Below are 144,179 nucleotides of genomic sequence, written 5' to 3'. Positions count from 1 at the left end.
AATGTTGTTTTAGAGCAAAGCAGCTGGGACTTTTGGTCGATGGTGCTGCCTGTAATTGGATATTTGTCAAGCAGAAGCCTCTCTCTCAATTTGAGTTTACCTGATGTTTCCTTATGAGTACAGTTAGGTTGTGTATTTTGGGCAGGAATAATACAGAAGTGACATTGTGTCATTCTCAGTGATCATATCTGGAGGCCTGTAATGTTGGTTGTTCTATTGCTTGTAATGTTAACTTTGATCTCTTAGCTAATGTGATGATCATCAAATTTCTCCACTGTAAAATTACTATACTCTCCTTTGTAATTAATAGAGAGATATTTTGGACTGTGTACTATTCTGTTCCTCCTCAAACTTTCACCTAATATATTCAGCATCCCTTATGATCCTTGCTTGGACTAGTTATTGCCATGATGATTGCCAGAAGTTGATTTCCAATTCCATCGTTCCTTCTACATTTATGAATTAGAATTCTACCATGAATTTATACTTTTCTTATCTTCCTTAACATCTTTCTTCATATTACATTATAAACATTATTTATTTTGATGTTCAAATTTGAGAAATTTGAACATTGTGTAAATTTACCATAATCCATTTTTTTATAGATGATCACTGAGTAGTTTCCAGTGTTGGCTCTTAAAAGTAATACTGGTATAAGCATACTGGAAAACATCTTTGGCTGAATGTATGGATATATTAATTTTAGGAATGTGTGTATGGGTTGAACCAAAGGGCTCTGGGGTATGAATATCTTTAGTTTTAGTAGATACTTCCAAAAAATGTTCCAAAGTGGTTGTACTATTTTATACTACCCGGAGCAGTATGATAGTTGGCATTTTGCCAAGTTTCCCTTGTCTTTTAATTTCAGCTTTTGTGGTCAGAATGTAGTGATACCTCATACTAATTTAATTTGCACTTTCATTACAACTAATGGTATTTAGTAATTTTACATATTATCTTGATTGTATCCTCATATCCTACCAAACCAGGTACCAGGTACCATGGAGGCTCTCAGCACCAAGCTTGTCTTTGCAAGATTAAGAAAGGGCATAAAATTTATAAATTTTGCCTAAAGAGAACAAAAAGTGTGGCGTGGGTGCATCCATATAACAGTTTTGAGAAGGCCTCAGAACCCCTAGCCAGCTGATTAGTAAAGGTATTTCTCTCCCAAAGTCGGTCTGCAAAGACTGGAGTAGGTGACTTCTTCAGATGTGAAGACAGCAATGCAAGACTTCAAGGAACATGAAAAATCAAGGAAACATGATACCACCATAGGAACACATAATTTTCCAGTAACCAACCTCAAAGAAATGGAGATCTAAGTATTGTCTGACAAAGAATTCAAAATAGTTGTTTTAAGGAAGTTCAGCAAGCTACAGGAGAACACTGATAGACAACCCAAGAAAATCAGGAAAAGAATACATGAACAACACAAGAAGTTCAACAAAGAAATAGAAATTCTAATAAAGAAACAAATTCTGGAGCTGAAAAATACAATGAATGAAAAGAAAAATTCAATAGAGAGCATGAGTAGCAGACTTCATCAAGGAGAATAAAGAATCTGTGAATGCAAAGAAATGTTTAGAAATTATTCACAGGAGAAAGAAGAATGAAAAAGAGTGAAGAAAGTTTATGTGAATTATGGGACACAATCTAGGAAACAATATGCACTTTATGGGAGTCCCAGGAAGGTAAGAGAGAGAGCAAGGAGAGGAAATCCTAGTTTAAAAAAATAATGGCTGAAAATTTCCCAAATCTGGGGAGAGATATCCACACCGAGGTATATAAAGCTCATAGGTCCTGAAACTTTATCAGTCCAAAGAGGACATCATTGATACACACATTATAACAAAGTAAAAAGTAAAAGACTAAAAGAGAATTTTGAAAGGGAAAAAAACTCATCATATAAAAGGGAACTACCCCTTAAGACATCAGCAGATTTCTCAGCAGAAACCTTTTCACCCCCATTTTTTTAAAAAGTGTGTAATGATAATGCCACATATCATTTTTTCCCAAAGATTGGCACCTGAGCTAACAACTGTTGCCAATCTTTCTTTCTTTTTCTTCTTCTTCTCCACAAAGCCCACCTAATACGTAGTTGTATATTCTAGTTGTGAGTGCCTCTGGTTGTGCTATATGGGATGCTGCCTCAGCATGGCCTGGCAAGCAGTGCCATGTCCACACCCAGGATCCGAACCAGCAAAACCCTGGGCTGCCGAATTGGAGCATGCGAACTTAACCACTCTGTCATGGGGCCAGCCCCTCAGCAGAAACCTTGTAAGCCAGGAGAGAGTGGGATGATATATTCAAAGTGCTGAAAAAAGAACACCTGCTAACCAAGAATTCTTCTGAATGAAGTTCCTTTCATTCAGAAACGAAGAGGAGATAAAAACTTTCCCAGACAAACAAAAGCTGAGGGAGTTCATTACCACTGGACCTGCCTTACAGAAAAATGCTAAAGGGAGTTCTCTTCAAGCTGAAATAAAAAGTGCTAATTAGTAAAAATGAAAATATGGAAGTATAAAACTAACTGGCAAAGAAGGTAAGTATATAGTCAAGTTCAGAATACTCTAATACAGTAATGGTGATGTATCAATCCCTTAACTCAAGTATTAAGATTAAAATGCTAAAGTATTAAAAATAACTATAGGTACAATAATTTGTTAACAGATACAAAATATAAAAAGATGTAAACTGTGAAATAAAAAACATTAAAAATAAATGAATTAAAAAGGTAGAGTTTTACATGTGAACAAAGTTATAATGGTTGTAACTATACGATGTTTTATATAAACCTCATGGTAGCCACAAAGCAAAAACCTAGAGTAGATACACAAAAAATAGAAAGGAATCAAAGCATACCACTATGTAAAACCATCAATTCACAAAGGTAGACAGCAAGAGAGGAAGAATAAAGGAACTACAAAACAGCCAGAAAATAATTAACAAGATGGCATTAGTAAGTCATTACCTATCAATATTACTTTAAATGTAAATGGATTGAATTCTCCAACCAAAAGACAGAGAGTGGGGGAATAGATAAAAAAGACCCAACTATATGTTTTCTACAAGAGACTCACTTAGGCTTTAAGGACCCATATAAACTGAAAATGAAGAGATGGAAAAAAATAATCCATGCAAATAGAAACAAAAAGAGAGCAGAGGCAGATATACTTACACTAGACAAAATATACTTTAAATCAAAAACTGTAACAAGAGACAGAGAAGGTCATTATATAGTGATAAAGGAGTCAATTCATCAAAAAAAATAACAATTGTAAATATATGTGCACCCAACATTGAAGCACCTAAATATGTAAAGCAAATATTAACAGATCTGACGAGAGACATAGAGAGCTAAGCAATATTAATAGGGGACTTCAATAATGCACTTTCAACAATGGATAGATCATCCAGATAGAAAATCAACAAGGAAACATTGAACTTGAACTATACTTTAGACCAAATGGACCTAAAAGACACAAACAGAACACTCCAACCAACAGCAGTAGAATATACCTTCTTCTCAAGCATGCACAGAACATTCTTAAGGATAGATCATATGCTCTGTCACAAAACAAATCTAAAATAATTTTAAGAAGATTGAAATCACATCAAGTATTTTTTCTGATCACAATGGGATGAAACTAGAAATTGATAATAAGATGACAACTAAATAATTCATAAACGTGTGGAAATTAAACAACACATTCCAGAACCAATGGGTCAAAGAAGAAATCAAAAAATAACTTGAGACAAATGAAAATGGAAACACAACAAACCAAAACTTATGAGGTGCAGTATAGCAGTTCTAAGAGGGATGTTTATAATGATAAATGACTCCATTAAGAAAAAAGAAAGATCTAAAATAACCTAGCTTTACCCCTCAAGGAATTAGAAAAAGGAGAAATAAATCCAAGTTAGCAGAAAGAAGGAAATAACAAAGATCAGAGACGAAATAAATGAAATAGAGACTTTAAAAACCAACAGAAAAGATCAACAAAACTAAGAGCTGGCTTTTCTGAAAACATAAACTTGACAAAACTAACTTGACTAAAAAGGAGAATTCTCAAAATCAGAAATGAAAGAGGAGACATTACAACTGATACTACAGAAATACAAAGGATCATAAGAGTCTACTATGAACAACTATATGCCAAAAATTTGGATAACCTAGAAGAAATGGATCAATTCTTAGAAACATACAACATATAATGACTGAATCAGGAAGAAATAGAAAATATAAACTGGTCAATAGCGAGTAAGGAGATTGAATCAGTAAGCAAAAATCTCCAACAGGGGCTGGCCTGGTGGCGCAGTGGTTAAGTGCGCAGTTTGCTCTTTGGTGGCTTGGGGTTCCCCGGTTCAGATCCAGGTGCAGACATGGCATTGCTTGGCAAGCTGTGCTGTGGCAGGCGTCCCACATATAAAGTAGAGGAAGATGGGCATGGATGTTAGCTCGGGGCCAGTCTTCCTCAGCAAAAAGAGGAGTGGCAGCAGATGTTAGCTCAGGGCTAATCTTCCTCAAAAAACAAAAAAAAATCTCCAACAAAGAGACACCCAGAACGAGATCATTTTACTGATGAATTCTACCAAACATTTAAAGAATTCATACAAACTCTTCAAAAAAGATGAAGAAGAGAGAACGTAGAGAACGTTTCCAAATTCATTTTACAAGGCCAGAAGTATCCTCATACCAAAGCCGGTAGGGATACTACAAGAAAATAAAAATATAGGTCAATATCTCTGATGAATATAGTTGCAAAAATAATCAACAAAATTCCAGCAAACAGAATTCAACAGCACATTCAAAGGATCGTATACCATGATCAGGTTGAATTTATTCCTGGGATGCAAGATGGTTCAACATATGAAAATCAATAAATGTGATACACCACATTAACACAATGAAGGATAAAAATCATAGGATCATCTTAATAGACAAGAAGAAAGCATTTGACAAAATCCAATACCCTTTTATGATGAAAATTCACAACAAACTAGTTGTAGAAGGGATGTACCTCAAGATCATAAAGGCCATATATGGCAATACCACAGCTAACATCATACTTAGTGGTTAAAAGCTGTATGTTTTTTCTTTATGATCAGGAATAAAACAAGGATTCCCACTCTTACCACTTCAATTCAACATAGTACTGGAAGTCCTAACCTGAGCAATGAGGCAAGAAAAAGAAATACAATCCAAATCAGAACAGAAGTAAACTTGTCCTCTGTTTACAGATTACATGATCTTATATATAGAAAAACCTAATGATTCCACCAAAAACTGTTAGAACAGTTAATAGACGAATTCAGTAAAGTTAGGATACAAAATCAACATACAAAACTCAGTTGCATTTCCATACACTAATGACAAACTATCAGAAAGAGAAATTAAGAAAACAATCCCATGCAGAGTAGCATCAAAAACAATAAAATATTTAGTAATAAATTTAAACAAGGAGGTGAAAGGCCTATACACTGAAAGCTATAAGACATTGATGTAAGAAATTTAAAAAGACAAAGAAATGGAAAGATATCCCATGTTCATGTATCAGAAGAACTAGCATTGCTAAAATGTCCATACTACCCAAAGCCATCCATAAATTCAATGCAATTCCTATCAAAATTTCAATGGCATTTTCACAGAAATAGAAAAAATAATGCTAAAATTTGTATGGAACCAAAAAAGACCCCAAATAGCCAAAGCAATCTTGAGAAATAAGAAGAAAGCTGGAGACATCACACTTCTTGATTTCAAACTATTTTACAAAGCTATAGTAATCAAAACAGCATGGTACTGGCATAAAAACAGACACATAGACCAACAGAATAGAACAGAGAGCCCAGATATAATCCCACACATATATGGTCAACTACTCTTTAACAAGGGCACCAAGGTCACATAATGGGGAAAGGATAGTCTCTTCAACAAACGGTGGGAGGAAAACTGAATATCTACATGAAATTGGACTCTTATTTTATGCTATACACAAAAATCAACTCAAAATGGGTTAAAGACTTAAATCTAAAGCCTGAAACTGTAAAATTCCTAGAAGAAAACAGAAGAAAAGCTCCTTGATGTTGTTCTTGGCAATGATTTCATGGATATAACACCAAAAGCACAGGCAACAAAAACAAAAATAAGCAAGTGGGATTATATCAAACTAAAAAGCTTCTGTACAGCAAAGGAAGCAATCAACAGAGTGAAAAGACAGCCTATGGAGTGGAAGAAAACATCCGCAAACCATATATCTGATAAAGGTTTAATCTCCACAATATATAAGGAACTCCTACAACTAAATAGTTAAAAAAAAAAAGTAAAAACAATTTACAGATGGGCTAAGTACTTCAATAGTCACTTCTCCAAAGAAGAAAAATGGCCAAAAGATATATTTAAAAATGTTCAGTGTCACTAATTACCAGGGAAATGCTAATTAAAACCACAATGAAATATCACCTCACACTTGTCAGGATAGCAATTATCAAAAAAAGAAGACAAGAGTGTTGGGGGAGGATATGGAGAAATTGGAACCTTTGCACATTGTTGGTGAGAATACAAAATGGTGCAGCCACTATGGAAAACAGCATGGAGCTTCCTCAAAAAATTGAAAGTAAAACTACCATATGATCATAGCAATCCCACTTCTGGGTATATATCCAAAGGAATTTAAAGGAGGGTCTTAAGGAGATATTTGCATACCCATGTTCATGGCAGCACTATCTGCAATAGCCAAGAGGTAGAAGGAACCCAAATGTCCATTGACAGAGAATGGATAAACAGAATGTGGCATATACATACCATTATTCCACCTTAAAAAAGAAGGAAATCCTGCTACATGCTACAACATAAGTGAGCCTTGAGGACATTATGCTAAGTGAAATAAGCCAGTCACAAAAAGCAAATACTATATGAGTCCACTTATATGAGGTGTCTACAGTAGTCAAATTCATAGAAACACAAAGTAGAAAGGTGGTTGCTGGGGCTGGGGAGAGGGGAAAATGGGAAGTTAATAATCTACAGGCATAAAGTTTCAGTTAGGAAAGATGAATAAGCTCTGGAGATCTGCTGTACAACATTGTAGCTATAGTCAACTACGTATTGTATACTTAAAATTTTGTTAAGAGGGTAGATCTCAAGTTACACGTTCTTATAATAACAAAATAAAATTTTTTTAAATTAGTAACATGGAACTTAACTTTATCATTGTATTTGCTGAGTAATTTTAATGTAATTTATAGATCTATAGGAATGTATGAAATCACATATGAAAATCAGCAATGTGTATAAATACAAAGTAATAATAATGTAATAAACTTGTAAAAGTCATTCAAAATTATTTTCTCAAGCAAAATTAAAACAACTTAAAATTTTTTTCAAAGAAAGCAGAAAGAGAAAACAGAGGACCAAAAATTAGAGGAGATAAACAAAATAGAGGAGAAAAACAAAATGATGAAACAAAAGAAGTAAATTTAACCATATCAATAATTACATTAAATGTAAATGGTTAAAATACACCAAAAAAGATACATAGTTAGAGTGGATGAAAAAAAATCCTAACTATTGGTTGTCCACAAGAAATCTACTTTAAATATTAAGATCAAGATAAGTTAACATTTAAAAAAAAATGATATGCCATGTAAACACTAATCATAAAATAGGAATGACTATATAAAGGTCAATATCAGACAGTATAGACTTCAAAAGAAGGAATAGTACCAGGAACATTATAAAATGATAAAGAGGTCATTTCATCAAGAATTTAATAATCTTAAAAATTCATAGATTTAAAAACAGAGCTTCCAAAGTACTCAAAGCAAAAATTGAAAGAATTGAAAAGAAGAATAGACAAATCCACAATTATATCTGGTAACTTAAACACTCCTCTGTCAGCAATGGCTAGAGCAAGTAGACCAAAAATTAATAAGGTTATAGAAGACCTGAATAACATTATCAATAAAGTTGACCTAATTGATCTAACTGACATTTACAGGCTACTCTACACAACAATAGCAGAATACACATTCTTTTCAAGTGTACATGGAATATTTGCTAAAAGAGACCATATTTCTGAGCCATATGACAAAACTTAACAAATTGAAAAGAACTGACTCATACAAAATATGTGCTCTGAAGTTAAAAATAGAAATCAGGAACAGATATCTAGATAACCCCCAAATATATGGTAATTTAAAAATTCAATTATAAATAATCCATGGGTCAAAGAGGAAGCCACAAGGAAAACTAGCAAATACTTTGAATTGAATCGAAATGAAAGCACAACATAAAATTTGTGTCATACAGCTAACGCAGTACTTAGAGAGAAATAAATACAATTAAATGATTATATTACAAAAGGTCTCAAATCGATGATCTAAGCTTCCACCTTAAAGTAGAAGAACAAAGTAAAAGGCAAGCAGAAGAACGTAATAAAGATAAGAAAAAATTAATAAAATTTAAAACAGAAAAGTCGAGAAAATCAATAAAACCAAGAACTGGTTCTTTGAAAAGATCAATAAATTGATAAACCTCAGGGCACAATAACCAGTAAAAAAAAAAAAAAAAGAGAGAGAGAGAAAGAGAGAAGCAAAACAAAATCACCAATATCAGGAATGAAAGAAGGAATATCATGACAGACCCCAGAGACATTAAAGGATAAGGGAATATATGAGGAGCTCCCCCCAATTATCAAGCCTCACTACTGTCATTAATAGGCCAGGCCACCACTAGAGAGACCCTTAATCAATTAGAACTAATAGCAATAAATGAATTTGTCTTGGATGCCACTGTGGACCAAACTGAATCCCAGAGTAGCCCAAATAAAACTCAAAATTATTGTGGTGGTTACAAAAATAAAAATTGGTTCCCTAAAACAATGCTCCCCCATCAAGATCCCATTCAAAAGTTTTTTGTTTTGTTTTTTTTGGTACTGGAGATTCACAGCTTTAGACTCCCCAGTCATTTGAACTATGGAAAAGTCCACCTCAAAGACGCAAGCCTTACTTCTGATAGGCCATTCAATTGCTACTCGGTCCTAACACCATCCTAATATCTCTCTACCTCCCCCAGCTGCCATGCCACCCATTGATCTACCCAAGGCCCTCCTTCCGTGGCCTCAATGAACCCTGTATCTGTGAGAAACCCCTTTAGCAACGCCCATCAATGGCAAGTCCTAGCAGTCTTTGATGCTCGCTCACCTCCTGGAAATACATCCTGATATACTTCATTGGTGGTATTTTGATCCCCATAAAATACTTAATAAAATTTTAAGTATTTTACTAATATGGAATACCATATTAATGGTATTCCAGGTCACATTGGTGCCCGGTAACCCTTCAAATTATAAAAAGGGAAAACTCTTCACTTTTAGGAATGTCGCTGTACACCAACTGCTGGAATTCAAACACCTCTCTCTTATCATAGGCCGTAATAAACTTGTTGTGGCCCCAATGAAATTGCCCAACTCCATCTTAGATTAGATGCTCTAACTAATGGACATTTATATTAGTTTAAGCCCTGTGATATTGTGATATAATAAGAAATATGTTTGGTCTTCAACCCTAGTTCCTGGCGCAGAGCTCCTGAATCCTTTGGAATTTCCTGAGCAATAGGAGCCTCTTTTGTTCTAATGAGGCAACTCTTGATGGGTCCCCAGATAGCTTCACGATGGGGCTGGTCACCAGAAAGACCAAGGCATGATGAGAGGGTTGCAACTTTCAGTCCCACACCCCCTGACCTCCAGGGAGGGGAGACGGGCTGGAGATTGAGTTCGATCACTAATGGCCAACGATTTAATCAATCAGGCCTACACAAGAAAACCTCTGTAAAAACCCTAAATGACAGGGTTTGGAGAACTTCCTAGTTGGGAACCACATCTAAGTTCTAGGAGGGTGACATGCCCGGAGAGGGCATGGAAGCTCTGAGTCCGCCACCCATACCTTGCTTTATGCATCTCTTCTATTTGGCTGTTCCTGAATTGTATCCTTTATAACATCCTGTAAGTATTAAGTAAATGGTCTTCCTGAGTTCTGTGAGTTGTTCTTGCAAACTAGCAAACCCACGGAGGGGATAGCGGGAACCTCCCATTTGTAGCTGGTCTATCAGAAGCACAGGAGGCCTAGGACTTGTGATGGAAGGCTGAGGTGGGGGCAGTCTTGTGGGACAGAGCCCTTAACTTGTGGAGTCTGATGCCAACTCTGGGTAGTTAGCGTCAGAACTGAATTGAACCACTGGATATCCAGGTGGTGTCAGAGAGTTGGAGAAAGTGGTGAGGAAAACTCCCACGCATTTGGTGTCAGAAATGTTGGGAGTAAAAAAAACAGAAGCTCAAATCCAATGCCCTTATCACTGGCCATCCTAAATGGACCTCAGCGAATCTGCCACTCCCTATTAAACTTGTAGACACCCCACAATGTCCCATTAAAGAAGATCTGAAGGAATTAAGACCCATTTTTAATGATTGGTGGCAAAAGGAGTCCTCATTCCCATCATTTCTCCCTTCAACAGCACTATTTGGCCCATCCTTAAGCCTAAGAAAAATGAATGGCACTTCAGGCAGACTACCACAACCTCAATGCAGCACTACCTCCAATTAAGACCCTACACCAAATATCATTGAAATTGCGTCACAGTCATTGATCTAGCTAATATGTTTTGTTCTGTCCCATTTCGCCAGCATCACAGCCACAATTTGCATTTACCTTTGAAGAACCTCAATATACATTTACTCATTTACCTATGGGCTATCTCAGCAGCTCACCATGGTTCACAATTTATGCAGCCAGGACTTGCGAGGGTTTGCACTGTCCCCAGGCACTCATGGATGATACTGGTCTAAAGGAAGGCATTCCTGAAGTCATTGCACCAGGCATTTTAAATGTTTGCCAGACTTTGATCATGGCTGTGCCATCATCACTGAAAAGATCCAGAGTTTTACCACCTCTGTCAAATTTCGCGGCATAATTTGGCCCATGGAAAGCGGCTCTATGTCAGCTCCTGTCAAGCAATAAGTATTGACTGTTTCTGCTTCCACCTCTTAAACAAGCTCAATATCTACTTGTCCCATGTGGCTTTTGGCAGCAACAATTCTCCCTTTACAATAGTTGTGTGTTTTTTTAAACCTATTTATAAAAGTCACTAAAAATCATTTTGATTTGAATAGGGGCCACCCCAACAACAGACCCACCCAAAAAGCCATCCAACAAGTGATGCCACTCCTCCATCTGGTGACTCCTTTATGGCGGAAGTCCTAGCACGTAAGTCTCAGGCCTCTTGGACTCTCTAGACCATACAGGACAGCCAACAACTCTGTTTGTGTTTCTGATACAAAGAACTCCCCTCAGCAGCTGAGAGTTATGGTCCTCTTAAGAGATAACTCCTAGTGTTATCTCCTACATAAGAACCCTTAAGTTCTTAAGCTCTGGGCCCTACTTAAGAATGAAACCATCACAGGCCCTGAGCCCATGCCCCTTCAACAGAAGCTGCCTAGAAGTTCTAGGGTCATAGAAGTAACATTCCACAAGCTTCAACCAGCCACTGAAGCCTCCTTGCTAAATAAAAATAGTACCTAGCGGCTACAGCTTGAACTGAACCTGCAGGCATATCTAAACTACAAGCAAATGTGGCTTCTCCTGCCCTCTGTCCTTTGCCCAAGTCCATGGGTCCAGAAGAACTCACCCCCTCGCAGCCCCATTGGCCATTTGTGGGGCCCCTTGTGGGATAGGCTGAGTCCAGTATAAAGGGAGTCCACTTATTTCACAGACAGCAACACCACATCATTCATGATGGAGCCCGGTGGAGAGCTACCATTTTCCATCTCATGGCTGGGACATCCCTGATAAATGATGAATTCAAGGCTTGGCTCAACTCACAGAGCTGACTGTAGTCACTGCGGCACTGAAGGACACTCTCCACAAAATTATGTCAATTTTTCTTATTTTTACAGACTGCTAGGCTGTTTGGTCCAGTTGATGGGCTCAAAACAGATGTCACACATAGGCCCATCCCCTATGGGTCCTTCCACATTGGGAATATACTGCCTCTCAAACCTCATGTATTACAATTCTCTCATCTTGACTCCTACCAAGACCCTGGCTGAGGCTCTATTAAATGCCATAGCTGTCCACCTTGTTCCCATTTTTCAAATAAACTTAAGTATTACCCTCATCATGGGCCCCAGGCCTCCATACTGTGGGCCAAAATGTATGATAACATGCCACTGGCCCTAACACCAACCCTACCCTCTCAATGTGGCAACTGATGTCATGGCCAATGAAGGTCTGTACCAAGAGGTAAATGACCCTTCTCTGTCAAATTAATTTTACTGGGTCATTGTGCCAATGTGCTGACACAAATAATTTTGCCTTCACAATGACTGATATTTATACCTGTCTACTCTTGGCTTATCCACAGAAAGGACAGAAGACAAAATGTGGACTTGCATGGGCAGAGCTCTTAAGGCTACTTATATCCAACATATCATGCATATGTGGCCACCCAAAATATAGCCAAATGTGCCCCAGGGCATCCATCAGTCTTCAGTCACTCTCAAAATAATCCTCCAATGTAGAACTTTGCCTTGAGGTCTTGGAGTTAGCTCATGACTCAAATTAGGAGTCTCCATCCTCCACTATACAAAGGCCCTTACAGGTATCGTCCACGGGCTACCATAGATGACAGAACAATCATCAGCTCAGGAATAAGGATCTCAGCCCAGGAGAACAAAGGACCCCCCCAAAAGATGACTTCAGCAGAGCCAACAGTTCCAACCTTGATCCTGACACCCTAAGATGTCCTCTCACCACACTTTCATGCCAGAGCCCATCGAATAAAGATTCTGACACCCCCTCTGCTCCAAGCCCAACACCTGGTTCTTCCACTCAACTCATATCCCCTCCTACATCCCTTATGACTTCTCCAACTGCCCTTTCTTCTCACTCATCTTCTGGCTTATCCCCAAAGTTCCAATCTATGCAGCTTTGTTTACACTTTGCTCCCAACCTAGCCAATATCAACATGACTGTAGACTGCTTAACTGAAGCTCCAACCCTCCCTGCTTATGTAAGTCTCTGCAACCTCCATATTCCCTGCTCCTACACAATGTAAACACACTCTGCAAGAAGCTAGAGCTTGTTTGCAGACCCTTACTTACCTAAACTTAACCAAGCCCTGGTGAATGACAGCACACAGGAACCTACCGTTGCCTGTTACCCATTCCACTGCATCAAGGAACACCCAGCAGGTTTAGATTTCTGCTTGACCCTTTCCATTCCCTCCTCTTGTGTTGTCCTTTTGGTGCAAGCTAATACCCTGCAAATTAGCCAACTTATACCCTAACCACCACTTAATTTCACCCAAAGGTGAAATTATACCTGAACAAAGGTCTAAAACCCCAACTCCTTCCATGACTAACAGTTGGGACCTGGACATAATTGCCTCTTTAGCTGCCTCCACACCAATTTTCACCATGACCCCCACAACCACATCAGCTCCAATCCCCTTGTCCAACAATCTCTGCTTCACTCTCCACCATTCCCTCATCACTACACCACTTCCTCCTTTCCTCAACTTGCCAGATAAGAACTATAAAACAGTAACAGAAACGTCACCCAAAAGATAAACCAATGCTGGGCCTGAGTGAGACCAGGAACCCCAGCCTGGGAACCACTTATCCAATTAATCCCCCCATCCTTGGAGTCTTTGCTATCCATATTAACTACTTACCATCCTCTCTGGTCACCTTCCAGCTCCTTAACTTCCCCTGGCACTTCCTCAACCTCACCAGGTTCTTCCTCATTAACTTTACCTTCACAATTTCCATGCCCTTCCTGGCTTCTACCTACAATTGACATTATATAGAACTATTGAAACTAAATGGCCCCAACATATATGCACTGATGTATGCCTTTCCCATAAAAGGGTACACACAGGCTATCTTTTTATTTATTATAAATTGGGCCTCATCACAATCTTTGGTATAACAGGTACAATTCTAAGTCTTTTCAATTCTACAACACAGACTTGGCACTTAGAAGCCAGCCAAACAATGTCACAACTCCTGGAAGACCACATATACCAAACACCCCAAGATTTAGAAGCCCTTAATGAGAGAAAACTCTGTAGATGCTATGGTAGCTGATAACATATGCATTAGACTACCTACTGGCATCCCAAGGTGGACCTTAAAGGGAACCTCTGGCTGTATGTAGGTCACTAATAGAGGAAAGGTCTCCAGAATAGTTCAACAGATAAAACAACAAACCAAAGTAGTCAATGATTTTACTAATTACTAAAATACTCCAAGAGATTTCCTGAACCCCCATTGATGTCTTCTGGCTCCTTCTGCCCAGATTAACGTTATCTGGCCCCACATTATATTTCAGGGAGCTAGCACAATAATTGCTGACCTAATTATTTTGGGTCAACTTTGCAAGTGTGGCCTCTCTCAAATACATGTTTATTTACAGGAAAACCTGGGAGGTGGCCAAACTAGCCCAAATGTCATGGGTGAATTGTGAAGACCACAGGAAAGAAACGTGGACACTTGACTTAGTGCCAGCAGCCTGAGCCTCATCTCCTGCTCCTGTCTACCACCGTCTTCACAATCCTGATGGGTCTACACACCACCTCTTTTAAACTTTGTGCAGGCAAGACTTCCCCTCTAGAAAGTGCCTGAACACTATTCTGTCTCTCTGTTCTGGACCTTCTCCTAGAAAGTCTCCCCCCCACCTCTGATGATACCAAAGGACTACTGTCTTGACTTTTTGTCATCGAAACCTAATGTTAGGGGTGGCTTCCTTGTGTCACACTGGAGTTGCTGTACCATGCACATCAATTGGCAGGGAGAAATAAAACTTTTTCTAGATGACATGACTGTCTACACAGAAAACTCCAAGAAATCTACAGAACAACGTGAACTAATAGGCAAGTTTGGCAATGTTGTAGGATACAAGGTCAATGTAAAACAATATGTTGTATATACTACCAATGAACAATTGGAAATTGAAATTTGAAAAATAGTACGATTTAAGTTAGCACCAAAAAGCACAGATTACTTAGGTATAAGTCTAATAAAATATGTGCAGGACCTATATGCTGAAAATTACAAATAACTGATGAAAGAAATAAAAGGAGTCCTAATAAGCAGATATACCATTGTCAATGGTTGAGAATAGTCAACAATGGTAAGCTGTCAATTCTCCCCAAACTTGTCCACATATATTCAATGCAATCCCAACAAAAGTCTGAGCAAGTGTTTATTTTTAAAAACCACAAAGTTGATTTGAAAAATTATGGAAAAGCAAACAAATTAGAATAGCCAAAATAATTTTGAAAAAGAAGAATGGAGTCAGAAGACTCATACTATCTGATTTCAAGACTTATTATATAAAGCTGCATACCGGAAAGATGATAAAACACACAGACCAATGGAAACAAACAGAGGCCATAAAAAGACCCACACAGATATTTGCAAAGAGCTTTTCACAAAGGGGCAACAGAAATTCAACGTTGAACAGAGTTAATTGGATATTCATATGCAAAAAAATGGACCTTAACCTCACACTTTATAAAGATTAACTCACATGGATCATAGACCTAAATATAAAACCGGAAACCATAAAATTTTTACATTAAAAAAGAGGAGGAAAATCTTTGTGACCTTGGTTTAGGCAGAGTTCTTACATCTGAAACCAAAAACACAATCCATGGAAGACCCAAAGTGAACTTCATCAAAAATCAAAAAAGCCCCATCTGTGAAAAACACCGTTAATGGAATAAAAACACAAACCACACACAGGGATAAAATATTTGCAAAACACATGACTGACAAAGGACATGTATCCAGAACACATAAAGAACTCTAAAAACTCAAGAACAAGGAAACACTTTACCCAAAAACAATAGGTACATGGATAGCAAACATTTATAAAGACGCTCAACACAGTCATTATAGAAATGTAAATTAAAGCCAAAATGAGACACCACTATAAACCTATTGAAATGCTAAAAACAAAACAAAACCCTGATAAGCATTGATGGTGGGAATGCAAAATGGCATATCCATTTTAGAGAAGTTTTTGTTTTTCATGAAGCATAGTCTTACCATACAAGCCAGCAATCCCAGTCCTAAATATTTACTAAGAAAACATGTTGACATACAAACCTGTATGTGAATGTTCATAGCTGCTTTCTTCATAATTGCTAAAAACTGGAAACCCAAATATCCCTCAAATCATAAATGGATACATGAAGTTTGGTACATCCATCCAACAGAATGCCACTCAGCAATAAAAGGAATGACTGCTGATACATACATCAAGATGGATGAAGTCTCAAAAGCATTAAGTGCAAGAAGTCAGACTCCAAAGATTACATACTCTATGATTCCATATACATGACATTCTGGAAAAGGTAAACTATACAGAGAGGAAACAGGTCGGTGGTGGCCAAGGCAGGGGGAAGGAGGTGCGATGGGTTGGCTACAAAAGGGTAGAGGACTTTCAGGGCAAGGGTGCTGGAACCATTAAGTTTCTTGATTGTGGTGGTGGTAATAACGACAGCATTTGCCAAAACACAGAATGGTACCAAAAAGTAGATTTTACTGTATATAAATTATTCCCAAATAACTTTTTTTTTGAGGAAGATTAGCCCTGAGCTAACATCTGCTGCCAATCCTCCTCTTGTTGCTGAGGAAGACTGGCCCTGAGCTAACATTCATGCTCATCTTCCTCTACTTTATACATGGGATGCCTACCACAGCATGGCTTGCCAAGCGGTGCCATGTCCACGCCTGGGATCCGAACTGGCAAACCCCTGGTCACCGAAGCAGAATGTGCAAACTTAATCACTGCACCACCGGGCCAGCCCCTATTCCCTAAGCATTTAAAAAGAAAGGTTAGCTTGTTGGCTTTTCACAGATGCCTTTTATCTCACTGAAGAATTTTTATCATGAATGGATGTTGAATCCTGTCCTGTGTTTGCTTTGCATCTATTGAGATGATGATATATTTGATCAAAAGAATCCAGACACAAGAGTATACACTGAACCCGTATGAAACTCCAGAAGAGACCTAACTATTTGTGGTGTAGAAATCATGGTACTTATTGCCACTAGAGGTGGACTGACTAGAAACAGGCACAAGGAAACATTCTGCTTTAATAGAAATATTGTACACATTGATCTTGGTGATGACTACACAGGTGTGTGCATTTGTCAAAATTCATGAAGCTGTAAACTTGAGATTTATGCATGTTACTGCATGCAAATTATACCTCAATTTTTAGCATAGAAAAGTCCTGGTCACAACTTGCTGAATTATTTCTGGACCCAGTAATGGGCTACAAATTTGAGTTTGATAATCACTAGTTCACAGAAACTGCATGGTTGGGAAAATGAGCCCATGTGGTCTAACAGAAATGCCTTCCAAGGCTGGTAGAATTCCTCTTCTAAGTACAATTTTATACAATTTTCAGAGATGAACTGAATAAAAATTCCTATGATGACTGTTCTCCCTTGTATTCATTTGACAATTACTGAAGACCTACACTGTGTTAGGCACTGAAAAGGCAGAGTAGATTTGACAGTCAAGAAAGTCCCCATGCTCTTGGAGCTGAGACGCTGGTGGAATCAATTTGGGCATTCCCATCTTAGTACTTTTGGTTAACTCCAGATCAGATGCATCCTTCTTCTGCGTAACATCTGCTACATGTCAAGGCTCTCAATGAACTCCTCAGCTCCACTCTCATGAGGCTTCTCTGCTGTGTGGTCAACCAACCACCATGACATGTCAAGCTCTGGGTGACTCTTATGGAACAGATATTTTGTCTGCTATGATAGCTCTGATAATTGGACTATTTCAGCACCCATTGAGGTATGAAAACACACAGTTTTATAGAGCTTCTTTCCTGTATGAATTCTCTGATGAGGCTAAGTCCTTGTCACCCTCATCATCAACATGGACTCTCTGATGAATTATAAGACTTGAGCTCCAACTGAAGCCCTTCCCACACTCCTCACATTTGTAGGGTTTTTCTCCAGTGTGGACTCTCTGATGGGCTTGCAGGTATGAGCTCCAACTGAAGACCTTCCCACACTCTTCACATTTATATGGCTTCTCTCCAGTGTGGACCCTCTGGTGGGCTTGAAGGTATGATCTCTGCCTGAAGCGCTTACCACACACATCACATCGGTATGGCTTCTCTCCTGTGTGGACTCCACGATGCGCCAGAAAATTTGAGGCCCGACAGAAGCCCTTCCCACATTCCTCACACTGGTACGGCTTCTCTCCAGTATGGCACCTCTGATGGGCCTGAAGCTGTGAACCCACGCTGAAGCCTTTCCCACACTCTGCACACTGATATGGTTTCTCTCCAGTGTGGACTCTCTGATGCACCTGAAGACTTGAGAACTGGCTGAAGGCCTTCCCACACTTCTCACATTTATAGGGTTTCTCTCCTGTGTGGATCCTACAATGAACGTTAAGATCTGAACTCCGACTGAAGCCCTTCCCACAGGTACCGCATTTATATGGTTTTTCTCCAGTGTGGCCTCTTTGATGGGCCAGGAGATTGGAGGCCTGACTGAAGCCCTTCCCACACTCCTCACATTTATAGGGTTTCTCTCCCGTGTGGACTCGAAAATGGATGTTAAAATCTGAGCTACGACTGAAGCCCTTCCCACATGCATCACACTGATATGGTTTCTCACCAGTGTGGCCTCTCTGATGGTCCAGAAGATTTGAGGCTCGACAGAAGCCCTTCCCACACTCCTCACATTTGTACGGTTTCTCTCCAGTGTGGCTTATCTGATGGGCTTGAAGGTGGGAACCCACACTGAAGCCTTTCCCACACTCCTCACATTTATAAGGTTTCTCTCCTGTGTGGATTCTACAGTGAATGTTAAGATGTGAGCTGTAACTGAAACCCTTGCCGCATGCATCGCACTTGTAGGGTTTCTCTCCGGTGTGGATCCGCTGATGAGCCTGAAGTCGTGAACGCCAACTGAAGCCCTTCCCACACTCTTCACACTGATAAGGTTTCTTTCCTGTGTGGACTCTCTGATGGACTTGAAGATACGAGCGCTGACTGAAGCCCAGCCCACACTCCCCACATTTATAGGGTTTCTCTAATGAGTGGACTATCACAGGAGCCTGACAATGAGAGTTTTTCCGGACATTCCTCCCACACTCCTCAAATTCGTGTGGATCCTCTCCAGTGGGGACTCTCTGATGACGACGAAGAAATGACTTCTGACTGAAACCCTTCCATGACGTATCACATGTGGACGATCTCTCTCTACTGTGGACTCTCTGATGGGCTTGAAGACTCAAAAACCGACGGAAGGCGTTTTCACATTTGTCACATTTATAGGGTTTTTCTCCTGCATGGGCTGTCGGGTTAATTTGAAGAGGAGAGCCCCGAATGAAACCTTTCTCGCACTCCTCTTGTTTGTAGGGTTTTTCTCCAGTTTGGACTCTGCAGTGAACTTGAAGATGTGAACTCCGATTGAAGCCTTTACCAAATTTCTCATATTTAGAGGGTGCACCATGTTGTTTTTCCAAGTGAGACCCAGTTCCTTGAATATTTACTATGGAGTCTCGACATCTGGTTAACTCTTTCATAACCTGGTGCCAGATCTGTGAGTGGAAAAGCTCTTCATGGGGCAGGCTCCTCGATCCAACTTCTTGAAGGGTCTCCATGTCATTCAGATTCTTGTCTCCTAAAAGAATAAGAGAATTTGGAGATAGGGCACGTGAATGCTTTGTTCAGAAATGTCAAGGTTATAAACTTAGGTGCAGAGGCTTTATTTAACCAGGAAGAGGTTCCATTATTCTTTATCATCATGTATCATGTTCTCTGGTTGACTTGCCTCCAGAAACCAAGAAGCAGACCACCGGGCTCTCATTTACTACACATTACCAAGATCCATTCAGAACCACACTAAACTTCATAAGTGAGCTGCCAGTTAGAAATTTGGTGGCTGCAGAGCAAGAAAAATACTTCCTAGGGAACCTTTACAAAGACGAAGCTGTACTTTACCAAAAGCCCTTCTTCTTTGGCTGCAGCAGGCGTCTCACAAATAGTTCTACATCCTTCTGCCCGCTGCACGCACATCTCACCAAAATGCTCAAAACGTCTAGTAAAACCCTTACAGAGAGATTATCAGAAGACATCCCCAGGCAATGCTGCAAATCTTCACTTTGAATTATTTCACTGGAGGTTTACTCCAATGTCAGGACCCCTTGTGGCATTAGACTGGTTGGAAAGACACATGTTTGGGAGAAAACACCTTATCACCTAAATTCCTAAAGCTCACAGTGTGAGCAGAGTGGTCCTTCACACCCTGCTGGAAAATATCCTTCAGGAGGACAACTGGGGGAAGAGGTTTAGGGTAAGAACACACATTACTCTAAAACCCCACAGCAAGTAAAGTTCCTATAACCTCCAGGGGAAACAAGTAAAAAATCAGAAGCTCACCTTTTATAACAGAGCGAGAACTTGTGAGGAGGAAACGAATAGGGCATAGAATTGATTCTCAAAGTCAACGCTGGACAGGAAGAATTATGTTCTCCTTGGAATTCTGTCCCACCAATTAGCCACAGAACTTGTGACTTAGTTCTTTTCAGGGCTCTCTTCAACTAACACCTTATCAGTGAGGCCTTTTATCACCCAATATCACACAGCAAATTCTCCCTATCCACTCTACAGCTCTGGCCATCTCCACTCACCTTACCCTGTGTTGTTTTCACCTAGCACATACTACCGTCTGACATACTGTATATGTCCTTCATCTTTTTTATGTCTCTTCCCACATGAAAGCAGTATCTACAAGGACAGGCATTTTATATTGTTCACTGCTTTATCACCACTCCCAGAATGCCTGCCACATCAGTGTTCAATAAATATATGTTGACTGGGGGCCGGCCCTGTGGCCGAGTGGTTAAGTTTGCAGGCTCTGCTTCGGTAGTCTGGGGTTCACTGGTTCAGATCCTGGGTGCAGACCTACACACTATCAAGCCACGCTGTGGTGGCATCCCACCTGGAGGAACTAGAATGACTTGCAACAAGGATATACAACTATGTCCTGGGGTTTCAGGGAGAGAAAAAAAAAAAAGAGGAAGATTGGCAACAGATGTTGGCTCAGTGCCAATCTTCCTCAACACCGTCCCCCACCCCCCCAAAAAAACCAAATAAACATATGTTGAATGGATATATGAATCCTAGTTTCACTTCTTTGTGAGAGTTTGAGCCATGTCACACAAGTAAGAGAGCTTTTGCAAGTAAGTTACCCCTAATAGGAAAGGGAGTGGAAACAGCAACTTTGCTAGGAAGTTGAAAGGCTACACCAGACACAGGGCTAAACTAAGCAGATGCTGCTGATGCGAAAATCACGCTGATCATAAAATGATGGCAAAAATCATTTGGGGGGGGGGGGGAAGATAAGGCCTAAAAGTGGCCATAGGGTCTAGGCATCAACTGCTTCTTCAATTTTTGTACTTCCTTTCTGTGTGTGTCAACTTTTGCTTTTTCAAGTAGGACTCAATATTTAAAACCTCAGGAATAACGCTGTCTGGGAGAACAGACTCAAATTGCTGGATTTTCCTATGTGGACCACACCACTGTCTTTCAAGCCGAAGACAGGGATTCAGTGAGTTTGAAATACATTTAGTAGCTTGTGACAGGCATTAACAGGAACAAAAATTTTACAGGTGCTTTTAAGCAGTAAAGGTATATGCGTACAACATGACTATTAGAATCTTCATTCTAAAAAGTAGCTCTTTACCAAAACACTATGATTCACTATTAAAGGCTGCAGGAAAGCCATGGGGAAAATGATAATCAATTTGGTTGCAAGTGCAAAGCTAAGCTGTCATTAGATGAGGTTTAATGGACAAATATCTACATACATTCACAAGCATCTGATAAATTAAAATTGGACACTTGTTGGGGGGAAAACACTGTTCTAGACTATGCCTCCATCAAACTCTTTTTTTTCAAGGTATACTTTTGTGGTGAGGAAGACTGGCCCTGAGCTAACATCTCTTGCCAATCTTCCTCTTTCTTTTTTTCTCCCCAAAGCCCCAGTCCATACGTGTATATCCTAGTTGTAGGTCATTCTAGTTCCTCTATGTGGGAGACCACCACAGCACGGCTTGATAAGCGGGGTATAGGTCTGTACCCAGGATCCGAACCTGCGAACCCTGGGCCACTGAAGAAGAACATGCGAACTTAACCACTCAGCCATGGGGCCAGCCCTAACATCACACATTTTTGATTACCACCCTTTAAGTATGTCCACGACTGATGGAAAAAAGTCCACAGAACCATTATTAACTCATTCATTCATTCATTCAACAAATGTTTATAGCACACCTGCCCTCTGCCAAGTCTTTTCTATACACTGAGGATACAGCAATAAAGAGAACAGAATTTCTCCTCTGTAGAGATTATATTCCAAGGGGAATACAGTGAGATAAACAAAAATATACGTTAATCTGGTAAGTGGGGGTCACTGCTTAGACACCAAGTAAGACAAGGAAGGGAAAGAAAGTGGAGGAAGAAGGCGGCATTAGGAACAGAGTGGTCATGGGAGGCCCTCTTACGGTGCTACGTTTGAGAAGAGGCCTACATTAAGTAAGGGAGGGCCAAGAGGATGACAGAGCAAAGAGCACTGACAGAAAGAACCGGCAGACGGTGACGAGCGGGAGCACGCTTGGCATAGCAAAGAGGCAAAATTGGGTGGAACAGACTGACGGGGGGGAGAGTGGAAGGTCGCGTTCACAGACGGATGGGGGACAAAGGAGCAGAAGCCATGTGGACATTAGAAGCTACTTTAAGTACTTGCATTTTACTCTGAATGAGAAAAGAAGCGACTAGAGGTTTTGAGCAGAGGAGCGACAAGACCTGACAAACACTCCAAAGAACCATTTCGAGTGGAGAAGGGACTGGAAAAGAGCAAAGGCGAAGGCGGGGAGGAGCCAGGGGCTGCTGCGGCATCCGCAGACGAGGCCCCGACGTGGACCAGAGTCACCACTGTGGAGGGGACAGGAGGCTGGACAGACTCGGAGTCACACGGCTCTCACCTGAGGAGCTCCGGCTCTGGGCTGCTGTCTTTACCAGCCAAAGCTTTTCTTCTCTCTCTAACCGGGGTATTCCATCTGGTGTGACGGACTGATGCCCTGTGAAAAGCCGGGGACCAACATCTAAAATGAATACATTAGAGGCAAAATGACTAACGACTGTAGCTCTCTGCATCATCCTCAGGACATCAAAATGGGTGTTTTCCAAACTGTTAATTATGAGCCATCAGAGGAAACACATTGTATGCAAAAATCCAGGATATGCAGGCATAAGCATAAATTACTGGGAAAAAAACGTTTATTTTCATCCCATCCTCTCCACCACTTCTCACACTATCCTTTGGCAACAGGCCATAGTCTTGCTGCAATGTGCCATTACTGCCAAGGCCTCTGAAATTTTCTACCCTATTTTATTTTTTTATTTATTTCTTTTTTAAAGATTGGCACCTGAGCTGACACTAGTTGTTAATCTCTCTTTTCTTCTCCCCAAAGCCCCCAGTACATAGTCATATATTCTAGTTGTAGGTCCTTCGGGTTCTGCTACGTGGGACGCCGCCTCAGCATGGCCTGATGAGCAGTGTCACGTCCACGCCCAGGATCCGAACCTGCAAAATCCTGGGCCACCAAAGTGGAGCAGGTGAACTCAGCCACTCGGCCATGGGGCTGGCCCCTCTACACTATCTTATTTCATTAAAAAATGCTGGCACGGAGCTGGCCTGGTGGCACACTGGTTAAGTTCATGCACTCCACTTTGGTTGCCTGGGGTTTGCAGGTTCGGATCTCGGGCGTGGACCTAGCACCGCTCATTAAGCCATTCTTTGGCGGTGTCCCACATAAAATAGAGGAAGATTGGCACAGATGCTAGCTCAGTGACAATCTTCCTCAAGCTAAAGGGGAACATCTGCAACAAATGTTAGCTCAGGGCCAATCTTCCTTGCCAAAAAAAAAAAAGTGCTGGCACAATTGCCTAAATGTAGGTCATGACCCACTAATTGGAGACAACAACAATTTGAGAAAGGCCAAAAACATATAGCAGCCATGCAGTCAATCAACAGCTCATTTACAAAACACACTTCAGGTTGGGAGGCAAAGACCAGAAAAATGCCATCTGTGTTCCATGCTGATTAGAAAACTGGAAACCAGGTCAAGAGCTCCAAAGCCCCGCGCACCCAAGGACACACACACCCCGCAGGGGGCCGACGTCCAGTCACACGGCACCTGTCCTCACCCACTGAGAGCAGGTTCCTGAAGTTCTCCAGCATCACGTCCCGGTACAGCTGCCTCTGGGCGGCGTCCAGCAGCTCCAGCTCCTCCTCCGTGAAGACCACAGCCACGTCCTCGAAGGTCACCGGCTCCTGCAACACCAAGCACACATAACCTCAATCTTCCAACAAAGGTCCCCTGGAAGAAGGGAAGCACTGAGAAACGGGGACAGGAGGTGTACCAAGTGGCTCCAGATTCTAAGAGACTGGAGCCAATTTTACTACAACACAGTTAAACATCCCAAATAATGTATATTATGTTTTAGATTTCTTTCATAATAAATGCTGAAAAAAACGACTTTTTTACATAGATATTAGCTCCCTAACTGTTTTCTTAGGATAAGTCGTAAGATGTGAAGATTACAATGTCAAAGAATGCGCAACTGCAAAATTATTAGGTACAGTGGCAGATCTTCTTCTCAAGTTTTTCACCAGTTTAGCCCTCCCCCAGGAGAATATAAGCATTCTCGACTCTCCATACCACACACAACACTGAATATAACCAATGTTTTTAAATCTCAGGTCATCTGATCAGTAAAAAAACAACTTATTTTGATCATTTCTACTTATTTGATAATAAGCTCATCATATTTGCAAATATTTACTGGCCATCTTTATTTTTTCTTCAGTACCTTCTCCGTTAATGTTCTTTGCTCATACTCTAACCAGGGTTTTATATAAGGACTGGAAAATTTCTATTAGAGATTTTTAGCTTTTGTTTTTTAGCATATACATGATAAATATTTTCACCCATATTTTGCTTTTGCTCTCGTATAGCTTCATGTACAGCATGGTTTCTCATCCTTGGCACTACTGACACTTTGGGCGAGATCCTTATCTGCTGCGGGGGCTGTCCTGTGCACTGCAGGATGCTGAGCAGCAGCCCTGGCTTCCACACGCTAGATATCAGTAGCATCCCTCAAGGTGTGACACCAAAGAAGTTTCCAGACATTACCTGGGGCCAAAATCGCCCATGACTAAGGATCAGTGGTGTAGAGTATTGTCTCAACTTCCCATATGAAGACTGTGTTCATCACTGGAGCCCTGCACCTCCCAGGGCCCTAAATGAGCAACCGAGTCCACAGAGAGGAAGGGGCCACTGAAGACTCACCAGGCAGAGGTGGTATCATCTGTGGTGTCTACTACCGAGCAGGACAACTAGGCACCACAGACGATGGACGAGGTCCCCGACAGGAGAACTCTGTTCCCTTCCCTCGCTCTCTTTATCTAAGCCAACATCCTAGGAGTCTTTTTGGATCAGCTGAATCTTTCATTTCCTGCATGAACTTAGACAGTTTTCTGAAATTCTAGAATCTCTTACTCTGTAATTAAAACACAGAGAAGACTAAAGACTGCCTCATAAGGTTGGTCTGAGACTAAAAGCAGTAAGAAAAGAAAAGTATCTGGCAAGTCCTCTTGTACTGCTGGACTTTTTAAATTAAGTACATGATTACTCTGATAAAATAAATTAACACACGAGTGACAAATATAAATCAGTAAATAAAACACAGACATGATACGACGCACATACGGGTAAGAAACAGTCTAGCTTTCTAATGTGAAAATATCTAATAATATTTCACCCATGTGAAGCAGCCGCTAGACCCGGGCACCATGCCATATCTGAATATTCTATATATAAAACACCCAGGGGGCCGCAGAGCAAATGGACTTTGTCAATTTCAAGTTCCGAAAACGTTAACAACAAAGAATGGCGAACTCTTCCAATTCCCTTTTGAAGAAAATGGTTACATTAGGAAAACTGTTATTACAATGTTCTTTCAGACAGTAAAAATTCTGCACTACCTAAATATCCAGGAATGGGGAAAAGTTTGAGACACATACACAAGCGTGATGTTGCCATTAAAAATATAGGGGATATACATTCGCAGCAACGTGGATGGACCTCGAGGGTATTATGTTAAGCGAAATAAGCCAGTCAGAGAAAGACGAACTCTATATGACTCCACTCATAGGTGGAAGTTAACATATTGACAAGGAGATCTGATCGGTGGTTACCAGGGAAAAGGGGGGGTGGGGGGAGGGCACAGAGGGGGAAGAGGTGTACCCACAACATGACTAACAATAATGTACAACTGAAATCTCACAAGGTTGTAATCTATCATAACATTAATAAAAAAATAAATAAAAAAATATAGGGGATATATTAATTAGAAAAGACACAATTTGAGAATTTTAACTAAACAACGATTACAAACATACAGTTATGAATGCATATGAGGAAAAGAACGTAGGAAAATGAAAAGTTGTTTTGCAAGGAAAATAGTGGTAAAGTGGGAGTTGTTTTTTTCACCGCTATTGACTTTTTCTAATTTGTGGAATTATAAAAGGTGATAAAATAACAAAAATGAAACTACACTAAAATGAAAAGTAGAGATCATCTGGCGCCTAAGAGGTTTCTGAATGCCTACTGTTCTCTTTAATCCGAGAAACAGGACGTCTAATCATTGAAAATGAGAGGACAATTTAAAATGCAGAAAGGCAAGCCCCACTCACCTTGAACTTGGTCATTTTGTCCTCCTCCTTCTGGGGAAGGGCTGAGCCTAGGGAAGGCACAACAGGGGACGAAGAAAAGAGCCGTCAGAGTCTGGCCAAGGGTGTCGCTAACCTATATGGCTGCTTTACGTGAAACAGCATCCGTGCCCCTTCCTCGGGGTGGCCTGACGAGCACGGCAGGGGCTGGATTCCAGAGAGCACTGGCCCCTCCAGCTGACAGGCCCCGCGCAACCACACACAGTGGCCTGAAACAAGTTCACGTAGCGCTTGGTATGATTCTGATTCTAGGGAGGGCAGAAATTGAGAGCAAAGGAGCCGGCTTGAGAGAGTAATCTCTGGGGCCAAATGCCTAGGCCCATGGCACTGCTACTCACTGGCTGTGAAATCCTGGACAAATGATTAATATCTCTGTGCCTCGATTCTCTCATGTGTAAAATGGAGGGATTAACAATGCCCATCTCACAGGCCTGTTGTGAGGATTAAAGGAATATGCAGAAAGACCAAAGAACACTTACAGAGTGTGTTACATCTCAGCAGCAGTAGAAAAGCAGGTAATATTCAGCACCATAAAACACGTCCTCATAAATGGTTTCTATCAATGGAAACTTCAGACGCTGTTGCTCTGTCATATGAAAATCACCCTTAACCTCTGAAATATCTCTTATTCTCTCTTGGTTTGTCATTCTTAATTTGATGCCTTTACATTTAAGATTACAAGGATAACTGGTTTTTTTCTGTGTAAAATATACATAACAGAATTTACCATTTTAACCCTTTTTAGGTGTATAGTTCATTCAGTGCATTCATATTGTTGTGCAGCCATCACCACTACCCCTCTCCAGAACTTTTTCACCATCCCAAACTGAAACCCTGTCTCCATTAAACACCTCTCCAGTGCCCCTCCCCTCAGCTCCTCATAACTATTATTCCTTCCCTCTCTATGAATTTGACTATATGGATGACTGTTTCTTAAAAGATATAAAATCTTTCCAAATTTACTTGTTCACAGTAGGGCCTCAAAAAGACTCTATCATGGAGACGAAGAGAAATTAATAAAAACCTGTGACTCTGCAAGATTTATTTAACCATAAGCTAGGTAATCGGTATGTCATTTAAATTAACAAGTATAGTCATCACAGTAATGATAAAAACAACAAAAATGGCAATGTTTAACATTAAATAAGCACTTAGAACATTCTAGGGACCTTGTGAAGCACTTGGTATTCATTAACTCCTACGTACCTTTAAAGACGCTACTGTTGCACCAGTCGTGTGACCCTGGTCCGGTCTACACCTCTGTGCCTATCCTCAGCTATAACAAGGAGACAAAAACAGAATGCTAGTCAGAGGATGATTGTGGGGAAGGAATGCGCTAATTTATGCGATGCCCTTGGCACGTACCTGGCATTTTAGGAACTTCTCAATAACTCATGATGATGACGATGCTGTTCCCATTTAACAGATGAGCAAGCTGAGGCTTGGTGAGCTCAAGAGGCAGGAACCTGAAGGCAGCCCTCAAGTCAGAGCCAGTATTCTAGATCTTGTCTCTCTACTGCTTCTAAAGACAAAAACAAGCAGATGGGAGTCAGGTCTCATGGACAGAGAAATGGGAGCTTAGGAGCTGAGATTAAAGACACAGAGAAACCGGGAGAAGACGCCGAAGGATCTGCTTGAGGGAGAAGAGAACAGAATTATGAGGGTGCACGCTCTGAAATCAGACCACCGGTATTCAAATGCTGGCGTCTCCAACTTGGTGGTACTTTGTGCCTCAATGTCCAATCTATAAATTGGGGATAATAAGAACAACAACAATAATAGTAACCTCATAAAAGCTCACTGGAAGGTGAGTCACTCTAAAAACATCCAGAACAGTGCCGGGCCGCTTAAGCATTCAATACAAGTTCCGCATCCGGCCGCCATACCTGAGATAGTCAAGGAGCCCCTTCCTTGGGGTGGCCTGATAAGCAGAGCACAGGCTGGATTCCAGAAACCACTGACCCCTCCAGCCAAGAGCCTCTGCGCAGTGAAGGACCTGCCCCCACCACACAGTGGCCTACTACAAGTTCCCCTGTGGCTCTCAGGGTATGATTCTGATCGTGGGGAGGGTGAAATCGAGAGTAAAACACCCAAGTTAAGAGATTATAATGAGCTGGTTAATTATTGTTTCACTGATTTACTAGTTAATTATTATTAGTCATCTGATTTCAGACAGAAGAACCCTAGGATGGAAAAGGGCAATGCAGAAGGTCCCAATCTTAGAAGAAATGCCCCTGGAATTTGTCATTCGCTTTGTTCTGACTCTGTATTTGCCCAGCGACGTCCGCTCAGTAAGAGAGCTTTGCAGGGAGATCTTTCCATCACCTCCGGGGAACCGGACGATTAGTAAGTTGGCTGTCTTGTGATTAATACCCCTACACCTTTATATGCCAAGCACCTAAAGCAGTGCCTGTAAGCCAGTAACTACTCTGCAGACTCCCGGCAGTCAGTGTCAGCAGCCGGAGGAACGAGGCCACCCTCCGGCAGAAGCACGCGGGCAGCCGAGATGTGTGGGTCTAAGGTCTCTCTGGGTTGTAAAATTCTGAGGCGGACCCCAGTTGGGAGGATTTGGGAGGAGAGCAAGGGTTTTATTTCCAAGTTTTCCCTCTAGGTCTTTCACAATATTTGCTGTCCTTGGGCAAAATGAAGGTCATCTTTGGAAGGAAAAGAGCCTCTGGATTTTTCAAAGTACTCTCTTAGGAAGATGCTCTCTGCTCTTCAAAGTCTGTGCCTACATGGACTCCTGTCGCCAAAGCCACAGAATGTGTCCATCGAAATGTTGAGAGTGATGACTATTTCACTGCTGGCACAGTTAGTACCAGACAGGCTCATTTATTAATTCTTCATTAAATACATGAGTTTCTTCACTCAATGAACACTTAGGGGAATCTTACTAAAAGAGATACAATTGCCCCATCTCTGGTTGCTCACAGCCTAGTGATTAGGAAATTGACAATCAGGCCACACATTACTAAGTAGCAGAGAGGCGATGGGCTTTTCTGGAAGCACAAGGTACGGGCTCCGAGGCCCACGCTTGGTTGGAGCAGCTCCTACATCAACACAGCTTGATCCCAGCCCTGGAGGGCGGCCGAGTTCTACCAGCCAAAGAGAGGCAATCACTGGAAAGCCGCAGGAGAGCGAGAGTTCTCACCTGAGTGAAGACAAACGAGCGGCAGAAAAAGAGGGGCAGGACGGCAGGATTCAAACCACGATGATGGGCAAGGCCCAGTTCTACCTGTAAGTCAGCGGGAGGGCAGCCAAGGACTGCAGGAAGGGAGAGGAAGGAGGGAAAGAGATTACTCTCCCAGCAGACGGGAGACTTGAGGGGGAAGAGGCTGGGGCCAGAGAGCCTGTTAGGAGGGCCACACCAAGCATCATTTCCCTCTTTATTCAAATGTCACCTCCTCAGACAGCTCCTCCCCGGCCACCCTATAGAAAATTCCACTCTCCTAACCACATTCCAACACTTCCTATGCCCCATCCGTGCTTAATTCTTTCCTCTTTAGCACACATCCCTCTGCAACATCCCGCTAGGTATTTTGCTTATTTATACGCATCACACCTGGCCCACAGGGAGTCCTGTTTCCTGCCGTGTTCCCGACCCCTGGGATGCTGTGGCAAGCCCTTGGGAGGAACTCAACCAAGATCTGCAGAATGGCCGCTGTAATGAAGGCTGACGGACACACCACGTGGATCAGGGCCTCGTATTCACCACCTTGATCATTCAGTCGACAGAGAAGTATTGACAGCCTACTCTGTGCCGCAAAGGATCCTCAACGTGAAAGAGACAACAGCGAGCAAAGCAGGCAAAGACCTGGATCTCACGGAGCTGATGCTACGACGAGTACAAGGGCAATACCAAGCCAGTAACGTAATGAGGGATGCTTCTGAGAACAAGAAGGCAGGGTAAAGGAGGAGAAGAGACGGAAGGAAGGCTGTTACAGACTAAGTTTTTGTCCCGGAAGGATTCTCTTAGATTTGAGCAAGACCTGCACCAGGGGAGAGGGAGCCATGCACATCTCTGATACCTGAATGATGTGTAACTTAGCCAGCGAGGAACAGAAAATATTTTTTGTTAAAAAGCCACGACTCCATTCTCTCTCCAAGTGCCTCTCAAATTTTAATGTTCCATGAATCGACTGGGGACTCTGTGAAGATGCAGGTGCCTATATTTCACCCCCCAAAAATTCTAAATCAGAAGACCAAGGATGCAGACGGAGAATCTACATTTCTAACAACATTCCAGGCAATGTTGATGCTGTTGGTCACCTGGTCCCTGGGTCACCATTTGAGGAGCATCAGTCAAAAACAGCCCTCTGGATGTTTTCAGACGGACTAAGGACTCCAGGTTTTCACCTCTAACTTTTCCACTTACTCCAACAGGCTAACCTCTGCCTAAGGGCAAAAAAAATTAAAGAAAGTAAACATGAATTGCAAGCTTCTCTTTCTCTCTGATCCTAACAAATGGGATGAGAACCAAGGTTTGTTAAGATCAGAGGGAGTACCAAGATCAACTCTCAGTACCTAATTTTACCCACAAGGCAGCCTGAGCCATAAAATACTCCCAATAATAATTATAGCAGCTGATATTGATGGCAGCTCACTTACTAGCTACCAAGGCATGAAAGCTTTGCATGTACCATCTCAAGTCATCTTCCTAACAACTCCAGAGATGGAGACGATGACTATCCCCATTTTACAGGTAAGAAAATTGAGGCACAGAGAAGTTAAGTAACCTGGTTCACAATTAACCAGAGGCCAACAGAAGAGGCAAGATTTTGACCCAGAGCCTTACCTACAAGGACAGTGGTTCTCAACTCTGGCAGCACAGGGAAACTTAAAAAGAATGCTCTTCCTCGATCCACAACTAATTAATCAGAATCTGTGGATGTGGGTTGCTGACATCTGTGTTTTTACACTCCTCCCACCGCCATGATTTCACTGTCCAGTCGGCACACTGCACTAGGCAATGAACCCAGGCCATCTGACCCCTGGGCCCATAACTTGACCAGCATGCAGTGGTTCTCAAACTGTGTGCATCTGTCTGGGAAGGCCTGAAATTCCACATGCTGCCTTGACATCTTCCAGCCTCACCAGGCCTCAAAGGCCTAGACATGAGTTCATGAGATCCTCTGCTCTCTCCAGATACAGCCCTGCCCCTGGGGGAAGGACTCCCCACCGAGCTAGTTCCCTATGTATTAACCACGTTTTCAGATTCCGTATCGGCTATTGGACACGTTATTCCTAATTTCTCCATAGGTCTGTTGAATCACGGGGCCAGACGATTGAGCAAAGTTAATTACAACTTCCCTGCAAGCCTGCTTTCGAAGGCACATGAGAGTCATAATATAACTCCCCCTCTACTGACCCCGACCTGCCTGTTCTCAGGAGTCAATACGGGATGCCTCCATCCAGCTACTTCCTGCCACTGTGGTCATAAAGACATAGTCCCCATTCCTCTCTCTCTGCTTCCTGACCCCTGCATGTGACAGGCTTCGTGTGACCGGCTTCATGTGACCCTGCACGGCATGCTGTGCCTCTTATTTCTGGGTAACCGTTAAGTATTAAAAGTCTTCTTTCTCAAAGGCATTAGCCTCTCTATGTTGTCACTAGGTCACCTTTATAAATTAAGATCCGCCACAACTCACCCTATCAGCTGGTCCAGCCGCACCCAACTCGGTCCTTAACCCAAGAGGGTCCAGCTCCCTCCAGCCTGCGAAATTATTCATGCAAACCAATCACGTCCTCCTGCGGGAACCAAGGGTCACCCTACCCTCTTGTCACTCCGAAGCCCGCCTACCATGGCCCCTGCTGGTTCCTCTATTCCTGAATGCATCCCCAGATGGCCCTCCACGGTGTACAGTGTCCTCCTCCCACAGGCTGTGAGTATGTGTGAGACTAAGAGATCACTGCCACTCTTGTCTGTCCAGTGTTGGGTGTCATGTGTTCAGCCATCTCATACTATTTAGGACAGGGGCTCCTCCTTCCTAAATAGGGTGAATAAGATGTGATCAGAACAGAAACAGAATCGCCCAGAGAGCTGATAAAGAACACAGAAGCCCAGGGTCTGGCCCGGTGGCAAAGTGGTTAAGTTCATGTGCTCTGCTTCAGCGCCAGGGGTTCTTGGAATCGGATCCCAGGTGTGGACTTACATACCATTCATCAAGCCACACTGTGGCGGTGTCCCACATACAAAACAGAGGAAAAGTGGCATAGATGTTAGCTCAGGGACAGTTTTCCTCAAGCAAAAAGAGGAAGACTGGCAACAGATGTTAGCTCACAGCCAATCTTCCTCATCAAACAAACAAACAAAAAAACAAACCCCAAACAAACAAACAAAAAAACACACACAGAAGCCCAGACTCACCGATATAATAAAATGCCTGGGTCTTTTTTTTTTTTCACCAAGTTCCCTAGGCAATTCTGATATGACCAAAGTTTGAGAACCACTACGTTATTCCATTCTGCCTCTCAAGGAGTTAACTGAACTACCCAAGGACACCCGGGAAGCCAGGGGCAGGGCTGGTCAGGCCTCTTGATACCAACTCCATGCGTCTCTCCATCCTGAGAGGCTGTTGGAGGTCTAAGAGGGAAGAACGACTTGTAAACGCCCGGAGGCAAATTCTTAGAGTAAAAAGGGAGGCTTCTGTTTAGACCAGGGCTGCCCCACAGGAGGACATATGGGCAATTTACATGTTTCTAGTAGCCACATTAAACAATGTAAAAAGAAGCAAGTGAGTTTAATTATAACAACATTTCATTTAACCCAATGTATCCAAATTATTATCACTCCTACTTCAATCAATGTAAATATTACTGCGATATTTTACATTCTTTTTTTCATACTAAGTCTTTGAAATCTGTTGTGTCGCTCACACTTACAGCACATCTCAATTAGCACTGGCCACATTTCAAGCGTTTAGGAGTCACACGTGGCTAATGGCTACCATATTGGATAGTGCATAGAGACCATCTAATTATCCCCCAGGGACTCTCTAGGTTCAAAAGACAGCAAATTAGTGTTAGCTGTAAGTTTAAACAATGGTTATTACAGAAACTATTCTTTTCTTTTCTTTTTTTTTTTTTTTTGAGGAAGATTAGCCCTGAGCTAACATCCACCACCAATCCTCTTCTTTTCGCCGAGGAAGACTGCCCTGCGCTAACATCTGTGCCCATCTTCCTCTACTTTATACGTGGGACGCCTGCCACAGCATGGCTTGCTAAGCGGTGCCATGTCCACATGGGTGATCTGAACCGGCGAACCCCAGACCAACGAAGCAGCACATGCAAATTTAACCACCGCGCCACAGGGCTGGCCCCAGAAACTATTCATTTTGGTTCAAGTGTATATTAGAAGTGAAGTATCAAAAGCTGAAGGGGGCGGGGAACACCTTAAAATATCCTTTTGTTCTTTCAACAACTTGGTGCATTTCCCATGTTGCATACTCACCTGTAACAGATAAAGGACAACTCTGGTCTGCATCACAGAGAAGACTGACTATGTGTCAGGCACAGTTTCAAGCACTTGACGTATCATACCTCTTTTAATCTTCACAAAAACTTCAGGAGGTAGGTATTGACATTATTATCCCTACTTGACAGGCAAAAAAATTGAGGCACAGAGAAGTCAAGTAACTTGCCCAAGGTTATCCAGCCAGAGTGCTAGAGCTACGTTTCAAATCTAACTGCTGAGGTTTGATCCCGGCTCTGCCCCTGGCTGACGGTGCCACCAGGTCGTTTATTCAATTGTCTGCGCCTGTTTCTTCACTTTAAAAATGAGAATAATAGCATTGTTATGAAAAAATAAATGAGTTAGCAGACAGAAAGCATCGGAAATTCTGAGTCATGAGAGGTGCCCAACAAATGTCAGCTATTCTCACATCCCCATTATGATCCCCAACCAAGAAACAAAAAATTGAGCACTAACGCTGAATTGTTTCTAAGGGGATTTGTTTTAGATCATGACAATATGAGGCATAATGATACCTCAACTTTGGAATACTCTGAAAAAGCTGCTGGATTCTACAGCCCACCGAAAGCAAGCGAGATAAAAGACAAGGAAGACGGACACGGACAGTATTTCTATTTTGTTCTCTACTCCCAGGCTGTCACACCCTTTTGAACAGCTACACGAATCACACTTACTCACTGAGTAACTTCCCTCGGCCGACCTCGTGCTGGGCGCTCCGAGGAGAAGACGACAAGGTCCATGAAGCAGCGGGCCCCAAAGCCTAAGAGGAGAGAGAGAAGAACCCAGAGTTTCATGCCAGTGGCAAGGGTGACTCCAAAGGAGCCAAAAAAAGTCAGCATCCTCCTTCTCTAACAGCAGCTCTTTCTAACCTTCTCACGCAAGCTACATTCTCCTGGTCGCCAAGAGTGAAACCAGAGTTGCTGTTAATCTCTCTGTTAATAACCGCCCCCCCCAAACCCATATGTTCAGGTCCTAACTCCCCAGTACCTCAGAATGTGACTGTATAGGGAGATGGGGCCTTTAAAGAGGTGATTAAGTTAAAACGAGGCTGTTAGTGTGGACCCTACATCGATCGAACTGGTGTGCCGGTAAGAGGAAATGTGGACACAGAGAGGGACGGCAGGGGCACGTACACACACAGCAGAAAGACCAGGTGAGACCACAGGAAGGAAGCCGTCTAGAAACCAAGGAGGGAGACTTCGAAGAAACCAAACCTGCCAACACCTTGATCTCGGACTTCTGGCTCCAGAACTGTGAGAAAACATATTCCCATTGTTGAAGACCCTCAGTCTGTGGTTTTTGTTACAATGGCCCTAGGGAACTAACACAATCTCGCCTCTCCTGGTCCTCATGGATAAACTACGGATGACAGCTAATTTTTAAGTCTGCTGGGTCAACATCAGAGTTTGCTTTAAAAAACTCTGGGGGAAGAATGTGTCTGCGGTGAGAGAAAAAAAGCAACACGATTAGCAAAGATTGTAGTGGAGTGATTGTTACGTAGGAGTTCATGACACTATACTTTGGATGTGTTTGGAAATTTCCAAAGTAAAGAGTTAGGAAGTAACTACGAATAGTCTGATAACAATTTCATAAAACATAGATAAAGATTTAGCAATTGCTAAACAAAAAGGCATTAAAATGTTAATAATTATCTATATCCTATCCTAGTATTATGGTTAATTCATGTTTTTCTTTTATGTATTTCTATATTTTCTGAACTCTCTACAATGAACTTGCATTTCTTCTATAATCAGAATATGAACTATAAATATTGTTTGAAATAAAATTAAGTGAGAATGTTTTCAAAAAAAAATTTTTTTTAGGAGGATTAGCCCTGAGCTAACACCTGCCACCGATCCTCTTTTTGCTGAGGAAGACTGGTCCCAAGCTAACATCCGTGCCCATCTTCCTCTATTTTATGTGGGACGCCTGCCACAGCACGGCTTGCCAAGCACTGTGTAGGTCCGCACCCAGGATCCAAACCAGCGAACCCCAGGCCACCAAAGCGGAGCGTGCGAACTTAACTGCTGCACCACTGGGCGGCCCCTCAAAATTTTATAAAGAAGTCCAAACTCACGAACCCTGCTTTCAAAATCCTCTGCCACAATATTCCAGCCTACCTCCATAACTTGATCCCAAATGATCCTCCGCAGCCAGCTTCCTATGGCTGAATATTGTTTTCCTATTTTGTCTCCTAACTCCAATTTGGGGATGTTTAAACTGTGACACCAAAGACCTAAGGAACACAAGCCCTAGACTCGAGTCCGCCTGCTCTTCCTAGCACGGTGACTGCAGGATAAGTACCTTACGCTCCCTGGCTCCCTGTCTCCATGTTGTCGCCTGTAAAATAGAGGTGATAACAGTATTCACTTCACAGGGCCTTGTAAAGGTGAACGCGCTAATTTTTATAAAGCCCTTAAACTGATACTCAGCACTCAAGGTTTAACTATTATGACTATTACTCCTGCCCTGTACAGGTTCTACGTATCTTCCCAATTACTGAACAATAACTGGACACCTTTGTAGCAGAAACATTTGCTAGTGTTTCTTCCACCACTCGGAGCCGACACGGAAGACGAATGCGGAGTCCTGGGCGGCGGGGCTCCCCCCTCCTCTCTGCAGCCCTCTTTCCGAAGACAGGGCAGGGGGAGGAGAAGAGGCTGCAGAGACCACGATCGTGTCCGTGGTCCTGGAAAAACCACAGAGGCTATCTGTGAGTGACGCACTCTCTTTCAAGAGAGGTCAGAGGTAGCCCAGCACAGCCTCCTTTCCCGCAGGGATGGGAAGGAAGAGCCAGTGGCACTGCGAGGAGCTTCCAGAGAAACGGAAGCTTTTCTGATTACTATAATAGTATCAATATTAACAGCTAACATCTTTGCCACACGCCTGAGCTGTTCTAAACATTTCACTTGTCCTATACCATTATTTCCCCAACCAATGTATAAGGTAGGTAGTCCTAACAGACCCTTTTACAGAAAGGGAAACTGAGGCACAGCACGCTTAAGCTCTCACTCAACGTTATACCGCTAGGAAGTGACAGAGCGAGTGGAAAGTGTCGGGGAAGGCGGGCCGGGCAGCGGAGAAGCCGGGAGACCCTCCGACGCTGACCGATCCCAGTCCGCCTCCAACCCCGGGACTCGCGAACCGCCCCTAACGCGGAGGCTCCAGAGAGGGGAAGGCAAGCGGCTGCCCCCGCCCCTCAACCCCGCCCGCTGCCGCTGGCCGCCGCTTTCCTTCCCCGAGACCGAGCGCCGGGCCCGACCGATGCCACGACCAGGGCAGAAAAGTTAAAAAAGGCGGCGGGGTGCCCGGGCTCACTCACCTCCCCGGGAGAAACGAAGGCCGCGACCTCAACCTCCTGCAGCGGAAGCGCCTCCGACTTCGCGGGGCTCCGGGACTACACTTCCCAGCATGCCCGAGAGGAACAAGCCCCGCGGCCCCGCCCCCTTGGGCGGAAGTGCCTGTCCCATCCCGCGGCCTGAATAGAATTTCCCAGAATCCACCAGAGAAGCGGGCTTTGTATTCTTCCCGAAATGCGTCGAAACGTACGGAGCGCACGGTTATCGTCTCCTGTTTCCTTAGCTGAACATCTAACGCGTTCGCGCTTTCCCGGAGCGGAAGTGCCCCAATCACGAGAAGCGTCTGGACTACACGTTCCAGAATTCTCTGTAGGGTTGAGTTTCCCGACAGCCTGCAATTTTCATTTTGAAATGAAAGAAACCATGGGTTGCTTGTAAAAGTGGGCTTGCGTTTTCTTTGTTTCATTGTTCCCTTTTACACGTGACGGAAGTTGGAAATAGGGAAAAAAATTGGAAAATAATTGTAAAGGAGTGGCGTATGTGAGCCAGAAGTAGAGATCATAAAAAGACGGGCTGCACCAGGCAAGCCTTCTTTATTACTTGGCCCTGGATTCACGTGTGTCCAAGAACCATGAAACAAAAGCAGCAAAATTCTCCGCTTTGCCTTCACCCTAGTTTTCCTGCATTGACAAGGAATTGGAGAAAATAGTGTAGTATGGACAGGATCCACCCCGTATACTATCTTGAAAACTTTTCTTCTTTGAGTTCAAATCAAGGAACGACATCACTTACTCTTGCTCTTATCAGGAATCTGTGAAAGTGTCTTAAAATTCAGCAAAGCAGTTAAAACTAAGAAATCCTTGATTATTCAGTAAGGAGAAGAGAGTGAAGTGAGGGCTCAAGTCATAAAGCTAACAAAAAAATACAGAAAGCGAAGCTATCCACTTTTATCCTAGACAGAAACGAAATGTGTTTCTAATTTCATTATGAAATTTTTTTTAAACAGGAGCAGAAGTAGACTACAAAGGAGGAGCTATAAATATTTGAACAATTGCCGGGAGCCGTGGCTACATCATTTGATTGGCTGTTTGACAGGCTGTCCAACCGATTAACGCCGAGGGGTGCAGGGTCGCCCCTTGGTGAAGAATAACCAGCCGGCCCCTCACATAGTTCTGAAACCTGTGCTGCTTCTAATTGCCTTTCATTCCTTTTCCTTTCTTAACTGCCAGTTTTCACTCCTTTGGGTGGCTGCTTGGGAGGCACTACCTCCCGGGAGAATTAAATATAGTAAAAGAATGTGACCACCTGCAGGTAACTTTCAAGATAATTTTCTGAGAGCTAATTTCGTTTGATGCAGTTAATTAATGGAGGAGCACACAGTCCCTTTTGAGACAAGCAGAAAGGAATCCTGCCCAGATAAGATGTCGAATTAGGTTCGTAGCCTCCATCTGGTTAATATTTCCTTCTTCCTCCAGTTCTTTGTCTAAATATATATATGCATCGTCCTTCCAAGTTTGCTGGTTAATTGGATGATCAAGAAGTACCTATATATTATTCTTGACTTGCTTTCTGTTAAAATGTTATAGAAGTTTTCTCCAAAAAGCAATAAATAATAAATAATTGCTGAGGTTATTTTTCTAAGAGAAGCTAGTCGTTAACTTCTGTACTTCAAAAAGATAATACGTGCAAAAACTGTTACGCATCTGTTCTGTGCCTCTTTATCTCACGAGAACACCTGTAAGAACTGTCTTTTCACTCTCTTTGAAAAATATATAAGCGATCCTGAAAACTCAGTAAAGCGGACTTGATTGCACTAACTCAAGTCTCACATCCCCTCCTTTCACTTCGCTGACTCCATCTCTCTCTCAGGAACCTGGACTCTGCTGGGGCTGGACCCCGGCAAACAATGTCCAATTGAGGCCATCTCAAATCCAGGATAAGTAGTCTCTCTGTGTAGGGAAACAAAGAGAGATGACCACAAATATTTTTCTTAAGTCAGTGGCTTAAATGATAGGAACCATTGATCATGTGATTTCCTGCCCCATATTGCCCCACCCCCCCAAACAAAAACAAGTCAAAAGGTCTACATCTGAAAATTACTTCTAATACTGAAATAGACCCTCAAATTGTCCCTGAAATTGTATTATGGTGATCCTCTGTTGCTAATTCCCTCAGGAATCTGGCAGAAGAAAATTAAAATCTTAGTGGACAAAGTTAATATCATCTCAAGCATCAATTTACTTCTATACTTTCTGAATAACAGTAGAAATATTGGACAAATTTGGCTTTAGAAAAAAAGCAATACTTGAGCTATTAAGGGACACAAAAATGACTTACAAAAATTTGTTTCTTGAAGAATGTAACACAAATCTAATTTGTGTGCACCTAATAAATATCCTCAAATATTTAAAGCAAGGACAGATAGAAGTACAAAGAAAAATACGTAATCACAAAATGCAAAATTTTAACATTCGTCAGAACAAAGCAGACCAAAAATATCAGTAAGTATTTGGAAGACTTGACACACCTATCAGAAACTAAAACTAATGAACATATACAGAATGCTGTACCCAGCAACTGTTGAATACACATCTTTTCAAGAACACATAGAATGTTTACAAAAATTGAACATATCCTGGACCAAAAAAGCAATACCAACACCTTTCAAGGAACTAAAACAATTCACAGTCCATTCTCAGGGTATAATATAATTAAGCTTGAAATCAGTAATAAAAAGATAACGATTACTCCATTATGTTTAACTGTGAAGGAATTTACTTTTAAAAATCCATTAAAAAAAAGATTCCAATATAAACTAAATGTATTTTAAACTGAGTGATAATAAATATGCTATATACCAAAACTTTTGGGATGCAACTAAAGCCAAACTTTAAGGGCTAAAAATCATACGTGAATAATCTAATTTGAGGTTAGACAAAGAACAGGAAATAAAATCAAAGAAAAGTATTTTTAAAACTACAAATGAGTGAAATAAACATAAAGAAAGGATTGAAATGTTGTTCTTTGAAAAAATAAATAGAACAAAAAGAATTTTGAAAAAGAAAGAATAAAAAATAAAAATAATGCAATTGTGAAAGCCCAGTTGAGGCTGACCAAGAAAGTAGAGCATCATCTCAAATTACAAATGAAAGGATGAAAAATTGGCCATCACTACAAATGTTTCAGACATTAAACATATCATACATCAGCAAATTATACCATTGAAATTGAAGATTTCTGTGAAATGGACAAATTTGTAGAGAATTTGACACAAAAATAGAAAATCTGAGTAGATCTAGAACTACTTAAACATTGAATTTGTAGATTAAAACCCTCATAAAAAGTGATCTGTAAGTCCATGTAACATCACAGTGAATTCTAGCATATAGTTAACAATTCTATCAGAGAATAGAAAAATAGGAAACACTAATTTATTTGATGAGGCTAATAAAAACTCAATACCAAAATCTGACTAAAAAAAACCCCTTACAATAAAAGAAAATACCAGGCCTTTCTCATCATTAATGTATGTGCATAATTCTGGAATAAAATTTTAACAAATCAAATCCAGCAAAATATAAAAAGGGTAATACATTATGACCAAGTTGAGTTTAATCCAAGAAAGCAATCAATTTAATACATTCTGTTACCAAAATATATCTACAGAGATGCAGAAAGTTTCTTTCATAAAACAACATATGTTCCTGATAAAAATACAAAAATAGTAATAGAAGGAATCTAAAAAACACATAATATCATTCTTATTGGTGCAATGTTGAAAGCTTTTCCTCTGAGATTAGAAATGATTAAGAAAGCACACTTGCACACCTTCTCTTCAGCCATGTACTGACCCTCATATCCATCACTTGTTCATTCTAATAATTTGTTAATAGACTTTTTGAATTTCCCTGTTGCTGGTAAATTTCCAGCAAAAGGGACACTGCACAGTTGCAAGGACTTTTCCTTTTTTTTTTTTTTCTTCAAAGACTGGCACCTGAGCTAACAACTGTTGCCAATCTTTTTTTTTCCTTCTGCTTTTTTCTCCCCAAATGCCCCCCGGTACATAGTTGTATATTCTTTGTTGTGGGTCCTTCTAGTTGTGGCATGTGGGATGCTGCGTCAGCGTGGTTTGATGAGCAGTGACATGTCTGCGCCCAGGATTCGAACTAACGAAACACTGGGCTGCCTTCAACGGAGCGCACGAACTTAACCACTCGGCCACGGGGCCAGCCCCAGAAAAGATTTCTTAAACAGGACCTGCAAACCACTAATCAAAAGAAAACAACTGATAAATTAGAACATATCACAATACACTAATGGAATAGAAAAGAAAATCCACAGATCCACACACATTTGTTCACTTAATCATACTAAAGATGACACTAGATGCAATGGAGAAAAGTTAGCCTGTTAAATAAATGGTACAAGGTCTGTCTGAAAGAGCCTGGGTACCTGGAACCTCCATAACATCCCTGGGTTGCCTACATCTAGGCTTCTTTTATGTGAAATAGAAATGAACTATTTTATCTAAGCCACTATTAGGAGAGTCTTTGTCCATTTCAGCTAAGCCTACTCCCAACTGAAAGACAAGGAGAGTAGTTTTTACCTTCCAATCTGCACTTCTTGCAAAAAAGGAATAAGAGATATGAATAGATGCTGAATTTTACTTTCTTTGTCTCCACCTGCCTAACCAGGATTCTCATACAATGAAAACCAGCAATAATACCTGTGACGCAGGCCTGTTGGGCTCCTCCAACCAAGGGGAGCTATTGGCTATGCCAACATTGGGATGCATAGTGAGCGTGACAGATGAAATAAATTGAGTTCAAGCCTCGCAACTCCCTGTAGTCCACGGAATCTCACATCTGGAGATCCACATCATATCCATCTATGGGCAGGCTCCTCATCCGTCACTTGAGGGTATTCTTGCTTTAACAAAGAAAATAACGAGATTCTGTACCTTTTGAGCCTGCTGTTTTAAGATATCATTTGCCTCTATTATTTTCACTCCCAGTTCCTGAAATCCTGCATTATCTCTATTGAATTTAGATGCCTATGAAATGAGCTCTGTGGAGCATCTTCAATTATCATCATTTAGAAAGATAACGATGGTAAGAGATCTTCCCGACACATTTCGTGGTTAGCAAACAATACCCACACTTCATTCCCCAAAGCAAACCCCAGATGCCACTGTAGTATTAGAACTGCCGAAGAGCCAGTGGCTTCTGCTATAATCTTAGCAGGCCCATGACCACCTAGGTTTGTCGGTCTGAGATATATGCCTTCTTGTGAGCAATGGATGCTTCTCTCTCCCAAAGAATGCAAATCTAAGGGCCACTACCCAATAGTATTTCTTCTATAAGTACGTCTATATGAGAGCTGAGAAATTTTATTGCCTTTCATTCAGATTTGAAAAATAGCCTTGCTTATCCTAGAATTAGCACTGAGGATGTCATCAAGCGTTATCAATACAAATTCCTTTGATATTAGGGCTGTTAGTAGCAGTGGTATTGGTAATTTTTTTAAACCAACTTTACTGAAGTATCATTTACATAAAATAAAAAACACCCATTTTAAGTATAAACTTAGTGAGTTTGACAAATGTGTACACTTGTGTAAGCACCCCTACACTCAAGATATAGATATTTCCATCATACCACAGAGTTCCCTTCAGCCCTTTTATAGCACTTTGCCCTACTCCAAGCCCCAAACACTAATCTTCTTTCTGTCATTAAAGATTAATTTTTCCCGCTAGAATTTTATACAAATGGAATTATATAATCTGTATGTACTCTGATGTGTTGGCTTTTTTGACACAGCATAATGTTTTTGAGATTGATTCATGTTGTATGTATCATTCCTTCTTATTTTTGAGTACTCTTTAATAGTATGGATATATCACAACATGTTAATCTACTCATTTGTTGACGACCATCAGGAGATTTTTCCAAATTTGGCTATGGTGAATAAAGCTGATGGGACCAGTCCTCCACAAGGATTTATTTGTTCATCTGTTTTCATTTATCTAGGGTAAATAACTAGAAGTGAGCCTGCTGGGTCATATTATAATTGTATTTTATAGCATTATTAAAGCGTAATTGATGTACAATACACTGCCCATAAAGCATATAATTTGATGAGTCTTAATATATGGATACAACTGTGAAACCATACCACAGTCAAGATAACAAACATCTCTAGCATCCCCAAAAGTTTCCTCATACCCCTTTTTTAAGAACAGGGAACCCCTTCCTCTTCTTAACGTTATAAGAAACTTATGCTTAACTTTCTAAGAAATTCTCAAACTATTTTCCGAAGGGGCTGTCATTTTAGATTTCCACCAAAATGTATGAGAGTTCCAGTGGCTTCACATCCTCGCCGACACTTGGTATTGTCAGTCTTTTTAATTTTAGTCATTCTAGTAGGTGTGTAGTGGTAACTTATTATGATTTTAGTTTGTATGTTGCGGATGACAAAAGATGTTGATCATCTTTTCATGTGCTTATGGACCATTTATGTATATTCTCAGATCCTACTCAAATCTTTAGCCAAATTTCTCCCAGCTTTATTGAGATACGATTGACATATAACAGTGTGTAAGTTTAAGCTGTATGATGTGTTGATTTGATACACTTATATATTGTAAAGTGATCACCAGAGTAGCATTAGCTAATACCTCCATCACATCACATAATAACCACTTCTGTTTTGTGGTGAGAACATTTGAGATCTACTCTCTTAACAACTTTCGAGTATATAACACATTATTCTTAACTATAATCACAATGCTGTGCATTAGACCCGCAGAACTTATTCATCTTCTAACTGGAAGTTTGTACCCTTTGACCAACATCGCCCCCATTTTCCCCACCCCTCAACCCCTGGTAACCGTCATTCTACTCTCTGCTTATACAAGTTTGCCTTTTTTAAGATTCCACATATAAGTGATATCACACAGTATTAGACTTTCTCCGTGTGAGTTATTTCACTTACCATAATGCCTTCAAGCTCCATCCATGTTGTCGCAAATGGCAGGATTTCCTTCTTTATCATGGCTGAATAATATTCCAGTGTGTGTGTGTGTGTGTGTGTGTGTGTACACATCAATCACATCTTCTTTATCCATTCATCCATTGATGGACACTTAGGTTGTTTCCATATCTTAGTTACTGAGAACAATGCTGCAATAAACAGGGAGTGCAGATATGTCTTCGATATCCTGTTTTTATTTCCTTTGCACGTATAACCAGAAGTGGGATTGCTGGATCACATGATAGTTCTAGTTTTAATTAATTTTTTTTTTGGTGAAAAAGATTGGCCCTAAGCTAACATCTGTGTCAATCTTCCTCTATTCTGTATGTGGGATGTGACCACAGTGTGGCTTAATGAGCAGTGTGTAGGTCGGCACCCAGGGTATGAACCCATGAACCCTGGGTCACTGAAGTGGAGTGCATGAACTTAACCACTATGCCACCAGGCCGGCCCCGTATTTTTAATTTTTTGAGGAACCTCCATAGTGTTTTCCATAGTAGCTACCAATTTACTCTCCCATCAACAGTGTACAGGGTTCCCCTTTTTCCACATCCTCACCAAAGCATATTATCTCTCATCTTTTTGATATAGCCATTCTAACAGGTGTGAGGTGATATCTCACTGTGGTTTTGATTTGTAGTTCCTTGATGATTAGTGATGTTGAGTATCTTTTCACATACCTTTAGCCATTTCTATGTCTTCTTTGGAAATATGTCTATACAATTACTCTGCCCATTTTTTAACCAGATTTTTTTTTTTTTTTTTTGCTATTGAGTTGTGTGAACTTCCTTATATATTTTAGATATTAACCCCTTATCAGATATATGTTTTGCAAATATTTTCTCCTATTCTGTAGGTTGTCTTTTCATTTTGTCGAATGTTTTCTTTTGCTGTGCAGAAGCTTCTTAGTTTGATGTAGCCCCACTTATTGATTTTTGGTTTTGTTCCTTGTGCTTTTGGTATCATGTCCAAAACACTGTTGCCAAGGCCAACGTCAAGGAGCTTTTCCTCTGTTTTCTACTAGGAGTTTTACCATTTCGGGTCTTATGCTTAAGTCTTTAATTCATTTCAAGCTAATTTTTGTGAGTGGTGTAGGATAGGCATCCAATTTCATTTTCATTCATGTGATTATCCAGTTTTCCCAACACTATTTATTGAAGAGACTATCCTTTCCCCATTGTCTGTTCTTGGCTCTTTTGTCATAAATTAATTGACCATATATGCGTGAATTTCTGGGTTCCCTACTCAGTTCCATTCATCTGTGTCTGTTTTTATGATGTTATCACACCGCTTTGATTACTATCGATTTGTAACCTAGATTGGAATCAGGAAGTATGATCCCTCCAGCTTGTCTTTCTCAAGATTGCTTTGGCTACACAGGGTCTTTTGTGGTTCTACACAAATGTTAGGATTGTTTTTCCTATTTCTGTGAAAAATGCATTTGGAATTTTGATAGGGATTGCATTGAATTTAGAGATGGCTTTGGGTAATGTGGACATTTTCACATTATTAATTCTGTTGATTTATGAACATGAGATATCGTTCCATTTGTTTCTGTTTTCCTTAATTTCTTTCACCAAAATCTTGTAGTTTTCAGCATACAGATATTTCACTTCCTTGGTTAAATTATCCCAAAGTATTTTATTGGTTTTTTTTTTTTTTTTTGGCTATTGTGAATGGGATGATTTTCTTTATTTCTTTTCAGGTATATAATTTTTACAACTGATTTCTCTATGGTAATTTTGTATCCTGCAACTTTACTGAATTTGTTAATTAGCTCTAACAGGTTTTGTTAGAAACTGGAGTAGAATCTTTAGGATTTTCTATATATAAGATCATATCATCTGCAAACACAGAGCATTTTACTTCTTCTCTGACTTGGATGCCTTTTATTTCTTTTTCTCACGTGATTGTTCTGACTAGGACTTCCAGTACCATGTTAAATAGGAGTGGTGAGAGTGGGCACCCTTGGCTTCTTCCTGATCTTAGAGGAAAAGGTTTCAACCTTTCACCATTGAGTATCATGCTAGCTGTGGGTTTGCCATATGTGGCCTTTATTTTGTTGAATTATTTATCTCCTATACCTGATTTGTTGAGAGTTTTTAATCATGAAAGCATGTTGGATTTTGTCAAATGCTTTTTCTGCCTCTGTTGAAATGATCATGTGATTTTTATTTTTCATTCTATTAGTGTGGTTTATCAGTTTTATTGATTTACATATGTTGAACCATCCTTGCATCCCAGGGATAAATCCCTCTTGGTGATGGTGTATTTTTAAAGTGAGGTTGTTGGGGCTGGTCCCGTGGCCGAGTGGTTAAGTTTGCGCACTGCGCTTTGGCGGCACAGGGTTTTGCTTGTTCGGATCCTAGGTGCAGACACGGCACCACTCATCAAGCCATGCTGAGGTGGCATCCCATATGCCACAACTAGAAGGACCCACAACTAAAAAACACACACACACACAACTATGTACCTGGGGGCTTGGGGAGAAAAAGGAAAAATTTAAAAAAAAATAATAAAGTGCTATTGAAGTCAGTTTGCTAATATTTTCTTGAGAATTTTTGCATCAATACTCATCAGGGATATTGGTCTGTAGTTTTCTTTTCTTCTAGTATCCTTACCTGGTTTTGGTATCAGGGCAATGCTGGTCTCATAAAATGAGCTTGGGAGTGTTCCCTCCTCTTCAATTTTTGGGAGAGTTTGAGACGGGTTGACGTAAACTCTTTAAATGTTTCATAGACTTCACCAGTGAAACTGTCTGGAAATTGATCCATTCCTTCTACGTTATCCAATTTGTTGGCATATAATTGTTCTTAGTAGTCAATTATGATCATACGTATTTCTGTGGTAACAATTATAATGTTTCCTCTTTCATTTCTGATTTTATTTGAGTCTTTGCTTTTTTTCTTAAACTAGCTAAAGTTTTTTCAGTTTTATCTTTTTGAAATAATAGCTCTTAGTTTCATTGATCTTTTCTATTGTTTTTCTACTCTCTATCTCATTTATTTCTGCTCTGATCTTTGTTATTTCCTTCCTCCTGATAACTTTGGCTTAGTTTCTTCTTCTTTTCCTAGCTCCTTGAGGTGTGAAGTTAGGTTGCTTATTTGAGATGTTTCTTTTTTCTTAATGTAGGCATATATCACAATAAACTTCTTAGAACTGCTTTGGCAGCATCCCATAGGTTTTGGTATGTTGTGTTTCCATTTTCATTTGTTTCAAGATATTTTTTAATTTATTCTTTGACCCATTGGTTGTTCAAGAGTATGTTGTTTAATTTCCACATATTTCAAAATTTTCCAGCCTTCCTCCTGCTATTTATTTCTAGTTTCATATCACTGTGTTAAAAAAAAAGATATGATTTTATTGATGATATGACTGGTATGATTTTAGTCTTCTTAAATTTGATAAAACTTGTTTTGTGGCCTATCATATGATCTATCCTGGAGAATGTTCCAGGTGCTTTTGATTAGAATGTGTATCCTCTTGCTGTTGCACGGGTTGTTCTTTGTATGTCTGTCAGGTCCGTTTGGTCTGGAGTATGGTTCCAGTCTAACATTTTCTTGTTGATTTTCTGTCTGGATGATCTATTCATTGTTGAAAGCAGGGTATTGAAGTCCATTACTATTATTATATTAGCTATTGCCATATTGTTGTCTATTTCTCCTTTCAGATCTGTTAGGATTTACTTAATATATTTAGGTGTTCCAATATTGGGTGCACACATATTTATTGTTGCTAAATCTTCTTGATGACTTGACCCTTTTTCATTATATAGTGACCTTCTTTGCCTCTCGTCACCATTCTGGCTTAAAATCTATTTGGTCTGATGTAAGTACAGCTACCCCTGCTCTCTTGGTTTCCACTTGCAAGGAATATCTTTTTGCATCCCTTCACTTTGAGCCTATGTGCATCCTTAAAGCTGAAGTGAGTCTCTTGTAGGCAGCATAGAGTTGGGTCTTACTTTTTAAATCTATCTTGCCACTCTATGCCTTCTAATTGGAGAATCCACCCATTTACATTTAGAGTAATTATTGATAGGTAAGGACTTCCCAAAGCTATATTATTGGTTTCTGGCTGTTTTATAGTTCCCTTCTCCCTTTCTTCTTCTCTTGCTGCCTTCCTTTGTGGATTGGTGATTTTCTGTAGTGGTGTGCTCTGATTTCCTTCTATTTATCTTTTGTGAATATACGATAGGTTTTTTCTTTGTGGTTACCCTGAGGCTTACCTAAAGCACTTATAGATATAACAGCCTATTTTATGCCAATAATGGCCTAACTTGGATCACATACAAAAACTCCCCCTGCTTTTATGCTTTTGGTCACAATTTACCTCTTTTTATATTGTTATCTGTTAATAAATTATAGTAGCTGTAGTTATTTTTAATACTCTTGTCCTTTAACCTGTATACCATACCTAAGTGGTTAACACACCACCATATTACAGTATTAGAATATTCTAAATTTGGCTGTATATTTACCTTAACCAATGTGTTGTATATTTTCATGTTACTAACTAGCATCTTTTCACTTTAGCTTGAAGACCTCCTTTCAGCATTTCTTGTAAGTCAGGTCTAGTGTTGATGAATTCCCTCAGCTTTTGTTTGTCTGGCAAAGTCTTTATTTCTCCTTTATTTTTGAAGGATAACATTTCCAGAAAGAGTATTCTTAGTTGGCAGTTTTTTTCTTTCAGCACTTTGACTCTATCATCCCATTCTTTTCTTGCTTGTAAGGTTTCTATTGAGAAGTCCACTGAAGCCAATGGAGGTTCCTTTGTAGGCTACAATTTTCTTTTCTCTTGCTGCTTTTAGGACTCTTTCTTTTTACTTGACAGTTTTATTATAATGTGTCTTGGAGAAGATCATTTTGGGTTGAAATTATAGGGTGAAATTCAATTGAAATTCATGGTGCTGTGATGCTGAAAGCCATGTCATTGGTATTTCAAAAACCAGCAGAGTTACCTGTGGTGGACAGGTTTAAGTGGAGCTTCTGGACTAAGACAGACTAGGAAGAAGGACTTGGCCACCTACCTCCAAAAAAGCTGGCCATGAAAACATATTAAAAGCAGCAAAGCATTGTCTGATATAGCACCAGAAGATGAAAGGATGGCACAAAAAGACTGAGCAGGGGTCCACTCTGCTGTACACAGGGTTGCTAGGGGTTTGAACTGACTCAACAACACTAACAACAACAAAAATTCATGAACTTGGATATCTAAATCTCTCCCCAGATTTGGGAAGTTCTCAGCCATTATTTCTTTAAATGATTTCTGCCCCTTTCTCCTTCGCTTCTCCTTCTGAAACTCCAATAAGTCTCACACTGGTTCTTTGGATAGTGTCTCATAGTTCGCATAGGCTTTCTTTAGTCTTTTTTATTCTTTTTTCTTTGTTCTCCTCTAATTCGGTAATTTCAAAGTTCCTATCTTCTATTTCACATATTCTTTCATCTGTTTGGTTGATTCTGCTGTTGATACTCTTTATTGCATTTTTCACTTCATTCATTGAAATTTCCAGCTCCAGAATGTTTCTCTTTTATGATTTCCATCTTTTTGTTAAATTTCCCACTTTGTTTTCTTGTAGCTCATTGAGTTTTCTTAAAATAGATTTTTTGAATTATTTATCAGATAAATCATAGATCTCTATGTTTTGGGGTTTAGTTACTGGAAAATTGTGATTCCTTTGGTGATGTTATGTTTCCTTGATTTTTCATGCTTCTTGGAGTTTTGTGTTGTTGTCTTTGCATCTGAAGTAGCAGTCACTTCCTCCAATCTTTACTACCTGCCTTCAGGGGAGAAATACCTTCTGTCACTTATGCAAGAGATTCTAGAACTTTCTCTCACCTAGAATGGATACACCTGCTCCACACTTCTTGCGCTCTTATTGTAGAATTCTTAAGCTTGTATGTCTTCTCTTGATCATATAACACATAAGATGGCTGCTGATAGCCTCTGTTTTGTTTTTCCAAAGGTGGCACTACCACCTAAGTTTGTGGTTTCTCCCTGGCCTGCTTTCTGTGCATGCTTCCTACTCATCTACCAGAGCTCACTCTCACCACTGCCCTCAGAAGCCCGCAGAGAGGGCTGGCAGCAGGTGGGGAGAAGGGGGTCCAGCATACTGGGCACTGTTGTTAGGCCCACATGTGGCCTGTCTCCCTGCCACCATTGTGCCACAATTAAGAAAGGGATGACAAAGACCAGATGATATTAACTGACCTTATCATTTTCTTTACCTAATTGTTTAGTGTCTCTTTCACAGTGGAGGTTCTCTGGTGGGTATTAATATGAAATACAAAGTTCTTTAAGTTCATACCTACTACCATGTGTCTCCCCACATGCTTCTACTCCAGAATTTCTTTTCCTTGATCTTCCAATCTTGTTCTTCTCAGTTATCTTACCAATTGTCAAACCATGCACCATGGCACATGAATCTACATATATTCTAACTTCGAGGTCACTCTGAATGGGGCTGTAGCATACTGGCCATCTATTTCTGGCTTGCATACTGAACAGACTCATATGTGAATCCACCTGGGGATTTTTCCTGTTTCCTTTATCAGCTGGTCATAAACGATCCCCCATGCCATATATATGTTCATAAACTGAGGGGAGGCACTGGTGCAACAGTGGTGGATGAAGTGGAGCCTGGGTTACATACTCATGTAGCTTGCTTGTGCACTCTGGTCCTGATCATGCTTAATTCCAGATGTACCACTTCCATCTTACAATGGGTTGTTATGACTTAGTGAGTCTGAGAAAATTCAGCTCATGATGCACAGCTATGGCCACACAGTCATTTGATGTCCCATGATCAGAAGCTACATCTCTACCAGGTTCCACTAGCAGACCAGGAATTATTTATCGAAAGATATATGATTCTCTGCTGTGGAGGGCTTCTCCAGCACCCTAGGGGTCTGTGTTATGACTCTCCCAGTGGGGTTTGCCACAAACTCCACATGGCTTCCTTTCCCACCACTACTAGGTCTTATGCCCTAAGAAGCAGTTATGCTTGCCCCACATCATAAAATTCCTGAAGAGTCCTTTCCTGTTCTATGCCTCTCTCAAGTCGGGTAAGCTTTTTTATTCATCTGATATGTGTGTTGGAGCACTGTTCCTAGGTGTGCAAAAGGCAGCTGCCAGAACACAAGCCTGAAAGGCATTGTGTTTTCTGCTTCAAAGAGAGAGTTGCAATATGCAATAATTTGTCTTTTATTTTGTGAATATATCAGAATGTCCCTTATCACTGGACCCCTAAGTATTTTACTGATTTGGTAGACTGCTGAATCACTCCCACCCTTTTGAATATATAGGTCTTACCCAGGTTTCCAAAGTGCTAAACAATTCTTGCTTCTCTGGTCTAATTAGAATGATGTAATCAACTTAGTACATTATTGTGATAATTTTCAGGATATTGAGATTATGATGACCAAAGGCAGGATAATTAACCTAGTCCTGAAGGAAAACTTTAAACGTATAGAGTTGCGCATTCCATGTGAATGTGAATTGTTTATGATCCTTTCTTTATGGAATGGAAAAGTACGCTTTCTTCAAATCAATCATTGCATTCCATGTACCAAATAACACGTTAATCAGCTCTAGAAAGATACCACATCTGGTAGGGCAGCTGCATTTGGGGGTACAACTTGATTGAGTTTGGAGTAGGTTACTGTCCTTCAAAACCTGTTCTATTTTTTTCCAGAGGCCAGGCTGGTAAATTAAATGGAGGTAAGATGGGGAAAACAGACATAGCTTTTTTTTTTTCTTTTTAAAGCTCTTTAAAAGTGACAGTAACTTCTGCCTTTACCCCTGGGAAATTATATTGTTTCACATCTACTATGTTTTCTAGGGTGGGGAGAAGTTTCAAAAGTTTCCATTTGGCTTTCTCGACTATAATAGCCAAACACCCAACGTTGGCTTCACAATACCTTCCAACTTGTTTATTTTGATTTCAGGTTTCGGACCAGAAAAATGACCACCAAGTGGGTTTGTGGACCCAATAAACTCAATGTAAGCCAGACTTCTGGTAGGACTCCATCTGTGACCTGGCTTCCACATGCCCCCACTGTAATAGGAGGAGTTCTAAGTATCAAGGTCAACTCAGACCTGTGTCCAAGGTTTGTATAATTCCTTTCTGCAGTAGGCAGTTACCAGAGGAAATGTCCATAGATCCCTTTGGGGAAGGATTTGGAAATACTTACCATCCCCATACCATCTTTTGCTGTAATGTTGTTGAGTTCCTCCCCCTTGGAAACTGGTATCTTCTTCACTCTCCAGATTTCATGTCTGAAAATCGCCTTATGTCTGGAAATTGGGCAAGGAATAATGACTTTTCAGTGGGGAGACTACCCTTAGTCTCCTTGTATTCCATTCTTAGTTTTTTTTCTTACATTTCATTATGAACATTTTCAAACATGCAAAAAAGTTGAATTTTATAATGAACACTCATATACCTGAGGCCTCGAAACTATCATTAAAATTTTACTACACTAGTTTTTTCACACATCTATCCACCTCTCTATCCATCCATCAATATATCTTATTTTTGAAGCATTTCAAAGTAATTGCAGATAGTAATTTTCCCCTAAATACTTCTACATTCATTAACTAGAGTTCAATATTTGCTTACAATAATTTTCTTTTGAGGTAAAATTTACATACAATGAAATGCACAAATCAAAAATAAACATTTACTAAGTTTTGATGAATGCTTTCACGGGTATAAGCTAAATCTCTATCAGGATATAGAATATTGTTATCAGCCCAGAAAGTTCCCTCATGCTCTTCTTATCAATCCCCACTCCAACTCTAAAAGAAATAACCACTGTTCTCTTTATTTTCTACCGTAGATTACTTCTGCCTGTTCTAGAACTTCACAGAAATGGAATGATAGAGCATGTACTCTTTTTATTAGTGTATCTTTCACTTAATACAATAAAGGTTCATCCATGTTGTTGTCTAGATAGTCCAACTTCATTCCTTTTTTCTGATGAATAGCAGTCCATTGAATGAATAAACCGCAATTTGTTTATCCATTCTCCTATTAATGGACACCTGTGCTGTTTCCAGGTTTGGGCTATTATAAATAAAGGAGCTATGAGCAGCCTTGTACAGGTCTTGGAGGAACATATGGTTACTTTTCACTTAAGCAAATATTTCAATTGAATTGCTTGGTAAGGGTATGTTAGCATAGTAAGTGTTAACAGGGTTAGTTTTATAAGATATGCCAGACCTTTTCCCAAAACGATTGTAACATTTTATACTCCACCAAAAATACATGAGATTTATAAGTGCTCCAGACATTTGGTGTTGTCAGTGTTTATAATTTTAGCCATTCTGGTGGGTATGTAGGGAAATTTCATTGTGGTTTTAATTTGGATTTCCATGATGATTAATGAACACCTTTTAATGTACCTATTGACCATTTGCATAACTTTTTGGTGAACTCATAATAACTCTATTTTTATTAGGTCATCTCTTTATTGAGTTGTAAGAGTTCTTTGTGTATTCTGATTACAAGACCTTTATCAGACATAAGGTTTGCTAATGTTAACTACAAGTCGGTGGCTTGCCTTTCCATCTTATAAAAACAGGTTCTTTTGAAGAGTAAACGTTTATAATTTGATGAAGTCCAGTTTTTAATGGACTAATTTCTGGAGTTAATTTACTGGGTTACTTTCTGGAGGCTGTTCTGTTCCATTGATCTATATGTCTATTTTTACACAAATATCACACTGTCTTATTTAATGTCTCTTTACATTAATTCTTGAAAGAAATGTGAATACACCAAATGTTTTCTTCTTTTTCAAAAGTATTTTGCCTTTCAACATTCTTTGCATTTCCAAGTATTTTAAAAATCACTTTATTAATCTATTTTAAAAGCCTTATGAGAGTTTGATAGGGAATGTGTTGAAACTAGATAATTGGGGGGGGGGAATGGCATCTTAACAATACATAGACTTCTAATAAATGAACATAATCTTTCTCTTTTTATTTGTCTTTAATTTTCTGAGATGTTAAATATTTTTCAGAGTACAGGTCTTGCACCTATTTTGTTATATTTATTCCTATGTATTTTGTATATTTGTTCCTATTATAAATGGTATTTTTTATCCAATTTCCAATTGAACAAATACTACCGGTAATGACAATACAATGTGTATATTAACCTACTATCTTGTATATAGCCTTGCTAAACTAATTTATAAATTATCATAGTATTTTGTAGATTTCATTAAATCTTAGTAATAGTAATTACTATTAGCATCAGCATTTGTAATTAGTAAGTTATATGTATTTTGTAGATGATCTTTATCAAATAGTGAAGTCATTTGGGCCTAGAGGTTTTGCGGGGGGGGGGGGGGGGAGGTGAAGGGGGTTGGGATTTTAATTACAAATTCAATTCCTTTCATACATATTTGGATACTTGGTTTAGCTATTTCTTCTTGAATACTCTGGCAGTTTGTGTCATTTAAGGAATCAGTCCATTTTATCTGAGTTGTCAGATTATATATAACCATGAAGTTTTATGTAATATTTCCTTATTATTCTTTTAATATCTGTTCAATCTGTAATGATGTCACCTCTGTCATTCTTGGTCTTGGTAATTGTGTCTGCTCCTTTCTTTTTCCTTTTTAGTCTGATTATACATTTGTTAACTTTATGGAGCTTATCAAAGAACAAGGTTTGGGTTTCATTGATTCTATTGTTTTTCTTCTTTCTATTTAATAAATTTCTTTTATAAAACAGCTTAATTGCAATATTATTAACATACCATACAATTCACCCGTTTAAAATGTACAATAGTTTTAGTATATTCACAGAGCTGTGCATCCATCACCGCAATCTAAAGTCCCAAACTCATTAACTCTTCTCATCCTCCCACCCATTCCCAGACCTAAGTAACCACTAATCTATTTACTGTCCCTATAGATTTACATATTCTAGATGTTTCACATAAATGGAATCATACAATGTGCTATTTTGTGACTAGCTTCTTTCACTTAGCACAAGGTTTTGAAGGTTCATCATGCCGTAGCGTGTATCAGTACCTCATTTTTTTTAGTATCAGATAATATTCGGTTGTATGCATATACTACATCAGTTGCTGTGTATTTGGGTTGTCTCTACTTTTTGGCTACAATGAATATTGCTGTTCTGAACGTTTGAGTTCGGAAGCCTGAACATCACATCTAACAGCAGGTGGTGCACGCACCTTATAATAGAGTATACTCAATGCCTCTCTCTCTCTTATAACACTGCTATCATTCACCCATTCATATGCTATAATCACATTGTTGTTATTTGAACAGTTATATATTAGATCAATAAGAGGAAAAATAAAAGATTTCATCTTCATTTATTCCTTCTCTAGTGATTTTGTTTTCTTCATGTAGATCTGAGTTTCTGACCTGTATCATTTTACTTCTCTGACGAATTTGTTTCAACCTGTCTTGAAAGGCAGGTTTCCAGGTGACAAATTCCCTCAGTTTTTGCTTGTCTGAGAAAGTCTTTATTTCTCCTTTGCTTTTGAAGAATAATTTCACTGGATATAGGATTCTAGCTTGGCGGTTTTTTTCCTTTAACACTTTAAATTTTCACTTCCTGTTTGCATGTTTTCTAAAGTCTGATTTAATTTTTATCTTTGTTTCTCTATAGGTCAGGTGCAACTCCCACCTCTGGCTTCTTTCTATGACTTTCTCTTGTCATTGGCTTTATGAAGTTTGAATATGATATGCCTAACTGTAGTTTTTGGTATTTATCTTAAGTTTTCTGGATCTGTGGTTTAGTGTCTGTCATTAATTGTCGAAAATCTCAGCCATTATTAATATTTCTTTCTGCTCCTCTATCTCTCTTCTCCTTCCTGTATATATATATATGGGGGGGGGAGAGAGATCTCTTACACCTTTTGTATTTGTTCCCAAGTTTTTGGATATTCTGTTCTACTTTTCTTTTTTTTTTTTTTCCATTTTTCTTCTCTTTGCATTTCAATTTAGAAAGTTACTATTGACACATCTTCAAGCTCATTGATTCTTTCTTTGGCCATGTCCAGTCTACTGGTGATTCCATCAAAAGGAGTCTACATTTCTGTCAGTGTTTTTCATTTCTAGCATTTCTGTTTTTATTATTTTTCTAAATTTTGGTAAATTACACACAACATAAAATTTCATTTAACCATTTTTAAGTGTAACCATTTTTAAGTTCAATGGTACTAAGTACATTCACATTGTTGCACAACCATTACCACCATCCATCTCCAGAACTCTTTTCATCTTGCAAAACTGAAACAAAACCCATCAAATCGTAACTTCCCATTCCTCCTTCCCACGCCCCCTGGCAACCACCATTCTACTTTCTGTCTCTATGAATTTGACCAATCTAGGTAACTTGCATAAGTGGAATCATATGGTACTTATCTTTTTGTGACTTGCTTATTTATCTTATCATGATGTTCTCTAGGTTCATCCATGTTATAGTACGTGTCAGAATTTCCTTCTTTCTTAAGGCTAAATATTAGTCCATTGTAGGTATATACACATTTTGTTTTTCCATTCATGCATCGGTGGATACTTGGATTGCTTCCACTTTTTGGCTGTTGTGGATAATGCCACTATGAACATGCATAGCTAGTATTTCCTTTGGGATCGTTCTTACGATTTGCATCTCTCCGCTTACATTACTCATCTGTCTGGCAAAGTTTTCTTGTAGAAAGTGTCTTAAATACGTATATAACCTCTGTCCCAGTAATTTCATTAGGAATTAATTCTTGAAGAAATCTTTATTTTTAGGAGATGCATACTGAAGTATTTTAGTATGTTATTAAAAATAAAAGGAAATATAATTTAAAAAGTCAATGTGGAGAATGGGAACACCATAGATAGAACTATTATCACTGATAGTGACCACTCTGCCATTCAAAGTTGCCATATTTTAACAGTGACAAGGCCTTACACAGGAAATAGAACTATTTTTGCATTTCATTGGAATACATATAACAATGTATTAATTACCTATACTTTGAAATACGGCAAGTAGTTCTCTGATGGACAAATCGAATGGTCTGAAACATGTTGTCTTCTCTGAGTCACAGTTCCCCCTTCAGAAAATAGAAGTAACAAAGCTGCTTGACATAGAATTCAGGACATGGCTGCCTAGTCCTAGTTCTCTGCTCTGAGCCAAACTGCCTCTCCAAGCTTAAATTGTGCTTTTAGTCCAGGGTTTTCCAAACATATCCAGTAAAAATTCCTTCACACTTAGGAGAATGGAAGCCTTCCTCTGGGAGACTAAGATGGACACAAAAGCGACAAACTTTTGCATACAGGGTATGTGACTCCGAATTCTTTCTTATTTGACAAGGTATGATTTGTATTCTTCTCCTTAAAAAAAAATCTATTGAATATAAAATATCCAAATGATTTGCCACATAAATCGCAAATCCTCTTTTACCCAAATCTTGACGTAAGTTATTGCTCCAAAAAGATACAACATTCCTCTCTTTATTTCATTGTTGACAAGAGTTTTAAAAAGGCTTATGGTCACTCACAAATACACAGTCATAGTGTCACAGGGTTTTATGTTCATATAATCAAAATCACACATACTTAGCTCAGAGTCACACAGTTACTCAACAGTCTTGTTCACACAGTGAATCACATTCACAATCTCCACAAAACACACACAAGAAAAGCACATCTTTCAAAACATCCCATAAATTTTAAGTCATACTCACAGATAAAAACATACAATCTCATAACTAAAGTCACAATTTCATTAGCCCCTGCAAGTGGATCCTATTATATAATTTCACACAGTCACAAAAGCATTCAAACTTTTTACTGCCTATTCAAAATAGACTTGGAAATAAATTTTCATTAGGAGACTAAAACACGTGTTCAAATTTCATTCTCAAGGTTCTCCTTCAGCTGGGGAAGGAAATATTCCACTCCATATTGGAGCCACAGAGGGGCTCACATGAGGGGAAGCTCGATTTAAACATTTTCTTTGACTTAAAAATTCATCTTTTAATTCTAATTTTAAAAGAATTTTTTGTGGCCCCCTACAAGTATTGTGGGCCCTAGGCACTTCCCCTATTGTGCCTAGTGGATGAGTAGGCCCTGCAGGATGCATCTTGGGCAAAAGTCGGCCAAACTCGGGTTTTAGTGGAGAGAAAAAGGTTAAGTCACCGGGCATGAGGAATTTTGGGGTGGGGGTGGAGGGGCGGGGAGGCAGAGGGCTTAATAAATTTAATATGATCTCAAAATCTAAAACACAAATCATTTTCACACCCAAAACAAAATCCGAAACAAACCACGTAAGAAACACAACCCCACACTCGGCTACAGACACACCACGGGTCCCACGATGTCACAGAGAACGAAAACACAAACACACCTACAGAGGCCCAAGCAGGCTTTCTTCAAAATGAAAGCATCCTTAACGCCTGCTGTGCTCCCTTGGGGGGGCGAGGACAAAAGTACCCATCCTCACAAAGCTCACACCCAGGGAACCACCCACGGACCCTACCCAGGTAGGTGGCATGCAGGTTTGAGGCGCTGGAGCCCGCCCGCCCCTGCTCTGCCTTCTACAGCCTGGACTCTCATCCCACCCGCCTCCTCCACGCACGCAGGACCACGTGGACCCACCGCTACCCTCCGCCGGTCAGGGCCCGCGCCTGCGCGCTCCGAGCACGGGCTCCGGCCCCCGGGCTGCCCGTCGGCATGACTCCTCCGGCTGGACTACATTTCCCAGAAGCCATCGGGCGCGCATCACCCTCGACCCCTGGGTCCTCTTCCGGTGTCTGAGTTGCTGTGGTCCCTACGTGTTGAGCAGGTTGTGTGCAGAGAACATCAGCGGAGGCTTCCACAGTCCCTGACTACGGCCGGACGGGACCCTGCGGAGGGGGTGAGAGGCGCTCCAGGCGGGGGCGCTCCGGCCGCGGACAGGGCGGCGGGCCCGGAGCCTCAGGCCTGTCCTGCGTGAGCAGCGGGGGAGACGGGTGTGCCTGTGAGCGACTGCGTGTGTGTGTGTGTTAGATCTAGGCGTGCCTCTGTCCGTTTGTGTGTCAGTGACTCTGTGTGTGTGTGTGTGTGCGTCTAAGTCTAGGCGTGTCTGTGTGTGTGTGTCTAGTTCTAGGCGTGTGTCTGTGTGTGTCAGTGACTGATGTGTGTGTCTCTAGGTCTAGATGTGTCTCTGCGTGTGTGTCACTGATGTGTGTGTCTCTAGGTCTAGATGTGTCTCTGCGTGTGTGTCTTGGTCTAGGCGTGTCTCTGCGTGTGTGTTAGTGACTGATGTGCATGTGTCTTTAGGTCTAGGCGTGTGTGTGTGTCAGTGACTGATGTGTGTGTCTCTAGGTCTAGGCGTGTCTGTGCATGTGTGTGTCAGTGACTGTGTGTGTCTTGGTCTAGGCGTGTCTCTGTGCGTGTGTGTCAGTGGTGTGTGTGTGTGTCGAGATCTAGGTGACTCTGCGTGTGTGTCAGTGACTGCTCTTGCCTGTGTTTGCTTAACTGGGTGATTGTGCTATTTAACCGCGTGGCCTCTGGGTGAGCGAGGCTTGTGTGGCTGTGTGGCCGTGTGGCTTGTCACGGGGACTCGTGGCTCTAGACTCCGCTGATTCCTCCGCCTCTCAGCCACTTGGGGTCTGCTGAGAGTAAAAGGGAGGCTAGATTCTGAGCCTTAGAATGGAAGAAGGGAGGATGCCAGAGAGACACAAACTTGATCTTGATTTTTTGAAGCTGGATGCGGCCCCAAGGCAGGGTTCCGGGAAGACCTGATAAGGTCCCAAGAGTAGGATTCCTCCAGGGAGGGTCCCCCCTTGGACGCTCGGAGGGGCCAGCTACCTGTTTCATAATCACAGCATTTCCTGAACTCGGGCCCCAAGAACCTGAGTTAGAGACAGAATTAGAGACAGCTTCCGCCCCAGACATCAGTGACCCCGGCCTCTCTCAAACAGGGAACGGTCAACTCTGTTCCAGCCCCTTCCTATGCCCACCTGGTTGTGTGTGGGACCTGGGGAGAGGATGTGTCTTGGAGGGTGTTTTGTGAGTTACTGTGTTTTCCAAGAAAATCCTGATGTCTCATGATTGCCTTCTCTTTTCCCAGTGCTGCCTGTCTCTAAAAAAAGGATCCTGAGAGAGGAAAGAATTTTTGTTACACATCTAAAAGTTAAAGTCCAGGTGAGCTTGTGTTTCCTCATTATTCATTAAATACACTTGAATTGTAAAGACGTGAGACCCTTCTTTTCCTTCTGCTGAAATGTCCTGCCTGATAGTGACAGATCTGTAAATCATAGGGCCACTCAGATGAATCACCCTCGTCAGGGTCCCCACCCCCTTCTCTCCATGACTTATTTAACCTGTTGCCTAGTGTTAGCTCCTAAATTTCTAATTCTTGAGTAAAAACTAAATTATTCTATAATGAATATCATTATGCATAGATTTTTATGTCCTTTTATAGTCATTTCCCCAAGGATAAATTTCTAGTTTTGAAATTTGATTCAAATTCCTAGTTTTGAAATTTGAATCCAATACCAGATATTTACAGTATACCAATATGCTTGTAAGCATTGGAATACAATGACAAAAAGATATTTGCTATCCTCAAATGACTTGTTATCCAGTAAGGAAATGAAATCAGAATAGGAATAAGATAGAAGGTGTGAAATGCCACCAGAGAAGTTCAGGTGACCTGCCTTGGGAGTTTATAGGAAGACACGTCATTCTGACTACAGCGGCGTTGCCAGGATATGAGCAGATTTTGAGAACTCGGTGAAGGAAAATGGATTTTACGCCGTAGAGTTTTTATTCTAGTGATATTAAATGCAAAGTGACATTCAATGGGATAAGATGTCTCAACAGCTGTTTGCAGACATTGTGGCTGGGAGGACAGGTTCAGAAGCAAAATAAACCCATCCATCAGGAATGTATAATAGGAAGCTGCCTTGAGACTACCGGTAATGCGTACAGAACGTCGCAGTCTCCGGTTTCATGAACATACATTTCCGTAGGCAAACAAATCGTGGAGTTGGTTGAGGCCATGGGAACTCATGGGAAGGAAGGAAAAGCTTTCAGTGAAAACACAGCAACTGTTTTTAGAACAGCACTGGCTCTCAAATGTAAGGCGCATCAGAGTCACCCTCAGGGCTTTCCAAGCAAGATTGCTGGGCATGCTCCCAGAGTTTCTAATTCAGTAGGTCTGCCGTGGAGCTGAGAATCTGCATTCCTAACAAGTTCCCAGAGACAAAATTTTGAGGACCTTTGTTCTACAGTGCTTTATTTTCAGGTTCAGAGATGTTAAAGGAGGGGGGGATTTTTTCCACCATTTGGAGAAGAAGTTGCTCTTTTCAAAAATGAAAAACATAGGGGCTAGCCTGGTGGCGCAGCAGTTAAGTTCGCACACTCCGCTTAGGTGGCCTGGGGTTTGCTGGTTCGGATCCCGGGTGCAGACCTACACACTGCTTATCAAGCCGTGCTGTGGCAGGCATCCCACATACAAATTAGAGGAAGATGGGCATGGATGTTAGTGCAGGGCCAATCTTCCTCAGCAACAAAAAGAGGAGGATTGGTGGTGGATGTTAGCTCAGGGCTGGTCTTCCTCAAAAATAAAAAAAAACAAAAATGAAAAACATATCTGTTTGTGAGTGTGTGTCAAATTAATGAATGGCCATTGTTTAAGATTTAGTGAAAAAAACTTTTAAGAAAAGAATGTAAATCAGAGCTATCACATATAAAGAAGCAATGGTAATATATGGATATATACTTTTCCATACTGTTTTCTATTTATTGATGTCTGTTGCTTTTTCTCCCTATATTTATAAATATGCATATTTTGTATATGTAATCATATTTTATGTTTATATAATTTTGTACATTTGTAACCTAATTTTTAACGGCTTTATTGAGATACAATTCACATGCCACACAATTCAACCATTTAAAGTGTACAGCTTAACATATGTAGTGTATTCACGGTGTTGTGCAGCCGTCACCGCAGTCAACTTGAGAACATTTTTATCCCCCCAAAAAGATACCCTAAACCCATTAGCAGTCGCTCCCCATTTCCCCCAGTCTTCCCAGCCATAGGCAACCACTTATCTGCTTTCTGTCTTTATTAATTCATCCCTTTTGGACATTTCATAGAAATGGAATCGTACAATATGTGGTCTTCTGTGACTGGATTCTTTCACTTAGCATAGTGTTTTCAAGATTCATCCATGTTTTAGCGTGCATCAGTACTTATTTCTTTTTATCACCAAATAATATTCCATTGTGTGGATATGCCACTTTTATTTACCCATTCCTCAGTTGATGGACATTTGGGTTTTTTACTCTTTTTTAGCTGTTAGGTATAATGTTGCTGTGAACACTTGTCTACAAGTCTTTGTGTAGACATATGTTTTTATTTCTCTTAGATGTCTGCTTAGGGGTGGAATTGCTGGTTCGTACAGTAAGTCTTTTGAGGCAAGTCAGATTATTTTCCAGAATGTCTGTACCATTTTATCTTCCCACCAGCCATGTTGAGGTTCCAGTTTCTCCCATTCTCACCAACACCTGTTATTATCTCTCTTTTTTATTACAGCCATCCTAATGGATATGCAGTGGGTCTTGTGGTTTTGATTTAAATTTCCCTGATGGCTTTATGATACGGAGCATCTTTTCCTGTGCTTATTGGCCATTCGTGTATCTTCTTTGGAGAAATGTCTATTCGAATTCTTTACCCACTTTTTAATTGGGATTTTGGTCTTTGTAACCTACTTTTTTTAGTGCTACTATATCTCGAATATGTTCATTCCTTTAGCAGTTTCTCAAACTTAGCATTTAATGACTGCTTAATATTTCATTGCATGGTTGTTTTGTTACGTATTTAACCAAACAGCCACTGCAGAGCTCAGAATGCTGAGCACGTCTGCTTCTGCGTACTGCCCCACCCCCGTATCTCGATCAGCTTCACCTCTTCCAGTTTCTCAGAGCCGTGTGGGAGCTCAGATCTTTGTAAGTTCAGAGGTGGGGACCTGTGGGGACATGGCAGAAGCCTTACTGGGTGCAGTACTGATGATCGCACCCTCTCAGAAGAACTTGTATAAGGGTGGGATACTAAAACCTCACAGGATCACGGTCTTTATCAAATTTTTAAGTTGAAAATAGGATCTGTGGAGCTTTTTTGTTCCCTCAGTGTGACCCTCTAAGGAGGTTGAAGTGTTTGAATTTGTGAGGGAGCTGTTTGAGATTTGGCGATTCTTCTGCTCTGTTTTGCTTCCGGTATCATCCTCTTGGTCCCTTGGCTGGCTTTCTTTGGCCCTTCTTGTGCGGGACCTTTCTGCCCGTCTAAGCACAGGACTGTAGCTGAGTTTGTCCGTAGCCACAGCATGCCTCAGTTCCATTTCTTTCCTGTGCAGGTTTTTCTGTTTCCAGGCCAGGTGCAGTTCCTGAGTTGGAACAAGGAGTCCGGGCCTGGTAGGTGGAGAGTGTAGTGACGAGAGGATGTGTCCAGGTGACTCAGGGAAAACCAGGAGAGGGAAGCTACTGCATGTCAAAGCGCAGGGCTCAGGACTCAGCGCGTTGATGTGTGTTCCAATTTGAGACGATCGGCTCAAAGACTTTAAGCCTTTGGAGAAAATAAAGCCTCACTGTCACACCCTAAAGATCACCAAATTCATATCTCCTTTTATTTCTCCCTCCAATCTCAAAGAGGGTGATTATATTTTTATTGTAAAAGTAGTACATTCTCATGCAGTAATTCAGAAAATACAGAAAAGCCCAAAGTGAAGAGACGGTCACTATAAACATTTTACTCCGGATCTTTCATCCATCCCTCAATGCACATGCGTATAGTCATATATGTTATTTTACCTGCCATAACAGGATAAAAAAATACAATGTTTTTACCCATTATTGTCAAATAAAGGTATCATCATTTCTTTCATAGAAATATGTAATATATGTAAGAAAGTGCACAGATCTTAGCTGTGTATATAACTTAATGAACTTTTACATTTGAAAACACCACCCAGCTCGAGACTAGAGCATTTCTATCCCCCTTGGAGGATTTGCTTGTGTCGGGTCCCAGTTAGAACCAGCCCTCCCCCACAACAGGTAAACGCTGTTCCAACTTCTTTCGCTCAAGATGAAATTGGCCCGTTCCTGAACTTCGTGTGAATGGAATCTCTCGTATCTGCTGCCTTTTGTCCAGAATTGTACTTTTGAGATTCATCCATGTTGTTTTGTGAATCGGTAGGTTCCCCCCCCCATTGTTGTGTAGTCTTCCATTGTATGACCGTACCACAGTTTGTTTATTCATTCTCCCGATGATGGGTTGTTTCCAGTATTTGACTGTTATGAATAAAACATTCTAAAACGTTCTTGTACAAGTCTTTTTGTGGACACATGGTCTTGTTTTTCCTGGGTGTATAGCTGGGGTGGAGGTGGGTGACCTAATTTACATTCCTACTGCAATGTGTGAAGGGTTCAGTTACTTCTTAAACTGGCTGACACTTGTTATTGTCAATCATTTGAATTTTAGCCATTCAGATGCAGGTGGAGTGGTATCTCGTGATTTTAATTTGCGTTTTCCTGATAAATAATGATGTGAGCATCTTTTCATATGATACTGCCCATTTTGATATACTCTTATGAAGTGTCTATTCAAATCTTTTGTCCATTTTTAGAGTTTTTTTTGCCATTTTCCTATTGATTTGTAGGTATTTTAGATATATTTTGAATACAAGTCTTTTTTTGTGTATATAAACATATGTGTGCATATGTGTGTGTGTGGCGGGGGAGAGAGAGAGGCAGAAACGGACAGAGAAAGAGAGAATATCTATTAGCCTATTGCTTCTTATTTACTTTCTTAATGATGTCTTAATAATGAAGAAATGTTCTTAATTTTAGCGGAGCTCATTTACCAGTGTTTTTCTTTTATGGCTATTGCATTTTTGTTCTGTTTAAAAAATCTTTTCCTGGGGAGGAAGGGACAAGTCTTCCTTACAGTAGGATTCCAATTGTTAAATGTAGACAGAAAGAGGGACGTAGAAAATGGTCATTAGGCAAACACCACAGTAATAGTTGTTTCAGACAAGATCCACTGATAGATGCTAAAATTAGTGGATGAAACTTTGGGGAGAAAAAAGATTTGCATAGTGTCAAAGTATTTCCCACTACTGAAGATACATATTGACTACAAAGAGAATGGTAATAAGTCACCTTACCGTGGGGAAACCCAGCAGAAAGCACTTTAACCCAGGGATCAGGGTTAACATCACCAGTAATAAAGCATTGACATCGTGTGCCCTTTGATATGATTCAATGAGAAAGACGGCATCATGACAGTACAGTGGTGCCCTCTTATCTGTGAGGGATGTGTTCAAAGACCCCCAGCAGATGCCTGAAACTCTGGATAGTGCCACACCCTATATGTACTATTTTTTCCTTATACATACATACCTATGATAAAGTTTAATTTATAAATTAGGCATAGTAAGACATTGACAACAATAATTAGTAATAAAATAGAACAATTATAACAATATACTGTAATAAAAGTTATGTGAATGTGGTCTCTCTCTCTCTCAAAGTATCTTATCGTACTGTATTTTGGGACCGCAGTTGACCGTGGGTGACTGAAACCACGGAAAGCGAAACCGTGGATCATGGGTGCTACTGTACTGCCCCAAGTGCATAACCTCATTCCAATTGTGAAATCATCAGACAAACCAAGTGGAGGAACATGTGACAAAATAAAAGACCGGTACTCTTCCAAAGCCAAAAGGGCGTGAAGGGAGATGTGGTGGACACACTTCAGGGTGGCCTGATGATTCCCACCTGCTGGTGTCTACGCCGTTGTATAATTCCCTCCCCTGGAGTGCAAGCAAGATCTGTGATTGCTTCTCACCAACAGAAAATGGCAAAGGTGAGGAGATGTCACTCCTGGGATTAGTTTATTTTGTATGGCAAAAGTAGTGGGCTGTCACTACTGTGATAATGTTAGGTCATATAAGACTCCATCGTAGCAAACTGGAGCTAGAGACCTGCCTTGTGGGCTTGATGAAATAAGCGACAATGTTGGAGAAGCCCATGTTGCGAGAAGCTGTAAGTGGCCTCTAGGACCTGAGGGCATCCTCCAGCTGACAGCCAGCAAAAAACTGAGGTTCTCAGTTACGTGGCCACAAGGATTCTGCCAACAATCTTAACAGACTTGCAAATGGATTCTTCCTCATTTGAGCCTCTGAATGAGAACACAGCCCCGCTGACACCTTGTTTGCAGCTTCTGAGTCCAGCCTGAAGACAGCACCCAGGTAAACTTGAGTCCAGACTCCAGGTCCACGTCAACTGTGAGATAATAAATATGTGTTGTTTTAAGCTAAAGTTGTAATTTGTTTTGAAAGCAATTGAAAACTAATACCATAAGAAAGACTGAAGAGACTGGATGAGAGTAGGGAGAAAAAACAGCTAAATGCAATGTGGGATCATATGTAGGATCCTGGAAAAGAAAGGACATTGGTGAAAAACTTGGTGATATTTGAAAGAGATGCCATTTATTGTATTGTACTAGTGTTGATTTTCTGGTTTTGATAATTGTCCTATGATTATATAAGGTGTTAATGTTAGGTTGAGAGGTGTACGGGAATGTTCTGCACTACTCTTACAGCTTTTCCCTAAGACTAAAATAAGTGGAAATAAAAATTTTTTAAAAAGGAAAATTTGCCTACCCTGAGATCATGAAGATATTTTCCTGTTTCTTCTTCCAGAAGCTTGATTGTTTTAGTTTTCACATTTAGGCCTGTGATCCATCTTGAATTTATATCTGTGTATGTACTGGGATCAGGGTCAAAATCATTTTTTCCATACAGATACCCAATTGCTTGAGCACCGTTTGTCGAAAAGAGTATCCTTTCTGCTCCAAGTTGCAATCAGACTTCTATTGTAAATCACGTGACTATGTGTGCAAGTCTCTTTCTGGCCTCCCTATTCTGTTCCATTGATCTACTTGTCAATCCTTGGGCCAGTACTGCTGTTTTAATTACAGTAGCTTTATATTATGTCGTGATATCTGGTAATATAAGTTCAACAACTTTGTTCTTCAAAATTGCCTTGACTCCTCTAGGTTCTTTACATTTCCATATGATTTTAGAATGAGTTTGTTAATTTTCTCAGGAAAAACCCTGCTGATACTTTGTTGGAGATGCATTGAATCAATAGATCAATTTAGAGAGAATTGATCATTTTAAAATTGAGTCTTCCTATTCATGAAGGTAAAATATGTTTCCATTTATTTAATTCTTCTTTAATTTCATTGCTATTTTGTTTTCAATGTAAAGGTCATGCACGTCCTTTGTTAGATTTATTCCAAAGTGTTTTATATTTTTTATGAACTGTTGGGATTTTTCAAATTTCATTTTTCAATAGCTTTACTTTAGGACAGTTGTGTTTAATACATTGACCTTTTATTCAACAATTTTGCTAATAAATTCATTGATTAATTCTAATAGTTTGTAGAATTGAGCATTTTTTTCTATGTACAGAATGATGTTATCTGCAAATAAAGATGGTTTTACTTCTTTCTTTCCAACCTTCATACCTTTCTTTTCAGTTTTTTCCCCTTATGGTCTCGGATAGGTCTTCTGGTACAAAGTTTAATAGAAGTGGTAGGAGTGGACAACCCTGCCACGTTCCTGAACTTGGAAGGAACGTGGTCCATATTTCATCTCTCATGAAATGATAGTTATAGTTTGATTCTGTAGATCCCTTTTATCAGATTAAGGAAGTTCCCTTCCTTTGCTAGTTGGCTGAGAAGTTTTATCATGAACTGATGGTGAATATTATCAAATGGTTTTTCGGGCATCTAATGAAATGATTGAACGGTTTTCTCCTTTATTATTTAAAGTTGGAAGACTACATTGGTTGCTTTTTGAAAATTAAATGACCTTTGCATTTCTAGAATAAATCTCCTGGTCATATATATTCTGCTTTCTCCTTGCTGTTATTTTGTTTAATATGTTCATGAGAGAAATATAATTAATTTTCCTTTCTTGCAATGTCCTTGTCAGGTTTTGATATTACAGTTATGCTGGCCTCATGACATGGTCCATTTTTTTTTTATTTTCTGAAAAAGATTGAGTTTGGTTAGTATTTTTAATCCCTTAAATGTTTGGGAGAATTTGCCTCTGAAGTCTTTGGGCCTGACATTTTATGGGAAAGTCCTCAACACGGATTTAATTTCTTTAATAAATAAAACAATATTCAGATTTTCCATTTCTCATATCAATTTAGTTAAATTGTGTTTTCAAGGAGTTTTTTAATTTCATCCCCATTCTCAAGTTTGTTGTCACAAATTGTTCATAAAATTCCATTATGAAGATAAGGTCTGTAATATATGTAGTGATGTCTCTTTTTATATTCCTGATATTGACATTTTTTTCTTGATCTGTGTAGCTAGAGGTTTTTCAATCTGATTAATCTCTTTAATAATAGAGATTTTGGCCTTCTTGATTTTTCTCTGTTGTGTATCTGGGAGGTTTTTTTGTCATTGGTTTCTTTTAGTGTGTTCTACTTTCTGTAAGCTTAATTTGCTTTTCCTTCTATAGCTTCCAAGGGTAGGTCACTGATGTTTAACCTTTCTGCTTTTATAAAACATACATTTAAAGCTAAAAATGCCTTTGTAAGCATTGGTTTGGCTGCTTCTCACAGGCTTTGAGACTTTCATTATCATTCAGCTCAAAATATCTTGTATTTCCATTATGATTTTTTTTATTTATTTTTTATTTATTTATTTATTTATTTTTAAAGATTTTATTTTTTCCTTTTTCTCCCCAAAGCCCCCCTGGTACATAGTTGTGTATTCTTCGTTGTTCTTCGTTGTGGGTTCTTCTAGTTGTGGCATGTGGGACGCTGCCTCAGCGTGGTCTGATGAGCAGTGCCATGTCCACACCCAGGATTCGAACTAATGAAACACTGGGCCGCCTGCAGCGGAGAGCGCGAACTTAACCACTCGGCCACGGGGCCAGCCCCTCCATTATGATTTTTTTTAAAGATTTTATTTTTCCTCTTTCTCCCAAAGCCCCCTGGTACATAGTTGTATATTCTAGTTGTGGGTCCTTCTAGTTGTTGCATGTGGGACGCTGCCTCAGCGTGCCTTGATGAGCGGTGCCATGTCCGTGCCCAGGATTCGAACCGGTGAAACCCTCAGCCGCCAAAGCTGAGTGTGTGAACTTAATCACTTGGCCACAGTGCTGGCCCTTCCTATTATGATTTATTCTTTGATCTATGCTTATTTAAGAATGAACTTTTTATATTTGGAAATGTTTGAAAAATGCCTGTTTAGGAGTTCCAAGTTAATTCTTAGGGCTTCAAAAAAATATACATTCTTTGATATTAATCCTTTGAAATTTATGGATACTTGTTTTATGGCCTAGAATATTAATCTGACAAATATGCTGTGAGCATTTGAAGAGAATGTGTAGTCTGTAGTTTGGGAGTATAATGTTCAGTTGGGTCAATTTGGGTAATCCTATTCAATCTTCTGTGGCCTTCTTGATTTTTTTCCACTTTTCCTATTATTAATTACCAATGGAGGGCATTAAATCTCTAACTTAAATTATAAATTTGTCTACCCTTTAATTCTGTTGACTTTTGCTTTATATATTATGAAGGTACCTTATTAGGTACATAGCAAATACAGGACTACCATTATATTCTTGTTGAATTAGAGGAAACATCTCTATTACTTATAATACGTCTTGCATTAAATTCTATTTTATCTGTTACTAAAATATTTATACTGGTGTTTTTCTAATTACTGTCTAATATATTTTTCCACTCTTTTACTTTTAAAATATCTTTTTTTTTTTTTTTTTTTTGGTGAGGAAAATTGGCCCTGGGTTAACATCTGTTGCTGATTCTCCTCGTTTTGCTTGAGGAAGATCATTCCTGAGCTAATGTCTGTCCCAGTCTTCCTCTATTTTGTATATGGGACGCTGCCACAGCATGGCCTGTGAGCAGTGCAGAGATCTGCACCCCGGAATTTGCACTGCGAATCTCTGGCTACCGAAGTGGAGCATGCAAACTTAACCACTACGCCATTAGGCCAGCCCCTTAAGACATCTATCTTTATATTTGAAGTATGTTTCTTGTAAGCAGCATAATGGACCCTGTTTGCCTTTTTAATCTGTTCTAACAATCTTAGTTTTTAATTGCAATGTTTAGTCCATTCACATTTTACTACAATTACTCATAAAGTGTGGTTTAAGTCTGTCATCTTGCTAATGTTTTCTGTTTGTCCCATTCATTCTTTATTCCTCTTTTCCTGCCCTGTTTTGTATCAATCAGATATTTTTCGTTATTCCACTTATCTCCTCTGTTAGCTTTTTTGGTTATACATCTTTGTCTAATTCTTTTAGCAGTTACCAGAGATATTATAAGATGCATATTTAATACAGTCTCCTTAAAATTAGGGCTTTTACCACATACCAGATAACTTAAGAACATTTCAATAGTGTAACTCCATTTACCTTTTCCACCATTTTTGCTGGTTATTGTAATTGTCATTCCTTCTTCCTATATTACAAGCCCCACAAAGCATTATTATTTTTGTTGCTTTAAACAGCCCATTTGTTTAGTCATATTACTTATATGTTTACTATGCCTACAGCTGTTGATTGCTTTTTTACACATCTGGAATTATTTTCCTTTAGCCTAAACGTTCTCCTTTAGTATTTCTCATATTGGGGGTCTGTTGATAGGAAATTCAGCTTTTGTTTGAAAAAAACCTTTATTTCACTTTCATTTCTGAAAGTCATTTTCTCTGGGTATAAAATTCAGAGTTTTCAGGTTTTTTTCTTTCCACACTTTAAATATATAATTCCCTTCTTCAGGCTATTAGAGTTTCTGTTGAGAAAAGAACTATTTTTTTTTATTATTGTTTTCTGATAACCAATGTCTTTTTTTTTTTAACTATGTACTTTTAAGATATGTTTTTCAGCAGTTTGGCTTTGCTGTGCCTAGGTGTGGATTTCTTTATTTTATCTTGGTCAGGTTTGCTGAGCTTTTTGATTTATGAATCAAGGTATTTTGTGAGATTGGGAATATTTTGTCCATTATTTATTCAAGTAATTTTTCTGTCCCATTCTCTCTTATTTTAGTTGTTCAATTTCACATTTGGATGGTTTCCTGTATTTTCTCTTATGTTCGGCTCAGTTCTTTCTTTTTTCCCTCTCTGCATAAGATTATTGTTAATTTTACTTTGTGTTGATCAATACTGTTTCCTGTTGTTAAGTCCATCCAATAAATTCCTAATTTTAGATATTATATTTTTGTAATTATAAAATGTTCATATGATTCTCTTTTTTAAGATTTCGAATCTCTAACGATATCCTCCATTTTGCATTTCTCTTTGCCCATCTTTTCCTCTAGTTTCTTTAGCACGTTAGTCATAATATTTTCAAGTCCTTGTCTGCCAGCTCCATTACCTGGATAATCTCTGGATCTGTTTCTGTTGAGACTTCTTCCTTCCTTATCAGTAACTTTTCCCTTTTTCTTTGTGTGTTTAATAATTTTTATATGCTGGCATTGTGGATAATTAGAGACTCTGGATTGGGTTATCTTCCTTTAATAAGTCTACATCAGGTTTCTAAGGCTTCTCAACCTTAGCGCTGCTGGTATTTTGGGCTAGATAACTCTTTGTTGTGGGGGACTTTGTTGTGCCTTGTAGGATATTTAGCAATATCCCTGGTCTCTGCCCACTAGATACCGTAGCACCCCATGCACATTTTGACGACCAAATAAGTCTCCAGATACTGCCGAATGTTCCCCAGGGAGCAAAATCACCCTTTGTTGAGAGCCAGCGGTCTGCACAATCATTTTCAATATCTGCCTCATTTTCTATTATATGGATGCGCTATAGTTTATTATTTAACTATCCAAGTACTTTTAGATTTTCTCCAGCTTTTTTTCATTTTAACTAGTGTCTATTATATTCCTTTATACATCTCTAGATAAGTTTTACAGTTATTTCCCTTGGGTATGTCTGAGAAATCGCCTTTCCTGGTTAAATTCTTCTTATGCAGCGTTCTGCTTACATGTCTCAGTTGCGCTAGGTTTTCACAAGTTTACAGGACACCTTGAGAGTGCCCTTTTCCCTACAACCTTACTAAAATACAGTGTATCCTCAGCCTTTTAAATCTGACAATTGAATACGTATAAAATGATGGTATCTTATTGCTTAAAAATATCCCCTTAGTAAAACTTTTAGTAGGTGATGTTTTACAGTTGAAAAAAAAGGTGGCTTTATAATTACAGAAAAGTGATTCAAAACATATCACTTTTACTTATTATTTGTGATATGGGCAAATGTCTTTAATTCTTTGAGCTCCCATTTCCTCGTCTGTTGAGATAATAAGTACGTTGCAGGATTAAATGTTCATGTGTATAGAGCGCCTATCACAAAGAAGGTTGCAAAAGTCTGTGTGTTGCATACAGCTTCAGTGAGTGTGAATTCACTCCTCCCTAGTGGGTCCTTGTTGGGTTGGGAGCAGGGGGCACAGGCAGTGGTTCATACCAGCAAACAAAGTGGATGCCGGTAGGGAAATCCAGCTTGGTTAGCCCAGTGGATCTTGGGAGTCATAGTTCTGGCTTAGGGGACAGGCTTCATGTGGGCATGCAGTTGTACGGTGGTAAAGCTTTCCATGTTGGTCTCTACTGTGCTCTGCTTGTTGTCTGGTGGAGTCCAGGTCCATCCCGAGGCCATGAAGGTTTGTGTTGTATGGCCTGGCCTTGACCCTGAAGGTATGCCTTGATGCTGGAGCATCTACTCAGTATGACTAAACAACCCAGGCTGGGGTATTGTTGGCATGATCAGAATGAGGAACAGGCCAGAGTGGGGGATCTGGATCTGGCTGTGCTGCAAGAGTGCCTGCTCTGGATCCGTACTGTGTGGCTTGTTTCCCTAGGCATGGGGAAGGGCTGGGCTTTGTCGGGGCTTCTCATATCCCCTGACGTGTGTTTATGTGTTTTGGGAGGGCAGGGAGAGGGCAGGGACAGCAGAAAGCGGGAATAAAGAAGGAAAAAGAAAGGGTATCTTACCTTAATAATTTTTGGAGTTCTGAGATACACCAAGTCTCAAGGCCTCTTTTTCCTCCCCCAGCCCTGGCTTCTCTGAACTCTGCTTCTCTAGTAGAGGAAACGTGAGGAGGATCGGCAGCCCTAAAACCATGGCCCAGGTAAGTAGATGTCTCTTTCTCCTTCCTGAAATAGTATGATTTTTAATTCATGTAATATTTTCATTCTTTATCGCTGTCAACACAGATAATCAATAACCAACCTATAGGTAAGATTGATCTTATTGATCCAATGCTGAGGACTAGCCCAGAAGTGCAGTCTCCACCAGGGAAGACAGCACTCCAGAGAAGTGTGGTTTTCAGCATGGTTATATCCCATTTCAGAACAAAGAACATACACCAAGCATGACGGGAATACAATTTTTTCCCCAAAGTCACAAGGAGACGTTTTGCTGCAATTTAGCAGATACACAACAGGTCAACTTGACCTTGGTTCTCTGGGAAGAAAAGCTGATCTTCAGAGAATGACTGATACTGGTGTCAGAGGAAGGGAGACTTTCACCCCTATCTTTAAAGAGTGCATTCTTCGCTTTGGGAAAAAGTTTGAAGCAGATGTACAGTGCACCTTTGGTGGGCTATAAGTCAGGCTGCTCTGGGAAAAACAAGTTTTCGGTTGAATCAGGGTTAAGCCAGAATGCTTCCCCAAATACCTCAATATGTGAAAACATTATTATTATTATTATTATTATTATTATTATTACTATAATATTGTCATCCCCTAAGCTCCTACCTAGCGAAGCTGTGTCTCTGAACCTATTTCAGAGTTTCTCCCCTTCCAGAAGGGTGGTGTCCTCCCCATTTGCTCCCTTGTTTTGAATGATTTGCACTTACCCATCAATAATTCATTCATCTTCTGTGTATTCAGTCTCCTGTCCAGACCAGGGCTGGAGCAGTGAAGGAGTGAGGCACTTGGAAGGAAGTGTTTGAGCTTCGCTTGTCAGCTTCATGGTTTCATGATATGGAGACGATGGTCCTGTTTGACCACAGCAGGGAAACATTGTTCCTAGTTTTCCAGGTAGATAAGGGAGCATTGGGTTACGAGTGGTCTCGGTCTCAGGGTGAGATGAGACCTCAGCTTTGAAAGGCTTTTAGGTTCGGGTCGAAATGGGATTGGTGCCTGCCTAGAGAGGGATAAGGGATCTGGCTAGGGAATCATTGAGAAATAAATAAGGTATCAGGGTCCATTTTGTATTGGAAGCGAAATTGCTGGTCTTGAGTGAATCCGTGTTGTTCTGGATCGGTGTACGTTGGTGTGTTCTAACTCAGCAGCAGGAGTTCAGGAAGGAATTGTAGAGAGGAAGCTCCTCTAGAACTACACGCAGTAGATGAATCTGAACTGTGGGCAGGAGGTTAGGATTTGTGTCCAACCTAAATATCGTAATAGTATAATATGTTATATTTTAATATTATCATTAATACCTTAATACTTTAAGAAAGATTAAATCTGATATCTATACGAGGGACTAAGTGAAAACATTAGTCAGAATAAAGGAAATGCTTGTGACCTGATCTGACATGTAATAAACTTGTGTCTTGATAAAATTACTTAATTTTATAGAAATTGTATTTCCTGAGGTAGAAACTTTATCAGTTTTTTTGAAGTATAATTGACATATAATTAAGTGTATGTATTTTGTCTTTTTAAAGCAGCGGTATTGAAATATAATTGATAATAAACTGCTCATATTTGAAGTGTAAAATTTGATAAGTTTTGACATATGTATACACGTGTGAAGCCATCGCCACAGTCAAGATAATGAACATATCCATCACTCCAAATTTTTCTCACACCCCTTTATAATTGCCCCTCGCTGCCTCCCCCACCCTGCCCTAGTGCCCAGGGGACCCCAGTTCTGCTTTCTGTCACTATAGGTTAGTTTGCATTTTCTAGAATTTTATATAAATGGAGTCATACAGTGTGTACTCTTGTTTTTGGTCTGTCTTATTCAGCATATTTATTTTGTGAGTCATTCATGTTGTTGCATATATTGCTAGTGCATTCCATTTTATGGCTGACTAGTATTCTATTCTCAAGATACAGCACAATCAGTTTATCCATTCCTCTGTTGATGGACATTTGGGTTCTTTCCACTTTTTGGCTATTACAAATAAAGCTACTGGGAACCTTCATGCACAAATCTTTGTGTGGACATATGCCTTCATTTCTCTTGGGTAAAACACTGGGAGTGGAATGGCTGGGTCATATGGATGTTTAACTTTTTAAGAAACCAGTAAACTCTTTTTCAAAGTGATTGTTCTAGGGCTGGTCCTGTGGCCGAGTGGTTAAGTTCACTCGCTCTGCTTTGGCGGCCCAGGGTTTCACCGGTTCGAATCCTGGGCTTGAACATGGCACCGCTCATCAAGCCGTGCTGAGGTGGCATCCCACATGCCACAACTAGAAGGACCCACAACTTAAAAAAAATACACAACTATGTGCCAGGGGGCTTTGGGAGTAAAAGGAAAAATAAAATCTTTAAAACAAAAAAAAGTGATTGTTCCATTTTACATTCCCACCAGCCGTGTATAAGAGTGCCATTGTTACCACATCCTCACCAACACTTAAAATGGTCAGTCTTTTTAATTTTAGCCACTCTAATAGTTGTGTAGTCGTACTTTCTCTTGTCAGTAAGCTGGGCCCATCATAGGGTTTGCTTCATTGGTTACCTGTCTCTTAGAGATCACAGTTTTTCATTGCCCAGTGTTTTCTGTCTTGAAAACCATCATTTCGTATATTTTGGTCAAGTTTTTGGTTGTTTCATGTGTGAGGGTAAATTCAATCTGTGTTCTTCTATTTTGGCTGGGAGAGATTTGATAATTCATTTTGGGGGAAAAAAGTACCAATTCTTTTTATATATTCCTTGAAGAGAAAAAATGTAAGAACTTGCATTTATTAATAGTCTATGAGTAGGTACATAGCAGGTAGTGTGCTTATATATACTGTTTCCTTTAACTGGGAAAGTCTGATTACTGTATTTATTTTTATACATTTGGATATTTAAGTTTTTGTATATTAAAAAAAATTTTGTGTACTCCAACAGGATTCTTCAAGATTGTGTAGCACAATTAATTTATTCTCATCTAACCACATCATCATCTTGTAACTTCAGCCTACTTGTTTTTATATATTGCCTCCTTACTGCAATTCAGTATTCCATCCTGAAAATTTTTTTATTTTTACAAGTAACACGTGGGTTTGCCATTTCAGGTGCCATTGACATTCAGTGATGTTGCCATAGACTTCTCTCAGGAGGAGTGGGAATGCCTGAACTCAGCTCAGAGGGGTCTGTACAGAGATGTGATGCTGGAGAACTATACGAATTTGGCCTCACTGGGTAAGGACATCTTCCTGAATTGATGTAGAATGTGCTACCTGGAATATCCGCTTTCTCTGCTGTATATTTTATGCTCTAGGCCAAGAAACCAGCTAAATTTCTGCTCCATATTCTCCAAGAATGAGTTTGAGCTTTGACAGATGGAAATGGACACCTCCATTGAGCACCTGAATCTTCCCTATCCTTCATTACCTTCCTACCTCTCTCTGCCCCATCCTGCAATTGCTTCTTTTTCTAAAGGACTAAAGGTTTGAATTCTGGGACTTTTTTATGCGTAGCTACTGGCAAAGAAAACAAATTTCATGTTATATGTATGTTCAGAATGTCTCTAAATATTCTATTTTAATTGCTGGTGCACCTATATGGAGAACAGGTTATTTCTCTTTACTACAAAAAAGCCTTGGTAATTTTTACAGTGGTGGAATGAATCAAGATCATTATCTTTTTGAATATTATTTTTTGTACTTATAGCCATGGAAATGTTGGCTTGCACTGATTTGATAGATTTTACTCAGAAGTGGAAGTCTTTGTTCAGTTTTTGGAAAATACTTGATCATTCTCTCCTCTCTCCTGGGACTCCAGTTATACCTATGTTGGATCATTTGAGCATATCTCACAGTTCTATCATGTATTTATCTTCTTTTCTGTCTATTGTTTTCTGTTGCCCTGTATGCCAGCTCACTTATCCTCTTCTGCTGTGATCAGTCTGCTCCTAAAGAGGAGTTTTTCATATCAGATGTTTTCTTCAGTTCTAGAAATGCAATTTGATTGCCTTTTATGACTTCCAATTATCTGTTGAAATTCTTCATTCTTTTATTTACTTTCTTTTCACTACTGTCATTTCATCTGTTTTCTTAAATATTTTAATCATAGTTATTTTGGAATTCTAGTATGCCTTCCTTTTTTGTATCATCCATGGGTCTGCTTCTATCAATTCTTTTTTTCCTCTTGTTGTCCACCATATGGTAATGCCTCTTCAAGTTACTAGTAATTGTGATTGTGTGCTGGACATTGTGTACAAAAGAACTGAAGAGATTCCAGGTGATGCTATCTTCTACCAGGGAGTATCTACATTTTCCCTAGTAGTCTGATAGAATGGCAGGGATGTAGCTGGGTCAGTGCTGGGTTTCAGTTTTGGTTTTACTCAGCTCCCTCTTTTGCATCGCTGTGCCTGTACCTCCAGCTGTACTCAGAATCAGTGAGTTTCTCCAGGGGACAAGTGGTCGTAGAGCCTCAGGGCCAATGCACCATTCTTTTTGATTGTTGTTGCTTATCTGTTTTGATTTCAAGCTTCCTCTCCAAATGGATCTTTTGTTCCCAGGAAAAATGCTGAAAATTAACAAGCTAATCATCCATTTGATAAGTTAGGAAAAGAAGAGCACAGTAGACTTAAAGAAAGTAGAAGAAAGGAAATAATAAAGGAAAGACAAGAAATTAATGAAGTAAAAACCAAACATAAGGAAGAGCATGTCACAACCATAAATTTTGATTATTGTAAAGAACTGATAAAATTGGTGCAACTCTCTCAAGATGAATCAAGAAAAATATCTACGTAAGCAAAAAAGGGGACCTCTTTACAGGCCATGAAGACTTGAAAATTATAATAATATTTTGATAAACATTATGCCAAAAACTTTGAAAAATCAAGTGAAATAAGTTATTAGAAAATTTTAATCTGCAGAAATCTCCACTCAAGGAAAAAAACCCAGAAAATATGAGAAGTCTTATAAGCACTAAAGAAACTGAATTAGTCATCAAGAATCTTCCCACAAATCGGGAGATTCAGGCCTAGGTGGTTTGTCATTAAAGTATAAATGCAACAGTTTGAACGTGCAAGAATTTGGGGAAAATTTTCCCCATGAGCTCTTTTATGTTGAGTCTAACAAAGAATAAACTACAGAAAAGTATGAGATGAATAGAAAAATGAGAACTTGAAAATATAGAGTATATGTATAATAGTTTTTTTTTTTGGTGAGGAAGATTGGCCCTGAGCTAACATCTGTGCCAATTATCCTCTATTTTGTATGGGGGATGCCACCACAGCATGGCTTGATAGTGATGTGTAGGTCCATGCCCAGGATCCGAACCCACGAACCCCAGGCCACCGAAGTGGAGCATGCGAACTTGACTGCTCTGCCACTGGGCCGGCCCCTATAATAGCTCTTTTAATTTTCTTGTCTACTAATTCTCTGTATCATTCTTGGTCTGTTTCTTTTAATTGATTTTTCTCCTAGTTAAGGGTGATATTTTCCTGCTATTTGCCTATCTGATAATTTTTTACTGGATGCTAGACATTGTAAAGTTTACTTTAAAGTTTTAGTAAACTTTGTAAACATTGTAAAGTTTTACTCTGTTGGGATGCTGTCTTTAATATTCTTGTGCATATTTGGGGGCTTGCTTCTGGGATTCAGTTATGTAATTTGGAACCTGTTGATCCTTTTGTGGTTTGCTTGTAAGCTCTATTGGGGCGGGTCCAGAACAGCTTTTAGTCGAGGGCTAATTTGGCCCCCATCCTGAGGCAGGACTGTGCTCGGGACTCTGTTTGATGCCTCCCCTGTCCGGGGATCTTTCCATCCTGGCGGGTGGAAACAGGAACTGTCCTCTGCCCTCTGTGACTACCAGGGACTGTTCTGCCTGTGCCTGTCTGGTGGTCCTTTCCTGGGCCTCATTCGTTTCCTCACATGCGTGTGAGATCCTTACTCAGCCGGAGTCTCAAGGGGATCCCTCGATGGTTCTCTAGAGGTTTCTGTCCACGCAGCTCCCTCCTTTCTGGTACGCTGCCTTGCAAATTCTGTTCTTCTTCTCTCCCTTAGTCTACTCCTTCTCCTCAACTCAGGGGCAAAGCTGGGCTCTGTTTCAGTTCCCCTCCCTGGGCTCTGTTCTGGAAATTCGCTTCAGGAGTCAGCTGTGGCACTTGGAGTCCTCACTTCACTTGTTTCCCTTCTCTTAGGGGACCACTGTCCTGTACTGCCTGTTGTCTAAGATCTGAAAGCCATTTCATATATTTTGTTTGGTTTCCAGTATTTAAGGTAGGAGGGTAAATCTGACTTCTCTGAATGTGACGTGACCAGAAGCACAAGTTATTGACTCTCTTGTTCTTTGAAAAATTCTTTGCACTTTAGTACAAGAGGTCCCCGACTCACCTTGTGTCTTCTCTGCCCTGGACTAGGAATTAGCTGTTTCTCCCAGGCACCCTAGTCCACATTAGTGGGAAACAGATTATAGAGACTGAAACTAGTCAACAGGGAGGCTAATGGTGATAGGCTTTTTGTGGGGATCAATATACAATTTTTTTTCTATTTCTTTTGTGGAAGTTGATTTGTTCAGATTTTCCATCTCTTCTAGAGTCTGCTTGTTGTTGCCTTCATTTTTATTTTGAAATAATTTTAGATTTACAGAAGAGTTACAGATGTGGTACAGAGAGTTCCAGTAATGGAAATACTATTCCTGTAATGATAACATTTTCCATAACAATGGTACATTTATGGAAACTATCAGATTAACATTTTGCGGTACTATTAACTAAACTCAACATTTTATTCAGATTTCATCAATTTTTGCACTAATGTCTTTTTTCTGTTCCAGGATACAATCCAGGATACCACATTACTTTTAGTCGTCATGTGTCTGTAGTTTCCTCCAAATGTGACAGTTTCCCCATCTTTCCTTCTCTTTCATGACCTTGATACTTTCAAAGAGTACTGGTCAAGCGTTTTGTAGAGTACCCTCAAATTTGGCTTTGTTTGATGTTTTCTCAGGATTAAATTGAGATTATGGATTTGGGGGAAGAATACCAAAGAAATTCCCTTCTCATCATGTCATATTGGGGGTACGTGATATCAACGTGACGTACCACTGGGATGTTAACCTTAAAAACTTATTTAAGGTGGTGTCTGTCAGTTTTCTTCACTGTAAAGTTATTATTTTTCCTCTATTACATATGTATTGCCTCATTTGTTTTATGATTTATTTTCTTACTCTAAAACTTGTGTATTGTTGCAAAACTTCCTTCAACTACCCCTGGAAAACAAGTCCTTACCACAAGGTAAGTATTAAATAATTGTAGAATAAAATATTGAATTTTAAAAAGTAACTTGGATGAAAATCAAGGTAAATAAGGCTGAAAATCAAGGTTACCGGGGAAGGCACTGAATAAAATAACCATTTAGTTTCTGAAAATTATGTAACAGTTGTCAACTCTCTCTCCCTGACCCTAATCTCTCACACCTTATTACAGTAAAGTATGCTTTCCTCTATTATTTACCTTATAGGCGAGAAAAATGCACATCCAAACTAGCTTGTCAAAAATATAAATGGAAGAGTTGATACCTGATCATTCTTTAAGTGCCTGTTCCCTTAAAAATATGCATGTCTCTACCACTGTTGTTCAGTCCTTCCTCTGCATGGCCATGATTTTCTGCTTTTATCTCACTCAAGGTAATCAGGTGGTGTGTTACCTTCATCAGTAGAGTTTTAATATTATTCATCCAACCTACAGGTACTCAATCTGTTTTGTTTCTCCAATGTCTTTCCCAAATTCTCCCTTCTGTTTCTTTACAGCCAAAGCCAGTCGTTCTTGAATTTCATGGAAATGTATTTCAGGAATTGTATTAACTAATATTATTTTAAAAGGCTTATGAAAGTCTAAGCGAATAAACTTGAGGATGTTGGGAAAAAATAAGATAACTAAATAACATGGGGAAAGAGTCTGGGAAACTGCGTGCCTGGGACTCTGCAACAATAGATGTGTTGAATGCAGACTGAAGATTGGCAATGGGATAGTGGAGCAGCCTGAGGAAATCTAACGTGCTAAATGGGTCAAGCAGGAGTTGGACATGAGTGGAATTCTTCTGTGGCAAAACGTAGGGCCAGCCCCATGGCCAAGTGGTTGAGTTCACACAGTCCACTTTGGCGGGCCAGGGTTTTGTTGGTTTGGATCCTGGACGTGGACCTAGCCCTAACCATCAAGCCATGCTGAGGTGGCATCCCAAATAACAAAACCAGAAGGACCTACAACCAGAATATACAACTATGTACTAGGAAGCTTTGAGGAGAAGAAGAAGAAGAAAAAAAAAGATTGGCAGCAGATGTTAGCTCAGGTGCCAATCTTTAAAAAAACAAACAAAACCCCTTAGGTGTTGGAATATAGAATAAAGGATATGTATTTATTTAGAGTTAGCAGACGCAGCCTTTCTGAGGAGGTGACTTCTAACCTGTAACACTTGAAGATAGTAATTTAAAGAAGCCGCCTCAGGATTCCTGAAATGTGGAGCACCTGTGTGAAGCCCCAGGAGATGCGGAAAGTTGTGGTATATTCTAGAAGCTGAAGAGATGTGGCATGAGAGGATGTAGGGGAAAAGATGTCAAGGGCTTGCAATGCATTTGTATAAATACAACAGAGCTTTTTTATTCATAGTTGTGTGTTTGGGTTTCATTCTAAGACAAAGACAAACCATTGAAAAAATTACATAGAGAACCATTTGGTAGATAATGTTAGAAATGTAGTTGACCAGGGGCTCCTCCTAAAGATTCTGGTACACTCAGTCTCAGTGGATGTCTGAAAGGTCGAAAATGTAGGAAGTTCCCCCGGAAATTCTGATCCACAACTAAATGTGAGAACTACTGAGTTTTTCCCTTTGCCTGCTCACAAATATTACATTGTCATGTGAACTTTCCTAATTTTCTGAGCCCTTCTTGCCATCTTAAAATTTCATGACTGTATTTTAGAATTTTATGACCCTTTTACTTCTAATGAATATCCTTTTCAATTTATCACTATTTTTGCTATAGAAGGCCCCTCTTCACCCCAAGCACAGGAAAATAGCATTTGTTTGTTTTCTCATTTTCTTTCAGACTTTGACTTCACAACTGAGACCAACAAGTTATCTTCAGAAAACAGCAGTTATGAAGTAAATTCATGCCATCGGGAGACAATGAAAAGAAGTAAAACCTTCAGCCTCATGGGCTTTATTTTCGGAAATGACCAACAGTGCAGTGTTGAATTTAGGAGCCAACAGGGACCTAAAGTGGGATGTTTTAGTGAAGTGACATTCAGAAAACGTATCTCCCTTCCTCTTTGTCAGAGAATTCACACTGGAGAGAAATCCTATGCATGTAAGGAATGTATGAAGAGCTTTACTAAATATTCACACCTTACTGCACATCTGAGAGACCATGGTGGTGTGAGACCCTATGAATGTAAGGAATGTGGAAAGACCTTTACAGTTCTTCAGCCTTTTATTAGACATAAAAAAGTTCACGCTGATTTGAAACCCTATGAATGTAATGGATGTGAGAAGGCCTTTAGGTTTTATTCACAGCTTATTCAACATCAGATAATTCATACTGGTGTAAAACCCTATGAATGTAAGCAATGTGGGAAGGCCTTTAGACGTCATTCTCACCTTTCTGAACATCAGAAAATTCATATTGGTTTGAAACCCTATGAATGTAAAGAATGTGGGGAAACTTTCAGATTATACCGACATATGTGTCTACATCAGAAAATTCATCATGGCGTGAAACCCTATCTGTGTAAGGAATGTGGGAAGGCCTTTGGTCATCGTTCAAGTCTTTATCAACATAAGAAGATTCATTCTGGTGAGAAACCATATAAATGTAAACAGTGTGGAAAGGCCTTTGTTCGCAGCTATCTGCTCATTGAACATCAGAGAAGTCACACTGGTGAGAAGCCTCATGAATGTAAGGAATGTGGAAAGGCCTTTAGTAGGGGCTCAAGCCTTCTTAAACATAAGAGAATTCATAGTAGTGAGAAACTCTATGATTGTAAGGAATGTGGGAAGGCCTTCTGTAGAGGCTCTCAACTTACACAACATCAGAGAATTCATACTGGTGAGAAGCCACATGAATGCAAAGAATGTGGGAAGACTTTTAAGCTTCACTCATACCTTATTCAACATCAGATAATTCATACTGATTTGAAACCGTATGAATGTAAACAATGTGGGAAAGCCTTCAGTCGCGTTGGAGACCTTAAAACACATCAGTCAATTCATGCCGGGGAGAAACCCTATGAATGTAAGGAGTGTGGGAAAACCTTTAGACTTAATTCTCAACTAATTTATCACCAGACAGTTCATACTGGTTTGAAACCATATATATGTAAAGAATGCAAGAAGGCCTTTCGTTCTATCTCAGGTCTTTCTCAACATAAGAGAATTCATAGTGGTGAAAAACCCTATGAATGTAAAGAATGTGGTAAGGCCTTTAATCGTAGTGATCGACTCACTCAACATCAGAGAATTCATACCGGTGTAAAACCACACAAATGTAAGGACTGCGGGAAGGCCTTTACTCGTTGCTATCAACTTACTCAACATCAAAGATTTCACAGAGATGAGAAAGTCTTAATATAATGAAAGTTGGAAAGCCTTTGGCGGTGGCACATCCTTTACCAAGATCACTGTTTCAGCACGTAATGATGTTACGGTAAAGATTAAATTATTTCACATAAAATATAAACATTTGGAAGGGCTGGTACATAGCATTTGCTTACTAAATATTATTATTTTTATGATAATCACTAGTGTTACTTTAAATAAATTCTGTGGAAGGAAGACCCTATGAGAATATTTTGAAAATCTTTCTGTCAGCACTTATCCGTATTTTACTTAAGATAGTTCATTCTGGACAAAATCCCGTAGAAATAAGAAACTTTTATATTCAAAGCTCATGCCCCTGAAGATTAATAATAGGAAGAAACCCTGTGCCTTTGTTGAATATTGAGAGTATAACTGTTGAAAAATTGGAGCGTGGTTTGAGGAAATCTTCTTACAATAAATTCTATTCATACAGAAAACACAATCCACATTCTCCACAATTCAGAGAAATTAGAAACTAACAATTGGGTAGCCAAAAGATAGATGTTGACTTGAAAAGTTTTCTTCAAGCTTTTGAGTTTTCAAATTTACATAAAAGGTACAACAGTGATATAATGAAGGTTTGTTTGCCCTCCACCTAGGTTCAGTATATCTGATATCTCTCTCCGTATGTATGGAACTGTGTCTGTACAGATGCACATATATCATTCTTAGTACATACTGACAATATAGTACATAGATCACTTAGCTGTGCTGTTTGAGTGAATGTTTAGACATAACTTCACCTCTAAAAACTCAATATATAACCCCTAGAATTAAAGATAACCTTCTACATGATCACTAAACCATTGTTTACCTAAAAAACATTAACAGTAACCCTGTAATGTTATAAAATATTCAGTCCATTTATAAATTTGTCCCGTTGTTTAAAGAATGTTTTCTAAAAGTGCTGGCTTTTTTAAAAGCCAAAAACCAGACTAAGCTCATATATTTTATAATATTAGGGCTTATTGAGTCTCTTTTGGTCAAGAACTTACCCTCCACCTTTTTTGTGACTTAGACTTTTTGGAGACTCCTGAGAGAGAACCTGTATGATGTTGCACATTCTGTGTTTGTCCTGTTTTGTTTCTTTTTTTGCAAAGTGGGCTTAACTTGTCTCTCTGTTTTGTATTTATTGTGAACTGGAGGTTATGTTTAGAGGCTTGATTAGGTTTCAGATTAAACATTCTTGACAAGACTACTTAGATAATATTGTGTACTTAATATTGTAAAATATCGGGTGGCATACAAGTGAAACTGTGTTTGATCTCTTTATTCGTGTATTGGCACCAGCTCTCCATTGTATTAGTATGTTTTTTCTTTGAAATTAATAAGTAATCCATGGAAAGTCACATTGGCACTCCACTTTGAAACTTAAGCCATGTTATGTCTTTTTTTTTTTTTTTTTTTGAGGAAGATCAGCCCTGAGCTAACTACTGCCACTCCTCCTCTTTTTGCTGAGGAAGACTGGCCCTGAGCTAACATCATGGCCCATCTTCCTCCTCTTTATATGTGGGCTGCCTACCACAGCATGGCTTTTGCCAAGCGGTGCCATGTCCGCACCTTGGATCTGAACCAGTGAACCGTGGGCTGCCAAGAAGTGGAACATGCAAACTTAACCACTGCACCACTGGGCCGGCCCCTATGTATTTTAAAGAGGTTAAGACCCAAAAAACCGCTCATCTTTTACATTTACGCATGTATTTACCTTTTCTCATGCTCTTCCTTCCTTCCCAATGATCTGAATTTCTATCTGGTATCATTTCCCTTCAGCTTGAAAAACAATTTAGCATTTTTTGGAATGCACTTCTGTTAGTGATGAATTTTCATAGTTTCTTTTACTGAAATGCCTTTGTTCTTGCAGGATATTTTTTTCTTGCTATAGAATTCTGGGTTTTGTTTTGTATTTTTTGAAAAAAGATATTGTATCACTGACTTCTGGCCTCCATAGGTTATGATAAGAACTTGTTTGAATTATTTTTCCTCCGTAACATGTCATTTCTCTCTGTGTGCTTTCAAGATTATCTCATTAGCTTTGGTTTTCAGCTGTGTGCATGCTATGGGTCAGTGTGGTTTTCTTTGTGTTAATCCTGCTTAGGGTTCTCTGAACCTCTGAAATCTGTACACTTATGCTTTTCACCAAGTTTCAGAAACTTCTGGCCATTATATCTTCAGATATATTTTCCTACCCTTTCTTCTCCTTCTGGGATTCCAAGTACTCGTATGTTAAATCTTTTGATGTTGCCCCAAAGGTTACTGGCTCTGTTATTTATCTTCAACCTTTTTTCTTTTTTTCAGATTGGCTAATTTCTATTGCTCTGTCTTCAGGATCACTGATTCTTTTTTCTGTCATTTCAGTTCTGCTATTAAGCTTATCTAATGTTTAATTTGAGACACTGCATTTTTCAGTTCTAGAATTTTCATTTAGTGCTTTTTTATAGTTTCTAATTCTTTGCTAAGACTTCCTGTTTCTTCATTGCGAGCATATTTTCACAATGCTTTTGATCCTGGTGAAAATATTCTGTATATTGATTCATGCTAGGAAAACATGTAAACTTACTAACTTATGAAAAGTTTCAGTTTCAACAAATGTCCCTCCCCTTTTAGCTAGGTCACAAAAAAGGCTTTTCCTTTCCTTGGATTTTGTTTGTTCATATGCAGTGTGATACTGGTGAGAAAAGATAAATCACACTGTCATGTTTTGGGTTTTGATTATGAAATATTTGGCAAGTATTTTTCTTAAAGTCTTGAACTGGAGTTAAAAGTCAGTAAGTCTTTGTAAAACTCTTCCACCGTTCAACCAATGAGGACTTTTTTCATGCCTAGCTGGAATTTTTTTGATGTATATGGAAGATTCAAAAATATCTGTGCTATGAATCTGATTTTGTAGGGTGCAAATTGACAACATTTCTTCTTGATTTTAAAGTCTTTTGAGACAAAATGTACCCACAGTATGAATTGGGCAGTGTCTCATATTGCACAACTCATCTAAAGCTGAAGAAGAGTATGTGTAGCCTTTCTAATCTTGAGTTAATTGCTCCTTGATATTGTTAGAAAGATCTTCTATGAGCAATTGTTTGGTGGCTTAATTGAAGATATTTTTCACTTTTTATAAACTATAATTTAGTCTTTTTTCATAATATCCTAAAAAATTTTCTATAAGTAAACTAATAATTTATCTTTCTATCTCTCCATCTAAAATTTGATTTCTTTTTTGTTTTTTTTTTAATTTATTGTGCAAACAGCTTTTTTGTTTTGCTCTGTCACAGCAATTACAGTTGGCGTTCATTGTGAAATTCACAGTACATCTTTTTCCAGTCTCTTTTTTTTTCACTGTTCTGGCCATGGCATTGGTCTCCACTTGATTGGGCATCATTAATATACTTTCATTTTAAGTTTAAAAATTTGGGGGCCGGCCCAGTGGCACAGTGGTTAAGTGCACGCCTTCTGCTTCAGCAGCCTGGGGTTTGCTGGTTCGGATCCCGGGTGCGGACATGGCACCACTTGGCAAGCCATGCTGTGGTAGGTGTTCCACATATAAAGTAGAGGAAGATGGGCACGAATGTTAACTCAGGGCCAGTCTTCCTCAGCAAAAAGAAGAGGATTGGCAGTAGATGTTAGCTCAGGGCTAATCTTCCTCAAAAAAAAAAAATTTGTACATACTTATTTTTAAACCTAGAATAATAATTTAATTATAATTAAAGTAGCATTTAAATTTAATTAACAATTATTACTTCTTTCATATCACTGTAACTCATCTTCAGAAAATATGCAAATAAACACATCAGTTTCTTGACATCAACTAGATCAATGATGTGTTTATGTATAATGCTAGAAATAACATATACACACAACGTGTACGCTCTAACACAAAAATAATACTATGCAACACAGTGGTTAAAGTGAAATGTAGTCCTACCAAAGCAATAAAGTGGTCAGTAATGGGAAAATATTTTACACTGCTTCAGCTTTTTAAATTTCAATTAATTAAAATTAGATAAAATTCAAAAGTTAAGTCCTCAGTCACACTAGCCTTGTGTCTTAGGAAGTTCGATCTGGTGGCCATACAGAATATACTAGATGTAGGGGGGAATGGAAGGAGCATCAGAAGACACTGACTGCAAGGTGTCTGCCCAATATTACCAGGTACTGCAATAATCCAGATTGGACATAAGAAAGATTCACTACAGCTGTGATGGTAGAAAAAGGTCAAATGTTTTTCATATGTTAAGTACAATTAGCAGGATGTGAAGACTAATGGGACGTGAGAGACCAAAAATTCCAGAAAGATTATCAAGCACTGAGTGTTCCTGTCAGCTCCCAGTTCAGTTATTTAAGTCCAGCCTACTAGAATCTTTTGTGCCAGTACTGATGTCCAGGAAGTTGCATTCCAAGATTGGTATTTGAATTAGGGGCCAAGTCTGCTAATTACCCCCAATATTCACCTCCCTTTCCTCCATAATAAAAAAAAAATCATCACTTTTTTACTTGCTTATGTGGCACTCAGGATCATGATCGTCTTCCTCCGCCTTATTGGTCCATGGGTCTTCAGTTAGGGCCAACTGGAGATAGCTGGAATTGTGTGGCAATTTGGGGGAACCTTCCTTTAATGCACCTGGTTCATCCCCTTTTCTCTCTTTCTTCCTCCATGAGTCCATTCTGCCTGGATTTGAATAATGTGATTTGGAGGGCTTTGGAGCAGAGCTACAATGCCAGGCTTAGACTGCCCACCTCCAGAATTTTATGTGACAGAAAAATTTTCTTGGTTGAATCACTGCCATTCTGGGTCTGTCTATCTTACTCATAGATGAACATAATCTTTACTGATTCGTCCAGGTTGCCATCTATACTATATACATCACACCCAACAATCTTAATCAAAAGCAGAGCAAAGATTTCTCATGAGTGTTCTCATGTAAGTACTCATCCCCACCTCATCAAACATTCAGAGTACTTGCAAGTGGGAGACACATTTATTTTCCTTCTAGGACATACTTTTCTGCGTTTCTGGTAGAATGAGAAAAGTGCTAAATGACCTTTTGAAAATTGCATGAACTTTGGAGGTAAAGGCATTAGGAGATGCTATTTGAGATCATCCGTAGGGAAAGAAGAGCAGCCATGTTAATTTATAGAATATTGTAAGACAGAAGCTTTAATAAGTTGCTCCTAAGCTTGAGACACGTAAGCAGTGAGTGTTAGCAGAAGTAAGTGGAATTTCAAACCCTGCTATACTTGGCTTTTAAAATGGGAGCTGTTCCCCCAGGTTTGGCTTTGGAAGATTGAAATAGAGCGATGCTTTGAGGCAGGTAGAGAAAGGGGAGCTACAATCCGTGAGGGAACAATCCTGTCTTGCATCTCCTAACTGACCAATTGACGATAATTCCATTCTGAAACTTGGGCTTAAGTCTGGACTGCTATCTCCAACCTTGGGAACCCTTCATTCTTTCAGGAGTGAAGATAGAACTCCAGCCTATCAGGTGCCATATTTCTGATTTAGAGTTTGCAGAGAGGGCTTACAATTTCTCTTAGAAAAGGTAGAATTGGAACTAGACCCATGGAGAAGTCTGAGGATTGAGATCTACACCATGATGTCCATCCTTGATCTTTCCTGAGCTGAATTCCTGACAGAAAGAACCAGATAAAAGGCTTATGTCCATGTCACTGTAAGGATGAAGGTTTCCTAAGGCCTGGGATAGGTACTCCTGTGAACTCCCAGACCCAAATTACCTCCTGTAGACATACAATTGGCCCTTCTCCCATTCAACCCAGAAACAAATATTTCAATTCCTTCTTCCACCAGCCTACCATCTACTAAGTTTGCATAAGTTCCAATCATGACCTCTCAAACTTTGTCTCTTTGATTCATTTCCCATCAGGATGCTGGGACCAAGCACTTTCTTTTGTCCTACAGCTAGCCCTTCTACTTGGGACCCAGTGACAAATCTAAAATGTATCTGCCTTCAAAGATCTGCCTGTTGAGTTAGAAATGTAGACCAGTAAGAAGATGCTCATAATGCAGTGCAACTAAGAGCTGTGAAACAATGGTACAGGAGGCTGAAGTAGGTAGGCACCAAAAACAATCTGGCAGGACTTCATGAAATAATGTGGAGACTTCTCTTTGGGCCACACTAGATAACCAAAAATCCTACAAAGTATCTGGAAATGCTCAGTAAAATAGAAAAATTATTATTTCAAATGCTCATAGATAGTCTGTCAAATGTTTAGATAGCTGAGTATCTAAGAATATTAAATCTGCCTTGGGGCAAAACGGACAAAGAAAACTGAAAAGTCAGTAATGCTGGGCTCCCCTAAGATGTTACAAAATGAATGAACCTGGAGAAGAAAGTGATGCCAGAAGCTACAAGGAGAAATAGACACATCCGTCCACATAGTGGGAGACTTTAACATATCCTCAGTAAGTGATAATGCAAGCAGACAAAAATTGTGTGATGAACATACTGATTTAATGATAACATACTGACTTTATTATAAAAGCCATGCACTTAACATGCACTGAATACGTGCTAAAGTGCACATGGGTTATTTTTTAAAATTGACAAAGTTAGAGAAGTCAAACATCTTGATTTCAAAACTTACTACTAAGCTGTTGTCCTCAAAATTCTGTTACTGACATAAGGATAGACATACAGATCAATGGAATAGAATTGAGAGTCCATGAATAAACTCAACATGTATCATCAATTGATTTTGACAAGGGGGCCAAAACCATTCAGTGGGGAAAGAACAAATGGTTGAAAACTGGAAAAACTGGATATCCACATGCAAAAGAATGAAGTCAGACCCTTACCTCACACCATATACAAAAATTAACTCAAAATGGATCCAAGACCTAAAAGTAGGAGCTAATACTATAAAACTCTTAGAAGAAAACATGGGGGAAAGCTTCGTGACATTGAATTTGGCAATGATTTCTTGGATATGACACCAAAAGCACAGGAAACAAAAGAAAAAATAGATCAATTGAACTTCATCAAAATTAAAAACCTTTGTGCATCAAAGGTCACAATAAACATAGTGAAAAGGCGGCCCTTTGAAAGGGAGAAAATATTTCAGATTTTTTATCTGATGAGGTTAATATCCAAAAGATGTAAAGAATACCTAAAACTCAACAACAATAAAAAACAACATAATTTAAAAATGAACAAAGGAATTGAATAGACATTTCTCCCAGGGAGATATACATATGGTCAATGAGCACATGAAAAATGATCAACATCATTAATCGTTAGGGAAATGCAAATCAAAACCACAATTAAATACTACTACATACCCATTTTGATGGCTGAAAAAAATAAAAAGATAAAAAGCATTGTTGAGGATGTGGAGAAATTGCAGTGCTTGTACATTCCTGGTAGGAATGTAAAATGGTGCAGCTGCTGTGAAAAACAATATGGTGATTCCTCAAAAATGTAAACATAAAATTACCATGTGATCCAACAATTCCACTTCCAGGTATATGCCCAAAAGAATAGAAATCAGGGGGGCCAGCCCCATGGCATAATAGTTAAGTTTGGAGCATTCCATTTCAGCGGCCCAGGTTTGCGGGTTCAGATCCTGGGCACTGACCTACACTACTTGTCAGCCATGCTGTGGCGGTGACCCACATATAAAAAAGTAGAGGAAGTTTGGCAGCAGATGTTAGCTCAGGGTTAATCTTCCTCAGCAAAAAAGAAAAAAAACGATTTGAAAGCAGGGACTTGAACAAATATTTGTACTCCAATGTTCATAGCAACATTGTATCACAATAGCCAAAGGTAGAAAAAATCCAAATGTCCACAATAGATGAATGGATAAACAAAATTAGTTTATACATATTGTGGAATATTATTCCAACTTTAAAAAGGAATACGTTTTTGATACGTTCTATAATATGGAAGCTTTGACCACATTATGCTAAGTGAAATAAACCAGACACAAAATGACAAATATTGCATGCTTCCACTTACATGGGGTGCCTAGAATTGTCAAATTCATAGAGACAGAAAGTGGAATAGTGGTTCCCAGGGGCTGGGGGGGGGGGGGGGGGGCAGAGGCCAAGGGATGGGGAGATGTTTAATAGGTACAGAGTTTCAGTTTGGGATAATGAGAAAGTTCTGGAGATGGATAGTGGTTGTGCAACAATGTGAATGTACTTCGTGCTACTGAATTGTACACTTAAAAATCATTAAAACCGTAAATCTTATGTTACATATTTTACCACAATAAGAAAAATGATGAAGGAAACATAGACTACCCATATCTTTATAAAATATAAATGAAGGCCATTTAATCCTTGATGTGGGTACATGACATCCAAGTAGAAAACATAACGTATCTATGAAAACGTATCTATGAAAATAGAAAAACTTCCATTTCAGTACCTCCTTGAGCAAAGTTAAAAGTGAATTAAGTGGAAAATTGTTAACAAATTTAACAAAATTAACAAAGTTTGGAAACAATCAACAACAACAATTATGTATAGATAAAATGGAAAAATTGGTAGGCATTAATAATAATTATGTAGAAGTATCATGACTAATATTTATAAGGTTTTTAAGAAATGAGGAAAACAGGTTACTTGCAAAAATTTGAGGTCTCCCCAATTTTGTAAAAATTAAAGATATGCCCTAAAGTATAAATGTCTAATATATACCCAGTATTTTTAAAGGCACATTTGATACTGGACACTGGCTAATTCTCACGAGTTGATAAAACTTTCGAAATTGAGGTTTCTTCACTCCTAAGTAGGTAACAATTCCTTCTTTCATGTTTGTGTCATGTTGAGTGAGTAAGCCGTGAAACACAGCCGTTTCGTTCAAATCCACGTCACCCCCTAGAAGCTCATGGGCCTTGGCCAAGTTGTTTAACTTGCCTAAGCTTTCTTTTTCTTCATTGGTATAATGGTGACATGAGTCCCACATGCACAGGGTTTTGTTGCTAGATTTAAATTAGGTAATGATGTGAATCTGTATCTAGTGCTATGCCTGACACAGGAGAGTGTAAACATAATTGACTCAGCCACCCTCCTTGGGATAGGCGTGTTGTTGCTGGAATAGAACTGGCAGTGATCGTTGGGTGGGACACTGACAGTATCTAGTGCTCTGGCCAAGATACCCTGTCATATGAGAGCTGTGATGGTTCATTTCATGTGTCAGCTTGACTGGGCCACAGGTGCCCAGAAATTTGGTTAACCGCTAATTCTGGGTGTGTGCGTAGGGGTGCGTCGGGGGAGACTGACATTTGCATCAGTGCACTGACTAACGGAGATTTGCCCTCCGCAGTGTGAGTTGGCCTCACCCTGGCCATCGAAGGCCTGAATAGAATAAAAAGGCTGAGCAGGAAAGCATGCTTTCCCTCTGCCTGCCTTTGAGCTGGCCATCAGTCTTCTCCTGCCTTTGGACTCAGACTCCAACTGGAACTTAGACCAGCTCTCCTGGTTCTCAGGCCTTCAAACTTGGACTAGGATAGACCATCGGTTATCCTGCTCTCCAGGTTGTCAACTGCAGATCTGAGGACTTCCTGGCCTCCATAACTGTGTGAGCAATTCCTTACGATAAGTCTATCTATATGTACATATTTGTATCTATACACGTATGTATATATTATCTATATCTAAATTTATATTTCTACATAGATATAGATAGCTCCTATTGGTTCTGTTTCTCTGGAGAACCCAGACTAATAGAAGAGCAAAAGAGAAATCTCAGACATGCAGGGGCTCAGCATCATGCCGTCTAGACTAAGTGACCCCCCCAGAGGGTGGCTGAGGGAACTCAGGGGAGGAGGTCCAGCCAAATGATATTTAAATCAGAACCAAGCTTTCACGGAAGAGGAGATGGGGCTCACACCCAGCAGCGATGCTCCCACAGCTCTGACCCTCCTCCAGTTCCTCTCTGTCTCCAAGCGCTTTCCCTTCTTGGTGGTGGTTTGCAATCTCAGGAGTTCCCGGGTGAAATTCGAAACCGCCCCTACCCCTCCCCGCGCAGAGAGAGCAAGGAGAGTAAAGGAAGACGCAGACCACTCCGGTTTGGTAGGTGGCAGGTTTAATAAGCAAGGGAACTTACATAGGAAGCCTGTCTTGGGCAGCTGCAAGTGAGTCATCTCTGGACCACCCGCCAGAGACTTAAAAGTTTATACAGAGGCCTTAACTGGGTTTAGCCACATACCCAGTCCGGATGGTCTCAGCACCACATTATTCTCTCAAGCCTGTGTCCTAGGCATGGCTGCTAGCGCAGGAACAGTGGGCAGAACGTACATGCCAAGGAGGAGGGTGGGGATGAGTGGGGAAGGGGCCTCCGGTTGCCCGGGGCGAGCTCTCAGGTCAACCAGCAGTCAGCTCCTCTCCATGACCTCCGACAGCCTCCATCTTTTCAAAGGCTGCCGGCGGGATTCTGCACAGTCTTCTGTTAGGGCACCTCGCTATCCAGCGTTGTGGTCAAGAGAATAGTCATTTGAAGGAGTTCCCTGTTGGGAGCCAGCCCCAGAACACCCACTTGTCTGTTCAGACCTTTTGTTTCTTCCTCAAATTGTGCTCACACGGTGGGGTCATTTTCAGGAAGTTTGTAGGAAGAAGAGATGTCTTTAACTTCGATATTAAAAAGCATCTTAACATACAGAGTTCTATCACATTTTTTCCCTTTTTTCTGTAATTTTCTCCACAATTATTCATAAGCAGACATATCACATGGTGATTTGAATCATTCTACCACAAGTCATCATGAGACTCACTTTAAACTATATAATGTAGAATAATTTGCCGAACTTTTTCACTATTTTTATATGTATAAGAAATACATGTAAATTTATAAATTCATCTAACAACTATGAACATGTTTATAGGAAAAGTTTATATTTTTTATCGATTACCATCATAGGGATAAATTATCATCTCTGAAATCAACTGTTGCTCAGTCATCCGCATAATGGGTTGTGTTGACTCACATTGATGCCAGCAGTGTTGGTCTAAGTCTGGTAGCTGCTAGTATGTGTCTAATTCTTGCCTTACTGTCTGTCCTTGGCATGGCTCACCCCTGCCCCATTAATGTTGCGCTTGGCCATATGACTTGTCTAATCAACAGAATATGGACTAATTAGAATGGGTGTATAGACTTTAAAGACACTTTAGCCCAGCCTTTTGTGCTTCTGCCATCCGCCATGAAAATAAGATGCCTGGGAACTTGCTGGCCAAAATAAAGAGACACCAGAAACAGAAGGGTAGAATAACCTTTTTAACCACGTGAAGTATTTCACAATCACCCCTTCTAAGAAAGCAACTGGAGGCTTTCCATCAGGTGAGCGAGTAGAAAACTGGAAATTCAATATAGGAGAGACGTGAAGAGAATCCCTAATGATGGTGATGGGTAAGGCCACAGTCTCTCTTGTGCACCAGGCACAGAGGGCGACCGGTCCAGAGTGGATATTTAAAAATTGTGGCCAAAGATGATGTAGACCCTTTCTTCCACAGTAAACACTCAAGTATAATAAAGGTAAATTGAACCCAAATTTTTATTAGTGAAATCCATAATACTGGTATACAGCTGACGCTATATTATGAAGCATTAAAGGAATACTTTTAAATCTTGAATGTCTACCTTGAGGCAATATACTCTATTTACATAGAACGTCTGCCCAAAAATATGGAAGAGGCTGAAAAACCTAGTTTTTCAGTAGTTATCTCTGAAGATGTTTGAGGAAAGCAGAGAGAATAACACTTTTTTCTTTTGAATTTAGTACTACGTGTGCACGTGCTATGAAAACGAACTGAATAAATATATCTCCCCAAATTCCAACTACACCTTTGTTCATTTCCTCATTGTAAATTTTGGCCATCTTTAGTCTTGAGGCTAACAGAATTCCAGGAATTAAACTTAAAAGAGTAGGCTCCTCTGACTCTGGGAGGAAAAAATACTTACAAGGTTAGACCAATAATATTTCCCCTGTTCCCCACAGCTCCCAAAAATCAGATAATAAAAAACTCCTAGTAACTGTTCTCACTAAATATATAGACTTTAATACTTCAGAATTTTTGCTGTCTTTTTTAAATAAACATTAACCTCTCAATGGTCTGTAATTATGTTTGTGGTCTTAATTATACATACATTTAAATTGTCATGTTTTATGAAATGTATACATATTTGTAAAATTTTTGTTAAAATAAATGATCTACTTTATTCTGGTTCTTTCTTCATACATGCATGAAAAGTTAATGAAATTTATGAGTCTGCTAGAATTCTTATTTAAATGAAATGTTAGAAAGTCTGTGACTAATTTAAAATAAAACCAGTAATTATTTCAGAAATTATGCATAACCCATTTTAGCAATTAATGCAAGAGCACACGTACACTCTTGGCTAATGGGCAATGCTTCCTTGCTCCTAAGAGAGAGTCACAGGAAATGATCTCTCTTTTTCCTCTGGATGTTGTCATGTCAGCATAGAACGTCTAGCAACCTATCATGGTACCAACCAACACCAGGAAATGCAGAGTGAAAAATGGAAGAGAATCTCTCTGTACATTTCATTTTGCTGATGAGTCAAAAATCTCTGGAGCCCGCTGTCCTTCTGTAAACCTGTTATCTGACTCCATATAGTTTCTCATTGCTTCAGTCAGTTTGTATCCTGTGTCTAACATCTACGGGTCATAGTTCATACCGGGAGCTGGAGATACCGAGATGAAGCCGATTTCATCACAGCCATCAACCAGCTCACTGTCTGCTGGGGGATGAACATACACACACACAAACACACACAGAGCCATGGCCTGGGTGTTAAGTGTTGTCCTACAGGTTGTACAGATGCTTTGTGAAGCGAGACGCACCTAATGCATCCAGTGTCAGGAGCAAGGAGTGGAGAGAGATTGCAAGAATATCCAAAACGCCAACAATCAGAAAAAGTGGAAATGTAAACCACAGTGATGGCAATCGGGTACCACTATATACCCACCAGAGTAGCAAAAAAGAAAAAAATTTTTTAACTCATGATGCTAAGTATTGTCAAGGATATGGAGAAAGAACACTCATACGCTGCTGGTGGAGTGCCAGTCAGTACATTTGTTTGGAAATCTATTTAGAAGAACTGAACTTACTAAAGTTGAACACAGACATACTCAGGACCAAACCCAAGCAATTCCACGTCCAGAATATACAGAAAGTACATGGTGTGCAGTATCTACAGAGTACACGTGTGCTCTGTAAGACATGTACACGCATGATCGTAACAGTCCTATAAGGAGCTCCAACCTCCCAATACAGTATTCCCAAGAACACGGAAGGAAGGATTTTCAGTGAAGGGCTGTGTTGGAACGTTCCTTTTATATGGATCTTAGCTGGGACTACAGGACTATGAAGGCTCCTTAAAGAAATTGTGCTGGGCACACAGTGAATTTGTGGTGTCCAAAGTAGGAATTCAAAGACAAGAAAAGCAACATATGGAACTAGAAAAGTGATTAAGGATCTCTAATTCAAAACAAAACAACCCAATACAGTCATCCAATTTTAAAAACAGGCAATTGCAATGCAAAAACAAACAGAAATATATTTAAAAAGAAAACTATTATACAGTCTCACTCATGAGATGTAAAAACTCTAAATAAAATAACAGCAAATGAAATCAAGCAGTGCATCCCCAAAAAACAGAAAAGAATACATCAATGACTAATCTGGGCATATCCAGGAATGGGAAGAAGTCAAAGAATCTGTCATCATAAATTATCACAGTAACAAAGTCAGTCTATACAATTGTAGGAAGAGATGATGAAATGACATTTGATACAACCCAGGAGCCATTTCTACTTAGATACAACGAAGACTTTTACTCACAAATAAGAGAGAACATTAGAAGGCATCCTTTTGAGAGCATGATGCTAAGTGCCATGCCATCACAGCTAAGAGCCAGAACTGGTGACTGAAACTTGCAACTTCCGAGTTTCTTTTAGTTATGGCAACATTTCCCAATGCAGTTTCACATCCCTAAGTAAGGGAAATTGGTATTTCCAGGGCAAAGTTTGAGATACACCAATTTAAACAAAGTTCAGCAATTTTCTTCACTAGAATACTCTCTAGTCTTTTGATAAACTGATAAGGTGCTTTTTGGTTGTTCCTTAAGAGGGGATTTAGATTTTGCTTCATAAGCTGCTTTAACCAGAGAAGCCCCCTCGTTTTTCAAGTACTGTTAAGGACTGGTGATTTTTGAGAAATCACTTCAGAAATACTGGGATAAGGCACCATCTCCACATCTCCTAGCTAAAATGCAAATATGGTACCCAGAAGGAATAAAATACTGATTAGGAATGATTCATCCTATTAAAACACTCGAAGTATTCTGCTTTGTGTTATACTGATTATTAAAATTGCAATTGTGTGGGACAACGCTGTCAACCACTAGATGGTAATCACTGAACAGTGAGTTCATGAGTGGTCTGTCCGCACAAAATGGACATCGAGGTGAGATGCAGATTAAAACAATGACTGAGACAAACTACAGACATTTGTTTGTCAATGCAGTTTTGATGGAACTGAAATTTTTGGAAATGAATAATTTTTAAAGGGTTATTCTGTGAGTATATAAACACTCATCTCATCATAACTAATATGCTTTGATGCTAGCACTAAATCATGACAGACACCTGGTTGAAAGCAATTGTGAGAAGTCATCGACTTTGAGATGCATTCTAATATCCAAATATGAGATTCACTCGGAAATATGAAGTGAATATAAAAGATTATTACAGAATTATTGATGATTTTCTTGTGTGACCATGGTATTAGAGTTAAGAATAGGACAGTTCTTATTCTTAAAAGAAGCATGCTGATGTGTTCAGGAAAGAAGTTTCATGATTTCCACATCATAAGTCAAATGGTACATGAGCATAAATACACATACATACATATATATTCAGAGAGAAAGCAAATATGGCCAAATAGTAAGAATTATTGATTCTACACAGAGTATATGGATGTTCATTATACTACGCTTTAAACTTTCTGAATGTCTGAAAATTGTCATAGCACAATCTTGGGAAGGAATTCCCAAATGCACATTTTCTTTTTGTTCTCTTTTTAATTTCTAATTTATTTTGAAATGAGTGGAGAATTTTAATTACTACCTGTCTGTTGGAATTCATTACAGGTACATTGCTTCACAATGTTCCCTGATTCTTCAACGGGTATATTCCCAACATTTTAACACTTACTAAATCCATAACAGTTCTTTTCAGTCTTAATTTTTGATGCAGCTTGAGGGATAAATTCTGAATAAGAATCCTCTCTAGTTTTTTACATTTTACTAGATTTTATCCAGAATGAACTATCTGAAATTCAAATAGATGAGTGGTTATGGGAAGCTTTTCTAAATCTGTTACATCAAAAGGGCATTCCTGTCTTACGAATTCACCAGTAGTGAAACTAATGATGAGGATAATAAGAATAGCTATTGTGTATTGTTCGTAGGCTACATAACCAGACACCCTTCCAAAAATCTGACCCATACTAAACCCACTCAGTCTCTACAACAGCACTATCAGATAGTTACCCTCACCAGCATTTTAAACAAGATGCCCACAGGGGATGAGCATTTTGCTCAACAGCCCACAGGCAGTAAGGAGGTGGAATTGAGATGACAATAGGTATGGTTTGTGGCATACATAAGGGGTTTCCTACATTTGTTACATTAACAGGGTTATTCTCTAGGATGAGTTTGCTAAAGTTTAACAAAGATTAAATAGCGTTGGAAGGCTCTATAGATTCACTAAATGGACACATCTGGTATAAATTCTCCGTGCTTTTATGGGCATAAGAAAACCGTGATTCTCACATTAGCCAAATCTTCCTATTGTATGAATATTCTGCTATCCTAATAAGAGAGGTGACAAGCAAAGGATTTCTTATTCTAAGTAAATCATATTGTGATTTGTCTCGTGTTTGAAAAAGTGTCAAGGTTGTCTCTCAAATTATTTCTGAGGAAGGACAAACTTTTTGTTTTTAATTTCCCATTATTCGTGGACTGCTACTTTTGTAACATACAATGATAATGTTATGGCAATATCAAATTGCTGCAGAAGTTTCCAGACACTTATGCTCATTTTCTGCATTAATCTCATGATGGACAGCTAATAATTTTGTGGACTAGCACCTGCCTCTGGACAGTAGTTTGAGTAGCACTCGTCTGAAGCCTTCCTATAATTCTAATTCAAAGGGTGTCTCATTTGGATGAATTCTCTGATGTGCTCTAAGATGTTTACCACGTCTATGAGCCTTCCCACATTCCTTACATTCACAGGATTTCACAGCAGTATGAATTCTCTGATGTGCAGGGTAAAAACCGAATTACGTTTAGGTCGTTGCCACCTTCCTTAAGGTGTTTCTAATGAGCATGAATTCTCTGGTGTGTATCAGACTTTGTGCCATGAATTAAAGATCTTCACACATTCCTTGCATTTACATGGATTCGCATCAGTATAAACTGATGTTCAGTAAGATTGTACAGAAGTCTAAAGTCCTTCCCATGTTCATTATATTCAAAATACTTCTCACTAGTATGAGTTTTCTGATAACAAGTAAATTGTCCATACACAGGTAAGGCTTCTGCACATGCCCTATGTTCATAAGGTTTCTCAAGAGTAAGATTTCTCCTCATGTTGAATAAGTTATCCACACACAGAAACATCCATATGTTCTTTCATATCGCTTCACTCGTAAGTTTCGCCAGTATCAACTGTCTCATTTGAGTAAGGTGTCCACATAAAGGCTTCCCCCCATTCTTCATATTTGTAGGGCTCATCATTACTATGAGTTCTCTCATGTTGAACAAGGCTTGAGCCATGAGGAAAGGTGTTCCCAAATTCCTTACATTGATAAGGTTTCTCGTCAGCGTGAAATATCTGATGAAAACTAAGTTGATAGCCATTATCAAAGGCCTGCCCACACTCTTTACATTCATAGGATTTCTCACCAGTATGGATTCTCTCATGTTTCACAAGGCTCGAACCCCAACGAAAGGCCTTCCCACATTCCTTACATTTAAAAGGTTTCTCCCCAGTATGAATTCTCTGATGTTGAGTAAGGTGATAGCCACGAATAAAAGCCTTTCCACATTCTTTACATCCATAGGGTTTCTCACCAGTGTGAATTCTTTCATGTTTAACAAGACTTGAGGCACAATTAAAGGCCTTCCCACATGCCTTACATTCATAGGGTTTCTCACCAGTGTGAAATCTCTGATGTCGAGTAAGCTGATAGCCACTACCAAAGGCCTTCCCGCATTCTTTACACTCATGCGATTTCACACCAGTATGGACTCTCTCATGTTTAACAAGGCTTGAACCCCAAGTAAAGGCCTTCCCACATTCCTTACATTCGAAGGGCTTCACACCGGTATGGATTTTCTGATGCTCAGTAAGGTGATAGCCACGACTAAAAGCCTTTCCACAGTCTTTACATTCATAGGGTTTCTCACCAGTATGAATTCTCTCATGCTGAAGAAGACTTGAGCCACAGTTAAAGTTCTTCCCACATTCTTTACACTCATAAGCTTTCTCGCCGGTGTGAAATATCTGATGTCGAGTGAGCTGGTAGCCCCAACGAAAAGCCTTTCCACATACTTTACATTCGTAAGGTTTCCTGCCAGTATGGATTTTCTGATGCTGGGTAAGTTGATAGCCACGACTGAAGGCCTTCCCACATTCTTTACATTTATAAGGTTTCTCACCTGTATGAATTATCTCATGTTTAGCAAGGCTTGAGCCCCAAAAAAAGGCCTTCCCACATTCCTTACATTCATAAGATTTCACACCAATATGAATTTTCTGATGCTCAGTAAGGTGATAGCCACGACTGAAGGTCCTCCCACATTCTTTACATGCAAAGGGTTTCTCACCAGTATGGATTCTCACATGTTTAATGAGACTTGATCCCCAACTAAAGGTCTTCCCACATTCCTTACATTCATAGGGCTTCTCACCAGTATGAAATCTCTGATGCACAGTGAGGTGATAGGCATTTAAAAAGTCCTTCCCACACTCCTTACATTCAAAATGCTCTTCAGCCATCTGAGTTCTCTCATCTTCACCAAGTTTGGAGTCAGGACTACAAGCCTCCCCAAATTCCTTACAAACGTAGGGTTCCTCTTGACTATGAATTCTTTGATGAGCAGTAAGAGATTCGCTTTCTCTGTAAGTGGGCATTTCTTCATAGCTGATTATCATTTGACTGAAGTACCCCTCCTGAGGTCCTTGTAGTCCCTCAAATTTGCTTTCGCAGTTCCAATTATTTTTGAAAATGGATGCCTCAAGGCCAAGGGTTTTGCTTCTTTCCTTTATCTCCCATTGGGAAAATTTTATTTCAGAATTGTCCTTTTCTGAAAATGTGTTTTTGGTCTCATCTGTTGACTCCAGATCTGAAAGAAAACAAGAAAACTACACACTTTATTTCCTTTACCCAAAAAGAAGCCCTCTATAATATAAATAAAAGACAAATTGAAAATAATACCCCTAGAGAACTGGATCGAGAGATTTACTGAACTCTTAAGCATCAAGTCTCTCCCCTGTCAAATAACAAACTCAGCTTTGATTTTTCAGTTCTATGATCTTAATGTTCAGTCTGACAGTTTTCTGGAAGATCACTAACAAGTCCCTCGTCTTCCCATGGAGATGGTCCCTGACACCAAAATGTGCCCATCCATCAATCAAACCTTTCTGTGCCCAGCTGTAGTTCCAGCTGAACTTTTAATGACTGTGTAGGCTGACAGGATGAACTAGAATCTAGAAAATCCTGAAACTCAGAAACAAACTCATTACACAAGATAATTCTCCCTCACAGGAACTTCTCTGAGAGACTGATGTTGGCTAGAAAGCAGGCAAAATCTTGCAGTTCATATAGTTATTAAGTTCCAAGCTTCTGCTGGCATTCAAACAAGAAGTGAAACAAAACTAATTAGAGCTGTACTACAAGCTCCACCCAGCTCAAACTCTTAGACACAGAGTTTAGCCCATCAGTGGTCATGTGGGAAGTTCAGGGCAAAGAAAGATCTTTTAATCTAATTTGAAACCAGAAAATAACTGAAACTAATCAAAGTGTGGGGGATCAGAATTGGCTGCCCCAAAATCTGTCTCCTTGGCTTGATTATTTTTAAGAACAAAAGAACCTGAAAGAAATTTTGACCTCCCCCATAACTGCCTAAAAGAATTTAAGGGGTCAGCCCAGTGGCTGAGTGGTTAAGTTCACGTGCTCCGCTTCAGCGGCCCAGGGTTCACTGGTTCGGATCCTGGGTGCAGACCTAGCACCGCTCGTCATGCCACACTGAGGCGGCGTCCCACATGCCACAACTAGAAGGACCTACAACTAGAATATACAACTATGTACGGGGGTGCTTTGGGGAAAGAAGAAAATAAAAAGAAAAGACTGGCAACAGATTTAACTCAGGGCCGGTCTCAAAAAAAAAAAAAAAAAAAAAAGGAATTTAAAATAGAAGGGCCTATTCCAGGAAGGAGCTAATACCATGAAATAACTGTAAGGCAATGCAAAGTAATGTAAAATGTGTCTCTCAGGTCACATTGTCTGTAGTTGGCCCATGTATATTTCTATCTCCATAAATTGCCTTCCACCCCTTTGAAGTCCCAAACCACTACCTCTAACACCCTCCTTTGTCTTTAGCTGAAGATAGTATTTAAGATGAGAGCCTTTGCCATTTTGGTGATTTGCTCAGTTTTCCTGAGTGTCTCCCACATATACATATTATAAAGCTTTGTTTGATTTTCTCCTGCTGTTCTGTCTCATGATTTAATTTGTAGCCCAGCCAAAAGGACCCAGAGGGTAAAGGATGTGTCTTCCTCCCCTACAGTTTCATGACTGGATAGGATAAAACTTCACTGGCTGGATGCTGCTCACTCCTGAACTAATGCAGCTGAGAGATCCTGGACCCCTGACAAGAGCTGGCAGGAGGCAAGAGTTCTTACCACATCAGTCTCCTGGATCTCTGCCTGCAGGGTCCAATGGAAGTGAGAGTGGTGAGTTTTTTGCTTTTCTAAATTTAGATTAGCAGGAGAAAAGTTTAGTGAAGCTGGCCTCTTGGACTCAGCAACTCTAGGATTTGGTTGAGCACTCATTGGTTGTAGATCTTTTTCCTCCCAGAGATAGTATTTTTCCTTATCTCTGTCTTTTTTTGTCATTTGTCATAAGACACAGGCATCTCTCTGAGCCTGTTGTCTGGGAATACGCACATGAAGTGAAAGCTGTTGCTAAGGGCATCTTGGAAGCCAAAAAGGCCAAAAATTTGGTGGGCAGTGAAGAGCCATTGAGGCACTCACTACCTCAAGAATTGTCCTGAGAAAGGAAAGGTGGTCACGGAATGGGGTAAATGACACAGGTCACCCCGCCAACTTCAAGAAAATGTCCATACAATGACACGGTACTCTGTAAAGCACACATGACCCCCAAGCCAGTGGCTCCTCCCTCCTGGGTACTAATTTGGCCCTGAGATACCCAAGGCTTAGCGAAAGCTGCTAATGTGCTTCAGATGAGGTTTTTCTTTTGTCTTGTTCTGTGTCTTGAGAGCTTGGCTTTGTGACCTTTCTGGTCTCTGCCATCCAGAGGATGCATGTTCCAGCATGCATCTTGGTGGCCAGTTGAGTAGACTGGGGCTCTGGGACACACTCTTTATCTGGCTGTGTGAGCTCTCAGGGGAGTTTGTCATAAGGGGTCCCAGCTGCTTTCATAACAGGCCTCTGTCATCTCAACCTTCATTGCTTGTCATGCAATGAAGCCCTTTGCTTTGACTATTTTTGGATATGAACTTTCTGAATCTCTTTTGGGGATGCCTCTTGTATCCATGGTTAAGCTTATTGGTATAAGTTGCTGTTAACATCCTACTTGTCAATGTGGCCAGGTATGGATTGTTTAAATTGGAAAAACTTCTAAATTGGGGAAAAAAATTGTGAGAGCTCTCATAACTTTTATTGGACACTATGAAAAGGCCAAATTAAACGGGAAATCCAAGAAAAGAAAACAAATTACTAGCCTTAAGACCCACACTTGGGTTACAGTTAAACTGAGAAAATGTGAAAGTACAAGTGTTGATAAGATTTTAAAGGTTGGAATGTTTGAGCTGACTTCATATAAAGAGGTTATATCAACTGTGCCTGAGTATGTTTTAAAAATGTCTGACTGAGGGGCTGGCCCCATGGCCGAGTGGTTAAGTTCACATGCTCCGCTACAGGCGGCCCAGTGTTTCATTGGTTTGAATCCTGGGTGCGGACATGGCACCGCTCATCAAACCACGCTGAGGCAGCATCCCACATGCCACAACCAGAAGGACCCACAACGAAGAATATACAACTATGTACCAGGGGGCTTTGGGGAGAAAAAGGAAAAAAATAAAATAAAATAAAAATGTCTGACTGAGAATGCTTCCTCTATCCAAAATTATAAGACCAAGACCTATTGATAAAGTCCTAATGAAAACTATGATGGAATTTAGATGAAATTTTGTAGAAAAATTAATATATTTATGGGCTTTACATGGAGCGATTGTATCTTTTTCCATGATTGTATTATAGATTGTATTGTGAGGATAGACAATGTGTCTCAGTGGAGAAAGGGAATATTTCCCATGCCTGATTGTAAGACAGCATATAAATCTGCCCTTCAGACAGTGTTAATTAAACTTACTAAAGGGACGTCAGTAAGGTTGCCTGAACCCACACAACATGAGGTAAAAACCAGGGTGCTTTAAAGGATAATAAAACCTCCCCCACCAAGGTAAATTGGTCTGGGGTTAAATTGTACACTTAGAAAGAGGGCCTTTGTTAAATGCTTTGTGCAGACTTTTAAAGGTGTGATACATTGTCCTGAAAGTTTTACAACATACAAATCTTTGATTCACCTCTCAAGCTAAAAATTCCCTGATATAAAGAAGCCACTGGAAGGATGTAGCTGGAGGGGTGGGTCAGCTTCTTTTTCTGTCATTCAAGCTGTAAACCAGTTCTTTGGGGAACTGGAAGCAACTGTCTTTGTCTTGCAAATCCCTGCAAAGGTGGAGGTACAGTCCTAGAAGGCAGTTCAAAGTTCACCTGTCTTTTGCCAACCCCAGAGACTCCCCTGTTCCTCCCCAAATACTCCTAGATGTTGACTGAGACAAGAGATTGAGAGAGTAGAAACAGATAAGGCAAATATGCCCCAGAAACTCCATCTTGAAGAAAACTCAATGGCTTTCTCTGTGCCTTTATGATGCAGATTTTCTGCTCCCATCTTACTAGGACCTGAGAGCCATTCTTTGAAATACAAATGTTTCTCATCAACTAGTGTTTTGCACTGCACCTGATTCATAACAAAAATTTTACGTCTCTGTCTGTGTCTACCTGTGTGTCTATATGTGTGATATTTTACCTCCAGATGATATTGCCAAAATTAAGAGCTCTATTTAAGTGTCTTAAAGCAAGTGCTTACATGTCTTTCAAGTTAACATGATAGGAAATAATCTTTGGTAACTGAAGGCTTACTTAAGTTTGTTGGTTTGATTAGAATGGACATGTCCTCAGAGTTATTGGCATTGCATATGATGCACACATGGAGCCTTTATTGTACATTTATTGGTCAAATAAGCTGATGTTATCTCTATTACAAAACTAGTTAACAAAAGTAATAAAATGATAGCTAATTTTGTCTAATGTCTCATGAAATTTTCATGGGTAATCTAAACATAATTGTTGGGAAGAAATAATTTAAATGTAAATGAGATGAGTTTAAACTTTTAGCAAAAGTTATACTTTATAACTTGTAATTAATAACTTCAAAAATCTCTTTAGTAATTTGAAACTGTGAAGTTTGGCTCAATTAAATGATGGAAAATTCATTAAATATGTACATTATTTCTAAATAATATAAAATATTAGACATTAATTACTAAATATAAGTTTACCTACTTTTGTCTTATTACAGAAAAAACTAAAAGGTGTTTTGGGTCTATTGGTAAACATGTCTTGTATTTAAGTAAAATATTTATTATAAAGTAACATATTTCTAAAACTATAAAAAGTATTAATAAACTTGCCAAGCCACAGTATGCTAATGTAAAAGACACTCTGTAATTACTTACTTAGTTTTTACATAAAAAATTAAGGTTTCTAAGGGTTAAAAATTCTAATATGTGATTAAAGCTACTAAAAATTAATAAGAAATATGTTTGTATTCAAGCAAAGTAAGATGTAAGTTTTTAGTAAAGAAGATATAAAGAATGGAAATATTTTTGTCAGGTTAAGAAAGATAAATTGGGGGGCTAGCCCCATGGTACAGTGGTTGTTTGCACATTCCACTTTGGTAGCCCAGGGTTCATGGGTTCAGATCCCGGGTGTGGACTTATGCACCGCTTATCAAGCCATGCTGTGGCAGGCATCCAACATATAAAGTAGAAAAAGATGGGCATAGATGTTAGTTCAGAGCCAATCTTCCTCAGCAAAAAAAGAGGAGGATTGGTGGCAAATGTTAGCTCAGGGCTAATCTTCCTCAAAAAACAAAAAAATTAATTTAAAAAAAAAAGAGAGAAAGATAAATTTGTCCTAAACTACAAGAAGAAGGAAAACAACAACAACAACAACAAAAGGCATGGGACAAATTCTGAATGTAAGAAGAAAGTTACAGAAGGTTTGTGGAAGAGAAATTCTGAAAAGAGTTTTATGCATGTTCAAGTTGGCTAAAGTTAAATTTAAGTAAGTTTTAATATTAAAAGTAAGCTGGTGCAAACTTAGAATTTGTTTTTTTCCCCTCTCTTAAAAGGATGATTTTCTTGAACTTTTAGTCTATTCTTGGTAAAGAGATTATAAAAGGTTTTTGCTTTGAGTAGTCTATCAGAAGGGTATGGATTTTGTGTTTTACCAAAATAAATTTCCTATATTGTTTTATCAGGTCTTTAATCACAGGTACTAAGGTTTTTCTTACAACTAGCCTCTGCATTCACCTAAAATTCTTTGACAGTCACCATGGTTAAATGGATAACTAAACATTGTTTCATAGACACCTGTGATAGTGTGTGGGTAAATGTTATTGACTTAAGTATTTCAAAAATTATATAACATTCCAAAAAATTCTAATCTGTCCTGGTTGTCAGTCACAATTCTCGTTATTATCTTAAAGTGTTGTGTGTCACAGAATAAACCAAATTTCCTTGTCAATTGTCATTTTTAAGTCTTTTGTCACTTCCAGACAGTTATTGTTTTACTCTGATGCTTTTGAAAATGTTTTTCATCTTCACAGAGATTCATGAAAAGGACCCTGGTACCTACTCTAGAATACAAGCTTCTGATAAACTTTCAGATTTTAAAACTGAACTGGGTAAGAAATTATCAAACTCTAATGGAGAAAGTGATGACCCCATAAAACTGCTAACAGAAGATTAAGATCAAAAATTGATTACACAGGACTGAATGAACTGATGAATATGATTATAAATTTTTGTGACTTTTATTAGAAATATTGATTTTAAAAAACTTTTTTTTAAGAAAAACCTTTTCTCTTTTCTCTTAAGCTAACTATGACTTACAACAATTTGGAAAATTATACTTCTGTAAACAAAACTGAATCTCCCTACCTGATCCCTCCTGAATTCGGAAACTCTTAGCAAGTGAGTTTTGTTATTTTCATGGCAATATAGATATTTATGTAAGTTCAACAAGAATTTGTTCTCCTTATAACAGGACACAACTGGAAACATTAGTTATCTTACCAAAGCTTTGACTGAAATGTCATATTTGAGAGAAACAGGCATAGACTCAGATATAACCAGACAACTTTTGAGAATTAAAGATTAGACTTCACAGAATAAAGCCACTTGGAAATGTTGGCTTGGTACCTTGTTTACAGGGTTCCTAGCAACCTTACCAGGTAAGGAAGGAAGGTCACTTATCTGGCCAGTGCAAGAAACACCTAAATATTTTCGGGACCTCGAGAAGAGAAAAATACACCCAAATCTGTAGGTATTACAGGCTTTGTCTGATAAGTCCTTGGCTTTCCTGGCCTCAAGAGGCCTTTAAAGTTCAATCTGAGATTCCTTATAAAAAGTTTCAGAAAACAGGTTTAAAAGAACCTATACAATCAATTGCTATTCTTGCCGTACTTATATAAACAATTGGGCCAAATTTATTGAAACTAGACTTATTTTGCAAACCGTTAGTCTTAGTTTGGCTGTCTTTGGTAAAATTGAGGGTGATTTTAGAGAGAAAAATTATGTTTCAGTAAAAAGTATAATACACATTTGTGGATGTTAGGTCCTAGTTCTGTTAACTGTCTTTGAGGTTTTTGTCATCTACCTGTGAAGTGGACTGGATCCTGAATTCTTCTGGTCTCCTGAAATATCTGGCTCCAAATCTCCAAACCACCACTTTCAATTTTTTCCATCATTTTTATTTGAAGTCATTGAGAACTGAAACCACCCTTGTTCCAAAAGCCCTTGCAAACTGAAGCCAGGCAACTTGATATAACCAAGAGAGATTACCTGTTGCATGCCTGTTGCTGTGTAAGCCACTCAAAAGGATACCTGAACACTCAATGACATCATCAGAGACATTTTAAGCTGCAAAAGATGCTTCCACTGACATCTACAATCTTCTTTGTTTTCTGAGGAAGATTAGCCCTGAGCTAACATCTGCCACCAATCCTCCTATTTTTGCTGAGGAAGACTGGCCCTGAGCTAACATCCATGCCAATCTTCTTTTACTTTTTATATGTGGGACACCAGCCACAACATGGCTTGACAAGCAGTGCTTGGGTCCGCACCTGTGATCTGAAACAGCAAACCCCAGGCGGCTGAAGTGGAACATGCAAACTTAACTGCTGCGCCACTGGGCTGGCCCCTAGAAATCTTAACTGGCTGTCCTCTGAGCTCTGAAACTGGTTTACAATTTGCTCCAACTGTGAACCTTGTTTTTCTTCTTATTTCCACAGAAATACTTCTTACTAAATACCTGATTGCTTGCTTCCACAACACAGGCCTAGTTTTGGGAGCCCACTGCATCACTTTCTTCTGAAATGAATTTAACTGGGCTGATCTATTATCAGGACTAAGAAATGTGTTCAGTGAGATGGAACAATCTACCACTCAGCTGCTGGACTATGAAACTTCTTAAAGTTTCAAAGGTGGAACTGTGGGGGATCAGAATTGGTCACCCCAAAATGTGTCTCTTTGGCTTGATTATTTTTAAGAACCAAAGACTCTGAAAGAAACTTTGACCTCCCCCTCAACTGCCTAAAAGAATTTAAAACAGAAGAGCCTACTTGAGGAAGGAGCTAACCGCATAGATAACTGTAATGTGATGCAGAACGTATCTCTCAGGTCATATGTGTGTAGTTGGCCCATTTACATTTCCATCTCCATGTAAATTCCCTTCCACCCCCTTGAAGTTCCAAACCACTACGCCCAACACCCTCCTTTGTCTTTAGCCAAAGATGGTATTTAAGACAAGAGCCTCTGCCATTTTGGTGAGTTGCTCAGCTTTCCTGAGTGTCTCCCATGTATACATGTTATAAAGCTTTGTTTGATTTTCTCCAGCTATTCTGTCTCATGATTTAATTTCTGGCCCAGCCAGAAGGACCCAGAGGGTAGAGGACATGTCTTCCTCCTGTACAAAAGCTATGACTCAGGCCCAGATCAGCTCCGTGCTTGGTGGGATCTGTGTTATCAGCCCCTCATCCTAAATGACTGACGGAAGAAGGGCATATACATTCGGGGAGGGGAAGGATTCATTCTTTACTGTTCTTTTATTCAAAATGTCTGCACACAATAAAAAATTATGAGACAAGTGAAGAACAGGGCAAATCTGACCTAAAACCCCCCAAAAAAACACAATCAAAAGAGAGAATAGATGATGCAGATGTTAGAATCAGCAGACAAGGTCGTTAAACAACTATATGTTACAGATTCTGGAAGAAAAGATGGATAGTGACCAGATGGGAAATTTCAGCAGAGAAATAGAAACTCTAAAATTCAACCAAATGGAAATTCAATAACTAAAAAACCAAACTGAAGAACAAAGAGAAAAAAGACCAAAAAAAAAAAACCAATCTGTGCAACAATATCAAACAATCTAACTTCAGGCAATGGAGTCCCAGAAAGAGGAGAGAGTTAAAGAAATACTTGAAGAGACGATAGTTGAAATTTTCTAAAAATGTATGAATGACATCAGCCTATTTTTAGCCATCTGCAAGCAGGATAAACACAAAGAAAAGCAACAACCGGGAGCATCATATAAAAAAGTTGAAAACCAAAGATAAAGAGAACACAGTAAATCTAGAGGGACAACGATAAGAATGACGGCTGACTTTACATCAGTAAAAATGGAAGCTGGAACATAATGGAAGATCTTTAGGAGCTGAAAGAAGAAAGATTTCAACCCAGAATTCTATGTATAGCAAAAAATATTCTTGAAAATGAAGGTAAGAGGTTTCCAGCTCTGTCCATAAAGAAAAACCTGGCATTAGACTTACTGCCTTGCTACAAAAAAACTATAAAACTATAAAACTGGATACTAGGCACAGGGATGAAAAACTTTGACATAAGAAAAACATATCAGGAGAACATTCACCCTTTCTATTGGCTGTATCCTCTAAACCAAGGCACAGGAAAGTGAAATCCACATAGACAGCAGTGGTCTCACTGGGCAAAGGATATTAAGATCCCAGTTCAGGGCTGCTAAGGTGGCTGGAATTTGTGGTTTAAGGTTTATTACAGGGAGGAGTCATGCAAAGAAGACCCAAAAATCTAGGCAGAGATTGCCCCTTGGAGCTGGAAGCAAATATGAAGTTACGCATCCACAGGGTGACTCCACAAGGTCGAGATTCCAGAGGTTGTACATTGGAGCACCAACCCAGCCTGAGTGGAAAAACCTCAGTGAACACCCCCAAGCATTCATCTGAGGCCTTAGTAGCTCTCAAATATTTTGGTCTCGGTATCCCTTAGATTCTTAAAACTTACTGGTGAATCCCTTGCTTGCTCATGCATAAGTGTATTTGCAATACAAAATAGACAAGTTTAGCCTTTTTGCCTATCGGTGATTGTAGATTTTGGTTGAGCTATTAAATGGTGGATGATACTGTGGATGTTTGTGGAAATTTTGATTATGGATAATTGGTCACAGCTGCAAACTGCAGTAACTATTGCTATTTTATTTAACGATGCCTTATTGCTTTGTAGACATTAACATTTGGGTGTAAAGACTGTGTGTGTATCTAAAAGGAAGCCACAGGATTTCAGCTGACCAACTTAATACTAAAACTACTTTGAGGTAGCCAAATGTAAACTAAAAGGAGTGTAGTTTTGTACAACTTAGCATCAAAAGATAGTTCAATAAATTTGAATTGTTATGCAAGGACGTGCAGTATAATTACTTGGTACTTGAATGTTTTGTGTAAGGCTTAATGATGTTAATAAATAAATAAATACAAGTTTAACTTCTTTTTAGATGTTAAAAAAAATCATGGAGGACTCAAAAGAGCTTTTGTTGATGTGGGTTATATCTTGTGATGTTTACCATCTTAGAAATTAAAACCGAGAAATTTAAAGAGGTATTCATTCATTTTAAAACAAATCATTAAATGTTAACACAATAAACATATTCTATGAAAAGTAATTATATTTCCCAAGACAAAAAAATTAATGAAGTGTTGTTCTAATCTTTTGCAAATCTCTTGAATATCTGGCTTAACAGAAGACAACTGGATTTTCATACATACTTCTGCATTCCATCTGTGGCAATGCTATTTTGGTTGAAATATATGAAGAAAATCCAGCCTCACATTGATATGTAATTGTAAAATGGCAGAATATTTTATGAGCCTGATAAGATAATTGTGGGTATTATTCTTTGATACAACAGTAAAACTTGAGAAGTGGTAGTTTCTTAAAGCTTAGCAGCAATGTGGAATATGCAACCACACCCACAAACTTTTCATACTATGTTACATTAAAGTCCATTGCAGGGGCCGGCCCAGTGGTGCAGTGGTTAACTTCGCCTGTTCTGCTTTGGCAACCCAGGGTTTGTCGGTTTGGATCCCAGGTGCGGACATGGCACTGCTTGGCAAGCCATGCTGTGGCAGGCGTCCCCCATATAAGATAGAGGAAGATGGGCACAGATGTTAGCTCAGGGCCAGTCTTCCTCAGCAAAAAGAAGAGGATTGGCAGCAGTTAGCTCAGAGCTAACCTTCCTCAAAAAAAAAAAAAAAAAAACCATTGCAATTTGGATGATCTTTATCCATGCATAATTTTGTAATCATGCACTGGTTATTTGAAAAATAGTGGTTTACTCAGTTATGTAGATCTTTGAGATACTGACATATTTCATTATATAGCATCAAAAAAATCACATTAATATTACCACTTATCTCATCAGAAAAATGTTTCTATATTGGGAAACTATAAAGCTCCAATTGGCGGATATAGGTTTTACACAATTCTCATTTTTACTTAAAAGTTTGAATTTTATCATTGGCAACAAATACCATTAGTTGTTCTTGCAGTGACAGGCTCACTTGCAAGAAAATGTTTTCCAACTCCCTTGGTCTGGATAGCCATAGTTTGTCCATCAGTCATTCTTTCAAGAAAAAAAAAAAAGGTGTTCCATGAAACAACCGGCTAGTTTCATTCACAATAAACAACTGCACCAGCGGTCTTCGTCAAGGCAACCGTCACACTTTGGTACATGGCAGAAGAGCTGAACGAATACTTCCCATTTCATCACATAGGATATTTTTAAAATGCATACTCAGCGGTCAAGATTTAATCAAATGAAGCCCAGAGGAAGGTACTGAAGGTCAACCAGTGTGAGAAAGGTGTCAGTATAAAGGGTTGCCCATGTGGGGAGTCAGAACAAGCAGGATAGGACAAATGTCTGTGTGTAAGGGACCTGGCATGGGTTGTCAACCCAACTGGGATGAGAGGGGCCATCACAGGGTCAAGGTGGTGGTGGTGGTGATGCAAGATTGCTTACGTAGAGAGAGTTTGATCAAGTAAGCAAATACGTGAAGGGTAACAGAAGCCAGGATTTTCACTGTCAGAGCAGGGAGTTAGAAATATGGCAAGTGAATAAGCCAAAATGAAACCCGCAGTGTTGAGCTGGAATTGGAGAGGTCTGTGTGAACTCACGTTTTTCAATATATAGATGTAATGTGTGTGCATGGATATGCTGTATACGCATATTAGTATAGTCCATAGGTCTGTCCACTGAGAGGGCCTGGGAGCAGCCGACTCCCAGTAGAAATGAGCAAATCTGTATTCAGATTTTAGTTTCTAAATACCATTCTCAACTAACTGAAACCAGGGCACCTTGAAGAAACGGCTGAGTGGGCTGGAGCACGGGAAAGCACGGGATGAGCCTGGAACATGTTGCTGTGTCAGAAAACAAGGAGGTGCTCAAAGAGTGATGGAGATGTGCCGACGGACGCAGAAGCCATCGTGACAGGGTCCCCACCGGACAAATCTGGGACAAGCACAAATATTCTGAACTTCAAAATAAATAATGGGAAGAAAAGATTACAATCCACTGACTAGAAATCCATTATATGAATAAACAGAAAGTTTGAAGAGGAATACGCTATTTACTAGTCTCCAAGTTCCTCCTCACAAAATACTCATGAAAGGAAAACTGCTTAATTTTACAGGCAGGAGGCTGGCAGACACCACTCGAATCAAAGTTCAAGGGGAGCATCATCAGTGATGACAAGTCATTTGCACTGCCTGACAGAAGGCAAGGAGAGTGGGAACGCAGCATCGATTCTGTGATACGCCCACCAAAGACGCATAATCTGAATCAATCAAGAAGAAGGAGCAGGCAAACCCAAACTGAGGAACACTGGACAAAACAGCTGGGTCATGCGAACTTCCAAAGCAGCAGGGAATGCAAGTCAAGGAAAGATGTACAAACTGTTTCAGACCTAAAGAGACTAAACAATGCAACTTACTAAAACAACAAAAAAATTGCATATTACCCAGCCCTTGCCTATCACCCTGACCTGATTTCTCAGTGTATGCTCCTTTACTAATTCTGCCCTGGCCTTCTCACAGGTGCTCCAATAAAGTTCCTTTCTAACCACAGGGCCTTTGCATATGCTGTTCATTGTGCTTGACATATCTTCCTCCAGATATTCATATAACTTGATCCCAGGCTTCATGTTTCTAGTCAAGAAAGCCTTCCCTGACCATCTTATCTGCATCAGTCCTGTCAATTACTATCATTTTCTATTCTCTTATGCTGTTTACCTCTCCTGAACAGCATGTTTCATTACATGACATTCTTTGTCCATTTATTTACTTATTTATTTTATGTTTTTCCTGACTACCTAAACTGCACAAGAATGAGTGTTATCAATCTTGTTCGTGATTGTATTAATAGTGCCAGTACAATGCTTGGCTAGGAGTAGGCACTCAAAATATTTGCAGAATTTATGAATGAATGCATACATTCGTTCACACACACACACAAATGCAAAAGGGCTGGCAAGCAGCTGAATCCAGCATATAAGCACAATGGTTGCACTGGAAACAAAAAAGAACACCTTCCTCACTGACGTGGGAGGGAAATGTGAGAAGAAAAACAAGGAGTGGGAAACGAGAGCAAGATGAGGTTCCTTTGGGAGCCCAAACTGAGATCTCTATTTCCTCCCAGGGGTCGGGCCTTCACTCCCCAGACCATGGTCCATCATAGGGAGCTTTCCAACCCCGTCCCAGCTGTTCCTCCTTCTCCTCTGGGACCAGTCATGGTTCTCTCCTGCCTCCGCCTTCCTAGGCTGCAAATTCTTGGCCCTCCCCTCACTACCATCCAGGGCTCTTCTCCTTGCTCCAACAACGTGGTCACATCTGGCTTAGGAAGGGAGGGTCTGCTTATAAGAAAAAGAAATGCCAGATGGTATAGACATTTGAAAAAAATTAAGAGCTCAAAAGACTTGGTTAAATTTGCAATGAAGGTAGAAACAATATTGATAAAGACTTCAGAGAAGAGAAGGATGACAGGAATGAAGAGCATGAGATCACATAAACAGGAAAAGGATCTTGTAGACATATCCGGGCGCCACGTCTTTAGAGCAAACAGAACACAGCGGATGAGGACACAGACTCTGGAGCCAGACTTCCTAGTTCAGTCGCTGCCACTGCCTCCCACCCGCCGTGTGACCTTGTGAAGTCACTTACACTCTATGTGCCTCACTGTGCTCATCTATCATAAGGAGATGGCACCTACCACACGGGGATGCTGCAAGGCACAGTCAGTCAGCGTGTTTGCACTGCTCAGAGCAGAGCCTCGTTTCCAGTAAGCACAGGGTAACTAGACACATTCTTATTCCTGCTGTTATTCTGCTAAGGGGAAAACAGGAAGCTTCCTGAGACATTTTTAGGATTTACCTCAGCGTAAAATGCAAAGGTCACAAATGTAATGTTCAACTTCGAGTCTGTTGTAAGTAAAGGCACGTGTCCACTTAGTAGGAAATGAATTCTGTGCATCAGTCCGCCCCTGCCTAAGGTGGGGGGCTCTGTGGAAAGTCAGAGGTTATCAGGACCCGTGTCGAGCTGTACTCCCTGCCTGTGGGTCTGAAAATAACAAAGAACGGTGCTTCTCGAGTGTGCGTAACAATCACCTGGGGATCTTGCATCAATGCAGATTCTGTCCTGCAGGTCTGCGCTGGGAACTGACCTGCTGCCTTTCTAACAAGCCCCAGAAGAAGCTGACGTTAGGTATTTGTGTAATACTTGACCAGAAAACAGTTAAAACCCCACATAAACCAAATCACGGCTTCTGATCACTGAGAACACAATCCACATGCTTCGCCGAAAGCACCAAAACTGCCTGTCACCTGGGCCCTCCCTCACTACCTTCTTGGTCCTCTCTCCTTCATGAGCTCCGCTCTGGCCTTCCTGTGATTTCTCAAACAAAAGAACCACACTGAGCAGCAAGGACACAGATCATCTAGAGCAATGCTGACGTTAAACACAGTAGGAAACCTGGCTTCTTTGATAATGGTTATGACATAAGCGCCCCATAATGTGAATCCAGCTCCCCGTCTTCAAGAAAGGCAGTGCAGGAAGGGCCAGAGGACGGGGCGAGGCTCACGGAGGGGTGGGGAGATCAAGCGCTTAACGAACCCACTTCTAACCCAACAAATACCAAAACATTCCTTTGAGAGCACAGAGGAGAAAGCCACCTGCTTTCTTCAAAGCGAGCCCTGTAATTCCCAGGGGAGGAAGCTGGCACTGCAGAGATTTCGTTCGGGCAGACACCTTACCCAGTGAGGCCACGTTACTATAGTTCTCCAGCATCACGTCCATGTACAGGTCCCTCTGAGCGGGGTCCAGGCACTCCCACTCCTCCTGAGAGAAACCGATGGCCACGTCGCTGAAAGTCACCAGGGCCTAAAGCCAAAAACCCACGCATTACTTGTGAACTTAAATTAAGGAAATACTTCAAAGAGGAAAAGAAGAGGTTTGCGAAGGATAAAGTGCAAGAAGAGAGAAGTGTAACAGTCAGGTTGGCAGGAAGCCTGTGAGATGGGTAGGGAAAAGTAAGGAAATTAGTGTGACTAAAGCAGCGTGTCGACATGTTCTAGAAGAATCCTGTTACAGCAGAAGAAACTTCCCGGGTACTGTGGGATGACTCAGCCATCCAGATCTGTGTGGTAATATACAAAATAATCCCAATTTCTTCTCCATTAAATAAAAATAGTGTGTGTGTCTACAAACACACAACCTTCCTCATAAATTCTGTATAAATGTAAATTGCTCCACCCTTGTTTCCCTTTAAAGAATAAGGAAAAAAACCATGAAAACTTCTTTTTGCAAATGTACTATAAAATCTCTATTTGAGAAAAATAATTCCCATTAAATTAAGGATTATCGTTGTTAAACCTCAAGTCTATCATTCTGTTAGGTTACATCATAAGCATTTTTTCTTAGGATGACTACAGAAAATGTTTTTATTAGCTACAATTCAGTTCATCATACGGATATATGAGATGAATAACTCTATTATATTTATACACGTAGGTTGGACAAAGCTTCTAAAGATTTCCTTAATTCTGGGAATCTATTATCATCCAGTACCTAAGAATCTGGATTATCATCTTACTTGTTACCGTCAACCTGCCCTTGCTCAACACCTTCCTTTTTCTGAGTTGGAGGATATTGATACAGTATACAATACATGACACAGATGTCACCCAAGACCTCTATGTCCTGGTCAATGACAAAACAGACTTTGACACAGATGATTATATGCAAAGCACATAAACTGAGGCTGAGACCAAGAAATCCCAAATTCTGCCTTCTCTCTCTGGAAAACTCAGGTCTGTAAAGACGTTCCAAGCTTTCCTGTGTGGTCCAATGAGCCCCTCATCACTAACTTATCACATCCCAGACGGGACATGGGAACGGAAATTCTGGGAAGGGAAATGGAGCAGCCCTGGCCAGATGAAGATGGACGTGATAACGAAGGGCACGACCCAGGACAGCCTGCCATGGACATGTCACGGCAAAACAAGAACGCGCAAACAACTGAACTGCTCTCCTGGGGGACCATCTAGCTGCCTAAGGGCATGGTGTCCTGCCTGGCTTCTTTCCCAGCGGCCTGCCAATCTTTGCCTGAAAAAGGAAAACTGTTGTTTTCAAAATGTCTGCAGCCTTCCATTCCTTCCCCTTTCCTCCTTCTCTTATATAAATCCTGTTTGTGCCTCTGATACACGAAATCTGTCAATTAAACTATTGGTTTTCCTTGTACACAAGTAAAAGTGTGCTGTTAACTACATTTCCTTGAGTTATTCTTTGACAGAAGTGCCAGTATTTCCCTCAAAAGACTCCATTCCTTCACTGCCCTTGAGTGAGGACTGAGCACACAAGAAAGGGGAATAACGTGTCCTGTGAATATGGTGACACTGACTGGAGAAGGCGCACAGGGAGGACCCCGGGCTATCTGGTGCCATCCTTCACTGGAAGAGGAGAAACAGAGAAGCAGGCTCAGGGATGGGGTTCTGTTAGACAGAAAGCTTTAGGATAAGCAAAGAGAAGAGTCACAGGACCTAAAAATCACAATATTTCAAGGAAAGAGAAATACCAACTTACGTCAGTCATGGTTCTAGAATCGTAGGAGCTCGTTAACGCTCCATGGGGCTCCTCGACTGGTGACGCACAGAATCCAGAAAAGTCAGAGCTGGGGAAGGAAAACGAAGCTTTAGAGCAGGCGTGCTTGACTGATTCCATCCTGACTTGAGCTAATATCAGCTTTCTCTCCTCCACTCCCGCTTCCAACCCACGTCCCACACACCATTTGTGGAATCTAAACTCTCACCCCAAACCCCAAGGGCCTCGAGCAGGAAGGTTTCCAGCACTGCCCGGTTCACCCAAGACCTCTATGTCCTGGTCAATGACAAAACAGACTTTGACACAGATGATTATGTGCAAAGCACATAAACTGAGGCTGAGACCAAGAAATCCCAAATTCTGCCTTCTCTCTCTGGAAAACTCAGGTCTGTAAAGACGTTCCAAGCTTTCCCGGTTCTGGGGAATGCTGATGTGGACCTGAGATGGGCCCACTCAGTCCTGCTCAGACCACATCCTCCTCCTCCATTCCCAGGGCTCAGGGCTGAGAAGGGGCCACGTGGTTCACGCTAGAACATCCTTCACAGGCTCAGGAGCAAAGCAAGCTGGTCAGGACACAGGGGCAGACAGGATGTACAAGTGTCTGAGCCCAAAAAGCTGACTTCTTAATGCATTCAAAACACCCATGCCGTGGAACACTACGGAACTACACTAGGCTGGAGAAAATAACGAAGATATATTGTCAACAGAAAAAACAGGTTACAGGATGTATAGTATGATTATGTTTATAAATTACATGTATATATCAATATAGAAAGACTCACAATCAGACATCAATAGATGAAAAAAAGTTTGGAAAGTTATCTATCTCTATACTACAATCTTACCTTTTTATTGTGATCATAATGTCCTCTTTGTTTAATTATTCTGCAAAACTATTGTAACCATGACCATGCATTATACTAACTATGTGATTTCTACGTATGCTCATGTCCTACCTAGAAAAAATGGCTGAAATTCCTCAAGAAATGTCATGGATATATTGATGAGGTCTCGATCTTGCTTCTTCTCACGGCTTCTGACAAAAGCGTTTATTCTGTATCTGAACCTGTCTTTTCAGACATGACACCTTCCAGATAACTGCTGAATCACCCGATCCTATCAGTCTCACTTTGCAACTGACATGAGCAGGATAAACTCTGTAAGGAATGAAACTCACAGGATCAATTCCACTTGCCTCCGCAAAGTTGGTCATGCCCCAACAGTACTGCCTATAATTAATTACCTTCCCATGAGTCCCTAAGAAAGGTCACCTGAATTAACCTTTTGGTCTTTGCTGCGGGCTGCCTTACACTTATTCCTATGTACATTTTGTACATTCCTATGTACTATGTACATTCCTATGTCTTCCTTGTCTTAAAGGTAAAAACTATGTCTTTTAGTCGTTATATTACCCCCCAAGCATTACTATCTCAGGGTCTTATATTGGAGGCAAATTTTTACCCAAAATTCCACGTATAGAAATGTATCCTTAAATAGCTAGAGAAGTACACAACATGTATACACAAGGATATTCATCCAAAAATCATTTATGATAACCAAGAATTAGAAACTACGTAATAGCAGGCAAGACGTTTAATAAATTATGGCTCACTATACCCTCACTAGCCATGATGCTCTTGGACCATATTAAGGGACGAAGAAAGACATGCACAATAAATTTCTTAATGAAGCAGGCAGGTTTGTAAAAGATACACAACGTGAGAAGTATTTCTGAAATTAAGACAAAGGCTCTGGCATCAGATTTTCAGGATGTAAATCTGAGCTTGATAGTCACCAATTTCTCAACACTTGTATTTCCTCGTCAATAAAAGAGGGACAAGAACAGTGTCTATCACAGATGGCTGCACTGAAGAGCAAGTAAGAAAATCCATATAACACACTGAATGGTGTAGAATAATTGCTTAATCTAAGCTTTAGCCATTATTATTATTTTTTAAGATTTTATTTTTGCTTTTTCTCCTCAAAGCCCCCCGGTACATAGTTGTATATTCTTCATTGTGGGCTCTTCTAGTTGTGGCATGTGGGACGCTGCCTCAGCGTGGCTTGATGAGCAGTGCCATGTCCATGCCCAGGATTCGAACCAACGAAACACTGGGCCGCCTGCAGTGGAGTGCGCAAACTTAACCACTCGGCCACGGGGCCAGCCCCTAGCCATTATTATTGAAGATGAAGATTACTGTCCCTTATCCCATGATAATAAAGTTAATGCCACTCTCTCCATTTTTCTCATAATGAAAGCGGTGCTTCTCAGGCCTGCTTTCTTATAATGCTAACTAAAATTGCACAGCCCAGCCTTGAGCCACTATTCTTCCTAAATAATAAGATGAGCAAAACGGGTTCTCAGAAAGAGAGAGAGGAAAAACGTCCCTCTCCCAGAAGCTACAGATGGAGAGACAGGAGTCAGCGTTCGAAAGCTGGCTCAGAAAACACAACCCAATTCAGTGTCAAGCTGAGAACATTAACTGGAGGCTCATTCTTGTTCTTCTGTGCAAATTAGTGGCTTATCTGAATATTTATAACTATAACCTTCTTATTCCACCCTCTGGTATTAATATCTGTCCTTGGAAATATTATTTGTAAAATAGCCTTTCATGAGACAACTGTATATCAGAGATCGTTGCTCTTCTCTGTGGAAGTAACCTTGAAAATAATCTAATTCTGAAAGTCTGTCTTTGCTGCCCTGGTAATCAATTTTTAAATGGCATTTCTATATTTCTAAAAGTTGTAAATACTTGAGAGTTTTCGAATAAGAAAGGAGGCACTGGCACGTCCCTCTTCTTTCTTACATATTGAAGATTGAAATAAAATCCACGTCTGGCTTGAGTTTCTTTCTCAAACCAAGAGCCAAAGTCTTCAACTCAGTTATATCACCACTTACTGTCATCTTATTCCACAGAAATAAAATCAGACACAGAGGCTCACGGGAAAAAACTCTGAATAAAAATATATCAAAATATTAGGCATGATTAACTCTAGAGGATGTAATTTTCGCTGCTTTCTCTATATGTTTCCTGGCTTGCCGAATTTTTTGCAACAAATCTGTATTAATTCCATAATCAAAAATACAAAGATACTTGCAAATATAAAAAAACGGAGTGATAGGGGCGGGGCATATTTCAGTCATTAAGAAAACTGAACCACCAGGTCCGATGCTGAAAATCAGTGGGTCTGAAACAAATGACACCTACCAGCTGTCGAACATGCTGGAGCTGTAACTCATCAACACAATGATGCTTTCACTGTCGAGATTCTCCCGTGAGGGAACACGAATTCTGTGCGTCACCCCTGAAGTCTGAGAAGGAAGTAAATGCACGTAAACAGAACAATATGGCACACAAAGTGTGTGCTTCCCAAGTGTGGCCACGCCTCCCCACCTCTTCAACAAATGGTCAGTTAAAGCAACATTTTAGACACAATCCTTGCAAAATGTCTTTCAAAACCCTGTCTTTTTGAATGGGATTCATAGATAACTCATAATAGTCTTGAGTACTTTTGTTCATAACTACAACTATTGCTTAATATTCTATCATTCCCGTTTTTCCTTCTCTCAATTCTTTTTAAACATGATTTTTATTAGGTGCATGTTATTCCATCATAAGATATACTGCAATTTACTTAACTTTTTCTGTAAAACCGGACACTAATTTTATTAAGGCTATTATGTCTTTATTCCAGACCAATGGATCTAGATCTTTTTGGGGTCACGTACACTTGATAATCTCATGAAATTATAGACATTTTGCCCATTAAAAAATGAATTTGTGGGGCTGGCCCAGTGGCGCAGCAGTTAAGTTCACACATTCCACTTTGGTGGCCCAGGGTTCGCCCGTTCAGATCCCAGGTGTGGAGCTACGCATTGCTCATCAAGCCACACTGTGGCAAGCATCCCACATATAAAGTAGAGGAAGATGGGCATGAATGTTAGCTCAGGGCCAGTCTTCCTCAGCAAAAAAGATGAGGACTGGCAGCAGAGGTTAGCTCAGGGCTAATCTTCCTCAAAAAAAAAAAAAAGAATTTGCAAATACTTACAAAATTTCTGTCTCAAGTTCAAGACGTTTGTGGTCACCTGGAAGCTCAAAAATGGAATAAGAAAACGTGAGGTTAAGATTTCCTGTACTAGACCATTTGAGCATCTGATCAGTTTTTGGGGTTTTTTTGTTTGTTTGTTTGTTTTGAGGAAGATTAGCCCTGAGCTAACTGCTGCCAATCCTCCTCTTTTTTCACTGAGGAAGACTGGCCCTGAGCTAACATCCTTGCCCATCTTCCTCCATTTTATATGTGGGACGCCTGCCACAGCATGGCTTGCCAAGCGGTGCCATGTCTGCACCTGGGATCCGAACCAGAGAACCCCAGGCTGCCGAAGCGGAACGTGCGCACTTTACCACTGCGCCACCGGGCCGGCCCCATGATCAGTTTTTTGAACTTGCAAACACCCATCACAATCATCTTCCTATTTCAATCCATGAAAAGGTGATGGAGAATGATCCAGAATCACTCCATAACAGCATCTCGTAATATTTCCTAAGCCTGCATCGTGGGGCAGGCAGTGCAGTGTCCTTAAGGAGCTTTACACATACGAACTCCTCTTCCATCATTACAACTCCATTAAGCAGGTATTATTTTGTCTCAATTTTGTAAATGCAGCACAGAGATGCTGAGTCATCTAAGCACACAGAGCTGGTCACAGCCAGAGCCAGGATTTGAAGCCAGAAGCTCCAGATCCAGAGCTTAACCACAACGCAGTCCTGCCTCTTACAACCCACACAAACTTGGACCTGAAACAACTCAAGGCTAGCAATGTCACAGATTTCTACCTAAAGCTTATCTGGCAGTCTCTGCCCTTGTTGGTGCAAACTGCAAAAGCCCCATGCTCACAGCCCAGTCATATTTCAGTCCTTAAAAGCCTCAATGTTGTCATTTATTAACTGAAATAATCCTCTTCTACCTTGCCTTGCGCCAAAAATCATGACCGTGGAGAAGATAAAAAACAGTTTGTACACGATCCCATGTAAGTAGTAATCTCAAGTAAGTGAGTCTAAAATAAAGCTCTAACGTTCATCTCCGGGAGTTGTATTGTCACGCCACCAAAATGCTTACAGAGAGAATGCAGTGAAGGATCTGAACACTTTGCCATACGAGCAGATGGCTGGTAATTGAGAAAGACGATAGGGGGCCTTGCAAAGAGCGATGCATCCCCCTAGTGGGTGATTCACCAAAATGAAGACCCGGGAACGACCCTACTTGGCAAGATATTTCAGGCCAAGGAAAGCTAACATTCTCATGATCTAAAACCAAAAGTCACTCTGTAAATCAAAAAGAAACACAAACTCACCTGCACTCTGATTTCTAAATATGCCACAATTCTTTCCTCCTCTTCAGGGTCCTTCTTAGAAACCCGGCAGCAGTGGGGGGAAAAAAGGAATCGTGAGACACCAGCATTTCTGGGAGCACAAAGAGACTAAACTAACAAAGAAAAAAACCCAAACAGAACACCCTCTGGGGCCACATCTGCTTTCATCCACACAGAGCCAAATGGAATTAGAAGGGAGGTTGGGGGCTGGCGTGTCCTAGTGGTTAATTCGCCAGCGCCGCAGACCTAGACTGCTCATCAAGCCATGCTGCAGCAGCGACCCACATGCCAAAGAGAGGACGACTGGCACAGATGTTAGCTCAGGGCTAATCTTCCCCAGTAAACCAAACCAAACAAAAAAAAAAACAGGGAAAAAAAAAGAGCAAGATTGGCACAGATGTTAGCTCAGCGCGAATCTTCCTCAAGCATAAAAACAAAAGAGGAAGATTGGCGACAGATGTTAGCTCAGGGCGAATCTTCCTCTCTCAGCAAAAAAAAAAAAAAAAAAAAGGCAGGGTTGGCTTCTATCTCTGAGTTGACGGAATTCTCGGGGACAGAGGTCTGGTTGCAGTGGCTCTGAGGCATGTAGTGGCCCCTAAGGAGCTCTGAGAGGCGCCCCTTCTAGGAATCCCACCTCTGGGTCCTTCCCATCACGTCTTCCCAGGAGCCTGTCACGAGGACCCTTCCAGAGAGAACATTCTCACTGCAACCCTCGAGCTGTGCCAGTGCCTTCTGGCTCGAAACCAGCTTGAAACGTCCCCTCTGTGGCTTAGGGTAGGACTCGTTCCTTGCGGTCACGGAACTCCGGCACGCCCTAAGAGAGTCTAGAGAGACCCAGGGCGCACACAGCCCGAGCTAAAGCACCAGGCCAGCCCCCATCCCCGCCTCCCCACCCCGACCGCACACGCGGTCACCGAGGCACACCCGGCCCGGGCACTCCGCCTGTCACACACCATCCTGCTCAGCCGCTCCCGCACCCCGGCTTGCGGCTCCGGACTCGCCACGCTCCGTCCGCCCCCCGCGGTGTCCCCCATCCCCCCCGGGGTCCCGATCCGGCTCCGGTGAAGTCCGCGGAGCCCTCCCACCCTCACCCGGCGCCGATCACTTCCTCGGACACGAGCGACTCACCGCGCAGGGTCCAAAAGCCTTGAGGACACCGGAAAGGGACCCAGAGATCGAGGCGAGCTCGGGCCCAGATGCTTCTGGGAAAGAAGAGCCGGAAAAGCCTCCGAGGCGGGGAGCCCGGCGGTTCGAAGCGCTCTCCGCAGGCGAACGCTCGTCGCCCTGAAAGGACCTGGGCCCGGAGACTTCTGGGAAATGTAGTCCACAGCCGGCGAATCTCCGGAAGCTGGGAACGTGGAGCTTCAAAAGGCTCCCAGCATGCAACGCGGCCCCGCCCGTCTGCGGCGCGTTTTGCGAAGCTCCACCCGAGCCGTGATCCCTGCGGCGGGGAGTAGGTCCCGGCAGGGGCCACCTTGGAGGCTCGGTTGTCTTTGGCGTGGCTGAGGGCGAATTCAAGGTTCACAGCGAAAGCTAGGGCACGCATTCTGAAGTCCAGAGTGGGTGGAGATGGGGATGAAGGGTGACCAGGGACTGGGGCATCAGGGAGGAGGGAGCATCCCTGGTAAAGTCCACGGGAGTGACCCTGGGCAGGGCCACCAGCTTACCTGGGTGTGAGAGACGGACTGGAGCAGGGTCTGGTAGTGGAACAGATGGGTGTGTTTTGCACTGGGTGAGTTTGTGGGTCCCATTCGGTGTCTGGGACCCTGTGTGGAGTTGTGTATGTTCATGGGGTAGTTTCTGCCAGTGTGAGTCTTTGTTTCCTTAGGTGTAAGGCTGTTTGTGTTAGAGGTGACCTGCTGCTGTTGGAAAGCAACAATAAGTGGTGGTGAATGGATATTGTAACCATGGGGACTTGTGCCAAGGTCTTTATAGCACTGAGAGACGTGAGGAAGTCTGTGACATTGTTTCTGTTAATATCTGTAGGTAAAGATGACAGTATTTGTGAGGTTTTTTTGATAGACTTTTCTTTTACATGCTTACTATGGTGATTATGAAAGCGAATCACTGTCCAACTGGCTTTGAAAAACAGGGTTGTGGTGTCTAGCCTGGTATGTGTTAGATTGTGTGACTACCGACCACTATATGTGCCTGGGAAATTGTGACTTTGTGTTGTGACAGTGAGTGACAATAATCCACAATTTCATTATCTATAAAATAGAGTCGTGTTATTACATCTTCTTGGAACATCAAATTTCAGATGCAGAAAAAGATTTGCAATTTATCTGTCAAATGATTTAGATGTTTTCTAATGAGTCAAAGATGTTTTACAGGAAAGAATGCAAAGCAGCATAACTTTTAAAAAGAACGAAGAAATCGAAGTAACATCCAGTCATGGAGTGGCTGAGGTAGGCTTCTCCTGTCATGTTGAGGAGGCTTGAGCAGATAGCTTTAAAAGCCCTAGATTAAGGAAATAACTTCCCACTTGTAGAGGCAGGTAGATTGGAACAGAGCACAGAATTAGGGAATCATATGTCCTAGTGCGTAGGTCAGGCAAGGCAAGGAACCCGTTTGAGACTACATGATCAGTACAGCAGAAAACTATTTGTTTTGCCAAAGCAGTCCTGAGAAAACAGAACATAGCTGGAGGGATCACACTCCCTGATTTCAAAGTATACTACAAAGGTATGGTAAGCAAAACATCATGGTATTGGCAGAAAAACAGATACACAGATCAATGGAACAGAACTGAAATCCCAGAAATAAACCCACACATCTGTGCACAGCTAATTTTTTGCAAAGGAGCCAAGAACATACAATGGAGAAAGGAAAGTCTCTCCAATAAATGATGTTGGGAAAACTGGACAGCCATATGCAAAAGAATGAAAGTAGACCATTATCTTACACCATGCACAAAAATTAACTCAAAATGGATTACAGACTTGAATGTAAGGCCTGAAACTATAAAACTCCTAGAATAAAACATAGGTAGTAAACTCTTTGACATCAGTTTTTGCAGTATCTTTTTGAATATGTCTCATCAGGCAAGGGAAACAAAAGCAAAAGTTTAAAAATGGGACTACATCAAACTAAAATGCTTTTGTCCAGCAAAGGAAACCATCCACAAAATGAAAAGAAAACCTACCAATTGGGAGAAGATATTTGCAATTCATCTGATAAGGGGTTAATCTCCAAAATATATAAAGAATCATACAAGTCAACAGCAACAAAAATAAACCACCTGATTGAAAAATGGGCAGAAGATATGAACAGACATTTCCCCAAAGATATACAGATGGCCAACAGGCACATGAAAAGGTGTTCAACATCACTAATTATTAGGAAAAGGCAAATCAAAACCACAATGAGATATCACCTCACATCTGTCAGAATGGCTATTTTTAAAAAGACAAGAAGTAAGCGTGGGAGAGGATGTGGAGAAAAAGCAACCCTTGTAGACTGCTGGTGGGAATGTAAATTGGTGCAACTGTTACAGAAAACAGTATGAAGATTCCTCAAAAAATTAAGAATAGAACTACTATGTAATCCAGCTATCCCACTTCTGGGTATTCATCCAAAGAATATGAAAACACTAGTTAGAAAAGATAGGTGCACCCGTGCATTCATTGCTGCATTATTTACAAGAGCCAAGACATGGAAACAACCTCTGTGCCCAATTACAGATAAGTGGATAAAGAAGATTTGAGAGAGATATGTATATAACGAAATCCTACTCGGCCATAAAAAAAAAGATGAAATCTTGCCATCTGCAACAACATGGATGGACCTTGAGGGTATTATGCTAAGTGAAATAAGTCAGATGGAGCAGGACAAATACCATATGATTTCACTCGTACGTGGAGGTAAACAACAGCAACAAACAAACATAGACACAGAGGAGAGATTGGTGGTTACTCGAGGGGAAGAGTGTTGGAGGGAGGGGGAAAGGAGGAAAGGTGGCAGACGGAAACTAGAGTTTTGGTGGTGAACACACTGTAGTGTATACAGAAGTCAAATTATAGCGCTGGACACCTGAAATCTATATAATACTATAAACCAATGTTACCTCAATTTAAAAAAAAAAAAAAAAAGACAATTGGAGAACTCCAAACACTAGACATTGGAAAGAATAATTAATTTTTTTGGTTATGATGATGGTTTTGTGGTTATGCTCTTTTAAAAGTCTGTCTCTTTAGAGATAACATCCTAAGATATTTATGGAAATGGTACATTATTCGTAATTTGCTTTAAAATAACCCAGTGGGAAGTCAGTAGGGGTGTTTATGAAAAACAGCTGCAAATCAGTAATTGCTCAAGGTATATGAGTACATAATATTCGTTATGCTCTCCTCTCTACTTTTGTGTGTGTTTGAAAATTTCCATAATGAAATGTTAGAATATGAAAAGAGAAAACCAGGCTTCTGTTTCCTAGGCAGGGCCTGATTTCTCTGTTGCAATTGGCAATTTTGAACGTAAACATTTGCAGTTTCTTCTGACATTTATGACAGACTTCTTTTCTGGTCTGAAGTGGTAGATAAAAATAGGTGAACAGGGGCCGGCCCCGTGGCTGAGTGGTTAAGTTCGCGCTCTCCGCTTTGGTGGCCCAGGGTTTCACCAGTTCGAATCCTGGGCATGGACATGGCGCTGCTCATCGGGCCGTGCTGAGGCAGCATCCCACTTGCCACAACTAGAAGGACCCACAACTAAAAATATGCAACTATGTACTGGGGGGCTTTGGGGAGAAAATAGAAAAATAAAATAAAATATTTTAAAAAATAGATGAACAGTTAATGGATCCAGTATTGGACAAGAAGAGAAAATTCCTTTTCTGTTACCATTTCAGAAGAAAGTCCTAAATGTTCCTGAAAAAAAAGAAAAGAGTTTTTTTCTGGTTTATTATTGGTTTGTTTCTCCTCCAAAAGTCTCTCTTTTGCTTCTCCCTAACTAGCCTCATCACACCTAAAGATCATTAAAAACACTTTCTCTGTCATCAAACTCAGTACTATTGCTTTTACTAATATCATTGCAGTAACAAATCTGGAAATAAAACATGCCCATCAAAAGTAGGATGGATAGGGGCCAGCCCGGTGGCATAGCAGTTAAGTTCACATGCTCTGCTTCAGTGCCCCGGGGTTTGCTGGTTAGGATCCTGGGCATGGACCTATGCACTACTTATTAAGCCATGCTGTGGCAGGCGTCCCACATATAAAGTAGAGGAAGATGGGGACAGATGTTAGCTCAGGGTCAATCTTCTTCAACAAAAAGAGGAGGATTGGTGGCAGATGTTAGCTCGGGGCTAATCTTCCTAAAAATAAATAAACAAACAAACAAATAAAAAAATAGGATGGATAATTAGGTGTGGAGTACCTACGGTGGAATAGTACACACCAGTGAAAATTACTGAATCTAACAAATATGATGAGCAAAGAGTCATCGAAATACACATACGGTACAATTCCATTCATAAAATTTTTTAAAAGAGGCAAAATAAATTGTACTTTGTGCATAAGTGATACATAATGAAAAACAAGGGTATGGTAAATAAAATTCAGGAATGGTAAATAACTTCAGGGAGGAGGATAAATGAAGAGATAAGTTTGCAAAGGGGTCAAAGTTATTTTGTGTATTCTATTTCTTAAGCTGGATTGTATTTACACAATTGTATATGGTTACTTTTTATATATTCCTCATTAGTCATAAATATTTTATCTGTGATGAAATTGTTAAAATTTTTGGTGTAGGAATTGAAGGCAACTGTGTCGTATTGTATATATATGATTGTATGAACATGGAAAAAGATGTGGGATATGTTCACCAGATCTGTAACATTGTTCTACACAAGGGGACTGTGGGGATTTGTGAAAGTATGTATATAGGAGAAACTGATAAGTAAGCAATATAAAAAAAAATGCCTGTTAAAAATGTAAAATACATACATACATCTCTGTTATTTACATGTATATATGTTAGAAGATGGTTAATAAAATACTAAGCATAATTATTACAAGGTAGTCAGCTTTTGGGTGTTCTCACTTTATAGTTTTATGTCCTGCTAGAATTTTTTTTACTTAAAGTCTATTTTGTCTAAGTATGTGCACTCCTGCTTTCTTTTAGCTGCCATTTGCATGGAATGTCTTTTTCCATACTTTCACTTTCAGCCTATGTGTGTAGTTAAATCTAAAGTGAATTTCTTGTAGTCAGCATATAATTGGGTCTTGTTTTTTTAAAAAAATTCATTCAGCCAATCTATGTCTTTTGATTGGAGAGTTTAATCCATTTATATCTAAAGTAATTATTGATAGGGAAAGACTTAATATTGTCATTTTGTTAATTGTTTTGTTTGTCTTGTAGCTTTTTTGTCCCTCTTTTTCTCTCTTGCTGTCTTCTTTGTGTTTCATTGATTTTCTTTTGTAATGACGTGCTTTGATTCCTTTCAGGTTTTCTCTTCTGTATCTTCTATATGTATTTTCTTTGTGGTCACCATGGGGCTTACATAAAACATCTTATAGTTATAACAATCTATATTAAGCTAATAAAAACTTCAATTATGTATGAATACTCAACACTTTTACATCTCACCCCAACATTTTATGTTATTGTTGTCACAAATTGTCTTATATTGTGTGTCCGTTAACATAATTTAATAGTTATTTTTTGTATTTCTATCTTTAACTTCTATACCAGAATTAAAAATGATTTATGTACCACTGTTACAGTATTATAGTGTTCTGTATTTGTCTATATATTTTTCTTTACCAGAGAGCCTGATACTTTCATGTTGCTATTTAGCATCTTTTCATTTCAACTTAAAGGACTCCCTTTAGCATTTCTTGTAAGGCAGGTCTAGTGGTTATGAACTCCTTCAGCTTTTATTTTTCTGGGAAAGTCTTTATTTCTCCTTCATTTTTGAAGGATAGTTTTGCCAGATATATTATTCTTAATTGGCAGGTTTTTTTCTTTCAGCATGTCAAACATATCCCACTCCCTTTTGGCCTGCAAGACATCTACTGAGAAATCTGCTGAGATTAAGGGTCTTAAGGGTGTCCCCTTGTACATAGTGAGTTGCTTTTTCTCTTGCTGCTTTCAGAATTCTCTCTTTGTCTTTGTCTTTAAGTTTTCACAAGTTGATTATAATGTGTCTCAGTGTGGATTTCTCTGATTGATCCTGTTTGGAGTCTATAGGGCTTCTTGAATCTGACGTCCATTTCCTTCCCCTGATTTGGGAAGTTTTTGGTGATTATTTCTTTAAATACACTTTCTGCCCCTTTCTCTTTTCTCTTTCTGGGGCTCTCATAATACATATATTGGTCCATTTTATGGTATCCCATAAGTCCCTCAGGCTTTCTTCACTCTTTTTCATTCTATTTTCTTTTTGTTTCTCTGACTGGATAATTTCAAGTGACCTATCTTTGAATTCATTGATTCTTTCTTCTGTTTGATCAAGTTATCTGTTGAACCCATCTAGTGAATTTTCCAGTTCAGTTATTGTATTCTTTGGCTCCAAAATTTGTGTTGAGTTCTTTTTTAATGTTTTCTCTTTGTTGATATTATCATTTTGTTCAAGCATTATTTTCTTGCACTTGTAGAGCATCTTTATGTTGGCTATTTTGAATTATTTTTCAGGTAACCCATATACTTCCATTTCTTTAGAATTGATTTCTGAAGATTTATTTTGTTCCTGTATTTGGGCCATGCTTGTTTCTTCATGTGTATCATAAATTTGTGTTAAGATCCGTGCATTTGAAAAAACCACTTCTCCTAGCCTTTTGGACTGGTTTCATAGAGAAGAAGACCCTCACCAATAAGCTGGGCTAGAGATCCTGGGGTCCTCTGAAACATGTTTTTTGGAGGGGTGTGACTTTTCTGGGCCTGTGTGTGCAATTTCTCAAAGAGGGTTGCCAGTTTCTTTTACCAGGGACTGTAATCTCTTGCTCCTCTGGTGTCTGTGGTACTACAACTTCTCCATTTCTACAGCAGCAAGCCACCCTGCTCTCCCTTGTTCTCAGCAGCCATGAGGCATCCAAGGTCTGCCAACTCCCCATCAGTGTCCTGAGTCAGGCAAGACAGATCCCAGCCCCTCATGAATCCTTCTGAAAAGCCATAAGTCTGGATGCATGCACCACTCCTCTCCCTCCCAAGGGAGAAGCCTCAGGTTATGCTGCTTCTCCGCCCCCCCTCCCCATTAAACTGTACTGGCTGCAGCAAGCTGCCCCCACTCTCCTTTGTCCTCAGTGGCCCCCAGGTATTCAACCTATGCTGGTTCTGTCAGTGCTTCAAATGAAGCTAGGCAGAAGCCAGTCTCTCAGGCAGCACTCCGAAGAGCTGGAATACAGGACACACTCTTCTCCCACCCAAGGGAGAAGCCTCAAGTTGTGCTCCTTCTCCTGAGTACACAGAGCCATGCCAGCTCTCTGCTTTTCTTCGTTCTCATGATCCACCGGTATCCAAATTATGCCAGTTCCATCAGCACTCTGAGTAAGGTGAGACAGAAACCAGTACCTTGGGCAGCCCTCCAAAAAGCCAGAATTTTGGATGCATGCTCCACTCTTCTCTTTCCCCTCAGGGGAGAAGTTGTGAGCCAAGGCATTTTTCTCCTGGCACTGAGCTGTGCCAGCTTGGGGGAAGGGCAGACATGGGTAGAATGAAATTGCTCCTACCCATTTAAATGAAGCTGTTCTCAGTTTTGTCCTTGCCTGGAGTACTGCAACTTCTTGGCTGGATTCTGGAATTCTCATAAAGGTATTTAGGTTCACATATCATTGTTGAATTGATATTTCTGTGGGAAAACAAGGGCTGGGAACTCCTATTCTGCCATCTTCCAATGTCACTCTGAGTCTGCTTGAATTTTTAATAAGCTCCCATATATAAGGTCACAATAAAAGCAATAAATGCTTTTTCATTGAGGAAAAAGTAATTAGAAATAAATTCATACTTATTATGCCTCTGATATTTTTGTTTTTTGAGGAAAAGTGTAGCCAAGTAAAAACAACTAGAATTATTAAGAATTCAGCAGCAGCCAGATATTAAATAACAAAAGTGAGGGTTTCTAATACCATCAGCAACCTATTTGGAAAAAAAGAGTTAATTCATTACGTCACAGTTGCAATATAAAATACCTAAAGAAAAACAAAATATATTGTTTTTAAAAGAAACTTTAAAAAAGTGTTGGATTAGTGGAAAGAGTTGCTCTGAACCTGTATGTAAACATTCAGATTTGGAGCCATCCAGTTCTTTCCAAAACTACATAAATTAGTTCCAGTTCAAAAAAATACTCCAAAGTATATTTTTCCCATATATTTGATAAAGTGTTATATTTCAAATGGAAAAAAATACAAAGGAAAAGCACAACAATTTTGAGAACTATGTGTTAGGAGGGAAATTTGTTTATTGCCTTTTAAAAAAATATTTTGTTATGGGAAAGTATAATGAACCCTCATGTACCTACCACCAGCACCAACAATTACCAATTTATAAGCAATTCGGTTTTCTCTCTACATCTACCCACTTCTCCCAATCTCTTATTGTTTTGAAGCAAATACAACACATTTCATTTATAAATATTTCAGTTTTTCTTAAAGGATTATTTTTTAAAAATATAACCTCATTGCGGGGCTGGCCCCGTGGCTGAGTGGTTAAGTTCGCGCGCTCCGCTGCAGGCGGCCCAGTGTTTCGTTGGTTCGAATCCTGGGCGCGGACATGGCACTGCTCATTAAACCACGCTGAGGCAGCGTCCCACATGCCACAACTAGAAGGACACAGAACAAAGAATATACAACTATGTACTGGGGGGCTTTGGGGAGAAAAAGGAAAAAATAAAATCTTTAAAAAAAAAATATATATATATATATATAACCTCATTGCTATTTTCTCATACATATGTAATTAGGAGCAAATCCTTAATGTCAAATATGCAGTCCTTCCATTCTTCCTTCTAGCCCAAAATCCGTTAGGTGGAGCTGGTGGGAAAGGGTGGAAGGGGACATGGCTGATGACCCATCCCAGCATGGGATTAGTGCCCAAGCATGATAATGACATCTGAGCAGGAGGCGGGGGAAGGAAGCCCAGGTTGGTGACTGAGTGGAAGAAGCAGATGTTGCTATGGGAGGGAGCAGTGGCATGAGTTTAAAGATCTGCTACTTAGAGGGGAACTCATCAAATAAGTAAACATATTAGAGACAGTAGGAGCCAGGTGTCTCACTGAAAGAGAAGGAAGTTACAAACACGAAAGAGAATAAACTCTATTATGCATTGGAATTGGAGTTTTGGCATGAATGCATGGTTTCCAGTATATAAATATATATGTATGCATATGTATATACATATATTTCTTACATCTTGAACTAGTGACACCTCTCCCACTCATAGCAGTGAGCAAAACTACTGCCCAGGTCTTAGTTTCTCAATATCATTCTTTGCTAATAGAGAAGTGGCTGTTTCCAGGATTGGACCTTGGAAGGCACAAGATGAGCCTGGAACATCTTGTGTCAGTAAATAAGGAGGTGCTCAAAGAGCACTGGGGACGTTCCAAGAGAAGCCGGCTTAAAGGAGATCTCACTGACCACCTCTGGGGTCATTTGTAACAATGATAATGGATTATAGTACATTGAATAAAATAAGAATCCATGAGCCTCTGTTAATAGAAATAAATAAGTGGTGACACTTTTTTTTACAGCAGAATTCCGAATGAATAAGTGTATAAAGAATGAGGAACTACAAAAAAATCACTATCTAGCAATCACTGTGGTGATAATCGTTTCAAGCAAGAATCATCAATGGTACCAAAATGGTGGGTCTGGGTTTAATGAGGAGTAGGATATTTGCGTAGTCTCAGATTATCTCTTCACAAAATACTTATTAATGACAAAAGAAAAACAGTAAAGTGAAGAAACCTGGCAAGAACCACCTGAATCAAGTGATGCAAATTAACATCACGTGGGACAAATTGAAATCGTGTACTACCCAAAAGGACGCAGTGAAAAGAACAGCATCATGCCAAAAAATAAAATGCATAACCTGAATATTATCATGAGGAAACATCTGACAAACTCAAATGGAAAGACACTCTACAAAATAACTCTCCTGTAATCTTCAAAAATGAAAGTCAAGGAAAGACTGATTCTTGCAAATCGGAGAAGAATAAAGAGACTTGACAGCTAAAAGCAGCACTTGCTTCTGGATAGGATCGTTTTGCCATAAAGGGCATTATTGGAAGAGTTTGTGAAACTCAAATGGGGTCTGTGTATTAGATGGTAGTAATGAACTGATATTTATTTTCTGTTTGTCGCACTGCAAATATGCAAGAAAATGTCCTTGCTTATAAGAAATACACACTAGTTTATTTGGGAGTGATGGGGGCATTATGTTGACAACTTACTCTAAAATCGTTCAGGAAAAAGGGTTTTGTGCTATTCTTACATTTCTTCGCATATGAAATTATTTTTAAATGAAAATTAAATTCAGTGAGGTTTCAAATTTCTAATGTGTTAGAGTCATTATTTTATAGTTTGCTTAAATCAGATTTCAAATAAGGTCTACACGTTGTAATTGGTAGATTTGACAGTTAAGTCTATTTCAATGTTTGGTTCCACCTCCATCTCTTCATTTCTAAACAACTAATTGAAGAAGAAATTACATTGTTTTCCTAGTAGTATTTTTCACAATCTGGATTTTGCTGATAGCATCCTGTGATTTCATTAATAGATTCCTATGGTTTTTTTTATTTCCTGGACATTCTCAGTTGAGTGTAAAGACCTTATCTAGATTGAAGTTCCATATTTTTGGCAAGACCACTTCCTAGATGGTGTCATGTTCTTTCAACAGGAGACACACAGACTTGTTGTCTCTCTTTTTTTAAAATTCCTGCTTGTCAATCAATTCCTACATCTATTGATTCATTAGAAATTAAAGAGTCGTGATAATCAATTTCCTTCATTTCTCCCACATTTATTAGTTTTAACGTTTCCATAAAGAGAAATATTCTCTCAACTATTTGGTTAGCCAATGGTATGGTTAATATAGGAAAATCAGAATAAATTCTTGATTCTTTCTTTTTATTTGCCAGTTATCAACCTAATGAGTTGGTTTATTAGCATCCTTCGATGGCATTGAATTAGATTTCTTTAGTATCATTTTAAACTCAGGTATTTAACTGATATGTTTTAATCCATTGCAGTTATTATCTTTATTGGTACTCAAAATGCTGTTCCTTTAGAGTGAGAGCCTCTTTAACGTGGTTCCTGAGTCGTGTTTTGTTTTGCGTGGGCCACGTAGTGTGTTATATACCTCCTTTGCAATCTGGCTTTGCGAGATATTCCAGGGTTATCTTATAAATCTCCTGCCCCAGATCTGGGTTCATACATTTCTTCAAGGTTCGTTTTAGTGAAAAGTAGTATTTAAAGCCCACTGTCTGAGTGATAGGGGTACTTATCACTATTGGGTTGGTATTTTCAGTGAACAGTGAAATACTTTGAATTAATGTTTTTTATTGATCTTGTATCTTGCCACATTGCTGAATTTGTTTACTATATCTAATAGTTTTTTTGTCATATTCTTTAGGATTTTCTGTATACAAGGTTATGTCATCCACAAATAGAGATCGTCTATTTCTTCTTTTTCCATTTGCATGCCTTTTGTTTCTTTTTATTGTCTAATCCCCTGGCTAGAACCTCCAGGAAAGTATTAAATAGAAGTGGTGAGTGGACAACCTTGTCTTGTTCTTGATCTTAAGGGGATAAGTTTCAGCGTTTCATCATTAAGTATGATATTAGCTGTGGGTTTTTCAGGGGTGCCCTTTATCAGGTTAAGTTCCTTTCTGTTCCTAGTTTGTTGAATGTTTTTTATTATAAAATAATGTTGAGGGGCTGGCCCTGTGGCTGAGTGGTTAAGTTCACGCACTCTGCTTCAGCAGCCCAAGGTTCACAGGTTTGGATCCTGGGCGCAGACGTGGCACTGCTCATCAAGGCATGCTGAGGTGGCGTCCCACATAGAAGAAATAGAAGGACCTACAACTAGGATATACAACTATGCACTGGGACTTTGGGGAGAAAAAAAAAGGAGGAAGATTGGCAATAGATGTTAGCTCAGGGCCAATCTTCCTCACAAAAGAGAAAGAAAGAAATGGATCAGTTCATTTAAAAAATAATAATAATGTTGAATTTTGTCAAACGCTTTTTCTGCATCAGTTGAGATGATCATGTGGTTTTTTTCTCTTTCATTTATTGATGTGGTGTATTACTTTTGTTGATTTTTCTTATGTTGGATCACTCTTGCCTTTCTGAGATAAATCTCACTTAGTGTATAGTCCTTTCAAGTGTTGCTGGATTCAGTTTGCTAGTATTAGGTTGAGGATATTTGTATCTATATTCATAAGAGATACTGGACCGTAGTTTTCGTGTAATGTCTTTGTCTAGCTTTGGAATCAGGGTAATGCTAGCCTCATAGAATAACTGTGGAAGTGTTCCCTCCTCTTGTATTTTTTGGAAGAGTTTGTGAAAGATTAGTGTTAATTCTGCTTTAAATGTTTGGTAGAATTCACCAATGAAGCAGCCGTCTGGCCCTGGACTTTTCTTTATAGGACATGTTTAAATTACTAATTCAATCTATTTTCTTGTTATAGATCTGTTCAGATTTTCTGTTTCTTATAGTTTCAGTAGTTTCTAGGATTTTGTCCATTCCTTTATAAGCCTTTCTATTTCAGTAAGGTCATTAGTCATGTCCCCTATTTCATTTCTGATTTTAGTAATTTGAGTCTTCTTTCCTTTTTTTTCTTGATCAATCTAGCTAAAGGTTTGTCAATTTTGTTGATATTTCAAAGGATGAACTTTGGCTTTGTTGATTTTTATCTATTGTTTTTATATTCTTTATTTCATCTGTTTCCTATCTAATCTTTAATATTTCCTTCCTTCTGCATGCTTTGGGTTCAGTTTGCTCTTCTTTCTCCAGTTTCTTAAAGTGGAAGTTTAGGTTATTGATTTGAGTTCTTTCTTCTTTTTTAAATGTAGGCATTTACAGCTATAAATTTTCCCCTAATCACTGCTTTATCTGCATCCCATAAGTTTTAGTAGGTTGTATTTTTGTTTTCATTCACCTCAAAGCATTTTCTAATATTCCTTGTAATTTACTTTTTGACCCACTGGTTACTTAAGAATGTGTTTAATTTCCACATATTTGTGACTTTCCCAAATTTCCTTCTGTTACTTATTTCTAATTTCATTCCATTGTAGTCAAAGAATATACTTTGCATGATTTCAATCCTTTTAAATCTATTGAAACTCATTCTATTGCCTTACATATGGTCTAGCCTTGGGCATTTTCCATGTGTACTTGAGATGACTATGTATTCTGCTATTCTTGGGTGAGCATTCTGTAGATGTCTGTTAGTTCTAGTTGGTTTATACTGTTATGCAAGTCTTCTCTTGCCTTGCTGATCTTGTTTAGTTGTTCTATCCATTATCGTAATTTCCAACTCTTACTGCTGAATTGTCTATTTTTGCCTTCAATTCTGTCCATTTTTGTTTCATATATTTAGAGCTCTGTTATTAAGTGCAGGTAGGTTTATAATTATCTTCTTAATGTATTGACCCTTTTATTATTATAATATGTCTTTCTTTGTCTCTAGTAAAACTTTTCTTAGAGTCTATTTTATTAAACTGTATATTAGTTATAGTTTTTAGACAGTTAGACTGATATTAGTTATAGGTTCTTCAGCTCTACTTTGGTTACTGTTGGCATGGCACATCTTTTTCTATCTCCTTAATTTCAACTTATTTGTGTATTTAAATCTAAGGTGTGTCTTGTAGACAGCATAGAGTTAGATCATGTGTTTTCAATCCATTCTTCTAATCTCTGTGTTTAGATTGGGGTGCTTAATTCATTTACATTTAATGTCATTACTAAGGTTTGATTTCCATATGCCACTTTGCTATTTTCTATTACATCCTATGTCTTTTTTGTCCCACTATGTCTCCATAACTGCCTTGTTTTGTATTAAATAGATATTTTCTAATATATCATTTTAATTCTCTTTTTATTTCTTCTGTTATATTTGTGAGTTACTTTCCTAGTCATTGCCCTGGTGATTACAATTCAAACAATTTAACAACCTAATTCAGAGTGATTCCAACTTAATTTCAATAGTATTATATACAAAGCCATGCTTCTATATAGCTCTGTTCCCTCCTCCCCTCCTTTGTGCTATTATTGTCATAGAAATAACATATTCATATATTTTATACCAATCATCATGAATTATAATTACTGCCTTATGGGGTTGTGTTTTAAATAAGACAGGCTCTGTGTGTCTGTTGGGGCATGCCTTCAACACTCAGCCAAGCAGTTTTCCATCCACTTTAGCCTCCACTTCCTCTTGCACAGAGCTTCAAGGTCAGTCAGACATGAGAACTTAGGGCCTTCTCAGATCTTTCTTGAGCATGAACACAGCCCTATACATGTACATGGTCTTCTGGATTTCCAGGAATATGCTGAGGCTTTCAAAGCCCCGTATGAGTATTGCATTCCCAGCTTTTCCTTTTAAGGTTTTTGGTTAGTGTATTTTTTGCCCCAGCTGTTAGACACTACCTCAAGAATTGTGATGTTAAACAATTGCCACCAATTGTTTCTAACAAATGTCCCTAGGGAGAAGGCTCTTTACAGTGGTCAAGCACTGAGGCAGGTCAAATAAAGACAACCTCGTGAATAGGGTCTTCCAGGGAAGCACCAGGCAGTTCAAATAATGACAATTCTCTGGGAATGGGCTTTTAAGGAGATTCAACCCCACTATGCCCCCTCCAAAGGCTTCCAGGCTACTGGTTTTCCCCAAGAGATTGTGGGCTATTGGTTTTCAAGGCTACTGTGAAGCTTGGGAGGGAGAAAATCAGAATAGGGAAAATTAAAATGTCACAAAAGGGGGCCAGCCCAGTAGCGTAGTGGTTAAGTTTGCACACTCTGCTTCAGCAGCCCGGAGTTAGCTGGTTCAGATCCTGAGCACAGACCTACACACTGCTCATCAAGACATGCTGAGGTGGCATCCCACATAGAAGGACTTACAACTAGGATATACAACTATGTACTGGGGCTTTGGGGAGAAAAAAAAAGAGGAAGATTGGCAACAGATGTGAGCTCAGGGCCAATCTTCCTCACCAAAAAATAAACAAACTAATTAATTAAATAAAATAAAATGCCACAAAACTCACTGTTCTAAGATTCTGCTTTTTCTTGAATAAACATTCCCCAGATTGCCAAAAGCCTTTAGTTAATTTCTGGAGTTCTGAAAAAATTTATTCTGTCCATATTTGCCAGTATTCTCATTATTTTTATGAAAGAAAGTATTTTTCGGGGTCCTTACTCCACTGTTTCCACTGATGTCCCTTTAAATGCATCTTCAGAGTTCAGGAACTTGAAAAGTATGAAACTGCTTATTTTGATACCACTCCAACTGGTGTACTACAATACAATTTAACTCTGATGTCAACCATCGGAGTTAGCATCAGACTCCATAGGTTTAACAGCATGGTCCCAAAATAGACTGCCCCCACTTCAAACACCAGACACAAGCTTCAGGGGTCCCCAGGTCACCTGCATTTCTGATGAACTAGCTACAAATCTAGGGAGTTCCCACGACACCCCTGAGGTTTGACAGCTCACTGGAATGACTCACAGAACTTGGGAAAGCACTATACTTATGAACACAGCTTTATTATAAAGGATACAAGTTGGGAACAGTAAAATGGAGAGACAAATAGGGCAACATGCAGAAGAGTCCCTCCCCCCTTGGAATCAGGGCATTACCCCTCTCAGTACCTCAATGTATTCATCAACCAGGAAGCTCCACTAAGCTTCAGTGTCCAGAGTTTTTACTGGGGTTTCATTATGTAGGCATGATGTTTTAATCATTGACCATGTGATTGAATTCAATATCTACCCCTCCTCCCTCCTTGGAGAAGGTCGGGAGATAGAACCTATAACCGTGGCTCAAATCCCCAATCCTCTAATGACATTGGTCAAGCTATTGAGAGGCCTACCATGAGTCACCTCATCTGATTTAATTTAATTTAATATATTTACCAAAGGATCAAAATAAATAGTTCAGTGAAAGACCCAAATACAAAGGAAGACTAATATCTGGGAAATATATTATTTAATATAACAGGAGAAAGATAGTTTATTCAATAAATAGTGTTAGGTAAACTGATTAACAGTATGTGCGTGGAGGGGTAATTATGTGCCAATTTTATTCTTTACATATAGATACACTTTGAATGGATGGAATAGCTAAATGACTCAGTGAAAGTCATGTAAATATATACTTAAATCTTGATATAGACATGGATTTTCTAAGCATAAGACCAAAACCAAAAATGCTAAAGAAATATGGAAATATTGAACTTGATAATTATTTGTAAATATCCAAAAAAAGTGCCTGAATGGCAATAATTATATTTTTAAAAATCTAATTGAGGCAAAAAATTTAAAGTATGATAGAGAAACTGTTGATAATCTTAACACAATGTGGCAGCTTCACTCAGTGTGTTAATAGTCCATACCCAAAGAGGAAAAGAAGTCAGTCATTTTGTGTTTTAGGATTTCATCCTGACTTCCATAACATGCAACCTATGAAATTTTTGACCACTCGTTACTTCCTTAAATGATTTTTTGGATTCCATGCTCCTCAGTAATCCCAGCATTCCCCCACTTCCCGAATACTCTTTCCCCTCTTCCTCCTCAACGAAGACATTCCTCCCATAGCTCTCTACACTTTTCCATAGCTATCTCCACTTTCTTCATTAGCATGATTGATTACTCCCATGTATATTAGGCTTATATTTTGGTGTATTAATCACTGTAGGTTTTCCCTCCTGTTTTTTTTCTGTTGTTTAGCAATCCTGCCCCATTCCAACCTTAGTCCCAGAGGCATCTATCACCCTAGGGTCAAGAAAGGAGTAAGAAGAAAACAAAACCCGCTGTTTTGAAGTTTCAAAATCAAATTTTAGATGCAAGCTGGCAAACATTTTTAAGGGATTTTGTGCTCCTCCAGACTAGCTCCGATGGCTTGGTTTTGCTGCAGAAGACAGGATGTCATAATGTGAAACTTCCTCCTCTACAAAGTGACAGGAACACACTCAGAGGATTGATATGACTGAATGTCGACTCAGCTGATGGGAATTAAACTCCACCCCGAAAACAGAAAGAGACACCAAAGTGACCGATGACACCCTGAGGGGGATGAGTTTACCCTCAAAGTGACAGGGAATAAATTTATGCTACATGGAAGAACGATGACAAGGAGAAATTATAATGAGTTGTAATAACATAAACATGCATGCATTTTACTCATGAGATTGTGCACTGATTCCTTTGAACACATAATGTGAAACGGCTCCATAAATATTAGGATTCACACACAGGTTTTCCCTTTTGTACCAGCCGTCATTTTGAGGGGGACGATTTCTTTTATCTTGCTCCCTTACTGGTGTAAAAGGTATGGATGAAAACTAGAGAAGATGGTACAAGAAAGAGAGAGTGTCTATAAAGGAGGGATGAGAGGAATCAGGCTGGTTATTTTTTGGTTGCCTATAAGAAGTGTATTTTGTTAACCTGCCCTGACAAACCTAACAAATTCAGTGAGATCTGCTCAAATAATATTTTAATGATCCCACTTCCTCTCTAGCCAAATGTTCCATTATCTGTGATGGCTTTCATCTGTCTCATTTCCTCACATTCTCCAGGAGATAGGGCTATTGCCATTTCTCCTCCATAGTCAAGGGTTCCCCCTTTCTCCAATAATATGAGCAACACAGCAGGGCAGTGCAGTAGCTATCCCGGATTTCAAACCCTATCTGTGATCTGATTAGCAGTTTCTCTCAGGGACCTGGACAGTATCAAACTAAGTTCCTCATATTCATATATGGAATATTTGTGAGGACTTGGATGAAGTTAAATGAACAGAAGAGCACAATCTTCATGTGACCTAAAGTAAATTTATATTCTCGATTTATTCGGACTCTAGCAATAGAAGCGTAGACTGGGGTGGTGTAATGGGATCAAAATTTGAGGCTGGAATTCCAACCACACCAAGAATGTTAAGAACATGGACTCCAAGACCAACTGGCCTCCCAACCAAGGTCAACTTCCACATGCATAATCATTTAACACATTCAAGTCATTTAATCTCCTTATGTGTCAGTTTTTGAATCTCTAACATGGACAAATAATAATATACTATATA

The 144,179-nt window shown here is 39.7% G+C and overlaps 3 protein-coding genes across 23 annotated transcripts; 1 reads left to right on the top strand and 2 right to left on the bottom strand.

Annotated features, from left to right (window-relative positions):
- Nucleotides 1-17,449: 17,449 nt before the first annotated feature.
- On the bottom strand, nt 17,450-37,767 carry ZNF45 (zinc finger protein 45). Of its 10 annotated transcripts, XM_070498608.1 has the most exons (10): nt 37,688-37,753; nt 36,884-37,054; nt 35,040-35,125; nt 28,260-28,416; nt 28,101-28,170; nt 27,374-27,480; nt 26,859-26,905; nt 24,308-24,434; nt 23,083-23,178; nt 17,450-19,718 (listed from the first exon to the last, which is right to left on the bottom strand). In XM_070498608.1, exons 7-10 carry the CDS (start codon nt 26,871-26,873, stop codon nt 17,890-17,892), a joined length of 2,067 nt encoding a protein of 688 aa, XP_070354709.1. In that variant the 5' UTR covers nt 26,874-26,905; nt 27,374-27,480; nt 28,101-28,170; nt 28,260-28,416; nt 35,040-35,125; nt 36,884-37,054; nt 37,688-37,753; the 3' UTR covers nt 17,450-17,889. The 10 variants fall into 10 exon arrangements, with proteins under 10 accessions (XP_070354709.1, XP_044614884.2, XP_044614895.2 ...); XM_044758949.2 differs by lacking the exon at nt 36,884-37,054 and having other exon boundaries at nt 23,083-23,202; nt 37,688-37,767; XM_044758960.2 differs by lacking the exon at nt 36,884-37,054 and having other exon boundaries at nt 37,688-37,766.
- A 21,687-nt stretch (nt 37,768-59,454) lies between these two features.
- Nucleotides 59,455-85,750, top strand: ZNF404 (zinc finger protein 404). Its single transcript, XM_014868320.3, has 5 exons — nt 59,455-59,585; nt 60,783-60,856; nt 73,812-73,887; nt 76,991-77,117; nt 82,971-85,750. The coding sequence occupies exons 3-5, from the start codon at nt 73,879-73,881 to the stop codon at nt 84,491-84,493; spliced, it is 1,659 nt and encodes a 552-aa protein (XP_014723806.2). The 5' UTR covers nt 59,455-59,585; nt 60,783-60,856; nt 73,812-73,878; the 3' UTR covers nt 84,494-85,750.
- A 13,493-nt stretch (nt 85,751-99,243) lies between these two features.
- Nucleotides 99,244-126,470, bottom strand: ZNF283 (zinc finger protein 283). Of its 12 annotated transcripts, none has more exons than XM_070498601.1 (8): nt 126,086-126,249; nt 125,592-125,781; nt 124,940-124,990; nt 122,796-122,899; nt 120,543-120,743; nt 119,569-119,656; nt 117,741-117,867; nt 99,244-102,885 (listed from the first exon to the last, which is right to left on the bottom strand). In XM_070498601.1, the coding sequence occupies exons 6-8, from the start codon at nt 119,575-119,577 to the stop codon at nt 101,180-101,182; spliced, it is 1,842 nt and encodes a 613-aa protein (XP_070354702.1). In that variant the 5' UTR covers nt 119,578-119,656; nt 120,543-120,743; nt 122,796-122,899; nt 124,940-124,990; nt 125,592-125,781; nt 126,086-126,249; the 3' UTR covers nt 99,244-101,179. The 12 variants fall into 12 exon arrangements, with proteins under 12 accessions (XP_070354702.1, XP_044614896.1, XP_070354704.1 ...); XM_044758961.2 differs by lacking the exon at nt 120,543-120,743 and adding an exon at nt 123,637-123,673 and having other exon boundaries at nt 126,086-126,217; XM_070498603.1 differs by lacking the exon at nt 125,592-125,781 and having other exon boundaries at nt 124,940-124,993; nt 126,086-126,247.
- Between the last annotated feature and the right edge of the window lie 17,709 nt (nt 126,471-144,179).

This window comes from Equus asinus, chromosome 26 (assembly GCF_041296235.1).
Source record: "Equus asinus isolate D_3611 breed Donkey chromosome 26, EquAss-T2T_v2, whole genome shotgun sequence".
NCBI lineage: Eukaryota > Metazoa > Chordata > Mammalia > Perissodactyla > Equidae > Equus > Equus asinus.
Note: the sequence above shows the minus strand (reverse complement) of the source record. Positions and strands in the feature narration are given on the sequence as shown.

Excerpts from the sequence above, each read along its gene's own strand:
- ZNF45 (XM_044758949.2), bottom strand. Across the intron at positions 23,203-24,307 it reads CAGGAACCTGCTCTCAGTGG|ATGTTGGTCCCCGGCTTTTC; the intron begins GTGAGGACAGGT and ends TATTCATTTTAG. Across the intron at positions 19,719-23,082 it reads CCAGAGCCGGAGCTCCTCAG|GAGACAAGAATCTGAATGAC; the intron begins GTGAGAGCCGTG and ends TTATTCTTTTAG.
- ZNF404 (XM_014868320.3), top strand. Across the intron at positions 77,118-82,970 it reads TACGAATTTGGCCTCACTGG|ACTTTGACTTCACAACTGAG; the intron begins GTAAGGACATCT and ends ATTTTCTTTCAG.
- ZNF283 (XM_070498594.1), bottom strand. The coding sequence starts at position 125,991 with ATGGGGGACACCGCGGGGGGCGGACGGAGCGTGGCGAGTCCGGAGCCG. Across the intron at positions 119,657-122,795 it reads TCCAGCATGTTCGACAGCTG|CTCTGACTTTTCTGGATTCT; the intron begins GTAGGTGTCATT and ends TTCCTTCCCCAG. Across the intron at positions 102,886-117,740 it reads TAGTAACGTGGCCTCACTGG|ATCTGGAGTCAACAGATGAG; the intron begins GTAAGGTGTCTG and ends GTTTTCTTTCAG.